Below are 144179 nucleotides of genomic sequence, written 5' to 3' on the forward strand. Positions count from 1 at the left end.
ACTTCAAGACAACTCACACCCCCCCCCCCCTTTACATTGGGCTGCACAGCAGTGGAAACTGCGAGCCTTTTCAAACTCCTGGAAATGCACATCATATACCACCTCTCATGGTCCCACAACACTTCCTACCTACACAGTCAAGAAAGCTCATTAATGCCTCTATTTTGCAAGAAGGCTGAGAGAGCTGGACTTTGCACATTCATAGTCATGAAATTCTATAGGTGCGCAGTAGAGGGCATCTTGACAAGCTGCGTCATTGCTCTGTGTGGAAACTGCACCGTGGCGGACAGGAAGCCTCTACAACAAATAGTCAAAACTGCCCACTGACACAAGCCTAACCACTATCAAGGGCACATATACAGAAAGGTGCCAGACAAAGGGCCAGCAACATCACGAAGGATCCCACACACCCTGCTCATGGACAGTTCGTTCCGCTCCCATCAGGGAGAAGGCTACATAGCACCTACGCCAGGACAACCAGACTCAAAAAACAGTTACTTTCCCCAAAAAGTAAGGCTGATTCAACACCCCCACACACTGCTTTATTATTTCCTGTCAGTCACCTTACCCCCTAGCATTGCTTTATGGGCATACAATCAGCCTATGTTTATAAGCTATTTTATGTATTTACATTTATTGCCTTTTTTCATTATTCCTGATGTTTCGTAGGGTTTTTTTTGTGTTGCATAGGATCCAGAGTAACAATTATTTTGTTTTCCTTTACACTTGTGTGCAGGAAATAACATTAAACAATCTTGAATCTTATTCTCCCACTATAATGGAAGAAACTGTAATTTGCATTTGCTGCCATCTACAGGTAATGCCCATACTGCAGCTTACAACAAAATTGCTCCAGAAATTAATGAGGACTGAGAGCGACAGGGTTTAGGAGGACAGACTAGGAAGCATGGGGAATAGGCTCATGAGGGGAAACAAAAATGAAGGTGTGCAAGTGTGTGCTTGTCAACTTGTGTGTCTTCAAATGGGTCCATCCTCAAGTGAGTGCCATGACTTTGTTTGCATAAGACCATAAGGCAGAGGAGCAGAATTAGGCCATATGCTCCAGCGAATGTGCTCTGCCACTCCATGGTTGCATTTGCGAGTGCACGGACTGGAAGACATGGATATGTGTGCATCTGTGTATGTTGGGGGCATCTGCATGTGTGATGTCTACTAAGGCCATGTAGATGGGCCAGGTCTGTGTACGGTAGACAATAGACAATAGGTGCCGAAGTAGACCATTCGGCCCTTCGAGCCTGCACCGCCATTCTGAGATCATGGCTGATCATCTACTATCAATACCCGGTTCCTGCCTTGTCCCCATATCCCTTGATTCCCCTATCCATAAGATACCTATCTAGCTCCTTCTTGAAAGCATCTTGGAACCGTTCGCCACTGGGCCCTGACCTTACTTTGTTAAGTACCTGTGGGAGGCGGCATACAGCGATCACCTCAGTCTGGAAGCACAAACAAGTGATGAACCCCATGGGATTGCCTAAGATGAATTAAGGTGAGATATTTGAAAGAATGTCAGCCAACAGTTCTGAAACACTGACATTGAGGATGATCGATTTATTTTCACATTTTCTGGTTCTAAATGTGAGGCTCATAAGAATTATTTTGTGATAAAAGATTAGATCAGACACTGAACTGATGATGAGGCAAAATAGAAATGCTATGTACTCAAAAAAAGTCTTTAATATAGGAGTTCAAAGTTCAAAGTAAATTTATTATCAAAGTATGTATATGTCACCAGAAACAGCAAAACAGAGACAAAGCATTTGATTTATTTAAATTCTGTTACTAGTTAATTGCTACATTAATACATCTAGGATCAACTTCAATCACCACATCCATTTACATGTATTAGTAATTTGCTGTGACATTGTAAACACAAGAGATTCTGCAGATGCTGGAATTCCAGAGCAACACTCACACAAAATTCTGGAGGAACTCAGCAGGTCAGGCAACAACAGTGCAAAGGAATAAGCAGTCGACATTACGATGATGGTGGTCATCAGGACGATGATGCTTTTTCGCCCTAAACATCCATTCCTCTCCTGAGACGCTGCCTGAGCTGCCGTGTTCATCCAACATTTTGTGCGCGTCACGCTGTGACATTTTGTCCTTTTCATTTTTGAAGCGTACATGTGAATGCACTACTTGGATAAAAATCACCTAAAGATATAAGATAAGCAATGTTAGAACTTTCAGCTTCAGCTGCCTGTAAAGGATAAACACCAGCAAGTTTCTGTTAGACCAAAAAGAGTTGCGATGATGATCTGTGCAGATGTGTTAAAAATACAAGGATTCATCACAGTGATTACAGAAATGAAGTCATTATGCTAAGAGAGATGCCATCTTTGTTTTTAGTCACTATTACCTATCATGTGAAGCAATGGCCTTCTGAACCATGAACACAGAGAAATGGTTGTTCTTTAGTACCAACATCCATCTACTTCGGAAGCCTGCTGAAGTGATGCCCTTTGAAACTCTTCAGATGCGAGACTGGATCATTTCTCAAGGTTCCTGTGAGAGATGACACAGAAAACGTTGAGTTAGTAACAAAGTGGTGTGGGATTCATCTCAAGATGCACCCGGGGCTCCGGGATTCTGTCTCAATTTCTTTAAATTCTAGTTTTCACTTCAGAGTAGCTTTGGTGAATCTTGGAGCCTAAAGATTCACTTTATTTGTCACACGTACATTGAAACATACTGTAAAATACGTCATTTGTGTCAATGATCTGCACAGCCCGAGGATGTGCTGTGGGCAACCCGTAAATGTCACCATGCTTCTGGCTTCAACACAGAGCGTCCACAATTTATTAATCCGTATACTTTGCAATGTGGGCGGAAACCAGAGTCCCCAGAGGAAACCCATGCAGTCACAGGGAGAATGTGCAAATTTCTTACAGGCAGCATCAGGAATTGAACCCCGATTGCTGGTACTGTAAAGCATTATGCTAACATCTCTCCTATCGTGCTGCCTACGAATCTTATCTGAACCAATAAAGCAGCTTTGTTCCAAAATTTGCATTTAAGTGCTTGTAAGTTCAATGGGGATTGTGCAGAAAAAGGACAACCCTTTTTGGAGAGAATGGAAGAATTACAATAGACCCGTCAGAGCATAGAAGCAGGCTCTTTGGCCCAACAGGCTAATGCTGACCCAGGTTCCCCATTTTGCCCATATTCTAAGCCTTTCCTACCATGTACCTGTCCCAACCACTTCGTCTGGCTCATTCCATATAAACAATGCACTTCCTGTTAAAATAATTTTCCACTCTCACCTTAAAACAATGCCCTGTAGCTCTTGATTCCCTAAACCTGGGATGAAGACACTGAATTGACCCTAGTTATGTCCTTCATGATTCTAAGATTACCCCAGACTCCTACAGTACCAGAAAGAACAGGCCTAGCTTATCTAACCTCCCTATAGCTTAATCCTTCAAGTACTGGTAACATCATTATAAATCTCTTCTGTACTCTTTCTAGAGAAGGAGTTCCCAATCTTCTTTATACCATGGACCAATACCATTAAGCAAGAGGTCCATGGACCCCAGGTTGGGAACCCCTGTTCTTGATTAATAAATACTCCATGCCTTGCCTATGTCCTGTGTCCTGTATCACAATCTCTCAAATTTATACTCAATGCCCTGATCACTGATTCACCTTCTACCTAGCTTTTAACATTCAAGAGAAAACGGTCCTAGACACAATCGTTCATGAGGGATCTTGGGGTCCAAGTCCATAGCTCACTGACAGGGGGCATGCAAGTAGAAAGGGTGGCAATGAAGTTTTACGGCATATTTCCCTTCATTGGTTGTGTCACTGAGGGTCAGAGCAAGGAAATCATGTCATAACCATATAAAACGTTGGGTTGGCCACAATTTGAGCGTTGTGTGCAGCTCTGTTGGCCCCTTAACAGGAAGGATGTGGATGCTTTGCAAAATGTCCAGAAGAGGTTTTGCCGAGATGCTGCCTCAGTTAGAGGGCATTAACTATAAGAAGAGGTTGGACAATCCTGGAAAGATTTCTCTGGACTATCAAAGGCTGAGGGGAGATATGATCATTTAAAGAATTATCTGAGGCATAGATAAGTGGAGACCAGGAATTCTAACCTTTTTATGCCATGCAACCCCTACCATGGACCTCAGGTTGGGACCCCCTGGTGCAGACAGTCAGAATCTTACCCCCAACCCATGTCAAGTTCTAGAGGACATACATTTAGGCGAGAAGAGGAAAGTTCAACAGAGATCCACATGGTCGTTCTTTATTTAGGAAATGGTGCCTGGAGCAGGTCAGCAGGGTTAGTGGTGGAAACAGATATGAAAATGGCAATTAAGAGGCTGTTACATTCCTTGAATATGCAAGGAATGGAGGGATGTGTGTTGTCCAAGCAGAAGAGATTTAGTTTAATTCAGCAGAATCAGAGCACTACAGCAAAGAAGCAGGTCCTTTGGCCCATCTAGTCTGAGCTGAAATAGTAATCTGCCTAGTCCCATCGACTGGCCCCCGGACCATAGCCCTCCATACCCTCCCTATCAATGTACCTGTCAAAGTTTCTCTTAAATTTTGAAGTTGAGCCCACATCCACCTCTTCTATTGGCAGCTCATTTCACACTCCCGCCACCCTCTGAGTGAAAAAGTTTCCCTTCTAGTTCCCTGTAAGCAGTTCACCTTTCACCCTTAGCCAATGACCTCTGGTTTTAGTCTCACCTAACCTCAGTGGAAAATACCTGCTTGCACTTACCCCATCTACACCACTCATAATTTTGTATTCCTCTATCAAATCTCCCCCGCAATCTTCTATGCTCTAGGGAATAAAACCCTAACCGATTCAAACTTTCCCAGGAACTCAAGTCCCCAAGTCCCAACAGCATCCTTGTAAATTTTATCTGCACTCTTTCAATCACATAGATATCCTTCCTGTAGGTAGGTGACCGGAAGTGGACAGAACACTCCAGACTGAGTGTCACCAACATTTTATACAACTTTAACATTGTCACTGTAGACAGTGCTCTGAATATTCTAAGGTATGAAGAGGGCATACCATATTTGCAAAAGATCCATACATGTTGCCAGATATCAGAAGGCTGGAAAATCATTGATATTATTAAAAATATTCAAAATATTTTTTGGAATTATGAATGTCACTCAGACCTTGAGATCCCACTTCTTAACTTTACCATAGGCAGCGCTAAGGGTGAACCCAACCAAATTAACCTCTATTCCTCTGGAATTTAGAAAGATGGATTTATAGTGAGTCACATGAATAGAGGGTGACGATACTCCTATCCATTGTGAACATCCTTGACTGAGTAAGAACTGTTGTATTGACAGATCAATAACCAGACATCACAGATTTAAGGTAAATCACTAAATTTAAGAGGCACTTAAACAGACAGGGCCTAGATAGATAGAGCCACAATTTTAGCAAATGGGATTAGTGTACATGGGTAAAAAAAACCCCGCACAAATGTGATGGGCCGAAGGGCCTGTCCCTGTGGTATATCATCCTATGACTCTGTGACAAAAGAAGCAGAGTGAGGAGCTGCAACCTCAGTTCCCCAATCCCACATTAAAAGGCCTGTGCACCAAAAGACCACCCCACTTAAACTTAGTAACACACACAGAATGCCCGAGGTCATGGAGTATCTATAGAAAGGAATAAAGAAGTGATATTTCAGGCTAAGACCCTCGTAAGTCCCGCTGAAGGATCATGGGCCAAAACATTGTCTCTTTATTCCTTTTCATTAATGCTGCCTGGCCTGCTGAGTCCCTCCAGGTGTTGGTGTTACTGTTACTCTGGATTTCCAGTACCTGCAGAATCTCTTGTGTTCACTTAAACTTGCCTTCCTTTTTATTCAACAAAGTTCCCTCTGACTATCCAATCAGTGAGACTTGTCTTTTCAAAGCCCCCACTCTCTCCCCAAGAATCTGGGCCATTAACCCAACCTCTACACTGAATCCTCTCCACTCCTAAACTGGTCCAGTTCAAAATGACCACTCCAGCTGATCCAACCTTCTTTCTATTGGCTGCTAATAATTAATTAGCCAATAACCTATTAACTAATAATTAGTTTCTTGCTGCTTTTAAAGTCCTGTACAGTGAAAATCGCAAGCAAGCACCGAGACTCACCATTTTTAAAAACCTTTCCTTTTTCTGCCGGAAATCCTGACACCTGCAAAGAGAAACTCAGAGATAAGTTTATTTGAGCAAATAAAATATAAATATTCCAGTCTTTGGGAATTATGCTTTAAATCAGAAAAACAATACTTTCTGAACTTGTGAGAAAATTCAGTTTAAAAAGAAGTTAAACTATATGCAGTAAAACAAAGCAGTCACCCTTCAGTACCCGAAATGTCGACCGTCCTTTTTCCCATAGGTGCTACCTGGTCTGCTGAGTATACGTGTTGATTTGACCACAGCATCTGCAGTGCACTTTGTGTTTCCTCTAGCATTTTGTGTGTGTTGCTCGGATTTCCAGCATCAGCAGATTTTCTCTTGTTTGTGACCCTTCATAACATATTTAAATATCTAAAGGTTTTAAATGTGCTTGTACTGGAGGGCAGGAAGCCATAAACAGATTGACCACAGTAGTTAGTATATAATCTTAGCTGGGTCATCTTTTTAAATAGGAAATGGCAAAGGTCAGCTGACATAGAAGATTCAACCACAGGTCCTTCATCACACAATGTTGTGCTGACATTTTAACCTACTTCAAGATCAATCTAACTCTTCCCTCCCACACATCTGTCCATTTGTATTTCATCCATGTGCCAGGTGTTAAATGTCATTAATTTTATGAAGGTGAATTGTAAAATGATTACATACCACTGAAATAAAAGTTGAAATTTTCACCTACTTGAGGAGAAGGGATCCTTGGCCATGAAGGAAACAAATACAGACGTATAGAAGAAATAAATTGGAGCAGATATTAAGGAAAGACATAATTAGACAATAGACAATAGGTGCAGAAGTAGACCATTTGGCCCTTTGAGCCTGCACCGCCATTTTGAGATCATGGCTGATCAATTACTATCAATACCCGGTTCCTGCCTTGTCCCCATATCCCTTGATTCCCCTATCCATAAGATACCTATCTAGGGGAGGAAGAGTGTTCTATTAGAAAGAGGGAGCAGTGGAAGTATACCAGTATTTTAAAGAGAGAAATACAGAGCAGGAATGAAAGATAGCAAATGGAATATAGTGCAGGGAAGCATAAGGTCCTGCACTTTGGTTGAAGATGTGAAGGCGTAGACTATTTTCTCAATGCAAAGAAAATTCAGAATTCAGAGGTGCAGAGGGAACTTGGGATCCCCTAAAGGTTGAATCAACTTGCAGTTGAATCGGTGGTGAGGAAGGCAAATGCTATGCTAGCATTCATTTCGAGAGGACTAAAACATAAAAGCAAAGATGTAATGCAGAGGCTTCATAAGGCATTGTTCAGACGACACTTCAGAATCAGAATCAGGTTTATTATCACTGGCATGTGACGTGAAATTTGTTAACTTAGCAACAGCAGTTCAATGCAATACATAATCTAGCAAAAAGAAAAAAAAATAAACAAGTAAATCAATTATGTATATTGAATAGATTAAAAAACATGCAAGAACAGAAATACTGTATATTAAAAATAAACTGAGGTAGTGTCCAAAGCTTCAATGTCCACTTGGGAATCGGATGGCAGAGGGGAAAAAGCTGTCCTAAATCGCTGACTGTATTGTGAGCAGCAACCCTGGGATTCATTTTCTTGTGGGCATTCATAGTAGATACAAAGAAAGACAATAGAATCAATGAAAAACCACACACAAAGACAGTGTGCATAAGACAAACTGCAATGACAAAAGAGAACAAATAATAATACCAATAAACAAATATGTAATAAATACTATTGAGAACACGAGTTGAGTCCTTGAAAGTGAGTCCATATATTGTGGAACAGTTCAGTGCCAAGGTGAGTGAAGTTACCCACACTGGCTCAGGAGCCTTGATTGCTGAAGTGTAAAAACTGTTCCTGAACCTGGCGGTGTGGGACCTAGGGCGCCTGTACCTACTTCCCAATGGCAGCAGTGAGAAGAGAGTGTGGGGTCCTTTGATGATGGACGCTGCTTTCTTGTGGCAGTACTCACACTTTCTTGTGACCATGGAGCGGCTGATAATACAGAATCTGAGGCCACAAACCAGGCACGCCCAGGATCCTCTTCAGTTTGCGTATAAGGAGAAGGTGGGAGTGGAGGATGCTATCACGTATTTGCTGCACAAATCACTCTCTCACCTAGAGGGGGTCAGTTGTGCTGTGAGGATTACATTCCTTGACTTCTCTAGTGCCTTTAACACCATCCAGCCCAAGATCTTAAGGCACAAACTAACGGAGATGGGAGTAGACTCTCACATGGTGGATTGGATAGTGGACTACTTGACAGATAGACCTCAGTATGTGCGGTTGGGAGACTGTAGGTCTGACACGGTGGTCAGCAGCACAGGGGCGCCACAGGGAACCGTACTCTCTCCGGTCCTGTTCACCCTGTACACATCAGACTTCCAATATAACTCAGAGTCCTGCCATGTGCAGAAGTTCGCTGATGACACGGCCATAGTGGGGTGTGTCAGGAATGGACAGGAGGAGGAGTATAGGAAACTGATACAGGACTTTGTGATATGGTGCAACTCAAACTACCTGCGTCTCAATATCACCAAGACCAAGGAGATGGTGGTGGACTTTAGGAGATCTAGGCCTCATATGGAGCCAGTGATCATTAATGGAGAATGTGTGGAGCAGGTTAAGACCTACAAGTATCTGGGAGTACAGTTAGACGAGAAGCTAGACTGGACTGCCAACACAGATGCCTTGTGCAGGAAGGCACAGAGTCGAATGTACTTCCTAAGAAGGTTGGCGTCATTCAATGTCTGTAGTGAGATGCTGAAGATGTTCTATAGGTCAGTTGTAGAGAGCGCCCTCTTCTTTGTGGTGGCGTGTTGGGGAGGAAGCATTAAGAAGAGGGACGCCTCACGTCTTAATAAGCTGGTAAGGAAGGCGGGCTCTGTCGTGGGCAAAGTACTGGAGAGTTTAACATCGGTAGCTGAGCGAAGGGCGCTGAGTAGGCTATGGTCAATTATGGAAAACTCTGAACATCCTCTACATAGCACCATCCAGAGACAGAGAAGCAGTTTCAGCGACAGGTTACTATCGATGCAATGCTCCTCAGACAGGATGAAGAGGTCAATACTCCCCAATGCCATTAGGCTTTACAATTCAACCGCCAGGACTTAAGAACTTTTTAAAAGCTATTATTAATGCTTTTTGAGATAGTGATTTAGATGCATATCATATTTTTTACTGAGTTAAGTATTGTATGTAATTAGTTTTGCTACAACAAGTGTATGGGACATTGGAAAAAAGTTGAATTTCCCCATGGGGATGAATAAAGTATCTATCTATTTATCTATCTATCTAAAAGAGTGTAATCAGGATTACCTTGGTGATGTAGTTGATGAAGCCATCTGATAGATGGGTTAGTAAGAGTGTGTCAAAAGAGAACCCAGAGGAATATGTAAACACTGTGAAATGTAGATCAAGCATTAGGAAATATAAAGCAGATCAGAGAGAAGAAAAGAACTGAATTAATATTGTACAGATTTGATGGGCCATATGGTCTAATTCTGCCCCTATGTCTTCTGGTCTAATATCACTGATAGATGACCACAGGCAGAAACGGCCAATTCTGAGATGAAAAAGGGAAGTGAGCTACCCAAAACTGTTGATATTTATGTTAGATCCAGAAAGCTGAAACATATCCATGGAAGATGACAAGATGCTTCTTGGGCTTGTGCTGTGCTTTGTTATGCAAACCCATGTCCCTCTTCTGCTATTGTAACTTGTATTAACATTGCATGTCTTGTACTTGACTGCTGCCACAAAACAACAAATTTCGTGGCATACGTTAGTGGTAATATTTGATACTGCTTCTGACATCCTTTCAAACCTTTTCTATCCATGTACCTGTTCGAATGTCCTTTAAATGTGGTAACCCATCAGCCCCGCAGTAGGTTACTGATCTGTAATGCTAGCTGTTTGTCTTTCCACTGAACTGATCTGCCAGACATTTCTTCCCCTTCCCCCTTCTCCTCCCCCTCTCAAATATTTTTTTTCACTCGAGCATAGACTGAGCTGATTGAAGCAAAAAGCATTTCACCATGAATCACAGAGCAAAACAACTTGGCACATTAAGTAGTAAGCCAGTGCCTTGTATCACATAAGGAAGCATCACAATACGTAACCATAGTACTAAATCAAATTAAACTTGCACGCACCTTTTATATATTAGGTATGTTATCAATACAAACATACCCAAAACTGGTACAATGGCAAGTAATTCCAATGGGTTGAAACTTATTTGCTCAACTTCTGAAAAATAAAAGAGTCGTCCATTATTTCTTCAGTTTCAACCCAAGATTCTACCTCAATATGTCTGAATTGAAAACATCGAAATCAAAGTCCAAGTCCAGCTGAATTTTTATGCATGTATGTACAGATGCAATGAAATGTTCACTTGTAGCTTTCACAGACACTAGCATCATATAAGCAGCATTCACAAGATAAACATTCTGTATTTTAAATATAAACTGTACACAATCATTACAAGACAACTGTTACGAACCCCGTAACTGGGTCACTTACCAGCAAAGATAGAGAGGTCCGTTGAGGTCTGATGGTATTATTTTTAACAGTATTTATTAGTAAAAATACACAAAAATAATATCAATGCAAACATACAGATAATATACGTCGTCAATACTAAATCTAAAAGTGCGGGTATAATAATAATCAATAAGAAATAGCTCTATCGTTGTCTAGGGGATAATGTATTGTCCGATGGAAATATAAAAGTCACTCAGTTCATGCAGGCTGCAGCCTTTTGGTTGGAGAGAGACAGATTTTTGAAACTTGCCGGCTTTCCTTTATCCGATCTTGATCCGTATTTGTCCTTTAGCGAGGCCGTTCCGTGGAAGACTTGTCATCCGGCCAAGGATGGACACACACACAAGTCCCCACCGGTCTCATACGTTTCTCCTGGTGCGTCTAAAGGGGTTGTTCCCCAGACCCTCTTTTATCCTTACTCACGGGGTCTCAGATGTCAATCAGGTTGGGATGATGCAATCCCTCAACCAGCCCACTCTGGTCATCCCCTGAGGGCTTCAATGAATAGTACAGTACTCAATACACTATTCCGTCTCCAAGAGACAATAGCCGTTATCAATGGTTCCGTCTTGCTGAGGCCAGGACACATTCCAAACCTGTGTATTCTGGACGTCTCTCTCTCATTTCCTGGGTCCCAGACCCGAATTAATAGCGATCTTGCGATTCTCAAAAAGGAGGGGGCTACTTTGTACCCTTCGGCCCCTCAGAGTTGTGGCACATTCGTAACACAACATGTTACGAGAGAATGGATGCTCTGCTCCCTCCAGTCAGCGTCACTATTCCTCCAGGGCCTCCTTGACAGGCAGAAGCTCCTGGTTCCCAACATTGTAATTTCTCTTGGCCGGAGTCAAGCAATGGGAAAGAAAGGCACAAGGTGCAGCCAGCTATCCACAGAAGAGCGCTAAGAGAGGACAGCTCCAATGCCAACACTGGATGCATCCACCTTGACTATGATGGGTCTGGGTGTTGCAGCAATGGGGCAGTGGTGAACCGTCTCTTTAACTCCGAAAGTGCTTGGTCCGCACTGTCTGTCCAATGCAATCCCACAGAGGCCTTTCTGGTGAGTGCATTTATGGGAACCGCGATAAAGCTGAAATTCTGGATGAAGCAGTGATAAAAGTTTACAAACCCCATGAAGCGATGTACCTCTTTGACCGTAGATGGTTTGGGCCACTCTGAAACTGTCTGAACTTTACTAGGGTCCATTTGAACATTGGATGGGGCAAGCATACAGCCTAAAATGACACCTGGTCTTTGTGGAGCTCACACTTTTTTGAGCTTGACGTACAGGTTATTTTTGAGGAGCCACCTGAGAACTCTCCGGACATGCTGGACGTGTTCCTGATGAGAGCAGCAATAGATAAGGATGTCATCTAAATACACAAACTGGTTCAACATGTCCCTGAGCACATTGTTAACCAAGGCCTAGAATACAGCCAGGCCTAAAGGCATCACCAGCTACTCATAGTGGCCATTAGAGGTGTTGAAAGCTGTCTTCCAACTCATGCCCTTCTCTCATGTGAACCGGACTGTAAGCATTGCTCAGATCAATTTTGGAAAACATGGTTGCTCCCTGGAGATGTTTGAAGGCAGACGCCAGTAGGGGAAGAGAGTAGTGGTTCTTCACAGAGAAGTTGTCCCAGGGCCGATAATCGATGCAAGGATGGAGCTTGCAATATTTCCTGATCACAAGAAAAGAAGCTTGCTCCTGCCGGCGAGGTTGATGAACCCTGATGCACCATCAATAACTCACTCTGAGACGTAGAAGCGAGGTATCGGCTTTTATTGACTGGAAGAAGGAACAAGCAGTGAGTGACCACCATACTACATCCTGGAGACTGAGAGGCCGGGCTCAGACCTCCATCACCTTTATACAGGGGTCTGTGGGAGGAGCCACAGGAGCAGTCATCAGGGGGCGTGTCCAGACAGGTATATGTAGTTCACCGCAAACCCCACGGCCAATACCTCCATGATGTATTCCTCCACGGCCACCGCTCAGGACGAGAGAGGGAAAAGAGCTGGCCCCGGGGAGGACTAGTTACAAGTAAGAGGTCTATGGCACAGTCATATGGCCAATATGGGGGCAGGGTGCTGCTTCCTTTACTGAAAACATCAAGGAGATTGGCATATTCAGCCGGAAACCCAGACAGGTCCACATCCTCAGCTGACACAGGAGGTGATACATGGGATGGAGCTTGAGCTGGACCCAGACAGGTAGACAGGTCCACATCCTCAGCTGACACAGGAGGTGATACATGGGATGGAGCTTGAGCTGGACCCAGACAGGTAGACAGGTCCACATCCTCAGCTGACACAGGAGGTGATACATGGGATGGAGCTTGAGCTGGACCCAGACAGGTAGACAGGTCCACATCCTTAGCTGACACAGGAGGTGATACATGGGATGGAGCTTGAGCTGGACCCAGACAGGTAGACAGGTCCACATCCTTAGCTGACACAGGAGGTGATACATGGGATGGAGCTTGAGCTGGACCCAGACAGGTAGACAGGCATGCTGGACCCCATTCTTGGAGTGCTTTCAGAGACCAATTGATCCGTGGGTTATGTCGTGATAACCAGTGGAGACCAAGTACCAGTGGCAGTTCGGGTGACTCAACCAGGTAAAAGGAGATTTCTTCACTATGGTTGCCTTTGAGCACCAGTTGAAGGGGTTGGGTGGAAAGATGGATCTGGCCAGAGCCCAGAGGTCGACCATTCTGCACCTTGAAGTTGCTCTTTTCTCTTAATTCATGAGTCAGAATCCCCCATCTTTGAGCTAGAGAGATGTGCACGAGATTCCCAGCTGCACCGGAGTCAGTAAATGCCTTAAGTTCATGGGTCTGAGACCTCCACGACAAGGAAGCTGCAAGCATTACACAATTAGGAGAAACTGACTGAAGAGAGAACCGACCGTCAGGATTCCCCTCCCTGCTGACGGGTATCCTCTTTTACTGGATGCTTGGGACATGCCGCACAGAAGTGTCCTGGATCGCCTCAATAGAGGCAGGAACCTGCTCTCCTGCACCTCTCTCGTACCTCCTGAGACAGGTGCATGCGCCCTGCTTGCATCAGCTCCTCTGTCGACTGGGTGCTGAGGGAGGGGGAGAGGGTGAGGAAAGACGGCGATTAGAAGGCATGTGGGAAGCTTGAAACATTCTTTCCCTGTGCCACTCAGTCACCTGGTGGTCAACTCGAATAGCCAGATTAATCAGGTCATCCTGCTCGTCCCAGACAGCGATCTCATGCTGGATCCCTGCATTTAGTTCACACTGAAGGCAGATCTCTCATTCTAATCCATCTCCACCTGACTGCATAGGCTCTCACCATCTCTCTGCCTTGGTTCAGATCCAAGAGTGGGTGGGCAGCTTTCTGACCCCGTACTGGAAGGTCAAAAACTCCCCTTAACTCTCCAACGAAATGTTGGAATGACTGGGCTGTGGGACATCCTTGCTCCCGTAAAGCGTTGAATAGGTTGAGTGGAGGTCCTTTTAGGACACTGACCGTGTACATCAGTTTTCACGCATCATCATCACCATAACCAGGCTAGACTTGAAAAGTAAGCTCATATTGGTTAATAAAATTCCTGCAGCCATCGGGATCACCAGAATATCTACCTGGTGGTGGAATACTCAGTTCCTATATAGACGCAGGAGTCAGTTCTGGTCTGGGCACCGGAGCAGGAGCATTGGTAGCAGGGATTGTCAGGCAGCAGAAAAAGAGGACCTGTGAGATGTTGGGAGTGGGACCGATAGGGCCAGAGGCTGCTGCATTGTGTTGACGAGAACACTAATGGCTGTCAGCTGACACTGGGTGTCCACAGTGAGCTCATGGACGGTGGTCATTAGAGCAAAAATTGCAAGACATCCGAGTTCAGTTGTCTGTGGTGAGCTGTTGTACAGTTGCAGCTAGGGATGATACCTGTTTCTCCAGATGAGACTGAGTTGGCACGAGATTATCTGCCTCATTGCTTCTGTAACTTCACCCAGTACAGGTTCAATTACCTGTAGCTTGTCCCCTACCTGGCCAATGACTCTCAGGGCCAAGGTCAGCTGATCTCTCTCTGCTGGGTCCATCTTTGTGTGGTCGAGACTTGCTGTCACTATGTTCGGATATGGCCCAAGTGTGGAGCAAAAGACACTTACCCAATTTCCCTCGGGATCAATAAAGTATGTCTGTCTGAAGCAGGTCAATAGTTCTTAGACTTTAATGCGAATAGAGTTAGAGGTTAACAAAAACAATAAATGCTAGACCAAATAGGGCCATTAACTATTAATCTCAAATGGAAAATGAAGCCAACACTGTAGCTGAAAGGAATAACTAAATATGGAATAAATACTACTCGTCTTCAGAGTTAGTTGACTCGACAGTCTAATTTCTCAGGCAAGGCTGAATGAAAGTAAGCAGCGAAACATTGTTATGTTTTGCTCAAGTCTCGACAAGTGCTACGATGAAAAGAATGGAGTTAAATACCATCACAATGAAATAATAATTAGCTGACACATTCATATTCATGAGTGCAATTTCCGTACTTGCTGCGCTGCTGAATCCGTGGGTGTGATATCTTCTTTCAGAATCCCTATTTCCTGCAAGTTCCCGTAGGATACAGAGTTCAATATCAACAGGCTTATGATCCTCCTGAACTTAACACCCTCACCAAATAATCACCTGTGATTCTGAATCTGTGAACTCAACCTTCCTGCAAGAACACCAATCACTGTCACCAAGTGGTTGCAGAAGGGCCAGTAACATAATCAGTGCAGATTTACAGGAGTTACAAACAGGTAAAGAGAAAGGATATTTTTCTACATACTGTTCTGGAACCTGGGCTTCTGTACCTTCCTCTGCAACTGGATCTTCAACTTCCTAACCAGAAGATCACAATCTCTACAAGTTGGTGATAATTTCTCCTCCTCACTGATGATCAACATTGGCGCACTGCAGGGGTGTGCGCTTATCCCACTGCTCTACTCTCTCTATACTCATGACTGTGTGGCTAGGCATAGTTCAAATACCATCTATAAATTTGCAGATGATGCAACCATTATTGGTAGAATCTTAGATAGATATGAGAGGGTGTACAGGTGCAAGATATACCAACTAGTGGAATGGTGTCACAGCAGCAACCTGGCACTCAACATCAGTAAGATGAAAGAGCTGATTGTGGACTTCGGGAAGGGTAAGACGAAAGAACACATACCTATTCTCATAGAGGAATCAGAAGTGGAGAGAGTGAGCAGCTTCAAGTTCCTGGGTGTCAAGATCTCTGAGGACCGAACCTGTCTTGCCTTCTTTATAGCTGCTTTGATACGTTGGGAGCTAACCTGGTCCCAACATATCAATGCAGCTATACTTTATTAGGATTTTGAAGAGATTTGGCACGTCAACAAATACCCTCAAAAACTTCTGTAGATGTATCATGGAGAGCATTCTGACATCACTGCATCACTGTCTGGTAAGGGGGGGGGGGTGAGGGGCTACTGCACAAGACTGAAAGAAGCTGCAGAGGATTGTAAATTTAGTTGGTTCCATCTTGAGTACTAGCCTACAAAGTACCCAGGACATCTTTAGGGAGCAGTGTCTCAGAAAGGCAGCATCTATTATTAAGGACCCTTGGCACCCAAAGCATGCTCTTTTCTCATTGTTACCATCAGGTAGGAGGTACAGAAACCTGAAGGCACACTTTCGGTGATTCAGGAACAGCTTCTTTCCTTCTACCATCCAATTCCTAAATGGACATTGATCCCTTGAACACGACCTCATTTTTTCAATATATATTCGTTCTGTTTTTGCATGAGTTTTAATCTCCAATATTCATATACTGTAATTTATTTATTTATGCTATATTATGTATTGCATTGAATTGCTGCTACTAAGTTAACAAATTTCACGACACATGCCGGTGATAACTTGATTCTGATTCTGATTCTGAATGCATTATCTGATTGCTGTTTTCAAGCCTACCAAAAGGAATTGACCAAATAAATAAAGGACAGAACAGGCAAATGAACAGTGTTGTACATTTCTACGATTCCAAGATTATACAGTAATGTTGTTTACCTGTGATAAAATTTCCCCAGTAAGCAGGGAGGCTCCACCCACTCCACAGCTCAGTTGTGCCACAATATATGTTAATCTTGCTTCTCACTTGAAAGATGTAGAGCATCTTTGGATCCACACTCGCCAAATTAAACTTTGTCTGCGCCGTGACTGATACTTTCTACATGAAGAAATCATGAAAAAGTGGAATGTAGTCAAATGTGATGATGAGTTTATAATCGAAGTACAGAACTTAACAATGTGTCCTCAATCTCAATGATGCAATATCAATGGCTCTCCACAGGGCTTTAGACCACGACAACACAAACACCTACGTCAGGATGCCATTCATCGACTGTAGCTCAGCATTTAATATCATTATTCCCACAATCCTGATTGAGAAGTTGCAGAACCTGGGCCTCTATACCTCCCTCTGCAATTGGATCCTCGACTTCCTAACCGGAAGACCTCAATCTGTGTGGACTGGTGATAACATCTCCTCCTTACTGACGATCAACATTGGCGCACCTCAGGGGTGTGTGTTTACCCACTGCTCTACTCTCTATATACACATGACCGTGTGGCCAGGCACTGCGCAAATACCATCTATAAATTTGCTGATGATACAACCATTGTAGATAGAATTTCAGGTGGTGACGAGAGGGCGTACAGGAGTGAGATATGCCAACTAGTGGAGTGGTGCTGCAGCAACAACCTGGCACTCAACATCAGTAAGACGAAAGAGCTGATTGTGGACTTCAGGAAGGGTAAGATGAAGGAAAACATACCAATCCTCATAGAGGGATCAGAAGTGGAGAGAGTGAGCAGTTTCAAGTTCCTGGGTGTCAAGATCTCTGAGGATCTGATCTGGTCCCAACATATCGATGTAGTTATAAAGAAGGCAAGACAGCAGCTATACTTCATTAGGAGATTGAAGAGTTTTGGCATATTAACAAACACTCAAAAACTTCCATAAATGTACTGCGGAGAGCATTCTGACAGGCTGCATCACTATCTGGTATGCGGGGGGGGGGGGGGCACTACTGCACAGGACCAAAAGAAGCTGCAGAGGGGGTCGTAAAGCTAGTCAGCTCCATCTTGGGTACTGGCCTACAAAGCAACCAGGACATCTTCGGGGAGCGGTGTCTCAGAAAGGCAGCATCCATTACTAAGGGCCTCCAGCTCCCAGGGCATGTCCTTTTCTCACTGTTACCATCAGGTAGGAGGTACAGAAGCCTGAAGGCGCACACTCAGCGATTCAGAAACAGCTTCTTCCCCTCTGCTATCTGATTCCTAAATGAACACTGAACCCTTGGACACTATCTCACTTTATTTAACATACAGTATTTCTGGTCTTTTGCACATTTTTAATCTATTCAATATAAGTATACTGTAATTGATTGATTGATTGATTGATTTATTATTATTATTTTTATTTTTATTTCTCTTCTATATTACGTATTGCATTGAACTGCTGCTGCTAAGTTAACAAATTTCACGTCACATGCCAGTGATAATAAACCTGATTCTGATGTTATCAGTTATTGTCTGAAGACAAATGAGACTGCCAAAACCTAGAACAAAGCACAGAATGCTGGAAGAACTCAGCTGGTCCGGTAGCATCTGTAGAGGCAAAAGGTAAAAGCTGATGTTTACGATCAAGATCCTACATCAGCTCTGGGATGGAAGAGGAAAGACTGCCAGTGTATAACCATAAGGGGGATGGAATGGAGAGATGGTTCATTAATCCAAGGGATAGATGCTGGTTGAACCAGGTGGGGATTGGATGATGGGCAGGTGGGATCATGTGATTGAGGGGATTAGGAAAGGTGAAAAAAGAAAGTAGAAAATTAAGATGGATGGACACAACACGTAAAATGCTGGAGGGACTCATCAAGTCAGGCAACATCTATGGATGGAAATGGACAACTGATGTTTCAGTTCGAGAACCTTCATCATGGATGCATGAGTGTGCATGGGACAAGAACACTAGGACAGCATGGAAGTGAGTAGGGGAGTTAAAACTTTTTGCAGTCAGGAACTCAAGATGCCCATTGCAAAGCACAGGGGCTCTGCAAAACAGTTGCTTAGTTTATACTTGGTTTCAGTAAGTTAGGGAAGGCCACATTATGAACACCAATTACAGAAAGCAGTCAACGGGTGACCAGAAAACTACTCACTCACTAACTAGATACCCTGCTTACAGCTTAACTCCATGGTCACCCTAATTTTACCTTATCGGAGACATCTTCCCTCCCCTCTCTTTCCTGCAGCTTAACAAACTTCATTTCTCTCCTTTCTAGGTCTAAGGCAAGGGCTTCTGTGTGAAACGTTCCCACAGTGACAGCCTGTCCTTCTAAGAAGTTCCAGCTTTTTCTTTTATTTTAATTGCCAGCTCATACAGTTTTTTTAAATCTTCAATAAATCAGTCAAATTTTGTTTGATAACATTTATGTTATATATTTTAATGCCATTCTGCAATGACAAGCTTTTGAAAGAAAGTTAATAATCAAGTGCTCCAGGTCAAATTGGGAAGCTGGATGTAGAATAAATCTCCCTTCACCCAAACTCAACTTTGGGAGTATTCTTACGTACTTGCGTTTTGAAAATAATTGGAAAATACTTCATTTCTAAACCCTTATGACTGAGCAGATAATGACATTGTGGAAATGCATTGTTTTTGAGGATAAATGGGACTTAAGGAAGTGATAAGATACCTTTGAGAACTACTGAAAACTCAATCAATCCATATGTGGTGTATGAGAAAATAGCAAACACTACTGGAAATAGCACAAGGAAATTTGAAAAAATATCATGAACAGGTGAAATGATAAAATGAGACAACCAAATCAGACACATATAGATGCAGATGATCCTTTCAGTTTCATGGAGTAATGTGGTGATTCCAGGCAAAGAGACCAGGATATCAAGATCTTTCCCCAAGCCGTTTTGTTTCCATGAAACAGCTTTAAACTGATATCATTTCAGTTGGAACAGGGGCAAGATTTTCACACAGAGGGTGGTGGATATATGGAATGAGCTTCCACAGGAAGTGGGGGAGGCAGGAACAATTACAACAGTTGAAAGACATTTGGATAGGTTTATACGTGTATAGGAAAGTTGTAAAGGGATATGGCTGAAATGCAGGCATATGGAACCAGCTTAGGAAGATATCTCGGTTGCCATGTACAAGCTGAGCCATAAGACTTTATGATATGGGAACAGAACTAGGCCATTCACCCATTGAACCTGCTCTACCATTCCATCATGGCTGATTTATGTGCATTATCCTATAGCTCTATGTCTATTTTACCAGCTGTAAAGCAGATGGCCTTCAGTGTGAGGAAAGACCAACAGAGATCCAATCCAGTTGCCAAAGGGAGGAACCCTTCACCTTAATTGACAGTGGCAGGTGTTACACCACTTCTGCTGCTCTAACCCACTCTTTGGAGTTAGTTATTAGCCTCGACAGGAAACTCGTGTTCATGGCGTAGTCACTGTCACTCTGTACCTGCCACTCCTTGTCCTTGTTATTCCGGTGCCTGATTTCATATTCCAAACATCTCTCTGTGTCCATTGGAGCATCCCATTTCAGGAGGAGACCATTGCTTTCTGAAGTATTGACTCTCAGGTTTCCAGGTGGAAAGGGTTGCACTGAAATGTAGCAAAGAATTTTAGTCCTGTTAGAAAAGGAGCTTAATCCAAGCTTATCAGAGTGGAGCTTCGTCAGAATTTTGGCATCAGTTCAAATTCAATCCGAAGATTGGATATTGCAATTTCCTCATCTGTAGGATATGGATGAAAACTTCCCACATCATTAACTATCTAGACACATTAGCTACAGATCTGTACATGTGTTTGATTGCATACCATCCAGATGATATGAATTAATCTGAAATAAAAAACTGGAGTCAACAATGGTGATCATGAAACTTTCAAAAGATAAAAGATTAGCTTTATTTGTCACCTGTACAGCAAAACACAAAGTGAAATGTGTACTTTGCATCAAATCAAATCAGTGAGGAGTGTGCTGGGCAGCCTCCAAGTCTCTCCATGATTCTGGTGCCAAGGTAGCATGCCCACAACTCACTAACCCTAACCATATGTCTTTGGAAAGTGGGAGGAAAGCAGAGCACCTGGAGGAAATCCAAACAGCCACAGAAAAAATGTACAAACTCTTCCAGCCAGTGGAGGAAAGTATATGTGGGTTGTTAGCCCTCTGAAGTGTTATGTTGAGCACTATGCTACCATCCCACCTGAAACTTTCAAACTAAATGTTGGTCTCTCTTTGATCAGAGATTTAAAACTCAAAATTAACTTGCCTAAAACACATCTTTGAAGATTTTTCTCAAAGATTCATTTCTTCACCTGATTACTAAAGTATGTGTAACTATTCGTTTATCATTTATATTGAAGTTTATTTTCTTACTAAATAAATTACGGACTTGCTTTTTGATTGTAAGTTAATGATTATAACGCTAAGGTCATTGCTGGGGTTGGACCCAGTGCAGCAATTCAGAGTCACAATAACAAATCAGAAACCATTGATAAAAGTAAGAGAATTGGATAGAATCAAGTTAACTGGCAAATCAGCCAAATATTGAAATCCAAACGAGCAAAAAATCTAGCTTTGCAACTGAGCTCACCATTGATCTTTTGAGGATAGATTGCCTTAAAATTCAAAGCAAACCATTACATAATAGAATGCTATCAGCAGAAATTAACGTCATGATATGCAAGTCAACAACATCTCAGATTCAGATTCAGTTTATTGTCATTTAGAAACCACAAATGCAATGCAGTTAAAAAATGAGACAACGTTCCTCCAGAATGATATCACAAAAGCATATGACAAAACAGACTACACCAGGAAATCCACATAACGTTTGGCAATCCCCAATCCAGAGTCCAGAGAGGCTGCTGTGTATTAATATCGCGCTACCGTCTTAGCGCGTTCCACGGAAAGGAGCTCCAAATCCACCAGACAAACAAGACCAAAAACTAAAGCTACAAGACCTGCACAAAACCACGTAGTTACAACATATAGTTACAACAGTGCAAACAATAGCATAATTGATTAAAAAAAACAGACTATGGGCACAGTAAAAATAGTCTAAAGATATTAAAGGACTACAAGTTCAAAAGAAATCACCACACAGTTTCTACAAGTCCCCAGGCTCCCGACAGACTCGCCATCCCACGCCAGCGGCAGAAGGGAATACCCCCGCTATGGACTTCCATGGCGCTGCCCGACTCAGCCTCGCAGATGCAGCACACACCAAAAGCGACCTGACCGCAGCGGACTCTGAGTCCGTCGAGCCTCCGAGCCGACGACCATCCCCTCCAGCACAGCTTTTCCGAGCACCATCCTCTGCCGAGCGTATTATGACGGCCCCGCCAACGGCCATCAGTAACACGACCCCAAGGACTGGGGGTCTGTTCTTACCGGCAGAGTCCCGGACCTCACAGCAGCAGCAGCAACGAAGAAGGTCTTCCTGGAGATTTCCCGAAGTTCTTCCATGCTCCCACATCCGTTTTCAATCGATTCTGATTGCGCACGGCACCCCACTTCACGAATAACAGATAATCAGCTCCGGAGTGGCTGCTGCAAGCTGCGTCGCACCGCCATCTTGGAATCTATGATCACCTTTGAAGATTTATGAGTAATATGCCCAACTAACTCAATCTACAATATCTTTAACTGCACCATGCCCCACTGCCAGGACCTAAGTACGTTATGGAAACCCATCTGTTAACTTACACTGACATCACTGACTCCCAGTGTTTTACTAGTTCTGAGTTCTCTCAGCATTGACCTGAGCTGGAATTTTTTTTTGTCACTTCTTCTGTCACTGGACATTAATATAAATAAATGGAATAATCTTCGCCAAAGAGCGTGATTTTGGCTTTACCAATCTCAGCCAGAGTTTTCTTAACAAATGCTCTTACCTTGGTCCTGAAGCTGAAACTTTCTGTTGCTTGTTGTAACGATTCCTGAATCACTGGATCCATTTATGAGAACGTGAAAGTCTTTGAATTGTATAATGTCACTGGCTGAGAAATTACATCCAACGTTATAGCCACCCTGCTGAATGTAGTTCCTACATTCCACTGCTGGTTCTGCGACATACCTGCAAAGAAAAGCAAATAGCCATATTTTCTGTTATGAGTGGGAAATTAAACATTGTAAAAGTTATACTTACAAAATGATAAGAAGAAAGAAAGATAGTCTAAAAATTTATACGCATAGTACTGTTTATTTATCGGTGCTACTTCTTTGAAAAACAAGTATTTTCAGAATGGAACTTGATGAGATAAATTCCCTGCTGAATCATAGCCACTTTGAAGCATTAACTGGAAGCAGCATCTGATTATCTGGTAACATTCTGAGGAAACTGATTAATCTGAAACACAGGAGTTCCTGCAGATGCTTCTTCTTCAACCATTCACTTTTTCCACTTATCACCTCCCAGCTCTCATTTCATCTCCTCTTCCTCACCCATCTACTTCCCCCCTCACCTGCTTTCACCTATCACCTTCTGGCTTGTACTCCTTGCCTACCCCACCGGCTTATTCTGACTTCTTTCACAGTCCTGATGCAAGGTTTCTTCCTGAAACATTAGCTCTTTATGCTGCTCCATAGATGCAACCTGACCTGCTGAGTTTCTCCAGGATTTTGCATGTGTTACTATGGGTTAATCTCAGTTGTGATGCAAGGTTTCAACCTGAAATGTTGATCATTCTTTGTTCGTCACAAATGCTGCTTGGCTCACTGAGTTTCTGTGGCACACTGTTGTTGCTCCAGATTCCAGTGCCTTCAGTCTCTTCAAATTCAAGTTCAAGTTTAATTATCATTCAACAGTACATGAATATAGCCAAATGAAACAGCGTTCCTTCAGGACCAAAGTACCAAACACATTACCAACAGCACAAAGCATAAATAGCAAATATGGTTATGATTTCAGAAAAAAGCATACAGTCACAAAGAAAATCAAATATAGACCAAGTCCCTGAGTGGCATAACTATAGATTGTCCTGGTCCAGCTTGTTCATCCTCTGGCTGAACACTGGAGGGCTGGACCAACAGGAGTGGCCAGCTCCCTACCCTGCAAGGAATCTAGTGTGTACCACCAAGACTCTCGCAGAGCATGTCGGTATCTTGTCTCTTAGTCAGTGGCAACACAGCTCCCATGCCTTTGATTTTGCCAATGAACCAGTGAACCGGACATGCGGCATTGTGAATTACCAATGTCCATCGGGTCTGTGATACCAGTAAAAACATTCAAGAGAATCACTCGCTAAATTTATTGGACCGCGCATCTTCTCGGCAACGTGGCGTAAACACAACTGCACGCAATAAATCCAGCTGCATCACTATTGAGCAACTCACTGATGGGATAGTACTGCAGTACTTGCATTAGTACCATCCAGCACTAACTTGCAATTGTGAGAAAGACGTAAGGGACAAACAAATGCACCTTTGATCGGGCCCGGTTTGGCCAATGTGTCCAAGCACATCATCATCTTTTGGATTTTTGTATCAAGATTAATCTGCTCTTGGAGATTTGGGGATTTTTCAAGGACAGTTAAAATGGCTTAGTCAAATTGGCATTCCTAATTTGAATTTTTGGAAGAGATAATTTAGTATGTTGATGAGGATATTGCAGCTGGCGTTTTCTATGTGGGCTTTAGTAAGGTCCTGCATGGGAGGAACCTATCTAATCCAGGGCAATTTAGTGCACTGGATTTAAAATTAGTTGGGTAATAGGGGATAAGGGGTTGTCTGTGACCTATGGTTGATCAAGGAGGTCAAAGCTGGAGCACTCACTTACTAAATACTTTATCAATCTGGACAACATATCACCTGCAGCACCAGGGTCCGAACATGCTTGACCACTGCTATACTATGATTAGGAATGCCTACTGTTCCATGCTTGACATGCCGGAATTGGCCATTAGGAATGAGGTGAAGCTTTGGAATTTAGAGGGCACAATTCTAAAATGGGTGCAGGAACAGTGTGATCTGGAAGGGGGTGCAGGAACAGTGTGATCTGGAAGGGGGTGCAGAAACAGTGTGATCTGGAAGGGGGTGCAGGAACAGTGTGATCTGGAAGGGGGTGCATTATATTTTGTAAAAGGCAAGGAAGGTCCAAGAAGTAGATAAAAAGGAAAAATAAGCGATATTGGGATTTTAACAAAGATATAAAGGCCTTGGAAAAGTAGTGGAACATTCTATCTAGACTCTCGCAATGAGGAACTTCAGTTCTGTGAATAGGCAAAAGAAGTTGGTGTTGTTCTTCCTGGAACCGGAAAGTTTGCAAGGAGATTTGATAGAGGTGTTTAAAGCAATAAAGAGAATAAAGAGCGTGGATGGGGAGAGCCTGCTTTCATTGAAGGTGACTGGCCAAGAATCCAAAAGTGACATGGTAGGTTCTGACATGCATTGCCAGAGGTGATACTGGAAGCAGATTCATTTGTAGTTTTCAAAAGGAAGCTGGATAAATATTTCTTTAAAAAAATAGAATTTCAAAGGCTGTTGGGGTAAAATGGGATGGCTTGGAGGCAGGGAGTGAGATAAGGTGGATTGTTCTTACTTTGAGGGGACGTATAGATTTGATGGGCCAGCTTCCTTCCATTCTTTAATCTTTAATTCTGTGATCCTTAATGTCCTAAGATTACCAAAGTACTTCTACATTAAATACTCCCAGAATGAATTCATGGAAGTCCCCAGATGACTTCAGGTGGTTGGTATACTCACCAGTGGTACATGGTGTATTTTATGTTCCCTCCAGTGATGTTCCATGTACACGTCATATATTCTTCATTGTGGACAATACAATTCACATCTAGAATGGAGGTAGAAGAGGGACTTACTCATTGTGCTCAAACTATCCAAACTTAAGCAAAATGTAACTAAATTTTTAAAATTTCAGAGCTGATAAACCAGATTCTCTACAGATCCTTGAATTTCCAACCAGCCTAATTTTGAAGTCAGCAACACTGGAAATAAAGAGGGTTGAAAAACAACATGATGGATACACAAAGATTGTAAAGGGATCAGAATAAGTTTGCCCAGAATAGGAGAATGCGGCCTGCAGTTAATAACGGGTGATTTTAAGATTAATCTGGAAATGTAACATCGCATTTCTCATGGGTGCATCCACTGTCCATACTTACTGCTTATATTCCCACAAAACTGCACACAAAGAAAGATGGACAAACAATCAATCTCAAAAGACAACAAATTGTGCAAATACAAAAAGAAAAAATAAATAAATAAGTAAATGATAAATATTGAGAATATGAGCTGTAGAGTGCTTGAAAATGAGTCCATAGGTTGTGGAATCAATTGTTCAGTTGCGGATGGAGTGAAGTTATCCACTCTGGCTCTGATGGTGGAGGGGTAATAACTGTTTCTGAACCTGGTGATGTAGACCTAATCCTCCTGTACCTCCTTCCTGATGGCAGCAGCAGGAAGTGAGCATGGTGAGGGTCCTTGATGATGGATGATGTTTTCCTGCAACAGTGTTTCATATAGGTGTGAATATACGTTGCAGGAGAACAGCCATGTGACTGTAACATGGAAAATCCACTTAACATAGAGTTGGGATGTTGGCGGAAAGACAGAACCGAAAGAAGCTGCAGAGGGTTGTAAATTTAGTCTGTTCTAGCCTACAAAGTACCCAGGACATCTTTAGGGAGCAGTGTCTCAGAAAGGCAGCGTCCATTATTAAGGACCCCTGGCACCCAGGGCTTGCCCTTTTCTCATTGTTACCATCAGGTAGGAAGTACAGAAACCTGAAGGCACACATTCGGTGATTCAGGAACAGCTTCTTTCCCTCTCCCATCCAATTCCTAAATGGACATCAAATCCTTAAACATGACCTCATTTTTTCAATATATATTTGTTCTGTTTTTGCATGAGTTTTAATCTCCAATATTCATATACTGTAATTTATTTATTTATGCTATGTTATGTATTGCATTGAATTGCTGCTACTAAGTTAACAAATTTCACGACACATGCCGGTGATAACTTGATTCTGATTCTGAATGCATTATCTGATTGCAGTTTTCAGGCCTACCAAAGGTAATTGACTAAATAAATAAAGGACAGAACAGGCAAATGAACAGTGTTGTACATTTCTACGATTCCAAGATTATACAGTAATGTTGTTTACCTGTGATAAAATTTCCCCAGTAAGCAGGGAGGCTCCACCCACTCCACAGCTCAGTTGTGCCACAATATATGTTAATCTTGCTTCTCACTTGAAAGGTGTAGAGCTTCTCTGGATCCACACTCACAAAATTAAACTTTGTCTGCGCCGTGACTGATACTTTCTACATGGAGAAATCATGAAAAAGTGGAATGTAGTCAAATGTGATGATGAGTTTAAAATCGAAATACAGTACTTAACAATGTGTCCTCAATCTCAATGCTGCAATATCAATGGCTCTCCACAGGGCTTTAGACCACGACAACACAAACTCCTACGTCAGGATGCCATTCATCGACTGTAGCTCAGCATTTAATATCATCATTCCCACAATCCTGATTGAGAAGTTGCAGAACCTGGGCCTCTGTACCTCCCTCTGCAATTGGATCCTCGACTTCCTAACCGGAAGACCACAGCCTGTGCGGATTGGTGATAACATATCCTCCTTGCTGACGATCAACACTGGCGCCCCTCAGGGGTGTGTGCTTAGCCCACTGCTCTACTCTCTATATACACATGACCATGTGGCCAGGCACTGCGCAAATACCATCTATAAATTTGCTGATGATACAACCATTGTAGATAGAATTTCAGGTGGTGACGAGAGGGCGTACAGGAGTGAGATATGCCAACTAGTGGAGTGGTGCTGCAGCAACAACCTGGCACTCAACATCAGTAAGACGAAATATCTGATTGTGGACTTCAGGAAGGGTAAGATGAAGGAAAACATACCAATCCTCATAGAGGGATCAGAAGTGGAGAGAGTGAGCAGTTTCAAGTTCCTGGGTGTCACGATCTCTGAGGATCTAATCTGGTCCCAACATATCGATGTAGTTATAAAGAAGGCAAGACAGCGGTTATACTTCATTAGGAGTTTGAAGAGTTTTGGCATATTAACGAACACTCAAAAACTTCCATAAATGTACTGCGGAGAGCATTCTGACAGGCTGCATCACTATCTGGTATGCGGGGGGGGGGGGGGGCACTACTGCACAGGACCAAAAGAAGCTGCAGAGGGTCGTAAAGCTAGTCAGCTCCATCTTGGGTACTGGCCTACAAAGCAACCAGGACATCTTCGGGGAGCGGTGTCTCAGAAAGGCAGCGTCCATTACTAAGGATCTCCAGCACCCAGGGCATGCCCTTTTTTCACTGTTACCATCAGGCAGGAGGTACAGAAGCCTGAAGGCACACACTCAATGATTCAGGAACAGCTTCTTCCCCTCTGCCATCTGATTCCTAAATGAAAACTCAAACCTTGGACACTATCTCACTTTATTTAACATACAGTATTTCTGGTCTTTTGCACATTTTTAATCTATTCAATATAAGTATACTGTAATTGATTGATTGATTGATTGATTGATTTATTATTATTATTTTTATTTTTATTTCTCTTCTAAATTATGTATTGCATTGAATTGCTGCTGCTAAGTTAACAAATTTCACGTCACATGCCAGTGATAATAAACCTGATTCTGATGTTATCAGTTATTGTCTGAAGACAAATGAGACTGCCAAAACCTAGAACAAAGCACAGAATGCTGGAAGAACTCAGCCGGTCCGGTAGCATCTGTGGAGGCAAAAGGTAAAAGCTGATGTTTATGATCAAGATCCTACATCAGCTCTGGGATGGAAGAGGAAAGACTGCCAGTGTATAACCATAAGGGGGATGGAATGGAGAGATGGTTCATTAATCCAAGGGATAGATGCTGGTTGAACCAGGTGGGGATTGGATGATGGGCAGGTGGGATCATGTGATTGAGGGGATTAGGAAAGGTGAAAAAAGAAAGTAGAAAATTAAGATGGATGGACACAACACGTAAAATGCTGGAGGGACTCATCAAGTCAGGCAACAACTATGGATGGAAATGGACAACTGATGTTTCAGTTCGAGAACCTTCATCATGGATGCATGAGTGTGCATGGGACAAGAACACTAGGACAGCATGGAAGTGAGTAGGGGAGTTAAAACTTTTTGCAGTCAGGAACACAAGATGCCCATTGCAAAGCACAGGGGCTCTGCAAAACAGTTGCTTAGTTTATACTTGGTTTCAATAAGTTAGGGAAGGCCACATTATGAACACCAATTACAGAAAGCAGTCAACGGGTGACCAGAAAACTACTCACTCACTAACTAGATACCCTGCTTACAGCTTAACTCCATGGTCACCCTAATTTTACCTTATTGGAGACATCTTCCCTCCCCTCTCTTTCCTGCAGCTTAACAAACTTCATTTCTCTCCTTTCTAGGTCTAAGGCAAGGGCTTCTGTGTGAAACGTTCCCACAGTGACAGCCTGTCCTTCTAAGAAGTTCCAGCTTTTTCTTTTATTTTAATTGCCAGCTCATACAGTTTTTTTAAATCTTCATTAAATCAAATTTTGTTTGATAACATTAATGTTATATATTTTAATGCCATTCTGCAATGACAAGCTGTTGAAAGAAAGTTAATAATCAAGTGCTCCAAGTCAAATTGGGAAGCTGGATGTAGAATAAATCTCCCTTCACCCAAACTCAACTTTGGGAGTATTCTTACGTACTTGCATTTTGAAAATAATTGGAAAATACTTCATTTCTAAACCCTTATGACTGAGCAGATAATGACATTGTGGAAATGCATTGTTTTTGAGGATAAATGGGACTTAAGGAAGTGATAAGATACCTTTGAGAACTACTGAAAACTCAATCAGTCCATATGTGGTGTATGAGAAAATAGCAAACACTACTGGAAATAGCACAAGGAAATTTGAAAAAATATCATGAACAGGTGAAATGATAAAATGCGACAAACAAATCAGACACATATAGATGCAGACGATCCTTTCAGTTTCATGGAGTAATGTGGTGATTCCAGGCAGAGAGACCAGGATATCAAGATCTTTCCCCAAGCCGTTTTGTTTCCATGAAACAGCTTTAAACTGATATCATTTTAGTTGGAACAGGGGCAAGATTTTCACACAGAGGGTGGTGGATATATGGAATGAGCTTCCACAGGAAGTGGGGGAGGCAGGAACAATTACAACAGTTGAAAGACATTTGGATAGGTTTATACGTGTATAGGAAAGTTGTAAAGGGATATGGCTGAAATGCAGGCATATGGAACCAGCTTAGGAAGATATCTCGGTTGCCATGTACAAGCTGAGCCATAAGACTTTATGATATGGGAACAGAACTAGGCCATTCACCCATTGAACCTGCTCTACCATTCCATCATGGCTGATTTATGTGCATTATCCTATAGCTCTATGTCTATTTTACCAGCTGTAAAGCAGATGGCCTTCAGTGTGAGGAAAGACCAACAGAGATCCAATCCAGTTGCCAAAGGGAGGAACCCTTCATCTTAATTGACAGTGACAGGTGTTACACCACTTCTGCTGCTCTAACCCACTCTTCAGAGTTAGTTATTAGCCTCGACAGGAAACTCGTGTTCATGGCGTAGTCACTGCCACTCTGTACCTGCCACTCCTTGTTCTTATTATTCCGGTGCCTGATTTCATATTCCAAACATCTCTCTGTGTCCATTGGAGCGTCCCATTTCAGGAGGAGACCATTGCTTTCTGAAGTATTGACTCTCAGGTTTCCAGGTGGAAAGGGTTGCACTGAAATGTAGCAAAGAATTTTAGTCCTGTTAGAAAAGGAGCTTAATCCAAGCTTATCAGAGTGGAGCTTCGTCAGAATTTTGGCATCAGTTCAAATTCAATCCGAAGATTGGATATTGCAATTTCCTCATCTGTAGGATATGGATGAAAACTTCCCACATCATTAACTATCCAGACATATTAGCTACAGATCTGTACATGTGTTTGATTGCATACCATCCAGATGATATGAATTAATCTGAAATAAAAAGCTGGAGTCAACAATGGTGATCATGAAACTTTCAAAAGATAAAAGATTAGCTTTATTTGTCACCTGTACAGCAAAACACAAACTGAAATGTGTACTTTGCATCAAATCAAATCAGTGAGGAGTGTGCTGGGCAGCCTCCAAGTCTCTCCATGATTCTGGTGCCAAGGTAGCATGCACAAAACTCACTAACCCTAACCATATGTCTTTGGAAAGTGGGAGGAAAGCAGAGCACCTGGAGGAAATCCAAACAGCCACAGAAAAAATGTACAAACTCTTCCAGCCAGTGGAGGAAAGTATATGTGGGTTGTTAGCCCTCTGAAGTGTTATGTTGAGCACTATGCTACCATCCCACCTGAAACTTTCAAACTAAATGTTGGTCTCTCTTTGATCAGAGATTTAAAACTCAAAATTAACTTGCCTAAAACACATCTTTGAAGATTTTTCTCAAAGATTCATTTCTTCACCTGATTACTAAAGTATGTGTAACTATTCGTTTATCATTTATATTGAAGTTTATTTTCTTACTAAATAAATTACGGACTTGCTTTTTGATTGTAAGTTAATGATTATAACGCTAAGGTCATTGCTGGGGTTGGACCCAGTGCAGCAATTCAGAGTCACAATAACAAATCAGAAACCATTGATAAAAGTAAGAGAATTGGATAGAATCAAGTTAACTGGCAAATCAGCCAAATATTGAAATCCAAACGAGCAAAAAATCTAGCTTTGCAACTGAGCTCACCATTGATCTTTTGAGGATAGATTGCCTTAAAATTCAAAGCAAACCATTACATAATAGAATGCTATCAGCAGAAATTAACGTCATGATATGCAAGTCAACAACATCTCAGATTCAGATTCAGTTTATTGTCATTTAGAAACCACAAATGCAATGCAGTTAAAAAATGAGACAACGTTCCTCCAGAATGATATCACAAAAGCATATGACAAAACAGACTACACCAGGAAATCCACATAACGTTTGGCAATCCCCAATCCAGAGTCCAGAGAGGCTGCTGTGTATTAATATCGCGCTACCGTCTTAGCGCGTTCCACGGAAAGGAGCTCCAAATCCACCAGACAAACAAGACCAAAAACTAAAGCTACAAGACCTGCACAAAACCACGTAGTTACAACATATAGTTACAACAGTGCAAACAATAGCATAATTGATTAAAAAAAACAGACTATGGGCACAGTAAAAATAGTCTAAAGATATTAAAGGACTACAAGTTCAAAAGAAATCACCACACAGTTTCTACAAGTCCCCAGGCTCCCGACAGACTCGCCATCCCACGCCAGCGGCAGAAGGGAATACCCCCGCTATGGACTTCCATGGCGCTGCCCGACTCAGCCTCGCAGATGCAGCACACACCAAAAGCGACCTGACCGCAGCGGACTCTGAGTCCGTCGAGCCTCTGAGCCGACGACCATCCCCTCCAGCACAGCTTCTCCGAGCACCATCCTCTGCCGAGCGTATTATGACGGCCCCGCCAACGGCCATCAGTAACACGACCCCAAGGACTGGGGGTCTGTTCTTACCGGCAGAGTCCCGGACCTCACAGCAGCAGCAGCAACGAAGAAGGTCTTCCTGGAGATTTCCCGAAGTTCTTCCATGCTCCCACATCCGTTTTCAATCGATTCTGATTGCGCACGGCACCCCACTTCACGAATAACAGATAATCAGCTCCGGAGTGGCTGCTGCAAGCTGCGTCGCACCGCCATCTTGGAATCTATGATCACCTTTGAAGATTTATCAGTAATATGCCCAACTAACTCAATCTACAATATCTTTAACTGCACCATGCCCCACTGCCAGGACCTAAGTACGTTATGGAAACCCATCTGTTAACTTACACTGACATCACTGACTCCCAGTGTTTTACTAGTTCTGAGTTCTCTCAGCATTGACCTGAGCTGGAATTTTTTTTTGTCACTTCTTCTGTCACTGGACATTAATATAAATAAATGGAATAATCTTCGCCAAAGAGCGTGATTTTGGCTTTACCAATCTCAGCCAGAGTTTTCTTAACAAATGCTCTTACCTTGGTCCTGAAGCTGAAACTTTCTGTTGCTTGTTGTAACGATTCCTGAATCACTGGATCCATTTATGAGAACGTGAAAGTCTTTGAATTGTATAATGTCACTGGCTGAGAAATTACATCCAACGTTATAGCCACCCTGCTGAATGTAGTTCCTACATTCCACTGCTGGTTCTGCGACATACCTGCAAAGAAAAGCAAATAGCCATATTTTCTGTTATGAGTGGGAAATTAAACATTGTAAAAGTTATACTTACAAAATGATAAGAAGAAAGAAAGATAGTCTAAAAATTTATACGCATAGTACTGTTTATTTATCGGTGCTACTTCTTTGAAAAACAAGTATTTTCAGAATGGAACTTGATGAGATAAATTCCCTGCTGAATCATAGCCACTTTGAAGCATTAACTGGAAGCAGCATCTGATTATCTGGTAACATTCTGAGGAAACTGATTAATCTGAAACACAGGAGTTCCTGCAGATGCTTCTTCTTCAACCATTCACTTTTTCCACTTATCACCTCCCAGCTCTCATTTCATCTCCTCTTCCTCACCCATCTACTTCCCCCCTCACCTGCTTTCACCTATCACCTTCTGGCTTGTACTCCTTGCCTACCCCACCGGCTTATTCTGACTTCTTTCACAGTCCTGATGCAAGGTTTCTTCCTGAAACATTAGCTCTTTATGCTGCTCCATAGATGCAACCTGACCTGCTGAGTTTCTCCAGGATTTTGCATGTGTTACTATGGGTTAATCTCAGTTGTGATGCAAGGTTTCAACCTGAAATGTTGATCATTCTTTGTTCGTCACAAATGCTGCTTGGCTCACTGAGTTTCTGTGGCACACTGTTGTTGCTCCAGATTCCAGTGCCTTCAGTCTCTTCAAATTCAAGTTCAAGTTTAATTATCATTCAACAGTACATGAATATAGCCAAATGAAACAGCGTTCCTTCAGGACCAAAGTACCAAACACATTACCAACAGCACAAAGCATAAATAGCAAATATGGTTATGATTTCAGAAAAAAACATACAGTCACAAAGAAAATCAAATATAGACCAAGTAACTAAGTGGCATGACTGTAGATTGTCCTGGTCCAACTTGTTCATCCTCTGGCTGAACACTGGAGGGCAGGACCAACAGGAGTGGCCAGCTCCCTACCCTGCAAGGAATCTAGTGTGTACCACCAAGACTCTCGCAGAGCATGTCGGTATCTTGTCTCTTAGTCAGTGGCAACACAGCTCCCATGCCTTTGATTTTGCCAATGAACCAGTGAACCGGACATGCGGCATTGTGAATTACCAATGTCCATCGGGTCTGTGATACCAGTAAAAACATTCAAGAGAATCACTCGCTAAATTTATTGGACCGCGCATCTTCTCGGCAACGTGGCGTAAACACAACTGCACGCAATAAATCCAGCTGCATCACTATTGAGCAACTCACTGATGGGATAGTACTGCAGTACTTGCATTAGTACCATCCAGCACTAACTTGCAATTGTGAGAAAGACGTAAGGGACAAACAAATGCACCTTTGATCGGGCCCGGTTTGGCCAATGTGTCCAAGCACATCATCATCTTCCTGGATTTTTGTATCAAGATTAATCTGCTCTTGGAGATTTGGGGATTTTTCAAGGACAGTTAAAATGGCTTAGTCAAATTGGCATTCCTAATTTGAATTTTTGGAAGAGATAATTTAGTATGTTGATGAGGATATTGCAGCTGGTGTTTTCTACGTGGGCTTTAGTAAGGTCCTGCATGGGAGGAACCTATCTAATCCAGGGCAATTTAGTGCACTGGATTTAAAATTAGTTGGGTAATAGGGGATAAGGGGTTGTCTGTGACCTATGGTTGATCAAGGAGGTCAATGCTGGAGCACTCACTTACTAAATACTTTATCAATCTGGACAACATATCACCTGCAGCACCAGGGTCCGAACATGCTTGACCACTGCTATACTATGATTAGGAATGCCTACTGTTCCATGCTTGACATGCCGGAATTGGCCATTAGGAATGAGGTGAAGCTTTGGAATTTAGAGGGCACAATTCTAAAATGGGTGCAGGAACAGTGTGATCTGGAAGGGGGTGCAGGAACAGTGTGATCTGGAAGGGGGTGCAGGAACAGTGTGATCTGGAAGGGGGTGCATTATATTTTGTAAAAGGCAAGGAAGGTCCAAGAAGTAGATAAAAAGGAAAAATAAGCGATATTGGGATTTTAACAAAGATATAAAGGCCTTGGAAAAGTAGTGGAACATTCTATCTAGACTCTCGCAATGAGGAACTTCAGTTCTGTGAATAGGCAAAAGAAGTTGGTGTTGTTCTTCCTGGAACCGGAAAGTTTGCAAGGAGATTTGATAGAGGTGTTTAAAGCAATAAAGAGCGTGGATGGGGAGAGCCTGCTTTCATTGAAGGTGACTGGCCAAGAATCCAAAAGTGACATGGTAGGTTCTGACATGCATTGCCAGAGGTGATACTGGAAGCAGATTCATTTGTAGTTTTCAAAAGGAAGCTGGATAAATATTTCTTTAAAAAAATAGAATTTCAAAGGCTGTTGGGGTAAAATGGGATGGCTTGGAGGCAGGGAGTGAGATAAGGTGGATTGTTCTTACTTTGAGGGGACGTATAGATTTGATGGGCCAGCTTCCTTCCATTCTTTAATCTTTAATTCTGTGATCCTTAATGTCCTAAGATTACCAAAGTACTTCTACATTAAATACTCCCAGAATGAATTCATGGAAGTCCCCAGATGACTTCAGGTGGTTGGTATACTCACCAGTGGTACATGGTGTATTTTATGTTCCCTCCAGTGATGTTCCATGTACACGTCATATATTCTTCATTGTGGACAATACAATTCACATCTAGAATGGAGGTAGAAGAGGGACTTACTCATTGTGCTCAAACTATCCAAACTTAAGCAAAATGTAACTAAATTTTTAAAATTTCAGAGCTGATAAACCAGATTCTCTACAGATCCTTGAATTTCCAACCAGCCTAATTTTGAAGTCAGCAACACTGGAAATAAAGAGGGTTGAAAAACAACATGATGGATACACAAAGATTGTAAAGGGATCAGAATAAGTTTGCCCAGAATAGGAGAATGCGGCCTGCAGTTAATAACGGGTGATTTTAAGATTAATCTGGAAATGTAACATCGCATTTCTCATGGGTGCATCCACTGTCCATACTTACTGCTTATATTCCCACAAAACTGCACACAAAGAAAGATGGACAAACAATCAATCTCAAAAGACAACAAATTGTGCAAATACAAAAAGAAAAAATAAATAAATAAGTAAATGATAAATATTGAGAATATGAGCTGTAGAGTGCTTGAAAATGAGTCCATAGGTTGTGGAATCAATTGTTCAGTTGCGGATGGAGTGAAGTTATCCACTCTGGCTCTGATGGTGGAGGGGTAATAACTGTTTCTGAACCTGGTGATGTAGACCTAATCCTCCTGTACCTCCTTCCTGATGGCAGCAGCAGGAAGTGAGCATGGTGAGGGTCCTTGATGATGGATGATGTTTTCCTGCAACAGTGTTTCATATAGGTGTGAATATACGTTGCAGGAGAACAGCCATGTGACTGTAACATGGAAAATCCACTTAACATAGAGTTGGGATGTTGGCGGAAAGACAGAACCGAAAGAAGCTGCAGAGGGTTGTAAATTTAGTCTGTTCTAGCCTACAAAGTACCCAGGACATCTTTAGGGAGCAGTGTCTCAGAAAGGCAGCGTCCATTATTAAGGACCCCTGGCACCCAGGGCTTGCCCTTTTCTCATTGTTACCATCAGGTAGGAGGTACAGAAACCTGAAGGCACACATTCGGTGATTCAGGAACAGCTTCTTTCCCTCTCCCATCCAATTCCTAAATGGACATCAAATCCTTAAACATGACCTCATTTTTTCAATATATATTTGTTCTGTTTTTGCATGAGTTTTAATCTCCAATATTCATATACTGTAATTTATTTATTTATGCTATATTATGTATTGCATTGAATTGCTGCTACTAAGTTAACAAATTTCACGACACATGCCGGTGATAACTTGATTCTGATTCTGAATGCATTATCTGATTGCAGTTTTCAGGCCTACCAAAGGTAATTGACTAAATAAATAAAGGACAGAACAGGCAAATGAACAGTGTTGTACATTTCTACGATTCCAAGATTATACAGTAATGTTGTTTACCTGTGATAAAATTTCCCCAGTAAGCAGGGAGGCTCCACCCACTCCACAGCTCAGTTGTGCCACAATATATGTTAATCTTGCTTCTCACTTGAAAGGTGTAGAGCTTCTCTGGATCCACACTCACAAAATTAAACTTTGTCTGCGTTGTGACTGATACTTTCTACATGGAGAAATCATGAAAAAGTGGAATGTAGTCAAATGCGATGATGAGTTTAAAATCGAAATGCAGTACTTAACAATGTGTCCTCAATCTCAATGCTGCAATATCAATGGCTCTCCACAGGGCTTTAGACCACGACAACACAAACTCCTACGTCAGGATGCCATTCATCAACTGTAGCTCAGCATTTAATATCATCATTCCCACAATCCTGATTGAGAAGTTGCAGAACCTGGGCCTCTGTACCTCCCTCTGCAATTGGATCCTCGACTTCCTAACCGGAAGACCACAGTCTGTGCGGATTGGTGATAACATATCCTCCTTGCTGACAATCAACACTGGCGCCCCTCAGGGGTGTGTGCTTAGCCCACTGCTCTACTCTCTATATACACATGACCGTGTGGCCAGGCACTGCGCAAATACCATCTATAAATTTGCTGATGATACAACCATTGTTGATAGAATTTCAGGTGGTGACGAGAGGGCGTACAGGAGTGAGATACGCCAACTAGTGGAGTGGTGCTGCAGCAACAACCTGGCACTCAACATCAGTAAGACGAAATATCTGATTGTGGACTTCAGGAAGGGTAAGATGAAGGAAAACATACCAATCCACATAGAGGGATCAGAAGTGGAGAGAGTGAGCAGTTTCAAGTTCCTGGGTGTCAAGATCTCTGAGGATCTAATCTGGTCCCAACATATCGATGTAGTTATAAAGAAGGCAAGACAGCGGTTATACTTCATTAGGAGTTTGAAGAGTTTTGGCATATTAACAAACACACTCAAAAACTTCCATAAATGTACTGCGGAGAGCATTCTGACAGGCTGCATCACTATCTGGTATGCGGGGGTGGGGGGCACTACTGCACAGGACCAAAAGAAGCTGCAGAGGGTCGTAAAGCTAGTCAGCTCCATCTTGGGTACTGGCCTACAAAGCAACCAGGACATCTTCGGGGAGCGGTGTCTCAGAAAGGCAGCGTCCATTACTAAGGACCTCCAGCACCCAGGGCATGCCCTTTTCTCACTGTTACCATCAGGTAGGAGGTACAGAAGCCTGAAGGCACACACTCAATGATTCAGGAACAGCTTCTTCCCCTCTGCCATCTGATTCCTAAATGAAAACTCAACCCTTGGACACTATCTCACTTTATTTAACATACAGTATTTCTGGCCTTTTGCACATTTTTAATCTATTCAATATAAGTATACTGTAATTGATTGATTGATTGATTTATTATTATTATTATTTTTATTTTTATTTCTCTTCTATATTACGTATTGCATTGAATTGCTGCTGCTAAGTTAACAAATTTCACGTCACATGCCAGTGATAATAAACCTGATTCTGATGTTATCAGTTATTGTCTGAAGACAAATGAGATGGCCGAAACCTAGAACAAAGCACAGAATGCTGGAAGAACTCAGCTGGTCCGGTAGCATCTGCGGAGGCAAAAGGTAAAAGCTGATGTTTACGATCAAGATCCTACATCAGCTCTGGGATGGAAGAGGAAAGACTGCCAGTGTATAACCATAAGGGGGATGGAATGGAGAGATGGTTCATTAATCCAAGGGATAGATGCTGGTTGAACCAGGTGGGGATTGGATGATGGGCAGGTGGGATCATGTGATTGAGGGGATTAGGAAAGGTGAAAAAAGAAAGTAGAAAATTAAGATGGATGGACACAACACGTAAAATGCTGGAGGGACTCATCAAGTCAGGCAACATCTATGGATGGAAATGGACAACTGATGTTTCAGTTCGAGAACCTTCATCATGGATGCATGAGTGTGCATGGGACAAGAACACTAGGACAGCATGGAAGTGAGTAGGGGAGTTAAAACTTTTTGCAGTCAGGAACACAAGATGCCCATTGCAAAGCACAGGGGCTCTGCAAAACAGCTGCTTAGTTTATAATTGGTTTCAATAAGTTAGGGAAGGCCACATTATGAACACCAATTACAGAATGCAGTCAACGGGTGACCAGAAAACTACTCACTCACTAACTAGATACCCTGTTTACAGCTTAACTCCATGGTCACCCTAATTTTACCTTATCGGAGACATCTTCCCTCCCCTCTCTTTCCTGCAGCTTAACAAACTTCATTTCTCTCCTTTCTAGGTCGAAGGCAAGGGCTTCTATGTGAAACGTTCCCACAGTGACAGCCTGTCCTTCTAAGAAGTTCCAGCTTTTTCTTTTATTTTAATTGCCAGCTCATACAGTTTTTTTAAATCTTCAATAAATCAGTCAAATTCTGTTTGATAACATTTATGCTATATATTTTAATGCCATTCTGCAATGACAAGTTGTTGAAAGTTAATAATCAAGTGCTCCAAGTCAAATTGGGAAGCTGCATGAAGAATAAATCTCCCTTCACCCAAACTCAACTTTGGGAGTATTCTTACGTACTTGCATTTTGAAAATAATTGGAAAATACTTCATTTCTAAACCCTTATGACTGAGCAGATAATGACATTGTGGAAATGCATTGTTTTTGAGGATAAATGGGACTTAAGGAAGTGATAAGATACCTTTGAGAACTACTGAAAACTCAATCAGTCCATATGTGGTGTATAAGAAAATAGCAAACGCTACTGGAAATAGCACAAGGAAATTTGAAAAAATATCATGAACAGGTGAAATGATAAAATGAGACAACCAAATCAGACATATATAGATGCAGATGATCCTTTCAGTTTCATGGAGTAATGTGGTGATTCCAGGCAGAGAGACCAGGATATCAAGATCTTTCCCCAAGCCGTTTTGTTTCCATGAAACAGCTTTAAACTGATATCATTTCAGTTGGAACAGGGGCAAGATTTTCAAGGGGCAAGGTGGTGGATATATGGAATGAGCTTCCACAGGAAGTGGGGGAGGCAGGAACAATTACAACAGTTGAAAGACATTTGGATAGGTTTATACGTGTATAGGAAAGTTGTAAAGGGATATGGCCGAAATGCAGGCATATGGAACCAGCTTAGGAAGATATCTCAGTTGCCATGTACAAGCTGAGCCATAAGACTTTATGATATGGGAACAGAACTAGGCCATTCACCCATTGAACCTGCTCTACCATTCCATCATGGCTGATTTACGTGCATTATCCTATAGCTCTATGTCTATTTTTCCAGCTATAAAGCAGATGGCCTTCAGTGTGAGGAAAGACCAACAGAGATCCAATCCAGTTGCCAAAGGGAGGAACCCTTCATCTTAATTGACAGTGGCAGGTGTTACACCACTTCTGCTGCTCTAACCTACTCTTCAGAGTTAGTTATTAGCCTCGACAGGAAACTCGTGTTCATGGCGTAGTCACTGTCACTCTGTACCTGCCACTCCTTGTCCTTGTTATTCCGGTGCCTGATTTCATATTCCAAACATCTCTCTGTGTCCATTGGAGCGTCCCATTTCAGGAGGAGACCATTGCTTTCTGAAGTTTTGACTCTCAGGTTTCCAGGTGGAAAGGGTTGCACTGAAATGTAGCAAATAATTTTAGTCCTGTTAGAAAAGGAGCTTAATCCAAGCTTATCAGAGTGGAGCTTCATCAGAATTTTGGCATCAGTTCAAATTCAATCCGAAGATTGGATATTGCAATTTCCTCATCTGTAGGATATGAAAGAAAACTTCCCACATCATTAACTATCTAGACACATTAGCTACAGATCTGTACATGTGTTTGATTGCATACCATCCAGATGATATGAATTAATCTGAAATAAAAAGCTGGAGTCAACAATGGTGATCATGAAACTTTCAAAAGATAAAAGATTAGCTTTATTTGTCACCTGTACAGCAAAACACAAAGTGAAATGTGTACTTTGCATCAAATCAAATCAGCGAGGAGTGTGCTGGGCAGCCTCCAAGTCTCTCCATGATTCTGGTGCCAAGGTAGCATGCCCACAACTCACTAACCCTAACCATATGTCTTTGGAAAGTGGGAGGAAAGCAGAGCACCTGGAGGAAATCCAAACAGCCACAGAAAAAATGTACAAACTCTTCCAGCCAGTGGAGGAAAGTATATGTGGGTTGTTAGCCCTCTGAAGTGTTATGTTGAGCACTATGCTACCATCCCACCTGAAACTTTCAAACTAAATGTTGGTCTCTCTTTGATCAGAGATTTAAAACTCAAAATTAACTTGCCTAAAACACATCTTTGAAGATTTTTCTCAAAGATTCATTTCTTCACCTGATTACTAAAGTATGTGTAACTATTCGTTTATCATTTATATTGAAGTTTATTTTCTTACTAAATAAATTACGGACTTACTTTTTGATTGTAAGTTAATGATTATAACGCTAAGGTCATTGCTGGGGTTGGACCCAGTGCAGCAATTCAGAGTCACAATAACAAATCAGAAACCATTGATAAAAGTAAGAGAATTGGGTAGAATCAAGTTAACTGGCAAATCAGCCAAATATTGAAATCCAAACGAGCAAAAAATCTAGCTTTGCAACTGAGCTCACCATTGATCTTTTGAGGATAGATTGCCTTAAAATTCAAAGCAAACCATTACATAACAGAATGCTATCAGCAGAAATTAATGTGATGATATGCAAGTCAACAACATCTCAGATTCAGATTCAGTTTATTGTCATTTAGAAACCATAAATGCAATGCAGTTAAAAAATGAGACAACGTTCCTCCAGAATGATATCACAAAAGCATATGACAAAACAGACTACACCAGGAAATCCACATAACGTTTGGCATTCCCCAATCCAGAGTCCAGAGAGGCTGCTGTGTATTAATATCGCGCTACCGTCTTAGCGCGTTCCACGGAAAGGAGCTCCAAATCCACCAGACAAACAAGACCAAAAACTAAAGCAACAAGACCTGCACAAAACCACGTAGTTACAACATATAGTTACAACAGTGCAAACAATAGCATAATTGATTTAAAAAAACAGACTATGGGCACAGTAAAAATAGTCTAAAGATATTAAAGGACTAGAAGTTCAAAAGAAATCACCACACAGTTTCTACAAGTCCCCAGGTTCCCGACAGACTCGCCATCCCATGCCAGCGGCAGAAGGGAATACCCCCGCTATGGACTTCCACGGCGCTGCCCGACTCAGCCTCGCAGATGCAGCACACACCGAAAGTGACCTGACCGCAGCGGACTCTGAGTCCGTCGAGCCTCTGAGCCGACGACCATCCCCTCCAGCACAGCTTCTCCAAGCACCATTCTCTGCCGAGCGTATTAAGACGGCCCCGCCAACGGCCATCGGTAACACGACCCCAAGGACTGGGGGTCTGTTCTTACCGGCAGAGTCCCGGACCTCACAGCAGCAGCAGCAACGAAGAAGGTCTTCCTGGAGATTTCCCGAAGTTCTTCCATGCTCCCACATCCGTTTTCAATCGATTATGATTGCGCACGGCACCCCACTTCACAAATAACAGATAATCAGCTCCGGAGTGGCTGCTGCAAGCTGCGTCGCACCGCCATCTTGGAATCTATGATCACCTTTGAAGATTTATGAGTAATATGCCCAACTAACTCAATCTACAATATCTTTAACTGCACCATGCCCCACTGCCAGGACCTAAGTACGTTATGGAAACCCATCTGTTAACTTACACTGACATCACTGTCTCCCAGTGTTTTACTAGTTCTGAGTTCTCTCAGCATTGACCTGAGCTGGAATTTTTTTTTGTCACTTCTTCTGTCACTGGACATTAATATAAATAAATGGAATAATCTTCCCCAAAGAGCGTGATTTTGGCTTTACCAATCTCAGCCAGAGTTTTCTTAACAAATACTCTTACCTTGGTCCTGAAGCTGAAACTTTTTGTTGCTTGCTGTAATGATTCCTGAATCACTGGATCCATTTATGAAAACGTGAAAGTCTTTGAATTGTATAATGTCACTGGCTGAGAAATTACATCCAACGTTATAGCCACCCTGCTGAATGTAGTTCCTACATTCCACTGCTGGTTCTGAGACATACCTGCAAAGAAAAGCAAATAGCCATATTTTCTGTTATGAGTGGGAAATTAAACATTGTAAAAGTTATACTTACAAAATGATAAGAAGAAAGAAAGATAGTCTAAAAATTCATACGCATAGTACTGTTTATTTATCGGTGCTACTTCTTTGAAAAACAAGTATTTTCAGAATGGAACTTGATGAGATAAATTCCCTGCTGAATCATAGCCACTTTGAAGCATTAACTGGAAGCAGCATCTGATTATCTGGTAACATTCTGAGGAAACTGATTAATCTGAAACACAGGAGTTCCTGCAGATGCTTCTTCTTCAGCCATTCACTTTTTCCACTTATCACCTCCCAGCTCTCATTTCATCTCCTCTTCCTCACCCATCTACTTCCCCCCTTACCTGCTTTCACCTATCACCTTCTGGCTTGTACTCCTTGCCTACCCCACTGGCTTATTCTGACTTCTTTCACAGTCCTGATGCAAGGTTTCTTCCTGAAACATTAGCTCTTTATGCTGCTCCATAGATGCAACCTGATCTGCTGAGTTTCTCCAGGATTTTGCATGTGTTACTGTGGGTTAATCTCAGTTGTGATGCAAGGTTTCAACCTGAAATGTTGATAATTCTTTGTTCTTCACAGATGCTGCTTGGCTCACTGAGTTTCTGTGGCACACTATTGTTGCTCCAGATTCCAGTGCCTTCAGTCTCTTCAAATTCAAGTTCAAGTTTAATTATCATTCAACAGTACATGAATATAGCCAAATGAAACAGCGTTCCTTCAGGACCAAAGTACCAAACACATTACCAACAGCACAAAGCATAAATAGCAAATATGGTTATGATTTCAGAAAAAAACATACAGTCACAAAGAAAATCAAATATAGACCAAGTAACTAAGTGGCATGACTGTAGATTGTCCTGGTCCAGCTTGTTCATCCTCTGGCTGAACACTGGAGGGCAGGACCAACAGGAGTGGCCAGCTCCCTACCCTGCAAGGAATCTAGTGTGTACCACCAAGACTCTCACAGAGCATGTCGGTATCTTGTCTCCTAGTCAGTGGCAACACAGCTCCCATGCCTTTGATTTTGCCAATGAACCAGTGAACTGGACATGCGGCATTGTGAATTACCAATGTCCATCGGGTCTGTGATACCAGTAAAAACATTCAAGACGATCACTTGCTAAATTTATTGGACCGCGCATCTTCTCGGCAACGTGGCGTAAACACAACTGCATGCAATAAATCCAGCTGCATCACTATTGAGCAACTCACTGATGGGATAGTACTGCAGTACTTGCATTAGTACCATCCAGCACTAAATTGCAATTGTGAGAAAGACGTAAGGGACAAACAAATGCACCTTTGATCGGGCCCGGTTTGGCCAATGTGTCCAAGTACATCATCATCTTCCTGGATTTTTGTATCAAGATTAATCTGCTCTTGGAGATTTGGGGATTTTTCAAGGACAGTTAAAATGGCTTAGTCAAATTGGCATTCCTAATTTGAATTTTTGGAAGAGATAATTTAATATGTTGATGAGGATATTGCAGCTGGCGTTTTCTATGTGGGCTTTAGTAAGGTCCTGCATGGGAGGAACCTATCTAATCCAGGGCAATTTAGTGCATTGGATTTAAAATTAGTTGGGTAATAGGGGATAAGGGGTTGTCTGTGACCTATGGTTGATCAAGGAGGTCAATGCTGGAGCACTCACTTACTAAATACTTTATCAATCTGGACAACATATCACCTGCAGCACCAGGGTCCGAACATGCTTGACCACTGCTATACTATGATTAGGAATGCCTACTGTTCCATGCCTAGGGTGTATTTCAGGAAATCTGATCACTTGGCTGTCCTCTTCCTAGCTATATACAGGCAGGGGCTAAAGAGCAAGGCTCCAGACATCGGAACAACAAAGAGGCGGTTACAGGAGACAGAGGAGCAGCTGTGGAATTGCTTCGAATTGGTGGATTGGGCTGTGTTTAAGGATTCATCAGAGGATCTGAATTAATACACCACAGTTGTCACGAACTTTATAAAAACAGCCACCTCACACAAAGTGAAACCAAGCGACATTGCTGACAACAGGCCTTGCTCCCAAATAACATCAATGCCTTTTTATGCTCCCTTTGACCATCAAAACATGGAAGAAACTTCACAAACTAACTCCCACCAGCCCCAATGACCCTGTTATTTAGTCTCTGTGGCTGATGTGAAAGTATCCTTCAGGAGGTTGATCCACGGGAAGCGTCTGGCCCAGACAGGGTACTTGGCTAAGTACTGAAGACCTGATCTGATCAACTGGCTGGAGTGTTCTCCAATATCTTTAACTTCTCGCTTTGGCTGTCGGGGTACCCACTTGCTTCAAGAAGGCTTTAATTATACCAGTGTCTAAGAAGAATGTGGCAACTTGCCTCAAGTGCCTGTAGTACTTACATCCACGGTGATGAAGTGCTTTGAGAGGTTGATGATGAAATATGTCATCTCCTGCCTGAGAAGTGACTTTGACCTGCTCCAATTTTCCTACCATCACAACAAGGCAACAGGAGGTGCCATTTCATTGGCTCTTCACTCAACCATGGAACACATGGACAGTGGAGATGTGTACATCAGGATGCTGTTCATTGACTACAGATCAGCATTCTATACCATCATCCCCTCCAAACTAATCAATACGCTCCAAGACCTTGGCCTCTATACCCCTTTGAGCAGCTGGATTCTGGATTTCTTCACTTGCAGATTTCAATCAGTTCGGATTGACAACAAAATCCCCTCCACAATTTCCATCAGTTCGGGTGCATCACAAGGGTGTGTGCCTAGCTCCCTGCTCTACTTGCTTCATACTTATGATTGCGAGGCTAATTACAGCTCCAATTCCATACTTTAGTTTGCTGATTACATCATTCTCATTGATTTAATCAAAGGTGGTGAAGAATCAGCGTGTAGGAGTGAAATTGAAAACCTGGCTGAATGGTGCCCCAACAACATCATCTCATACAGTACAACAAGGCCAAGGAGCTTATTACGTATACTGTAATTGATTGATTAATTTATTCTTCTTCTTCTAGATTATGTATTGCATTGAACTGCTGCTGCTCAGTTAACAAATTCATGACATATGCTGGTGATAATAAACCTGATTCTGATTCTGATTCTGAGTGTATATTGACATATATGTACTTTCAAAATAAATTTACTTTGAACTTGTAGAAAAGTTACCTCTCAGCCTCCAGTCCAACCTCTCCCTATATCTATAGTCCTCCAGTCCAGGCAACATCTTGGTGAATCTCCACTGTGTCCATGCCATTCCTGTAGGGTGGCAACCAGACTGTACACAATACTCCAAGTCCAGTCAATAAGACAATGAGACCATACGACATAGCAGCAGAGTTGGGCTACTCAGCCCATCGAGCCTGCTCCGCCTTTCCATCCTTGTTAATTTATTATCCCTCTTGACCTCATTCTCTTGCATTCTCCCCCTAACCTTTGACACCCTGACGAATCAATCTCCGCTTTAAATATATTCAATGACCCAGCCTCCATAGTCAACCGTGGCAATGAATTCCACAGATACGTCACCCTCTGGTTGAATAAATTCCTCCTAATTTCTGTTCTAAACGGATAACTCTCTCTTCTATGATTGTGCCCTTTGGTCCTAGACTCACCCACGATAGAGAATATCCTCTCTAACTAGGCCTTTCAGCATTTGCTAGGTTGCAATGAGATCCCACTCATTCTGCTGAACTCCAGTGAGTACAGGCCCAGAGCAATCAAATGCTCCTATATGTTAACCCTTTCCTTCCTACTTTATCATGCCACTCCCAAGTACCCTGAAACCTCATTCTTAATAATGAACACCAACATCATCCCAAACACTGAAGTCAGGCTAACTTGCCTATAATTTCTTTTCTTCTGCCTCCCTCGCTTCTTACAGAGTACACTGACATTTTCAATTTCCATTTCAATTTCTCCAGAACCATTCCATAATCATTACTAATGCCTCCACAATCTCTTCAGCTATCTCTTTCAAAACCCTGGAGTGTAGTCTTGGGGACCTACTTACCACAGTGAAGACTGACACAAACTATTTATTAAGTTCATCCACTATTTCTTTGTCCCCCATTACTATTTCTCCAGCATAATTTTTCAGCAGTTTAATTTCCACTCTCATCTCTCTTTTACTCTTTATATAAATGAAAGAACTTCTGGTATCCTCTTTTGTATTTTTGGCTAACTTACCTTCATATTTCATTTTTTTCTTCCTTATGTATTTTTAGTTGCCTTCTGTTGATTTTTTAAAGTGTCCCAATCCTCTAACTTCCCATTAATATTTGCTCTGTGATATGCCCTCTCATTTACTTTTATTCTGTCTTTGACTTCCCTTGTCAGCTATGAGGGCCTCATCCTCCCTTTACAATACTTCTATGTCTTTGAGATGTATTCATCCTGCCCCTTCAGCATTGGCCCCACAAACTCCAGCTATTGCTGTCCTGCTGTCATCCATCCAAGTTTGGCCAGTTCCTCTCTCATGAGTGTGTAATTCCCCTTATTCCACTGTAATACTAATACATCTAACTTGATCTTCTCCCTCTCAAACTACAGGGTGAATTCTATCACATTATGATCACTGACTCCTAAGGGTTCCTTTACCTTAAGCTCCCTAATCAAATCTGGTTCATTACACAACACCCAGTCCAGAATTGCCTTTCCCCTAGTGGACTCAACCAGATGCTTCTCTAAAAATCCAAGTCAAAGACATTCAACAAATTCCCTCTCTTGGAATTCAGCACCAACCAGATAAACCAGAGTACTGTAAATATTCAACATAATGTCCCAAATCTTTATATTCTATGCCCTGATCTACAAGAGCACACATGCCCTATGCCTTTTTACCACTCTGTTGTCTGTGTTGACACTTCCAAAGAATAATGGACTTGAACCTTAAGGTCTTTCAGTTCATCCACATTCTTCAGTGTTGCCATTTGTTGTATGTGTCCTAACCCAATTCACTTCTCAAAATGCATTGGGTTTAAAGTCAATCTGCCAACTCCACATCCAGCTCTCCCTCTGGTCTGAATCCTGCCATAGTCTTCCTTGCCGTCCACAACACCATCAACTTTGTGTCGAAGGCAGACTTACCAATCATATTTCCTGCATTCACATCCAAGTCATCAGTGTCTCCCATGCAAGAAGGTGGGAGAATGTGATTTTAAAAAAAACTTAAGCTCCGAGAGAATACTGATGAACAAAGGGACATTGGTGTGGATGTCCATAGATTTTTGAAAGTGGCTGCACAGGAAGATAAAGTTGTGAGGAAAGCATATGGGCTGCTGGCCTTCATTAATACAAGATTAGGGAGGTTATGTTCCAAACTTATAAAACCTTGCTCTGACCTCAGGTGGAGTGCCAGATATACTTTCGGTCACCCCACAATGGAAGGATGTGACCATGCTGGAGGTGGGACAGAGGAGATTAACCAGGATTTTGCCTGGGATGGATGAATTTAGTCATGAGGGGAGTCTAAAGAAACTAGGCTTGTTTTCACTGGAGTGGAGGAGTTTAATGGGGTATATGATTCAGGCAAAGTGGATTCCAGTTACTTGGGCCATTGGTTAATTGGGGCAGCCATTTATTTTGGTCAACTCTTAAAGAACAAAAAGAAATCCAAAAAATAGTCGGGATTCCCTTCATTTATTTGGAACACTATGCCACTTAATTGGGATAGGTTACTGTTGCTGAACAGTTTCTATCTGTCATCAGTTGCATTTGTTTGTGTTAAAAAAGCAGTGATTTTTCTAGCTGATAGTTGGCGAGATATAGGCAGTAATATAATTTGGAAGCGTTCAGGTTTTGAGATGTAGAAACAGCTGGGAGTGAAAATAAAAGGATTTCACCACTTCAATAATTTGGGAACTATGAAGAATTTGAAGATATTGACAAACATCTTGAATGAGACAATGAAAATGAAGATTTTCAGAATACAATCATCAGTAGCATTCTATGAAGGCAGTCCTAGGTGGCTACACTGATTTTGTTCATTTGTGGTGGTTGTACATATCCAATGGTGACAGGAAAAGCTGTGCAGGAGAGTTTGTAAACTGGAAAAGCTGTTTCACTGCAGCAGTTCCACTCTCTCGACTTTAGAAGTCCAGATCCAGTGGTATTATTCACAACTGGGATCTTCCTAGGTTGCACAGTTGACCATAACTTCCTCTGTGTCACGTCATGCCCTTTGCTCTCCATGGAGCATTGCAGAACTGCCTTCTTGGCCATTGGATCACATTGTAGATCTCACCTGCTCTGTCCACTGGAGCTAACTTCATTTACAAAAAATCAGAAGAACACCACAACGTACACTAGATGAATTCCTCCCATGAAAACTATTAGAAACTAATGCACAGTTTACAGTACTGTAGAGGTATTGATAATCTTCTAACTTGCTCTGTATTTCATTTAAATACATAAATTTTTACTCAGGTGTATGGCAGTTTGTCTTTTTTATACTATTTCCATGAAACTTCAGCTAATTGGGGCAGCCACTTTATTGAGCCAAAATAACTGATCCCAATATGTCCCAATTAACTGGAATCCACTGTAATTGACATTATGAACAGTATAGAAAGGACACACTTCAGGGAAGTTTTCCCCTTTTGGAGGTGGATAAGACATAGATTTGTGTAAGAGATTTAGAAGGGATTTGAGGGGAAGCTTTTTCGCCGAGAGTGATGAACACCTAGGATGCACTACAGGTGACAGTGGTGGAAGCAGAGCCATTAAGAGCATGAAGGAGGTGTCTAGATGAGTATTTGAATTGCCTGGACATTAAAAGCCCTGGGCTAAATACTGAAAGGTGGGATTAATACAGATGGGTGATCATTGGTCAGCATTGACCTGTTGAGTTCAACAGCCTATTTCCAACCTCTATGAAACTAATACTCACATGCAATTCTTATTGAACGTGTGGAGCAGGTTAAGACCTACAAGTATCTGGGAGTACAGTTAGACGAGAAGCTTGACTGGACTGCCAACACAGATGCCTTGTGCAGGAAGGCACAGAGTCGAATGTACTTCCTAAGAAGGTTGGCGTCATTCAATGTCTGTAGTGAGATGCTGAAGATGTTCTATAGGTCAGTTGTGGAGAGCGCCCTCTTCTTTGTGGTGGCGTGTTGGGGAGGAAGCATTAAGAAGAGGGACGCCTCACGTCTTAATAAGCTGGTAAGGAAGGCGGGCTCTGTCGTGGGCAAAGTACTGGAGAGTTTAACATCGGTAGCTGAGCGAAGGGCGCTGAGTAGGCTACGGTCAATTATGGATAACTCTGAACATCCTCTACATAGCACCATCCAGAGACAGAGAAGCAGTTTCAGCGACAGGTTACTATCGATGCAATGCTCCTCAGACAGGATGAAGAGGTCAATACTCCCCAATGCCATTAGGCTTTACAATTCAACTGCCAGGACTTAAGAACTTTTTAAAAGCTATTATTAATGCTTTTTGAGATAGTGATTTAGATGCATATCATATTTTTTTTTACTGAGTTAAGTATTGTATGTAATTAGTTTTGCTACAACAAGTGTATGGGACATTGGAAAAAAAGTTGAATTTCCCCATGGGGATGAATAAAGTATCTATCTATCTATCTATCTATCTATCTATCTATCTATCTATCTATCTATCTATCTTATTTGTGATTTGGTTCTTGGCATAAATACTAGTCGAGGTCTATGGAAAAGTAATCCTAACCTTACACAAAATACTACTCGGTGTTCAATCCAAAATAATGGGTCCTTTGTGATGTTTGAAGTGGCTACATCAGGAATTCTTATTGTGTCTATTTTACTTGTGAACAGAATAGTTTATAGGGAATTAGATGGCCTTGTGAGATTAACTGGATTGGTCTGATAATTTCCATGGACTTGATGGGAAGAATGGTCTTCTTCTACATCTGGAAGAAATATGAAATATGAAAATAGGAAATATATGGATCATTGTGGATTGAAAATTCATGCTCAGGCTGGATTTCTTAAGGGTTAATTTGCAGGTTTGAATTGGTGGTGAGGAAGGCAAATACAACGTAAGCATTAATTTCAAGAGGACTAGAATACAAAAGTAAGGATGTAATGCTGAGGCTTAATTAAGCATTGGTGAAGCCTCTCTTGGAGTTTTGTGAGCAGTCTTGGGCACCTTATCTAAGAAAGGATGTGCTGACATTGGAGAATATTCAAAGGAGGTTCATGAAAATGATTCCAGGATTGGAAGAATTGTCATATGAAGAGATTCTAGTGTCTCTGGGCCTGTATTCACTGGAATTCAGAAGAATGAGGGTGACCTCATTAAAATATATTGAATGTTGAAAGGCCTTAGTAGAGTGGATGGGGAGAGGATGTTTCCTATGCTGGGGGAGATGGTTCCAGAGATGAGGGGGTAAGACTATGAGGAGAGACGGTACTCGCTGGAATTCAGAAGAATGAGAGGAGATCTTATAGAAACATAAAACTATGAAAGAGGTAAGTAAGATGGAGGCAGGAAAGTTGTTTACACTGATAGGTGAGACTACAACTAAGAGACATAGTTATGTAAGAGACATAACTAAGATTCAGGGGAGTAGATTTAGGATGGAGATGAGGAGGAACTGCTTTTCTCAGAGGGTGGTGAATCTGTGGAATTCTCTGCCCAGTGGAGACTACCTCAGTAAATATATTTAAGACAAGGTTGGATAGATCTTTGCATAGTAGGGGGAATTAAGGGTTATGGGGAAAAGGCAGGTAGGTGGAGTTGAGTCTATGGCCAGACCAGCCGTGATCTTATTGAATGGCAGAGCAGGCTCAATGGGCCAGGTGGCCTACTCCTGCTCCTATTTTTTACATTCTTATCTTCTTATATCCATTTAGAATGGAGATGAGGAGGAATTTCTTTAGCCAGACAGTGGTGAATCTGTGAAATTCATTGCCACAGGTGTCTGTGGAGGCCAAGTCATTGGGTGCATTTAAGGTGGAGGTTGATAGGTTCTTGGTTAGTCAGTTATGAGGAGAAGGCTGGAGAATGGGGTTGAGAAGGTAATGAATCAGCCAAGGTGAAATGGCAGAGCAGACTCGATGGGCCAAATGGCCTAGTTCCGCTTCTATGTCTTATGGTCTTCTGGTAAGTAGTAGGTAGCCAAGCACACAGCTGGTAGAGCTGCAGATCTAGAGTTACAATGATCCAGGAGCTGTGTGTGTGGAGTTTGTATAGTCTCCTTTTGGGTTTCCTCTCGATGCTCTCATTTTCTCCATCAGCCCCAAAGATGTGCAGACTGGCACCTTAGTTAACTTTTCTTAAGTTGCAGCCAGTGAGTAGGTGAACGATAGAATTTGGGGGGAGTTGATGGGAAAATGGGGAGAATAAAATGAGCAAACACGAGGAAATCTGCAGATGCTGGAAATTCAAACAACAACACACACAAAATGCTGGTGAAACACAGCAGGCCAGGCAGCATCTATAGGGAGAAGCACTGTCAACGTTTCGGGCCGAGACCCTTCGTCAGGACTAACCGAGAGGAAAGATAGTAAGAGATTTGAAAGTAGTGGGGGGAGGGGGAAATGTGAAATGATAGGAGAAGACCGAAGGGGGTGGGATGAAGCTAAGAGCTGGAAAGGTGATTGGCGAAAGTGATACAGAGCTGGAGAAGGGAGAGGATCATGGGACGGGAGGCCTCGGGAGAAAGAAAGGAAGAGGGGGAATGCCAGAGGGAGATGGAGAACAGGCAAACAACTAAATATGTCAGGGATGGTGTAAGAAGGGGATGAGGGGCATTAATGGAAGTTAGAGAAGTCAATGTTCATGCCATCAGGTTGGAGACTACCCAGCCGGTATATAAGGTGTTGTTCCTCCAACCTGAGTTTGGATTCATTTTGACAGTAGAGGAGGCCATGGATAGACATATCAGAATGGGAATGGGACGTGGAATTAAAATGTGTGGCCACTGGGAGATCCTGCTTTTTCTGGCGGACCGAGCATAGGTGTTCAGCGAAATGGTCTCCCAGTCTTGCATCGGGTCTCACCAATATATAAAAGGCCACACCGGGAGCACCGGACGCATTTTACCACACCAGCCGACTCACAGGTGAAGTGTCGCCTCACCTGGAAGGACTGTCTGGGGCCCTGAATGGTGGTGAGGGAGGAAGTGTAAGGGCAGGTGTAGCACTTGTTCTGTTTATAAGGATAAGTGCCAGGAGGGAGATCGGTGGGAAGGGATGGGGGGGATGAGTGGACAAGGGGGTCGCGTAGGGAGCGATCCCTGCAAAAAGCAGAAAGGGGGGGGAGGGAAAAATGTGCTTGGTAGTGGAATCCCGTTGGAGGTGGCAGAAGTTACGGAGAATTATACTTTGGACCTGGATGCTGGTGGGGTAGTAGGTAAGGACAAGGGGAACCCTATCCCAAGTGGGGTGGCGGGTGGAAATGGTAAGGGCAGATGTGCAGGAAATGGGAGAGATGCGTTTGAGAGCAGAGTTGATGGTGGACGAAGGGAAGCCCCTTTGTTTAAAAAAGGAAGACATCTCCTTCGTCCTGGAATGAAAAGCCTCATCCTGAGAGCAGATGCAGTGGAGATGGAGGAATTGTGAGAAGGGGATAACATTTTTGCAAGAGACAGGGTGGGAAGAGGAATAGTCCAGGTAGCTGTAAGAGACTGTAGGCTTATAGTAGATATCAGTAGATAGGCCGTCCCCAGAGATGGAGACCGAAAGATCAAGAAAGGGGAGGGAGGTGTCGGAAATGGACCAGGTAAATTTGAGGGCAGGGTGAAAGTTGGAGGCAAAGTTAATGAAGTTGACGAGCTTAGTATGCGTGCGGGAGGCAGTGCCAATGCAGTCGTCGATGTAGCGAAGGAAAAGAGGGGGTACTGTGCTCAGTTCTGGTCGACTCACTACAGGAAGGATATGGAAGCCTTAGAAAGGGTGCAGAGGAGATTTACAAGGATGTTGCCTGGATTGGGGAGCATGCCTTATGAGAATAGGTTGAGTGAACTCGGCCTTTTCTCCTTGGAGCGACGGAGGATGAGAGGTGACCTGATAGAGGTGTACAAGATGATGAGAGGCATTGATCGTGTCAGAGGCTTTTTCCCAGGGCTGAAATGGTTGCCACAAGAGGACACAGGTTTAAGCTGTTGGGGAGTAGGTACAGAGGAGATATCAGGGGTAAGTTTTTTACTCAGAAGGTGGTGAGTGTGTGGAATGGGCTTCCGGCAATGGTGCTGGAGGTGGATACGATAGGGTCTTTTAAGAGACTTTTGGATAGGTACATGGAGCTTAGAAAAATAGAGGGCTATGGGTAAGCCTAGTAATTTCTAAGGTAGGGAAATGTTGGGCACAACTTTGTGGGCCGAAAGGCCTGTATTGTGTTTTTCTATGTTTCTATGCTTTCTATGATGAAATGACAATCCTTGTTGATCTGGTGCCAATGTAGCATGCCTACAACTCACTAACCCTAACCATATGTCTTTGGAATGTGGGAGGAAAGCAGAGCACCTGGAGGAAACCCAAACAGCCACAGAAAGAATGTACAAACTCTTACAGACAGTGGCGGAAAGTATATGTGGGTTGTTAGCCCTCTGAAGTGTTATGTTGAGCACTACACTACTATCCCACCTGAAACTTTCAAACTAAATGTTGGTCTCTCTTTGATCAGAGATTTAAAACTCAAAATTAACTTGCCTAAGACATTTCTTTGAAGCTTTTTCTCAAAGATTCATTTCTTCACCTGATTATTAAAGTATGTGTAACTATTCGTTTATCATTTATATTGAAGTTTATTTTCTTACTAAATAAATTATGGACTTACTTTTTGATTGTAAATTAATGGTTATAACGCTAAGGTCATTGCTGGGGTCGGAGCCAGTGCAGTCACAATAACAAATCAGAAACCATTGATAAAATTAAGAGAATTGGGTAGAATCAAGTTAACTGGCAAATCAGCCAAATATTGAAATCCCAACGAGCAAAAATCTAGCTTCTCTGGATCTACACTTGCCAAATTAAACTTCGTTTGCATCATGACCAATGCTTTCTACATGGAGAAATCATGAAAAAGTGGAATGTAGTCAAATGTGATGATGAGTTTAAAGTCAAAATACAGAATTTAACAATGTGTCCTCAATGTATTCAGTTATAGTCTGAAGACAAATGAGACTGCTGAAGCCTAGAACAAAGAACAGAATGCTGGAAGAGCTCAGTATTTGTATCACGACCGTTGCTTTTTGCGTGGAGAAAATCATTAAATCTAGAGTTTAATAAACATGATGGCAGACCTATATTGACCTAAATCTGGATAATAGCAGCATCGAGAGCAATATTTAAATAGACTTGTCATCTGTAGTGAATGGTGGGAAATTTATTTCAAATCAGCGTTCTAGTAATATAGAAACATAGAAACATAGAAAATAGGTGCAGGAGTAGGCCATTTGGCCCTTTGAGCCTGCACCACCATTCAGAATGATCATGGCTGATCATCCAACTCAGAACCCTGTACCTGCTTTCTCTCCATACCCCCTGATCCCTTTAGCCACAAGGGCCATATCTAACTTCCTCTTAAATATAGCCAATGAACCGGCCTCAACTGTTTCCTGTGGCAGAGAATTCCACAGATTCACCACTCTCTGTGTGAAGAAGTTTTTCCTCATCTCGGTCCTAAAAGGCTTCCCCTTTATCCTTAAACTGTGACCCCTCGTTCTGGACTTCCCCAACATTGGAAACAATCTTCCTGCATCTAGCCTGTCCAATCCCTTTAGAATTTTATACATTTCAATAAGATCCCCCCTCAATCTTCTAAATTCCAGTGAGTATAAGCCTAGTTGATCCAGTCTTTCTTCATATGAAAGTCCTGCCATCCCAGGAATCAATCTGGTGAACCTTCTCTGTACTCCCTCTATGGCAAGAATGTCTTTCCTCAGATTAGGGGACCAAAACTGCACACAATATTCTCGGTGCGGTCTCACCAAGGCCTTGTACAACTGCAGTAGAACCTCCCTGCTCCTGTACTCAAATCCTTTTGCTATGAATGCCAACATACCATTTCCCTTTTTCACTGCCTGCTGTACCTGCATGCCCACCTTCAATGACTAGTGGACAATGACACCCAGGTCTTGTTGCACCTCCCCTTTACCTAATCGGCCACCGTTCAGATAATAATCTGTTTTCCTGTTCTTGCAACCAAAGTGGATAACCTCACATTTATCCACATTAAATTGCATCTGCCATGAATTTGCCCACTCACCTAACCTATCCAAGTCACCCTGCATCCTCGTAGCATCCTCCTCACAGCTAACACCGCCGCCCAGCTTTGTATCATCCACAAACTTGGAGATGCTGCATTTAATTCCCTTGTCTAAATCATTAATATATATTGTAAACAACTGGGGTCCCAGCACTGAGCCTTGTGGTACCTCTGTGCTGGGACCCCAGCTGTTGCCCAGTAGTTGCCCTGCACACAAACTGCTGTTGTACAAATGAGTTCTGCTGTTTGCAGAAATATTTAGAGGAAATATGCTGGATTAAAAGCAAGAGCGTCATGGTGGCATAGTGGTTAGTGTAACACTTTGCAGTGCCTGTGAGAGGAAAATTGGGGTTCGATTCCTGCCGCTGCCTGTAAGGAGTTTGTATGTTTTCCCCGTGACTCTGTGGGTTCGGGTTAGTGAGTCATGTGCATGCTGTTTGCCGGAGGAAAGGGTTGCACTGAAAAGTAGCAATTGATTTTTTGTCCTGTTACAAAAGTGTATTACCCCAGGCATATCGGAGTGTGATTGTTTCAGAAAAGAATGACAGCTCGGCTGATCTGGATCAGAATCGGGTTTATTGTCACTGACATACATCGTGAAATGTGTTGCTTTGCAGCAGCAGTACGGTGCAATACACAAGAGTATATGTAAGCCCGAAATTTGAGAGTTACGGGGGCAGAAGTGAGTGCAGTTGCTATTTCTAAGGAGAAGGTGCTTGAGAAACTGAAAGGTCCAAAGTAGATATGTCACCTGGACCAGATGAACTGCACTCCAACACTCTGATAGAGGGAGCTGAGGAGACTGTAGAGGCATTCGTAATAATCTTTTAAGAATCACCAGATTCTGGAATGGTTCCAGAGGAAAATTGCAAATGTACTTCACTCTTTTGGAAAGGAGGGAGGCAGAAGAAAGGAAACCATAGGCCAATTAGCCTGACTTCAGTAGCTGGGAAAAATGTTAAGAGTCCATTATTAAAAATTAGGTTTTGGGGTACTTGGAGGCACATGAATAAGTAAGACAAAGTCAGCATGGTTTTGTAGGATAATGTAACGGGTGAAAATATATGCACAATTCACAACCACCAACATTGAGCTGGGGTTCACTTTAAGAGCATGATGACGTAATGACATGGAGTTTTTACCGCACTTTGTGTTCAGTGTTTAGTTGAGAAAAAAGGAGTTGTTACAGTTTCCCTTAAATTCAAAACGCCTCTGCCATTTTATTTATGCTTTGAAACAGCCAGAGTTTTGGGAGTAAAAATGCTGTCGCTTGGTTTGTACAAGTCGAGGCCTAATTCACGCTGTGAGAAATCTCCACCGATGACACCAAGTATTACAATGTAGTAGCATCACTCAGTAGTTCCACAGCAGCGTGAATAGTGAGTCTGCTTGAACAACCTCTTAAAGTAAAAGTTATCATATGCTGAAGACTCATCTATTACAGATTTTTGGACTATTGGAGTCAAAGTTGCTCTCCTTGCCTGGCCTAAGGGATGCCAAGCCATCAGAGTTAATGGAGCACATGTCATCTCTCCTGTGAAATCACCACCCTTGTTTTATTTATAAAGAACTCTTTATGCAGCTAATGCCTGATCAAGTTCACATAGCCCTCGCTAATAGGCCTGTGAAGGACTAGAGGGAGCTTGCTAAAATGGCTGATTGTCTACAATTAGCCAGGCAAAGGTGCTTACTTCCTCCTGCTTTCCCAGTCTGCAGGGCCTCTAACACACGCACAACCATGGCTGCGAGATTAGACAATGCTGGTTCTGTGCTTTTAACCACACTGACTTTGGAACAAACTCCAGGAAGTGCCGACTTTGACAGTGCCAGCGCATCAAGACATCAGAGGTCTGTGAACTCTGTGGTTTCCAGCTGCCAGGGTGATCTGCTTTTCATTACGGACACCCTTTCAGGGAGATGCTTCCTGTGTGACATAGGCGCTCAAGTGAGTGTGCTCCCAGAATTGCTCATGGATCAGAAGGCAAAGAGGGATGAGGTCGCCAGTGACAGCAGGATCCAGACTTACTGGACATGACAAGTGATGCTCTGCTTCAGTGGGAAGTCGTCCTGCCTAAAGTGGCTAGACCTCTGCTCGGCACAGATTTCCTGTGTGCCCAAGGACGGTTAGCCAGCTTGTGGATGACAAGGACTTTGGGCCATTACCTTGCTCCTCAGTAAGTTCCCCACAATGATTTCATCAAGCACATGCACCACTGCATATGAGTTTATTCGACTGCTGAGCAAAGTCCCTATCCTCACCAAGCCATCATTCTCCATGACAGTCACAAGACATGGGGCCGAGAACCATATACCCACAACTGGCCCGTCAATCCATGCCTGCGCGTGCAGACTGGACCCAGAAAGCTGATAACCGCGAAGACTGAGCTTGACAATATGGAAAGACTCAGTACTGTATGCTGGACAAATAGCCCCTTGGCTTCACCATAATGGTTGCCGATGTTATGGATTTCCCATTGCCCCGAGCGACTCAAAAACTACAAGCGGTTTTAGGTACGGTGTCGTTCTATCACTACTTTGTTCAGCGAGCTGCTGAACCTACGCTCCCTCTGCACGTGCCTTTAAAGGGAATACCCCTCATCATGTGCTTGACTGGTCAGTGGAAGTGGACATGACCAAAACATTTGACAACACCAAACAAGCTCTTTCCAACGTGACCCTACTGACGTGCTGACTGCCCAACACACCCATAGCCATTGCTACCGATGCTTCAGACTGTGCTGTGGGCGCTGTGCACAAACAGTTGATTGGGGGCGTGTGGCTGCCGCTCACCTTCTCCAGCTAGCAGCTCCCTCCCTCTAAAAAGAAGTACAGCGCGTTTTACTGAGGGATTCTCGGTCTCTATCTGGCTGTTCCCCACTTTTGTTTTTGACTGGAGGGTTGCCATTTCACAGCATTTGTTGACCACAAACCCCCTCATGCACGTGATGGCCAAAGTATCAGACCCTTAGTCTGCACAGCAACAAAGTCAAGTGGCCTACATATCAGAGTGCACAACTGATATAGAACATAGCAAGGGGAAGAATAATGCAGTAGCCAGTTGTCTCTCAGGGCCCTCCATTGAAGCCATACACGTAGGGGTTGACTATGCCAGCATGACAACTGACCAAGCTACTGACCCAGAGGTCCAGGCTTACAGAATAGCAGGTGGCTGACATTAAGTTCAGAGAAGCTGGGGTTTCTTTCTGTGTGATGTCTCAACTAGTTATCTTCACCCATAGTGCCTGCAAACTGGAGGCGGACTGATTTTAACTCCATTCATGGCTCCCTGTATCTGGCTGGAAGGCCTCACGGAAACTGGTTGCACTAAAGTTAGTGTGGTGCGGCCTCTAATAAAGGACGTGCGTGATTGGATCGCAGCCTGTGCTGAGGGCCAGTGGACAAAAACTAACTGTCATGTTCAGGCACCATTGGCATCTTTTGAGATCCCTGAGTGACGGTTTGACTTTGTCAACATGGACCTTGTTGGACCTCTTCCCCCACCCGCAGTTTCACGCACCTCCATACCACCAGGTGGCAATGGTCGTCCCTCTAACATCGACGATGGCCGCAGACGTGGCTCGGGCATTCATCAGCAGCTGGGTTTGCTCAGCAGCTTGGTACCCTGACTGCGGACCCCATTTTACATCCAACCTCTGTGCTGAGATGGCCCAGAATCTCGATGTTAAGCCATACCAGGGCTTATCACCCGCAGCCCAATGGCCTCAGCAAGTGATTTCACCGCTCTGAGGTCTTACCTGACTGATGAATGTTGGCATGATCGTCTCCCGTGGTTCCTGCTGAGGCTCAGAAACGAGAACCTGCAATCGTCTGTGGCTGAGTTGGTACGCGGACAACCTTTACAAGTGCCGCGTGATTTTATTCCTGACGTCACTACCGCCTTGTTGCCTTCTTCAGTAAACTCAGTTCTCTGCACCTATTCCTACCTCCCATCATGGCGTACAGCACTCTTGGGTTCCTGTTGACCTACATTCCACCTTGTTCGTTTTCATCTACCATGATGCACACCAACATCCCCTTAAGCCCACTTACGAGGTTTTGGAATGAAGAGAAAAGACTTTTATCATAGATAGGAGAGGTAAACCTGAATGTATTTTGGTAGATCACCTTATAGCAGCCTACCAAGATTTGGAGGATTCTGCTGCCATGCCCCTGGTGTTACAGCATGACCACGATCGTGTCAACACACCTCAGGATGAACCAGAGGAACCTGCTGTTCCTCCACCCAGGGAACGTAGGACCCAAGCCAGCTGGCTCATCTGAGCTCACAGGCTCACAGCAGCAGTTTTAGTGAATTCTTGGGGAAGGGGGGGGGGGGGGGTGGCCTGAGGAAGTTAATATAATTGGTAGAAACATATGCAAAATTTACAAACACCGACATTGAGTGCACTTAATTTACTTCACTTAATTTTTCTTCACTTTAAGAGGCTGGTCTGACGTAACGATGCAAAGTTTTTACTGCACTTTATGCTCAATGTTTTGGTTGACAATAGAGGAGTTTTACGGTTTCTCTTTAACATAAAATGCCTCTGCCATTTTATTTATGAAAACCTGCAGTTTCCTTAAGGGGATATCTAGCCTGACAAATCTGTTTGAATTCTTTGAGCAGGATAGACAAAGGAGAGTCAGTGCATGTCGTTTACGTGGATTTTCAGAAGGTCTTTGACAATGTGGTGCACATGAGGCTGCTTGACAAGATAAGAGCCCATAGTATTACAGGACAATACTAGCATGGATGTCTGATTGGCAGGAGGAAAAGAATCAGAATAATGGGGCCTGTTCATGGCTGCTGGGGACTAGTGGTGTAACCACTACTGTATGACAGTGTACCCAAGAGAACTGATGTAGTTTTAAAGGCAAAAGGAGGTCACACCACATATTGATTTGATTTACTTTCTTACTGTTTACTGCTTTTCATTGTAATTTTTTTGATATTAGAAACTTTTCATTATTTTTGAAAGCACCTTTGCTTTACAGATTTTTTTTTACACAGTACTATAATTTGTAAAGATAATTGACTTCTAATAGTTGTGTTTCTAAGTGCCTGTTCTTTGATCAGAGGACTTCAGTGAAGTCAGTTCACTGACTGAAATTCCCGAAGGTTGAAGTTTGCAATAATGTTCTGCCATTTATTTGACATAGTAATAATCTCTCCTCTATAACAACCTAAAATAGAAATATTAATTTGCCTTTTTTACTGAATCATGTTGAATAAAATGTTATCAGTTTCCACTTGCATTAATTATTCTCAAATATAAATGAAGCTTTATCGATTTAAAATAATATCTGAAACAAAATTCAGTTATTGTTTTATTTCTCTTGATTGAGTCTTCTGGAAAATATGTTACACTATCCTTTTATTCTATATGTTCAAGTAATTTATCTCAGTAGAATAGCAAGCCCTGCTATTAAAACTAATCAATAAGAATTCCCTTTGGTGTCTCTGATATGAATAAAAATAAATCTCATTATGCTTTCAAATTCTAAAATGTCTCTATCAATGAAGCCAATATCAACTCTTCTAGAAATGACACACTTACATATGTAGTAGAATATACACTCAGTGGCCACATTATTAGGTACTTCCTGTATGTATTGAGTGTACGTTTGTGCTCTGCTGCTGCTGTAGTCCATCCATTTCAACATTCAATGTGTTGTCCATTTAGAGATGCTCTTCTGCACACCACTGTTGTAACACATGCTTATTTGAGTTACTGTTCCCTTCCTGTCAACTTGAACCAATCTCTTCCATTAACAAGGCACTTTTACCCACAGTACTGCTGCTCACTGCGTGTTTTGTGCACAAAAATCCCAGGAGATCAGCCTTTCCTGAGACACTCAAACCATCCCATCTGGCCCCAACAATCATTCCATGGTCAAAGTCAGTTATATCACATTTCTACATTCTGATCATTGGTCGCAAGCTTTTTAACCATGTCTGCATACTTTTATGGGTTGATTTGCTGCCAGATAGCTGGCTGATTTGATACTTACATTAATGGGCAGGTGTGCAGATGTATCTAATAAAGTGGCCACAGAGTTTATATGTTTACTGAGACAAATGGTCTTGCACTAAGACCTCAAAAGTTGAAGTCAGATTTTGAGAAGATAAAGGTGGATTTAATTAAACATGAAAACCAGCAATGAGAGGGTTAACCAATCTCTCCTATTCTGTACTTTGAAAAATATGTCCGGCTTTCAAAAACTTCACCTCAAAGTATTTGGAAGCAATTGTGTTGTTGTTTGTTCAACTATCTATCACCTTTCTGCCAATAAATAATGATAACTTTTTAACTGTGAAATGATATATAGAAGAAACTAATTCTTAAGGACATGGTGCTCTGAGCCTGAAGAGGTTGGGAGATAACGGCACTGTGGGATGGGAAAGAGAAGAAAGGTTTGGTAGGTCAATACTCTGATGCATTCACGAAGAGGCTTTTTTTTTAACCAGCTAAATGCTGAATAGTGATTAAGGTCTGTCTTGTAGCGAGAGGAATTTTCCATTCTATACCACTGCATAAACAACAATTTCACGATTCTCCCAATTGAAATCAATATCTCTTTAGTTACTGTTAGGTTTCATGTATGTTTGAACAAAGTATTTTTATGGCAGAAATTACCTTCATTTAATGTTGGAGGGTTCTTTAACCATATGCAAAATTTTCCAGCCGTGCACTGTTTTAAATGACACAGCAAATTTAGTATGATGGAGATTTTGCATTATTTTGAGCAAAACATTAATTTAAACAACTGATGGAAGACACACTCACTGGTCCATTTCACTTAAAAGGCAAAGATTTCAGTGGTTTTAGTGTCTGTTGCTACAGCATTCATTCCCCCATATGCATCTTCTAGATTTCAAAATAAAGCTTTTAATTCTCATGGTACTTTGGTGGTCTTTACAGTAATACTTTGGATTACAAAGGTGAAATAAGAAGATAGAAGGTCAATCAAGCAAAAGAAAATTTTAGGAACAACACCAGAAAATTAGCTCTTCAGTCAAAGATTTGCCTCTGCGTGGGCTGGCTGAGATAGAGCTGAAGTAAGAAGAAAACGAATATTGAAGAGTCAGAATTTTACAGCGATCCGGAATATCAGCTTAGATGAAGGGTGGGATGGTAATGTAGCGGTTACCATATCGCTTTACACCACTAGCAGTACGATCAGGGTTCAATTCCCACTACTGGATGTAAGTTCTCTGCTTGACCAGATGAGTTGCCTCCAAGTGCTCTGGTTTCCTACCATTTTCCAGATATGTATGGGTTAGGGTTATTAAGTTATTGGCATGCTATGCAGATGGCTGTCCTGGCACACTGTCAACGCAAACAAAGCTTTTCACTTTACGTTCCAATGTTTCGATGTACATGTAAGAAATAAAGCTAAAACTAAGCTAATCTCTTTCGCCTATTTTAAATGTTCCCACCGTAGCTGGTGCCTTATTGACATACACTCTTACCTTGGTCCTGGAGCTGAAAACATTTGACTTTTGTTGTACCATTTCCAGAGTCACTGGATCCATTTATGAAAACAAAAATTTTTGAATTGTATAATGTCAGTGGCCAAGAAATGGCATCCAATGTTACAGCCACCCTGCTGAATGTAGTTCTTACATTCCTGTGCTGGGTTTAAGGCATACCATTAAGAAGTGAAAAATAGATACTATTTAATTTTTATCAAATATTCTCAAAGGAAGATGTCATTGTTGAAATGTTACTCAGTAAATGCTTCACTGTGCTTTCAAATTCTTAATTGTTAGACAGGAGAAAAAACTTCATCACTTTGGTCACACTAAAGGTGCATTTTGCCTTGTGACATTACTTCCTGATGGCTGCAAACTTTTGAAACAAAGAGGTAGATCATGCTTCAAGCAGTAGTGCAAAATGACACAAGTCAGAAGGTGAAGGAATTTCGAGACACTGCATTTGTTGGTTACCTTGTTGAGTAACTCTAGAAGTGCTTCTGACTCAAGTCTGAGAGTTTGCCAGGCAAAGCTAGAAAGCAGTTTAGAGTCAGGAACAATCGTGTGCAATCAGGTGCACGCACAGACAAGACTAGGCAAAGACATTATGTTTCCCTTCTTGAAGAAGATTTCTGAAGCAGCTGAGTTTACGTAGCAGTCTTTGACCTCAGTGCTTGGCTGAGTAACACATGATGATGATTGATTTGTTGTGAAATCACTTTAGAAGAATTAAATACTTTGAACATAAGACGTTAAGACACAGGAGCACAATCAGGCCATTCAGCCCACCAAGTCTGCTCCGCCAATCCATCATGGCTGGTTATTATCTCTTTCAACCCCAATATCCCACCTTTTCCCCGTATCTTTTGATACCCCTTCTAATCAAGAGCTTATCAACCTCTGTTTTAAATATATCCAATGACTTCACCTCTATAACTGTCCATGGCAATGAATTTCATAGATTCATCTTCCTCTAGCCAAAGAAATTCCTCCTCATGTCTGTTCTAAAGGGATATTCTGATATTCTGAGGCTGTGCCCTTTAATCCTAGACTTCCCCACTCGTCTCCACATCCACTCTGTCTCAGCCTTACAATATTTGATAGGGTTCAATGGGATCCCTCATATCCTTCTAATACTTCAGTGAATGCAGATCCACAGCAATCAAACACCCCCCCCCCCCAGTTATTAACCCTTTCATTCCTGGGATCATTCTCGTGAACTTTCTCTGGACCCTCTCCTTTGGGATTGAATTAAAGTAATATTTAACCCTAAATATCTGATATTTTGCTATTGATCTTTCTGCTCCACGTATCTTAGATGTAAAAAAAGAACAAGAAGGTGAGCAGGGTTAAACAATAATATATGAATAAATTCTTAATATTAAAACCTAAAGAAGTACAGGAGTCCCAAATAGTTGTATCTGACCAGCAGACTCACCAGTAATACAGGGTACAATTTGCTTCCCCTTCACTGTGTTTCCATGTACACTCCATGAATTCCTCATTGTAGACAATGCAATTTATACCTACAGGAAGAGTGGGAGACAGGATTACACGTTGTAGTTCATCAAGATGTTTAGTAGGTGCCCACCATACCAGAGCAATGGAAAAATATAATATTGGTGAAAGTTAGAGATATTAGGTAGGAAGGCCTGTGGCAGATAGGAAAGCAGAAGAATAAACAAAAGTGATGGTTTAAGTTAAAAGAGGCAGATACAATGACTCATTTTAGCCTTTAGGACTTACTGTTGAGTTCAGAAATCTTTAAGTGATGACTTAGCTATTTCCGTTTACCTCAACGTTTTGTTTTCTCGTTCTACAACCATGAAAGAGTTAAGTTCATAGATTAACATCCAGATGCCCTGCCATTTCACCCAGAGACACGAGATGGAATCCTACCATCTCGTTGGGCATTTTAAATTTCGGTAATTAAATATAATTGGAAATAAAAGCTAAGATCAGTGAGAATCCTTAAAGATAATTGATCAGTGTAACAGCCTATCTTGTTGGATATTATCCTTCTTGGGAGAAAGCCCGCCTTTCCCCTTCTTGCTTTCGACCCTCCAAAGGAGTTGACTTTTAACAGCCCTCTGGAGATTCCCTAGCAAGCCACTCATTTGATTGAACAGTTCAAGCTTAGCATTAAGTGTTTGTCTTGTCAGCAACAATCACATCCTGTGAACGAATTAAAGAAATCTTCTTTCATTTTGCACGTACATCTTACACTTCACTTAATGTCTTGGGAACTGCACTCATTAACAGATATTGGATGCCAGCATTGTGGAACCATTACTTACAAAGTGGAATTTTTTTAAAATTTTGCCAAACTTCTATAGTAGTATGGTGGAGAATATATTGACTGGCTGCTATTATTAATGTTTTTTGAGATAGTGATTTAGATGCATATCATATTTTTTACTGAGTTAAGTATTGTATGTAATTAGTTTTGCTACAACAAGTGTATGGGACATTGGAAAAAAGTTGAATTTCCCCATGGGGATGAATAAAGTATCTATCTATCTATCTATCTATCACAGCCTGGTACAGAAACACCAATGCTGTTGAATGGAAAACTCTTTCCATTCAATGGAAAGCCCTTCCAACCATTGAGCACTTGTACATGGTGTATTGTCGCAGGGCTGCAGTATCCACCATCGGGGACCCCTACCACCCAGGACATGCTCGTTTCTTACTGCTGCCATCAGGAAGAAGGTACAGGAGCCTCAGGACTCACACCATCTGATTATTACTCCTCCACCATCAGGCTCCTGAACCAAAGGCGATAACAATTCAAGTTCATTTGCCCCATCAAATGAACTGTTCCCACAACCTATGAACTCACTTTCAAGGACTCCTCATCTCATGTTTTCAATATTTTTTGGTTATTTATTATTATTATTATTAGTAATGTTTCTTTAATTATTTATGCATTTCACAGTCTGTTGCCTTTTGCACATATGTTGTCCACCCTGTTGGTGTGGTCTATCATTGAACCTATTATGGTTATTGCATTTGTTGAGTATGCCCGTAAGAAAATGAATCTCAGGGTTGTATATGGTGATATATATGTACAGTACTTTGATAATAAATTTACTTGAACTTTGAACTTTTTGAACTTTGATTTCTCCTACATTCTTTTTCTTGATCAAATCAAAGGAGCAGATGAAGCAATCTCTTTTCCTGTATGTTTTTCATACCCTGAGAAGGGAAAATACAATTTTCATGAAAAGATTGTCAGCTATTTGACTCTATTCTTCTAGGACTGGCATTCAAGCAAAGAATTAATCATTTTCACTCAGAATGCAGAAGGAAATTAGAGATTAAGGTAAAAGAACCCTTGGGGTAAGTGATCATAATATGATCAAATTTGAAATTTGAGAAGGAGAAGCTAAAGTCAGATGTATCAGCATTACAGTAGAGTAAAGGGAATTACAGAGACATGAGGAAGAAGCTGGCCAACATTGGAAAAGAACACTGGCAGGGATGATGGCAGAGCAGCACTGGCTGGAATTTCAGGAAGCAATTTGGAAGGCACAGGATACCGAGCAAGTATTTTGCATCGGCCTTCACTGTGGAGGGCACTAGCAATATGGTGGAAGTGTGAAATGTCAGCGGTCAGGAAGGGTGTGAAGGGAGAAACTTCTTGGGAAACTGAAAGGTCTGAAGGTAGAGAAGTCATCTGGACCAAATGGTGTACATCCCAGGGTTATGAAGGAGGTGGCTGAATAGACTGTGGAGGCATTAGTAATGACCTTTTAAGCATCACTAGATTCTGGAATGGTTCCACAAGACTGGAAGATTTCAAATGTCACTTCACACCTCAAGAAGGGAGAGAGGCAGAAAAAGGAAACTATAGGCCAGTTAGTCTGACCTCAGAGGTTGGGAAGATGTTGTAGTCAATTATTAAGGATCTGACTTTGGGGTACCTGGAGGCACATAAGAAAATAGACTATAGACATCATGGTTTCCTCAAGGGAAAAATCTTGCCTGAAAAATCTGTTGGAATTCTTTGAAGAAGTAACAAGCAGGATAGACAAAGGAGAATCAGTTGATGGTGTGTACTGGATTTTCAGAAGGCCTTTTACAAGGTGCCACACATGAGCCTGCTTAACAGGCTGCAAGCCCATGGTATAACAGGAAAGATTCAAGCTTAGACAAAGCAATAGCTGATTGGCAGGAGGCAAAGAATGGGAATAAAGGGAGCCTTTTCTGATTGGCTGATGGTGACTAGAGCTGTTCCACAGTGGTCTGTGATGGGACCGATTTTTTATATGTTCTATGTCAATGATTTGGATGATGGAATTGATGGCTTTGTTCCAAAGTTTGCAGATGATATGAAAATAGGTAGAGATGCAGGTAGTTTTGAGGAAATAGGGGGGGCTACAGAAGGACTTCAACAGATTAGGTGAACGTGCAATGAAGTGACAGATGGAATACAGTGTCGGGAAGTGTATGGACATACACTTTGGTAGAAGAAATGAAATGGTTGACTATTTTCTAAATAGAGCAAAGATACAAATATCTGAGGTGATAAGGGATGTTGGAGTCTTTGTGCAGGATTCCTGAAAGGTCAGTTTGCAGATTGAGTCTGAGGTGAGGAAGGCAAATGTGGTTGGTATTCATTTCAAGAGGACTAGAATATAAAAGCAAGGATGTAATGTTGAGACTTTATAAAGCACTGGTGAGGCCTCATTTGGAGTATTGTGAGCAGTTTTGGGCCCCTTATCTAAGAAAGGATGTGCTGAAGCTGAAGAGGGTTCAATGGAGATTCATGAATTTGATTCTAGGTTTAAACGGCTCATCATATGAAAATCATTTGATGGCTCTGGCCCTGTATTCACTGGAATTCAGAAGACTGAGTGATGACCTAATTGAAACCTATCCAATGATGAAAGGTCTTGATAGAGTGGATGAGGAACCATTCCAGAGTCCTCTGGGTGTGGGGGAAGTCTAAGACCAGAGGACACAGCCTCAGAATAAAGGTGTATTCTTTTAGAATGGAGATGAGGGACTTCTTTAGCCAGAGAGTGGTGAATCTGTGGAATTCGCTGTGGAGACCAAATCTTTATGTATATTTAAGACAGAGGTTGATAGTTTCTTGATTGCTCAGGGTATGAAGGGATAAGAAGGCAGGATGTTGAGGCTGAGTGGAAATGTGGATCAGCCATGATGAAATGGCAGAGCAGACTCGATGGGCCAAATGGCCTAATTCTGCTCCTATATCTTATGGCAAGAGATTTCCATAAGATCATTAGAGCAGTTCAGTTTAACGTACAGCTCTTGCACTCAATGTGATGATGAAAGCATTTGATTAGAACGTGTAATGAACCAGACATGTAAGGAAGCAGGACTTTAGGGAAACATGAAACCACTGAACAAACAGATGTAAAACACAGGGAACCTCTGGTTTAGAAAGAAATAGCACTTTTTCACTTCCTGTGGAAGCAATCACTCAACTCATGATTCACAATTAAATCGACATCAGTGTTTAAAATTATTGGTTTACAGGACCCAAACTGGATAAATCTGTGAGTCATTTATAAACTTTATGATGTGAGATAACTCAACATGTACAACTTTGTACTATTGTCATTATTCAGTAATGATATGAATATACAGATGACCAAAGGCAGTTATAGAGTACGGAATGAATAGCTACACAATATTGTTTCTGTTACATGGAATTGGGACTTCATAGATCTGATTGTAGACAAAAGTCATTATAATGTTAACCTAAATCCCAAATATCCAGTATTATTATGTGCAATGTTTCATGTAGTCTCTCCAGTTTGATTCAAACTTGGGTTCACTCATGTCACGAGGTGGGGACAAGGGTGCTGGGAGAGGACCCACAAGCAGGACACAAACACGTCTTTCTTAGGTACAATAACATAGCTTTTTTTACTCGCTACACAGAAGATCGGGAAATCAAGGAAGACAAAGAGGAATGCAAACCTTGGACTTGGACAGGGGGAGCATGGACAGCTGCGGACCTTGGACTTGGACCCTGGGGATTGCGACCACCACGGCCCTTGGACTTGGAAACTGGGACCTTGATTCACCACCGCCAGACACTTGGATACCATGGATTGCTGCAGCCAGAAACGTGGACACCAAAACACAGGACAAGGAATCTTGAACTAGGCCTCCTCCTTCAGACTCAGGCATCGAGCCGGGACTCTTTGAAGGGTAGACATGGACAAGGGGCATGAACGTCGAGTCAGGACTCCGCCTTCAGCTCACCCCTGGTAGATTGACCTTGCCCGGACCCACTCTGGCGACGGAAGGCGAATTGCTGGTACTCCGATGCGGGCTGGGTCACTCTGGCGACGGAAGGTGAATTGCTGGTACTCCGATGCGGGCTGGATCACTCTGGCTTGTCGTAGTGGCGGCGGCTTGTAAAGGCTTCTTTAACGCTCTCGGACCGAACGGCTAAAGCCAGGGGCTTATAAGCTGCCAGTTCGGGTCGAGGGTAGATTACCTTGATTGCCAAGCTCAAGGGACGCGTGAAACGGAATTAGAAGGGAACAAGGAGTCAATGGTCTGGATTGCAACCTAACTAAATTTAAAGGGAAACCGATCCGGACCATGACAACTCATGGACCCATTACTTTACATATAAACCATTTGAGCCAAGTCTATACTTAATCCACATGTACCTATTATTCTATATTTAAGCCATCAGGATCCCATGATAAAACTAGCCGGGCAGCATCTAATCAATGGATTACAAATATTCCAATAACACAGAACTGATCAACTGAGGAACTGTCACTTGAGGCTAAATGCAAAACTTTTGCTGTAATCTCATGTGATAATAAGCTCTTGCGATTATATTAATGATTAAATAGAAACAAAGCTACAATTATTGTTCAGCAATGAATATCAAAAGATACACTGAAATTTCTAATCCATAAAAACAAAGTTGCTGAAAGATTTAACTGTTTCCTTTAATTGCAGACAGGGAATCATTTCTTTCCTATATACGCTCATTGGCTTTATTAGGTACCTCCTGTATCTAATAAAGTGGCCTCTGAGCATATGTTCATGGTCTTATACTGCCTATCCACTTCAAGGTTTTGACATGTTGTGCATTCAGAGATACTCTTCTGCACACACACAAATATAGTTATTTGAATTGCTGTTGCCTTACTGTTACCTTGAACCAGTCTGGCTATTCTCCTCAACTGCTCTCATTTACAAGGCATTTTCAACCACAGAACTGCAGCTAACTGGATGTTTTTTGGTTTCTCGCACCATTCTCTGTAAACTCTAGAGATTACTGTGCATATAAATCAGCAGTTCCTGAGATACTCAAACCATCCCATCTGGCACGAACAATCATTCCACGGTCAAAGGCATTTAGATCACACTTCTTTCCTATTCTTGTGCTTGTTTGAACAACAACTGAATCTTTTGACCATGTCTGCAGGGATTTCAGCATTGAGTTTCTACCATATGACTGTCTGATTAGATATTTGCATTAACAAGCAATAAAGTGAGCACTGAGTGTAGTTACAAGCAATAGATTACAATATAATCAACTGTATTATCATGAGGAATGAATTCAAGATTATGTAATTCTTTGTAAGTTTTGACGACAATGAAATTTTTAAAAACTTTTCTCCTTAGATAAGAAGCAAAATTGTGTGAAAGTCTGAAGCAAGGAGCAAAATTTATCTTTGGTTTTGGCCAAAAGAAGTGATCAATTACTGTTTCAGGTACAAACGATCCTTTGTCTGAATGTTTAAGAAGTCAGCTAGTTGTGTGCTGTGTTGACCAGGTCAGATCTTCTTCTTTCCTGTCAAAAAATGGGTTAAATACACAAGAAAATTGTCAGAAAAAAAGAATTGCTCACCTGATAACTGTGCTCTTGGTTCCACATTGTGTAAAATCACTATTGAGAGAAGAAAAAAGATCTTCTGCCACTTTTGAGTTTTCCATAAGCATTCCGCTCCCATTCTGAAGCTGCTTTTATCTTAATGAAATGTTTCTTTCAGAGGTCTGTGGCCTTATGTTGTTTTTTGTTTCATAATATCCTCTTCCCCTTTCAATATAACTCATGGTTCTGCTGACTTGGAAAATTTTGTTTCTTTTGCCTTTAGAATCTGAATTGGAATCAGATTTATTATCACTGACGAATGATGCAAAATTTGTTGTTTTGCAGCAACAGTGTACTGTAAAGACAAAAAAAATCTACAAATTACAAAAGTTAATACATTCAGTGGCCACTATATTAGATACCTCCTGTACCTAGTAAAGTGGCCACTGGGTTTATGTTCATGGTCTTCTGTTGTTGTAGCCTGTCCACTTCAAGGTTCAACGTGGTGTGCATTCATTGATGCTCTTATGCACACTACTGTGGTAACACATAGCTATTTGTCTTACTGCCACCTTCATGTCAGCCTGAACCAGTCTATCCATTCCCCTCTGAGCTCTCTCATAAATAAGACATTCTCACCTAGAGAACTGTCACTCACTGGATGATTTTTGTTTTTCTCACCAATCTCTGTAAGCTCTAGAGAGTGCTGTGCATGAAAATCCCAGGACATACTCAAATCACCCCATCTGGCACCAACAATTATCCCATGATCAAAGTTGCTTAAATCACATTTCTTTCTCATTCTGTTGTTTGAACAACATCTGAACCTCTTGACCATGTCTGCATGCTTTTGTGCATTGAGTTGCTGCCACATGATTGGCTGATTACATATTTGCATTAATGAGCAGGTGTACAGGTGTACCTATTAAAGCAGGGAGAATGAGGGAGGGAATCTCTTTGAAACCTATTGCATACTGAAAGGCCTGGAGAGAGTGGATGTGGGGAGGTTGTTTCTTATAGTGGGAGACTCTAGGACCAGAGGGTACAGCCTTAAAGTACAAAGATGTTCCTTTAGAACAGAGATGAGGAGGGATTTCTGTTTTGGTAGCCAAATCAATGGCTACATTTGAAGCAAAGATTGATATGTTCCTGATTAGTAAGGGCATCAAATATTACTGGCAGAAAGCAGGAGAATGGCTTTGAGAGAGATAATAAATCAGCCATGATGATGATAATAAGGGTCAGACTCGATGAGCTGAATGGCCTATTCTGCTCCTGTGTTTTATGGTCTTATGATTTTACAATTGGCAAAATTACCAACCTGATCTTTATAATGCTACATATAATTTTACTACAAAAATCACTTCAAGGATTTCTTCCTTCTTCATTTACAAATAAGATGATTGCAGAAAGATTCAGTTGAGCTGATTCTCCACGTGCACAGTGGTTCATTTCAGTTCCACTTTATTAATTCCCTTTTTTCTTACATGAATTAAGAGCAACTTCCAGTAAACTCCTGAACATTTGTTTAACCTGATCTTAGTCAGAATAATTTAGTGCTGAGCTTTCCGAGAAAAGAGAAGTCATCTGAATGTGGAAAAAGTTACACATGACATCCCTTCAATCATCAGATTGGCCAGTTATTTACTGTCAGCACTGATAGTTCTATGAAATTCACACAAAGGATAAACTAAAAGTGTATTTTCAAAGTTCAAAGTAAATTTTATTATCAAAATATGTGTACGTCAACAAATACTTTCCTGAGATTCATTTTCTTGCAGGCATTCATAACAGAACAAGTACAATAGAATCAACGGAAACCTAAAGATAAATGAAAAACCGTACAAGTACAAAAATTAGCAAGTAATAATAACTTCACTCAACTTCACTTGCCCTGTCACTGAACTGTTTCCACAACCTACACACTCACTTTCAAGGACACTTCATCTCATCTCAACATTTATTGCATGTTTATTTATACATTATTATTTATTTGCTTTCTTTTTCTTTTTGTATTTGTACACCTTGTTGTCCTTGCACATTGGCTGTTTGTCCTGTTGGGTGAGGTATTTCATTTGATTCTGTTGTGTTTCTTGTACTTGCTGTGAATGCTCACAAGAAAATAAATTTTAGGGTTATATATGGTTAAAGGTACTGCATGTACTTTGATAGTAAATTTACTTTGAACTTTAGTAAAGAAATAAGTGAGTAGATAAAACTGAGAACATGAGTTGTAGAGTCCTCGAGAGTCCAAAGGTTGTGCTCAATAACCAGATCAGGTCGTGGTGAGTACAGATGTTCAGGCTGGTTCAGTAGGACAGTAACTGTTCCTGAACCTTGTAGTATGGGACCTAAGGCTCCTGTACTTCCTTCCTGTTGGCAGCAGTGAGAAGTTTTCAAATTTAAGATTCAAATCAGACTATTCTATTGGATGTTTAGAATCTCGATAGATATTTGAGATCATAAGAGGTTGTGATCACAGACATGGTGGGGACAATTGTACACCTGATCATTATATATTGAAAACTGCAAACATTTTCCTATGTACTATGAAGGATCTAAACCAGTGGTTCCCAACCTTTTTTTGGCCATGCCCCACCTAATCACCTCTAAAATCCTGATGCCCCCTGTGGTGATATATAATTCTTATTATTCAAAAAGTGAACTCCTATTCACCTGGAGGAAGCCTAAAAGACCATTAACTTGGTTTAAACAAGCTTCCAAAGAACATGGCATTCATGAAAGAGAAAAATAAAAGAATCAAAGGACTGTTAAAGTTCTGAGGAAGAAATTACTAAGAAATTGTAAAAAAAAGAACATTAAGTGATATTAAAATAATAATAATAATAATAAATAAATAAAACAATGGCGATTCGTTTCTACAGCATACAAAGACAGATACACCATTTAAAAGAGATGACGCAATGTACACACCTTCACACCACCAAGAACCGAAAGCTACTGCAAAAAGCAGCATTGGCACGACCTCGTACAAGTTTCTTACGCGTTTGGACTTGTTCATTCGTTCCTTCCTACATCAGTCAATTCATTAATTTAATTATGAAAGCCATTTGATGGTTGTAATGATGGTGATACACTATATATACAGTACATACGCAATTACACGTACATACACACAAGTATTTTTATGTATGCATACTGTATATACACATATGTATTAACTCGCACACACACTCATACTCACACAGACTTACTAGAAAAAATTCACTGTTAATAACTCTTTCTCGAATTGCCCCTCTTAAAAATCAAATTACCCCCCTGTGGGGCGTACGCCCCACGTTGGGAACCACTGATCTAAACCATCTCCAACGTGATCCTACCACCAAATATATCTTTACCTCCGCCCCCTCTCCGCTTTCCACAGGGTCCACTCCCTCTGTGTTTCCCTTGTCCATTTGTCCTTCCCACTAATCTCCCTCCCGTGACATATTGCTAGAAATGGCCCATTTGTTACACCTACCCATACACCTCCTGCCTCATCTCCATTCTGGTCCCCAAACGGTCTGTCCAGGTGAGACTACACTTCACCTGCGGATCTGCTGGGGTTGTCTATTGTGTTCGATGTTCCTGATGCGGCCTCCTCTACATTGGTGAGACCTGTTGTAAACTGGGGGACCGCTTCGTTGAGCACCTCTGCTCCATCCGCCAAAAGCTGAACTTCTCGGTGGACTGGCATTTTATTTCCCATTCCCATTCCCATTCCCTTTCCAACATGTCGGTCCATGGTCTCCGCATATGCCATGATGAGGCCACCTTCAGGGTGGAAGAGCAGCGCTTCATATTCCATCTGAGTAGCCTCCAACCTGATGGCATAAATATTGATTTCTCCTTCTGGTAGAAAAATTTCCCTTTCCCTTCCTTGTTCTTCTATTCTGCACTCTCGCCTCTTACTTGTTGTCATCTGCCTATCACATCCCCCTGGTGCCACTCCTCCTTCCCTTCCTCCTATGGTCCACTCTCCTCTCCTATCGGATTCCTTCATCTCCAGCCCTTGACCTTTTCCATACACTTTTCCAGCTCTCCTCCTTCCCCACCCCCACCTTTTTATTCTGGCATCTTCCCCCTTCCTTTCCAGTCATGACGAAGGATCTTGTTTAGAAACTTCAACTGTTTGTTCATTTCCATTGATGCTGCCTGACCTGCTGAGTTCCTCCAGCATTGTGTGTGAATTGCCATGAAAGAAAGAATTGAGAGGAGAGATACCAGGGGAATTCAAACATTTTAGTTAGCCACACCCCCCCCCCCCCCCGTCTATTACCTCAGTCATTGCACTGTAGAAACACTTTAAACCACTTTTTATAATGCTGTTTACTTTGTAAATATATGCTTTATTTATGCATTTATGCACATTTTATTCCATATCAGTACTTTAACCTCTATGTTTATTTCTTATATAATTTGTTTTTCTTATATTTGTTGAATGCTATTGATTTTTGTGGATGTCGCATCAACACTCCACAGAGAATTCTAATAGAGTGTGTTCCAGTTAATTGAGACAGAATGGTACCAGCCCAATTAATTGGGTGCCCCAGTTAGCTGAAGTTTCATGGAAATAGTAAAAAAAAACATATGAAAAAAGGCTAACTCCTGTTTAATGAAGTAACAATTCTGCATTTAAATGAAATACAGAACAAATTAGAACACAACCCATACCTTTACAGTACGATAAAGCTGTGTATTATTTCCTTATAGTTATCAATGGAGGAATTCATCCAGTTTACACTACTGTATTCTTTTGATTGATTGTAAATGAACAAAATCAGTGCAGACACCTAGTGCCTAGTACCAAGACACCTAATGGACTCCCTTCATAAAATTCTTTCAATGATTGCATCCTCCAAATCTTCATTTTCATTGAACTGTACATCTCCAGGTGATTTTTGATACTTTAAAATTCTTTGTAGTTCCTAACTTGAAGTAGTGAATTCATTTTACTTTTACTTCTGGCCATTACTGGCATCACCAAGCCTGAACGTTTGAAATTGCAGTGAGCAAAGCAGTTCTGAATTGTCTTACTGCTTTTTTTTTCTCGCCAACTATCAGTAACAAAAATCACTGCTTTTGAACACAAACACACAAAACTGATGCTACTTAAGAACTGTTAGCTCTAAGCATGGTGCAGCGTCTAGTGGCCGCACAAGTGTGTACAACTGATGCTAGTTAGAATCTGTTCAGCAAGTCTCCTGTCCCAATAAAATGGCAAAGTCCCAAGTAAACAAAGGGAATCCCAATTATTTTCTCAATTTTATTTTTGTTCTTTAAGAGACGTCGCAAATAAGTGGCTGCCCCAATTAACTAATGGCCCAATTGACTGGAATCCACTGTACATGTAAATATATGTGGTAAATACATGGTAACTCCTTGATGCTTGATCTTTCATGGAGGAAAGCAGAGGAGACCAACACAACTCTGGGATCAAGACCACACTCCAGTTAGTTTAGTTAAAAAGGAATTCTGAGACCATAGTTGCAGAGTTGAACAGATCTGAAAGAAGCAAGTTAAATCTTAACCACATGATCCAATGCATCATAGACAATAAATGTTTATTTATTTATGCTAATTTTATAAAAGAATGTTTATGCTAATTTGCATAATTTCCATCAATGGAAAAGTCATTTTTCATTTGCGTTGATTTAAACATTCAAGCTGATTATTGTTCCAACAAATATGAAATGCAAGTCTAAAGACAGATGAGAGAAGGTTAACAGCGATGTAATTCACAAAGGAGATTTATTAAAATATATGAAATATTCATATTAGGGGTTTTAATTTCATTTTATTGTAAATTTTAACACAAGTATTAAAACTGAATTTGAAGGCTCTTATAACTTATGTGTAAGTTGCATTAAAAGTGTTATTATGGTATTTGCATACGATAAACGCAGTAACATTTCCTCACACAACTTCACCACCTACACATAAATCTTAGAAATTTTCAAAGTTCAAAGTAAATTTATTATCAAGACTACATATATATATATCACCATACACTACCCTGAGATTCATTTTCTTGCAGGCATCCACAGTAGAACAAAGAAACACAATAGAATCAATGAACGACTACACGAAAACACTGACAAACAACAAATGCGCAGAAGAAGAGAATCTGTGTAGATACAATAAAAAGACAAATAATAATACCAACAGTAAATAAAGAAAGAAATAATACTGAGTACTTGAAAGTGAGTCCATAGGTTGTTTCATGAAATGTTTCATCAACAACTTACAAAAGCTCCAGTAAGTACGTAGATGGGAGGAAGTATCGTAGGAAAGGTTAATGATAGTGTTGAAGATAAGGTAGCTGGTTTACAAACAGAAGCAATGTGTAGTGAAGAGAGGCTGTTGTTAGGGCAAAATTGCCATCAACAGGATGAGTTGCAACGTAAAAGGCGGACAAAATTGAAAAGGGTGAAAGCAGGACTGAAGGTGTTGTTTCTGAATGCGTGCAGTATATGGAATAAGATTATCACTGGCATGTGTTGTGAAATTTGTTAACTTAGCAGCAGCAGTTCAATGCAATATATAATATAGAAGAAGAAGAAAAAAAAATAAAATAATAATCATAATAAATAAATAAGTAAATCAACTTATAGTATACATATGTTGAACAGATTAAACTCGTGCAATAAACAGAAATAATGTATATTAAAAAAGAGAAGTAGTGTTCATGGGTTCAATATCCATTTAGGAAACAGATGACAGAGGGGAAGAAGCTGTTCCTGAATCACTGACTGTGTACTTTCAGGCTTCTGTATCTCCTACCTGATGGTAACAGTGAGAAAAGGGCATGCCCTGGGTGCTGGAGGTCTTTAATAATGGACGCTGCCTTTCTGAGACACCGCTCCTTGAAGGTGTCCCTAGTACTTTGTAGGCTAGTGCCCAAGATGGAGCCGACTAAATTTACAACCCTCTGCAGTTTCTTTTGGTCCTGTGCAGTAGCCATTCCCCCCCCCCCCCCCCCACCAATACCAGACAGTGATGCAGCCTGTCAAAATGCTCTCCACGGTACATCTATAGAAGTTTTTGAGTGTATTTGTTGACTTACCAAAGCACTTCAACTCCTAATGAAACACAGAAACAAAGAAACATAGAAAATAGGTGCAGGAGTAGGCCATTCGGCCCCTCGAGCCTGCACTGCCATTCAGTATGATCATGGCTGATCATCCAACTCAAAACCCTGTACCTGCTTTCTCTCCATACCCCCTGATCCCTTTAGCCACAAGGGCCATATCTAACTTCCTCTTAAATATAGCCAATGAACCGGCCTCAACTGTTTCCTGTGGCAGAGAATTCCACAGATTCACCACTCTCTGTGTGAAGAAGTTTTTCTGCATCTCTGTCCTAAAAGGCTTCCCCTTTATCCTTAAACTGTGACCCCTCGTTCTGGACTTCCCCAACATTGGAAACAATCTTCCTGCATCTAGCCTGTCCAATCCCTTTAGAATTTTATACGTTTCAATAAGATCCCCCCTCAATCTTCTAAATTCCAGTGAGTATAAGCCTAGTTGATCCAGTCTTTCTTCATATGAAAGTCCTGCCATCTTAGGAATCAATCTGGTGAACCTTCTCTGTACTCCCTCTATGGCAAGAATGTCTTTCCTCAGATTAGGGGACCAAAACTGCACACAATATTCTAGGTGCGGTCTCACCAAGGCCTTGTACAACTGCAATGAAGTATATTTGCTGTCTTGCCTTCTTTATAACTGCATTGATATGTTGGGACCAGGTTAGATCCTCAGAGATCTTGACACCCAGGAACTTGAAACTGTTCGGTCTCTCCACTTCTGATCCCTCTATGAGGATTGGTGTGTGTTCTTTCGTCTTACCCTTCCTGAAGTCCACAATCAGCTCTTTTATCTTACTGACGTTGAGTACCAGGTTGTTGCTGCGATACCACTCCACTAGTTGGCATATCTCGCTTCTGTACGCCCTCTCGTGTCCATCTAAGATTCTACCAACAATAGTCGTATCATCAGCAAATTTATAGATGGTATTTGAACTATGCCTAGCTACACAGTCATGAGTATAGAGAGTGTAGAGCAGGGGGCTAAGCACACACCCCTGAGGCATGCCGGTGTTGGTCAGTGTTAAGCTAGTCAATAATATTAAATAGGATACCAAACGCTACTTCAGATACATCATGTAAAAGAGAGGTAAGATTGGATTTTGGACCACAAGAAAATGATTCTGGAGAGGTAGTAATGGAGGACATTGAAATAGCGGATGAACTGAACGAGTATTTTGCATCGGTCTTCACAGGGGAAGACACTAGCAGTATGGTGACAGTTCCAGGTGTCAGGTGGCATGAAGTGCGCGAATTTACCATAGAGATGGAGAAGATTCTTGAGAAACTGAAAGGTCTGAAGGTAGATAAGTCACCTAGACCAGATGGTGTTCAACCCAGAGTTATGAAAGAGGTGGCTGAAGAGATCTTTAGTAATGATCTCTCAAGAATCTCTAGATTCTGGAATGATTCTGGAGGACTGGAAAATTGCAAACATCACTCCACTCTTCCCGAAGGGAGAGAGTCAGAAGAAAGGAAACTATAGGCCAGTTAGTCTGACCTCAGTGGTTGGGAAGATGTTGGAGTCAATTATTAAGGATATGATCTCAGGATACATGGAGGCACATGATAAAATAGGCCATAGTTAGCATGGTTTCCTCAAGGGAAAATCTTGCCTGACCAATCTGTTGGAATGCTTTAAAGAATTAACAAGCAGGATAGACAAAGGAGAATTGGTTGATGTTATGTATTTGGATTTTCAGAAGGCCTTTCACAAGGTGACACAAATGAAGCTACTTAACAAGCTACATGGTATTACAGGAGAAATTCTAGCATGGATAAAGCAGAGGCTGGTTGGCAGGAGGCAAAGAGTGTGGGCAAAGGGAGCCTTTTCTGACTGGGTGCCAGTGACTAGTGGTGTTCCACAGGGCTCTGTGTGGGGACTAATTCTTTTTATGTTATATGTCAATGTTTTGGATGATGGAATTGATGGTTTTGTTGCAAAGTTTGCAGATGATATGAAGATAGGTGGATGGACAGGTAGTTCTGAGGAAGTAGAGAGGCTACAGAAGGACTTCGATGGATTAGGAGAATGGGGAAAGAAATGGGAGATGCAATACAGTGTCAGGAGGTGTATGGTCATACATTTTAATGGAAGAAATGATAGGGTTAACTATTTTCTAAATGGAGAGAAAATCCAAAAAAACTGAAGTGCAAAGGGAGTTGGGAGTTCTTGTGCAGGATTCCCTAAAGGCTAATTTGCAGGTTGAGTCTGTCGTGAGGAAGGCAAATGCAATGTTAGATTTCACTTCAAGAGACTGGAATATATGTAATGTTGAGACTTTATAAAGGAATGGTGAGGCCTCACTTAGAACACTGTGAGCAGGTTTGGACCCCCTATCTTAGAAAGGATGGGCTGAAACTGGACAGGGTTCAAAGGAGGTTCACAGAAATTATTCCAAGATTGAATGGCTTGTTAGATGAAGAGTGTTGGACCTGTATTCACCAGAATTCAGAAGAGTGAGGGGTGACCTCATTGAAACTCATCAAATGGTGCAATGCCTTGAGCGAGTGGATGTGGAGAGAATGTTTCCTGTGGTGAAAGAATCTAAGACCAGAGGACACAGCCTCAGAGTAAAGGGGCATCCTTCTAGAACGGAGATGAGGAGGAATTTCCATAGCTAGAGAGTGGTGAATCTGTGGAACTCTTTGCCACAGGCAGCTGTGGAGGTCAAGTCTTCATGTATATTTACAGCAACGGTTGATAGATTACAGGAGAGTTTCTAGCATGGATAAAGCAGAGGCTGGTTGGCAGGAGGCAAAGAGTGTGGACAAAGGGAGCCTTTTCTGACTGGGTGCCAGTGACTAGTGGTGTTCCACAGGGCTCTGTGTGGGGACTAATTAATTCATCAGAGCATGAAGAGAAGGCAGTAGATTGAGGCTGAGAGGAAAATTGAATCCACCATAACGAAATGGCAGAGCAGACCCAATGGGACAAATGGTCTAATTTTGCTCCTATATCTTATGGTCTTATGGGAGGGGTATAGAGAGCTATGGTCCTGGTGCAGGTTGATGGGTCTAGACAGAATAATACTTTAGCATAGACTGGATGAGTTGAAGGGCCTGTTTCTTTGCTGTAATGCTCTATAACATGTAAAGTATTGTATATTTAGCTTAGCTGTAATTCATTTACATAAGGAAATCTCAGGTAATTTTGGGATTGAAACTGGAAAATGTCAGTGTCGAAAAGATATAAAATATAAAGAAACAAGTAAATACTTGTCTGATTTCAAGCCAGTGTCCAAGCACACTTCATCGTTGCAGCTCACCACACAACAGATTGAGTCCAGCGGTGTCAGCTTTCTTGATGACTCTTCTTGATTGGGTAGCCTGCAACATGAACTCTCCATGCTCATAAATTTACAATAGTCATTAATGAAAAGAACATGATCACGGACCACAGCATCAATCAAGAGCAACTTCAAAGGAAAAGGTAGGAAGATGAGAAAGTGGACAAGTAAAGTCAAATTTACTTTCTGAACTTTACAAAAAAAAGGCACAAATTGATTTTGTGAATGTGTGGAAGTGCTTGAATGGAGTCTATCTTTCCACTGGTGTGACAGTGATCATTAGGGGAAACGGTTGCACACCCATGATCATTTCCTTCAACATTTGTGCAGACGGAACTGTGAACATGCCCTACATTGCCACAGCACTAAAATAAGACCATAAGACCATACAACCATCGACCATTGAGTCACCATTCCATCATAGTTGACTACTATCCCTCTCAACCTCATTCTCCTGCCTTCTCACTGCAACCTTTACCTCTTACTAATCAAGAACCTGTCAACCTCCACTTTAAAAATACCCAATGACTTTGCCTCCACAACTGTCTGTGGCAATGAATTCCACAGATTTATCCCACTTTGGCAAAAGAAATTCCTCATCTCTGTTCTAAAGGGACATCCTTTCTTTTTGAGGTTGTATCCTCCAGTCCTAGACTTCCCCACTATAGAAAACATCCATTCTCTCTACGCCTTTCAATATTTGAAAGGTCTCAATGAAATACCCCCTCATTCTTCTAAATTCCAACGAGTACAGCACTGGAAAAATTTTAGTCTGACATGTCTCAATTCAAAGCTGAACAACAGGATTCAATTTTTCTTTAGTGAAAGTTATACTGGTCAGCTGTTACGCTGACAAACTGAAGAAGTCTGAGAGGTTTATATCCAGTCTTGTTCTCTGATGCTTTTAATTAGTTGCACCTTGATTAACAATATAGGAAACCAAAAGAGTTTGAATTTCTCTAGTGTCTTTCACAGCCTGCAGCCATTCCAAAGTATCTCACAACCAAGTAAGGTTTTAAATGTAGTTACTATTATTACAGATATGATTTAATAGTCAGTTAGTTCTCACGGAGATTGAGCCAGAAATTAAAAAAAACACTTATTGGAAATAAAAACAGAAAATACTGGAAAAGCTCAGCAGATCAGTCAACATGCACAGAAAGAGAAAGATAGGTAATGTTTCAGATCAAAAGACTACTTCACAGGGCAGATAGAAGGAAGGCTTCTTTTTTCTAATAATGTTATTTCGAAGGATAACAGTAGCTAAAGAGACTCCTGGGAGTTTTTGCACACTTTTGAGAGAGGAGACAGAAAGCTCGTGAATGGATGAGAAAATGGAACAGCTTGTTGGAAGTTAACATAGAGTCACAGTGTACTACAGCACTGAAACTGGCCCTCCAGCCCATCTATTATTCTGCCTGGTCTGTTTGACCTGCTCTCCATACCCCTCTCCCCCATCCATATATCTATCCAAACTTCTCTTAAATGTTGGCGTCAAACCCACATCCACCACTTCTGCTGACACTCTCACTAGCGTTTGAGTGAAGAAGTTCCCCCTCGTGTTACACTTAAATATTTCCCCATTCGCTCTTAACCTATGACATTTTCTTTAGAGATACAGCACAAAACAGGCCCTTCGGGCACCACCCAGCAACCCTCCTATTTAACCCTAGTCTAATCGCAGGACAATTTATAACGAACAGATAACCTAATAACCAGTGCGTCTTTGGACTGTGGGAGGAAACCGGAGCACCTGGAGGAACCCACGGGGTCGCGGGGAGGACGAACAAACTCCTTACTGACAGCCTCGGAACTGAACTCTGATGCTCTAAGCTGTCATAGCATTGCACTAACCACTATGCTGCCGTGGCTTTTGTTATTTGTACTTATTATGTTTTTGTCTTCCCTCCTTTATCTTTACATTTATCTTTTGAGCTACCAAATGCACCCCACCCCTACTACCCCTAGCACAGGATCACTCAAACTAAGGCATGAGCTGCATTAATTTTAATTACATAGAATGCAAGAGGACGAAAAGCTGAGACACACAGTCCTGTCAGCAAACTATTCAAGTCTAATAGTTATAAGTAGAAGCACAATTATGTCACATCATGGGGGAAATGGAGTGATTTATCCGGGTGTATCTTCTCAATAATTTGTGAATTAAAACATATGGGAGGTGCAAAAGCAGTTGATGCTTTGGAATTCGTACAAGGACAATCCTGTATTTCATTTGGGAAGATATATTACTGAATATTAATGCAACAGAGAATACGGTCACAAGTCTTATTGAATGGCAGAACTGGCTCAATGGACCGAATGACCGATTTCTACCCCGACATCTTATATTCTTATTAGAAAATTGCTGGGCTGGTAGATCAGCAACTAAAGAAATATTCTCTTGAGAATCAATGAAAGAGGCTCTTGCTTGCGGTGTAGATGATGTGGTAATGAGAACACTCATACACTGCAGACGTGCTGTTGGGCTTATAACCAATTCCCTTTCATTGCCTTTGGCAATCAGTCTCACCTCACCCGTTCATTACCCACCGTCTGGATTTCCTGCTAGTTACTTCTGCAGCATCGTTTCACTTTGACTGCTGTCATGGAAAAAGTACCAAAAAAATTGCACTAGGTGCAGAGCTTAATATCTGTCAGCATTTAGCCATATAACCATATAACAATTACAGCACGGAAACAGCCCATCTCGGCCCTTCTAGTCCGTGCCGAACGCTTACTCTCACCTAGTCCCACTGGCCCGCACTCAGCCCATAACCCTCCATTCCTTTCCTGTCCATATACCTATCCAATTTTACTTTAGATGACAATACCGAACCTGCCTCCACCACTTCTACTGGAAGCTCGTTCCACACAGCTACCACTCTCTGAGTAAAGAAGTTCCCCCTCGTGTTACCCTTAAACTTTTGCCCCCTAACTCTCAACTCATGTCCTCTTGTTTGAATCTCCCCTACTCTCAATGGAAAAAGCCTATCCACGTCAACTCTATCTATCCCCCTCATAATTTTAAATACCTCTATCAAGTTCCCCCCTCAACTTTCTACGCTCCAAAGAATAAAGACCTAACTTGTTCAACCTTTCCCTGTAACTTAGGTGCTGAAACCCAGGTAACATTCTAATAAATCTTCTCTGTACTCTCTCTATTTTGTTGATATCTTTCCTATAATTTGGTGACCAGAACTGTACACAATACTCCAAATTCGGCCTTACCAATGCCTTGTACAATTTTAACGTTACATCCCAACTCCTATACTCAATGCTCTGATTTATAAAGTCCAGCATACCAAAAGCTTTCTTCACCACCCTATCCACATGAGATTCCACCTTCAGGGAACTATGCACCACTATTCCTAGATCACTCTGTTCTACTGCATTCTTCAATGCCCTACCATTTACCATGTATGTCCTATTTGGATCATTCCTACCAAAATGTAGCACCTCACACTTATCAGCATTAAACTCCATCTGCCATCATTCTGCCCACTCTTCCAACTGGCCTAAACCTCTCTGCAAGCTTTGAAAACCTACTTCATTGTCCACAATGCCTCCTACATTTATTCTAGAAGTAGTCATAAACTACTGATTAGTAGTAGTAGTAGAATCACTTCAGTCATGTATGATGTTCTCCAAAGAGGTTAGGCATAGCTTTAATGCCATCTATAAATTTGCTGATGATACAGTCATTGCTGGCAGAATCTCAGATGGTGACGAGAGGGCGTACAGGAACAAGATATACCAGTTAGTTGAGCGATGTTGCAACAACAACCTAAAGAGCTGATTGTGGTCTTCAGGAAGGGTAAGACGAAAGAACACAAACCAATCCTCATAGAGGGATCTGAAGTGGAGAGAGCGAGCAGTTTCAAGTTCCTGGGTGTCAATATCTCTGATGATCTAACCTGGTCCCAATGTATCGATGCAGTTATAAAGAAAGCAAAACAGCAGCTATGTTCCATTAGGAGTTTGAGGAGATTTGGTTTGTCACCTATAACACTTGTAAACTTCTACAGAAATACTGTGGAGAGCATTCTGACAGGCTGCATTCCTGTCTGGTATGGGGGGGGGGGGGGGGTCTACTCCACAGGATCGAAAGAAGCTACAAAAAGTTATAAAATTAGTCATCTCCATCATTGGTACTAGTCTCTGTAGAATCCAAGATATCTGCAAGGAGTGTGCCTCAGAAAGGAGGCATCCATCATTAAGGACCCCCATCACCCAGGAAGTGCCCTTTTCTCATTGTTACCATTAAGAAGGAAATACAGAAGCCTGAAGGCACACACTCAATGATTCAGAAACAGCTCTTCCCCTCTGTCATCCGATTTCTAAATGGACATTGAACCCATGAACACTACCTCACTTTTTTTTCTTATTTCTATTTTGCACTATTTTAATTGAACTATTTAATATACAACATATACAACATGTAATTCGTTTATTTTTTTCCATATATTACCAGGTATTGCATTGAACTGCTGCCACTAAGCTAACAACTTTTACAACACATGCCTGTGATACTAATCCTGAGTCTGATTTTGAATTTTGCTGGCTCCTCAGGTGGCTGTAGAGACCGATCGGGGATCCACAAAACCAGGATGTTAGGGTGATTTCCTTTAACGGAGAATGCCTGTTCATTTAACGTGACTCAGGCAGCCACCACACAGTCCTTGACAGATCGGGCTCAGGGTCCAGTGCCATGGATTGTAAGATGACTGGGACCCTTCGCTGTCTTCCTCTGCCTTCAAGCCATTGTGATAAGCCATCATTTCCCACCAGCTCCACTATTTCTTGGTTGGATTTCACATGGCACCATTCTTGGGATCTCAGAAACTCTCTCCACCATGACAAGGTGACGAGCCTCAGTCAATACTAACTAGTAATGTTTGACTTTAATTTGGTTTTGTTTGGTCAATATAGAGAATTTCAATTTTATTTTTAGTTATCTAGATTCCAGTTGATTAAAACTGGATTGTTTTCCAATAAGATCAACAAAAGGAACTAAAGCTCTGGGCAGTGAGATCAGTCAAAAGTACACAGAAGTTTCAGTAGCTGTGACATTGCCTTATCTGTGATCTGCTGAGCCTTTCCTGAATTTACTTTTCTGGACTTTTCAATTAATGTTCAAAGTTCAAAGTAAATTTATTGTCAAAGTATGTATATGTCAGCATATACTAACCTAAGATTCATTTTCTTGCGGGCATTCACAGTACATAAACAGCCACAATTGGATCAATGAAAAAAATCCACATAAACAACCAATGTGCAAAAGAAGACAAATTGCAAATACAAAAAAAAAAAGTAATAAATAATATTGAGATCATGAGTTGTAGAGTCCTTGAAAGTGAGTCCATAAGTTATGGAATCAGTTCAGTGTTGCAGTGAGTGAAGTTATACAAGAGTCTGATGGTTGAATGGTAATAACTATTTCTGAGCCTGGTGGTGATCATTGGCTGAATCAACACCATGTAAGGGCCTGTCATTCTTACATTCTATGTATTAGGAGCAAACTTACAGAATGTTTTTATGAAAGCTGTTACAGTCTAGCACTTGTTTTATATCTGACTTGATAAATCCTGTTTATCTTCCCGGCTTCTTCATTATGCAGCTTGATGTCACAATGCTTTTGATGTCAGATTGACAAGGAGAAAAAGTCAGAAATTTGGCCCAGGTGAGGAGACTTGACAAAAAGATATGTTCATCTACGTCAAGTACGGAGGTGAGTTGATCTAACATTACATGTGTCTTGGGGATGGAGAAGTATCATTTTCAATTCCAATAACAGGGATGTAATCATTTAACCTAATTGTATTGTGGGTATTGCAATAGACAAAAGCTTTCACAAATGCTCTGAGGGGCAATAAAGAGCCATAATCAATGCCAAAATAATGCAGCTATGTCAGTTTAATAGAATTGCACTGGGCATTGAGAGTTAACATAGATTGATGGGTAAAAAACTTTTAAATGACTTGGACATATCTTAGCATAAACACTAGATTGATTAGCAGCTATGAGTACCAATTTTGCAATAAAATTGAGTTAAGCCAACATCGATCACACAATTGCAGGTAGACTATGTGAACCCATTGATGAATCAGAATCAGGTTTGTTATCACCGGCATGTGACATGAAATTTGATAACTTAGCAGCTGCAGTTCAATGCAATACATAATATAGAAGAAAAAGTAAAAATAAAAAGATTAATAAATACAGTATATTCAATAGATGAAAAACTGTGCAAAAACAGAAATACGGTAAAATTTAAAAAAGTGAGGTAGTGTCCTACGAACGGTGCAATGTCCATTCAGGAATTGGATGGCGGGGGGAAGAAGCTGTTCCTGAATCGCTGAGTGTGTGCCTTCAGGCTTCTGTACCTCTTGCCTGATGGTAACAGTGAGGAAAGGGGATGCCCTGGGTGCTGGAGGTTTTTAATAATGGACGCTGACTTTCTGAGGCACCGCTTCCTGAAGATGTCCTGGGTACTTTGTAGGCTAGTACCCAAGATGGAGCTGCTTAAATTTACAACCCTGTGCAATTTCTTTTGGTCCTGTGCAGTAGACCACCCCCACACCACCAACCCCCCTTCCCCACCTCCCCATAACAGATGGTGATGCAACCTGTCAGAATGTTCTCCACGGTACATGTTCAGAAGTTTTTGAGTGTATTTGTTGACATGCCAAATCTCTTCAAACTCCTAATGAAATATAGCCGCTTGCTTGCCTTCTTTATAACTACGTTGATATATTGGGACCAGGTTAGATCCTCAGAGATCTTGACACCCAGGAACTTGAAATTGCCACTCTCTCCACTTCTGCTCCCTCTATGATGATTGGTATGTGTTCCTTTGTCTTACCCTTCCTGAAGTCCACAGTCAGCTTTTTTGTCTTACTGACGTTGAATGCTGGGTTGTTGCTGGGGCAATAGGCAAATTGCAAAGGGTCCAAGTGCTTGCTGAGGCAGGAGTTCAGTCTAGTCATAACCAACCTCTCAAAGCATTTCATCACTGTCGATGTGAGTGCTACTGGGCGATAATCATTAAGGCAGCTCTTAGGCACTGGTATAATTGTTGCCTTTTTGAAGCAAGTGGGAACTTCCACCTGTAACAGTGAGAGGTTGAAAATGTCCTCCAGTACTCACGCCAGTTGTTTGGCACAGGTTTTCAGAGCCTTACCAGGTATTCCATCAGGACCTTCCACCTTGCGAGGGTTCACTCTCTTTAAAGACAGCCTAACATCGGCCTCTGAGACAAAGATCACAGGGTCATCAGGTGCAGCAGGGATTTTCACAGCTGTAGCTGTGTTCCCCCTTTCAAAGAGTGCATAGAAGGTGTTGAGTTCATCTGGTAGTGAAACATCGCTGCCATTCATGCTATTGGGTTTTGCTTTATAGGAAGTAATGTTTTGCAAACCTTGCCAGAATTACCGTGCATCTGATATCACCTCCAACCTAGTTCCAACCTTGTCTCTTCACCTTTGAAATAGGTCTCTGCAAATCTTACCTGGTTTTCTGGTACAGGCCTGGGTCGCCAGACTTGAATGCCACAGATCTAGCCTTCAGCAGACGACGTACCTCCTAGTTCATCCACGGCTTTTGGTCCACACTCATCCACACAGGTTTTAATGAAGTCGGTAACAACTGCAGCATACTCATCCAGGTTCGAAGATGAATCCCTGAATGCAGTCCAGTCCACCGATTCAAAGCAGTCCTGTAGGCACTCCTGTGCTTCCTGTGAGACAGGGATAGTGAGAAACGACGGTGCCTCAGGACGGCAGCATTCATCATTAAGGAACCTCACCATCCAGGATGTATCTTCATTTCATTACTACCATCAGAGAGGAAGTACAGGTGACAGGAGACCCGACCCGTTCTCAATGATTCTTCCTCTCTGCCATCCGATTTCTGATGTTATGCCGTTGGCCCCCTCCTTTGTGAAAATCGCAAGAACCCTAGTTAAGGGGGGTCAACTGACCCAAAAAGAGAGAGAGACCATGTTCTCCCAAGAAGCAGAATGAAGGTGACCTTGACTATTGTCTCATGGAGACCACGTGAAAAGCCCTCGGGCAAAGTGGGCTGGTTGAGAGAGAGATCGCATTACCTGCAACTTGATTGACACCTGCGATCCCGTGAAGAAGTATAAAGGCGGGTCTGAGGGGGGGAAACCCTTAGACGCACCCAGCAGACACCAAGGAAACACGATATCGATTCCCGTGGGAGCGGGACGCCATGTTGAAGGAAGCCACGTGCATTAGATTCCGAATTTGAATCTGTGGTTAAAACCAACGAAAGACTGCTTTTAAATAACAACGGGGAAGTCTGCTCCCCTGATTCCAAGGATTTGCTCTGCCAAGACGACGGGCAAGTGTTTATCTTTTCTAAATCACCTCTTTCTCTCTACAACGTGAAAACCCCAGCGGTTCCCAAAAAGGAAAAGCCTGCAAACTTCTGAGTGACTCTTTATATTTCCGTTGGACTCAGTATTAACCCCTAGACAACTGTAGAGCTTATTTCTGATTGATTATGGTTACACCGGTGTTTTAGATTGAGTTTTGACGATGTATATGATCTGAATGTTTTGTATTAACCATACGTTTGTGCCCTTATTGAATAAAACGCTTGAAAATAGTAGCATCCGACTCAGCTGATCCATCTATCTTTGCTGGTAAGTTACCTGGTTACAGGGTTTTCGTAACAAGTGGGGTTCTCGTCCCGGATTTGAAACCAAACGGGAGGGTCAGTGAATCGGGCTGTAAGTCCAAACTTAAATCTGGTTACGCAGGTAGCCAGATGGGAAACCAGCAAAGATGGTTGTGGGTGAATTTATGAGAAACCCGACGGTAGAGGTGCTAGGGAAGGTTACAAAATCAGACTTGGTAAATTTGGCGCAGGCATTAGACCTCACAGCGGTGAAGCCAGCAATGAAAAAGCAGGAAGTGCGAAGGGTCATACACCAGCATTACGTTGGGAAAAAGGTGTTTGCAGCTGAGGATTTGGAAAATATCCCCGAAAAGAGATTAGCGAGTGGGACAGATCAGGTAGAGTTGGAGAAAGCAAGGCTGGACCATGAGCTTAAAGTAAAGCAGCTAGACGTAGAAGCAGCTGAGAAGGCTGCGGAGAGAGCTGAGAGGGAAAAAGAGGCCGAGAGAGCTGAGAGGGAAAAATATGCCGAGAGAGCTGAGAGGGAAAAAGATGCCGAGAGAGCTGCGAAGGAAAGGGCTGTGGAAAGAGAGCATGTGTTCAAACTAAAGGAATTAGAGATAGAACGGGATCGTGAACTCCAGCTAAAGCAGCTAGAAGTAGAAGCAGAAGAGAAAGAGAAACAAAGGAGCCATGAATTGGAGCTGAACAGGCGAAAGCAAGAGCGAAGAGATCAAGGGGAAGAGAGAGAGGAGGGGTTTGATGTTAGCCGGGTGTTGAGGTTGGTCCCCCCGTTCGAGGAGACGGATGTTGATAGTTATTTCTTGATTTTTGAGAAGGTGGCAGGGAATCAAAAGTGGCCCAGAGAGCAGTGGGTGGCGTTGTTACAAAGTGTGTTACGAGGGAAGGCACAGCGGGTATATGCCGCGCTGCCCCCAGAAAGGGACGGAAATTATGCTCAAGTAAAGGAGGCCATTCTCCGAGGTTACGAGTTAGTACCTGAGGCGTATAGACAAAGGTTCCGAAATTTAAGAAGAGGGTGGAATCAAACATATACCGAGCTAGCCCATGAGAAGGGTGTGCTCTTGGACCGTTGGAGCACAGCTGAAAAGGTGGCCGAGAACTATGGGCGTCTCAGAGAGTTAGTTTTGATTGAGGAATTTAAAGGTTGCGTTCCGGAAGAGATCCGAATGTATTTAAATGAGAGGACGAATCAGTCCATCTCAGAGATGGCTAGGGTCGCAGATGAATATGCCCTAACCCACAAGACAAAGTTTTCCTCGCCAAAAAGTTACCCGAGAGACCGTCGGAATGGTAGGGAAAGTCCACCGGCTGAGGCGGAGATCCCGCCGGGAGCTAGCAGAAAAAGTGAGGATAACAGACAGGAAACCTGGAGATCTCCTGGTTTAACCTGTTTTAATTGTGGGAGGGTGGGTCATATCGCATCAAACTGCTTTGCTCCGAGAAAGGAGCCAGAGAGGGAGAGAGCAGCGACCCCTATCGGGTGTGCAGTGGTAATCAGGAAATGGACAAGAGGGTCCCAGGTAGATGGAGTACCGGAGGGGCGGGAGACATTTAGTTCCGAAGGAACCGTGTCTTTGAGGGAAGGGGACCCCATCCCCGTACGAATTTGGAGAGACACGGGGGCGGAACTATCGTTAATTAGCCGTAATGTGTTAAAATTCGGCCCTCGCACGGGCGAGGTAGCCCTGAGAGGTATCGGGAACCAGACCAAGGTCGTGCCTTTGCATAGGGTCCTTCTCGATTGCGAGTTGGTGTCGGGACCTGTGGAGCTAGGAGTCCTGCCGGAGTTACCGGGGGAGGGCGTGGACCTCCTTTTGGGTAATGACCTCGCGGGTGGGAAGATGGGAACCGCCCTGATAGTTGAGGCCCCGCCCATGGAGTCCCCGAGCTATCGCGCATGCGCGGTCACTCGCAGCCTGTCGAGAGCGGCGGCTGGGACAGCGCGCAGTTTGAAATTGGCCCAGACGTTTTTACCGACCCTACACCACGAGGGTTCAGAGGGTGGTAAAACGGAAGGTAGTAAAGTAAAAGGGGGTAAGGGCGAGGAGATAGCTCCCCCTTAGTGAAGAGAAAGGTCCTAGAGGTAGGAAATAAAGATGAGAAACGGATAAAGCTGTTAAAACGTCCAGAGTTGGACGTGGTTGATCTGTCTGGTTTGGCAGAATTGTTTGGAGAAGTTGAGAGTTCTAAAGATGTTCTCGATGGTCCCGAGAGTGAAATGAGGGCAGTCTTAGAGGAGAAGGGTATCCTTGCTGTGGAGAAGTCAGCTGACATGGCCGAGGAGGTTGTTTCAGCTCGCAGGGTTGCGCCTTCCCCAACAGGGGGCTGCCTGGAGAGTAACTGGAAGGAGGGGGGGACGTTTGAATTTGAAAAAGGTACGGGTGTTGAAAGCCTGGAAGAGGCCAATGTCCCGTTTGAGTGTGTCCAAGATGGGGATGCACGTGGTGCTGAACCTAGTCACGGAACTCAAGGGAAAGGGGGATGTGTAGTTCCCAAATTGAATGAAGAAAATTTAAAGGCTGGACTGATATCAAAAGCAACAACCAGGCTACAGAGACAATGGCTTGGTACCACAAAGCCTGTGAATCAATTACAGGTTGAGTTGGAAGGTAAATGGGCCCCACACGCTATTGTTATTCCAGAGTGTGGTGTGAAAAGGCAGAATTTGAAATGCTGTCTGAACAAAGCGGGATCGCTTGCGGATCTTAAATTGGAAACTAATAGCATGACGGGTCCTGAAGAGAAAAATGACAAATGGCCTAAAATTAAGGAATTGGGTGGTCTAAGTTTGGAACACGCTGATAAAATAACTCCTATGAAAGGAGCGGGCAAAAGCCTATTTCGCCAGGGTGCCCAAGATCGTCACGAGGGAATTAACCGGAAAAGAGGCGAGGGTTAATGGGGACGCGATTTTTAAAATAGCAGAAGCCGGTTTTAAGGGATTTTGACAAAGTATGTGAATAATAAAGACAACACCCATGGAAGCTTGACTGTTAAGTTTGAAAGTAACATAAAAATTAGTATTTTGCATGAACCTTTGTAGATGTATGTAAGCTAAGATCACACCTCCTTAGTTATGTTGCTGAAGAAAGCAAATAAATAAGGTGGTTATTGAGCTGAAGTTTGATGCTACCAGGCGTTAGTATGGCACGTGAGGTTAAGGTATTAAAGAAAAAGGGGCACCGTACTTGTTACCTGTTTAGATACTGACTTGAATGTATAACAGTAGTACTCTGTGAAGAGAAAAGCTTGTGTAGTATGTAGATTCAAAAAAAAAATCCTGTGTCAACCTGTTTTTAACCGCTGGTTAAAAACCCATTATGGGGGGAGGTGTTATGCCGTTGGCCCCCTCCTTTGTGAAAATCGCAAGAACCCTAGTTAAGGGGGGTCAACTGACCCAAAAAGAGAGAGAGACCATGTTCTCCCAAGAAGCAGAATGAAGGTGACCTTGACTATTGTCTCATGGAGACCACGTGAAAAGCCCTCGGGCAAAGTGGGCTGGTTGAGAGAGAGATCGCATTACCTGCAACTTGATTGACACCTGCGATCCCGTGAAGAAGTATAAAGGCGGGTCTGAGGGGGGGAAACCCTCAGACGCACCCAGCAGACACCAAGGAAACACGATATCGATTCCCGTGGGAGCGGGACGCCATGTTGAAGGAAGCCATGTGCATTAGATTCCGAATTTGAATCTGTGGTTAAAACCAACGAAAGACTGCTTTTAAATAACAACGGGGAAGTCTGCTCCCCTGATTCCAAGGATTTGCTCTGCCAAGACAACGGGCAAGTGTTTATCTTTTCTAAATCACCTCTTTCTCTCTACAACGTGAAACCCCAGCGGTTCCCAAAAAGGAAAAGCCTGCAAACTTCTGAGTGACTCTTTATATTTCCGTTGGACTCAGTATTAACCCCTAGACAACTGTAGAGCTTATTTCTGATTGATTATTGTTACACCGGTGTTTTAGATTGAGTTTTGACGATGTATATGATCTGAATGTTTTGTATTAATCATACGTTTGTGCCCTTATTGAATAAAATGCTTGAAAATAGTAGCATCCGACTCAGCTGATCCATCTATCTTTGCTGGTAAGTTACCTGGTTACGGGGTTTTCGTAACAGGAAGTACAGGTGACAGGAGACCCGACCCGTTCTCAATGATTCTTCCTCTCTGCCATCCGATTTCTGAACAAGAGCACAAGAGCACAACCTCATTATTCTTTCTTTATGCACTACTTATTTATTTTTGTTATTCTTAGTTTTTTATCTATTCACACTGTGCTGCTGCTGCAAGGATCAAGTCATATGTCGATGATAATAAATCTGATGCTGAGGTGGCTATGTTCTACGAGGGTCACTGAACCCCCGCACACATTGATTGAAGGATTTTTTTTTGTCATCTACCTCCGTCATCTAAGACTGGTCCATCCTTGTTTGAGTGCATCCTTGTGTGTTTGGTACTATGCTGAACCTAGCAGGGTCCTCAGTTCTTCTGTTGGGGCATTCAGTGAAAAAGGAGGCTCCTCTGGCCCATCCATCTTTCTGAATGGTCTTCACAGATAAATGCAAGCCAGGAATGCCACTTTGTTTTAAGTCGCCATAAGTTTTACACCAGGACTTATTCAATTGTGAATGAGAGGTCCATTGAACACTGTTGAGATCTCAAGCCTAAAGCTCACACTGGAAGCTAATTATTCCAGTGGGTTAAATCAGGGCCTTTGTGCTTCAGTCTTAAGTTATCATTGATCTCGTTGATAAATCATTCATGTATCTTTGTCCATTAACTGTGAATTTCTATATTTCTGATTTCAGATGGTGAGTATTTTCTTGCTAACCCCAACTGCCCTCTCAGGAATTTCCTGCATTACATGGAAAAGAAACTGAATGTTCAGAATCCAGGTAATGGATAAAATGAATCATACCTTTGAGACTTTTTTTAGAGGTAATTATGGGAAGTTCACCAGTATTTGTGGTGAGAGCACTCTCCATATTTCCATACAAAATCAAAGGGGAGAATTGAGCCCCATTAGACGTTGGGAAATGAAATGGTAATGCCAGTTGAGAACAAAATCAATCTAAGTCCGTTAATTAAAATCTCCCTCCACAATCACCTTTGCTAATCTGAGCTTCCTTGTCCAACCTTACTGTCGGATTCCAGTCTAAATTGTCACTTCTCTCGCAGATTATCTTTCTTTATGCTTCCTTATGGGTTTATTTATCTGTAAGTATTCAATGGATCTTGACTAATCCGTAACTTTATTCGTAGTTTCTTTGTTTGCAACCTGTGTCATGCTATTAAATGGAACTGTCTCACAGGCTATTCTTATCAAGGGATCTCTTTATCTGTCTCGCTTGAGCAAATTTTCTGTATAAATACAACCATAAATTGAATTGAATTGACCTTATTTATTACATCCTTCACATACATGAGGAGTAAAAATCTTTACGTTACATCTCCATCTAAATGTGCAATATGCAATCATAGTAATTTATAAATAGAACAGTCAATGTAACATAGAGTGCACTCAAATCAGTGTGAGTTCATCAGTCTGATGGACTGATGGAAGAAGCTGTCCAGGAGCCTGTTGGTCCTGGCTTTTTTGCTGTGGTACCGCTTCCTGGATGGTAGCAGCTGGAATAGATTGTGGCTGGGATGGTTTGGGTCCCCAATGATCCTACGGGCTCTTTTTATACACCTGCCCTTTGTTCTTTGTCTTTTGTTGTTCTTTCTTACTGACAGTAGAGTGAGTTCATTACTGTCATTTCTTTGTTGTGAATACCCAATAAAATTGGTGTAACCACAAGATTTACAAGTCATTCTTGACTTCTAAAGAACCTTCTGGGCAATATCATTTCCAGATTACTCTGCCTTGCTTATTTGCAGACCACCTCACTCCCACTGTCTACCCTCCACCACTAACCCCCTCCCCCCCAGACAACATAGGACTAGGATCATATAAGAATATAAGCAGAAATAGCTTTTGAAATGGAGTCCCATCTTTCAGCTCCATCTCCCTAACTTGTAATTGTCTCCCCTCCCACAGCATACAGAATCCAGAGAGAGACAGGTCATTCAAAACTTTGAGCTTGGTCTCCTGCATAAACTCTCCACACTTCCGTAAATATTCCAGCCTAACCAAAATCTATCCACTGAAATTTTCAATGGCTCTACCCTTACGGGAGGAGCCCGTGTTGGGACAATTCCCCCTATCCCAAAGTTGGTGGACCCTACACAATACCCTAAGCACATTTGCTTTAGACTCCTGGAGCAAATTGGCTCACTGAACATTTTGGAGAAAGAAACACGTTCCCACTACTCTTAGTTGTGAGCAGTGTACATTAGGGCATACCTATCTGGCCCAGAACTAATTTTGGCTTATGGGTCTGGGCTGGTTAGCAATGCCCTGAAGTAATGCATTGCTTCACTGTAATGGAAATAATTTCACGCAATTCCCATTCTTAATACTTCAACTTTATTTCTCAAGTACTCCAGAGAAATTCAGTCCTCATAGTTTCTTTCATTCAAGGAGTTATTTTACCTCCTTTCAACAGGGCAGTGATCTGTTTTTATCAAATCCCACACAAACAAGAAGTGAACATGGTTATGCAATATATCAGTAGTATATAGTTTCTACCCTGCATGTGGTATGTGTGTATGCCTTGTTTTGGTGGAGAAAATAGAAAGAAGATAAGGTCATTAGACATAAGAGCAGAATTAGGCTATTTGGTCCATCAAGTCTGATTTATTTTTACTCTCATTCCCATTCTTCTACCTTCTCGCCATAATCTTTGATGCCCTTATTAATCAAGAACCTATCAACCTCTGCTTTAAATATACCCAATGACTTGGCTTCCACAAACATCAATGGAAATGAATTTTACAGATTCACTACCCTCTGGCTGAAGAAATTCCTCCTCACGTCTGCTCAAAAAAGGTTGCCCTTCTATCCTGAGGCTGTGTCCTCTGGTCCTCCCAATAATATCCACTCTATGAAGGCCTTTCAATATCTCAATGAGATCTGAACTTCAGTGAATATACGCCCCGAACCACCAAACACTCTTCATATGTTAACCAATTAACTCCCAGGATCATTCTCATAAATCTCCTCTGGACCCTCTTCAATGCTAGCAAATCCTTTTTTCTGTGCCCAGAAACTGCTCACAATACTCCAAATGTGGTCTGATAATTGCCTCAGAAATCTTCAGTACTAAACCCTCCTTTTAAGTTGTACGTGTTTTAGCAGCTCTCCATGCATCTTGGTGAGTTTTCATATTCTGGGCCATAAGATGCGAGCTCAGATACAATAGACATTAGTGATGAGGATGTAGAGAATGGACCTTTCTTTTATATTCCAGAGGATACAACCTCAGAATAGAGGGGTATCCTTTTAAAGTGAAGATGAGGAGGAATTTCTTTAGCCAGAGAGTGGTGAATCTGTGGACTTTGTTGCCATAGGCAGCTCTGAAGGCCAAGTCTTTATGTATATCTAAGGCAGAGGTTGATAGATCCAGGGAGAAGGCAAAAGATTGGGGCTGAGAGGAAAATTATATTCAGCCATGTTGAAATGGCAGGGCAGACTTGATGGGCCAAATGGCCTAATTCTGCTCCCATATCTTATGGTCTTATGGGCTTCATTTCTGGAAAATTTTGTTATCTGTGAGGCGACAATGTTGGTGACCACAGCAGCACATTTGAAGCACATTAAACAGCCAACCCTGAGAAAATAACATCGTAGGGTTGGGGGGGGGGGGGGTGGGGGGTGGAATACCAGCTCAAAACTCCGTGTCAGAAGCTGCAAAGAAGCTTTTTGTTAAATACTTAGGGGCAAGGAGCAGCCAAATTCCAGAGAAGAAGAAGACTATACAGATACTATATAATAGTAGGTCCAATAGACCAAGTGCATACTCTCAGTGAATAGCAATGACTCACTTGCAAGGGTCTGGCGTAAGTGGTAGAACATAGAACATTACAGCACTGTAGTGTTGGCGCGTGGCCCAGTGGATGAGGCATCGGTCCAGTGATCTGAAGGGTCACTGGTTCAAGCCTCAGCTGAGGCAGCGTGTTGTGTCCTTGAGCAAGACACTAACCACACATTGCTCTGCGACGACACCGGTGCCAAGCTGCATGGGTCCTAGTGCCCTTCCCTTGGACAACATCGGTGGCGTGGAGAGGGGAAAGCTTGCAGCATGGGCAACTGCCGGTCTCCCATACAACCCTGCCCAGGCCTGCGCCCTGGAAACCTACCAAGGCGCAAATCCGTGGTCTCACAAGACTAACAGATGCTTATACATCTTTGGTAACGCTTGCAGGAACAGCACTGTACAGGCCTTTCATCCCTCAATGTTGTGCCTACCTTTTAACCTATTCTAAGATCAAGATAACCCTTCCCTCCTAATAGCCCTTTATTTCTCTATCATTCACATAAGCCTTTTTAATATTCTTTGACTCGATTCTACTTTTCATCTTTGAGTCAGGCAGAGTCTGGATAGAGTCATGAGATAACACAATGATTAATGATAGGACAAGACAGTGCTATAAAATTGTTATGTCAAGTGCGTTGTGAAGACAGATTTTACAGAATCATCACACTGAAAATTTCAGAATGTCAGACTGAAGAAATGTTTTAGTCCTATGAAGGGTTTTGGTCAAAATTCTTACTTACTGCCCATTACACAGATGGTATTTAGGGCAGCAATGAAGGTCTTCCACTTCTGTCTCTCCTTGGTTATCATCTCTAAGTGTGGTTCAGGCTCCTTATTTCTGCCTCTTGGTCTTGGGAGTTTTCAGGGTCTCCTTTGCTGTGCTAGTAGCTTTCTCTCAGTTATCACTACTGTCAGCCATGCAAGTCCCAGTTGGAGACTCAGGACTACCATCATACACAGACATAAAAAGATTCTTCATCGTTGTTTTCATAGCAGCTTTGTTTGACCAGTTAGTGTTGTTATCCCTGAGCTGAACCCCAAAAACCTGGAGGACCAGTGGACCACTCTTAGTCTGGCCTCTACCCTTTGACTTGTTTGGCTTGGGTGACACGGCCAAGATCCTGACTCCAGCCAGCATGGCTCTCTGGGCCATTGAGGCACGCAAGCCTCTAAACCATGACAAGGTTGTGGTTCTCTTGGAGGCTTGGTCCAAAGTGTTAACTGTTTATTCTTTTTCATAGATGCTGCCTGCCCTTCCTCCAGCATTTTGTCTGTGGAAGGGAATAAACAATCGACATTTCAGACTGGAATCCTTCATCAGGATTCAGTTTATTCCCCTCGGTAGATGCCACCTGACCTGCTGAGTTCCTCCAGCATTTTGTGTGTTGCTCCATATAATTGCGATTATTTGGTGGGCACTTCTTCCCTACTCCTCGCTCCTCCTGTCTCTCAGCCCTTTCACCAGACTCAGTCAAGGACCTGAGCTGTCCCGCTTGTCTGAGCTACAGTTCTTCCCAACTGCCTCATTCCCTCTTGAACTTTGCTGATAAGGTCTGGCAGATAAGCACTATTTTGTTTAGTTTGGCTGTCTTCTGCAACATGAGCAGCTGTGAGGCCAAGATCTAATTTCCACTCCCGGTGAATGCAAAGGTGCCACTTCAGACAATGCTCTCCTTATTGGGAGGGTGCTCCCATGGTAGTGCTGGGTGCCTCGCCACCATACGTAGAGTTGGTGATGATGAAGGAATGGCAATATCATTCTGAATCAGGACGCCGTGTGAGTTGGAAGAGGGGAGGGATGGCGCAGGCTCATTGCAGCCGGTGCCTTTATTCTTCAAGGTGGTAAAGGAACGTTACAACATTGTGGTTCCTGGGATCAAATCAGCTGCTACTCTTCCCAACAATGGTGACGACAATTCAAAAGTGAGTAAACGGCACGAAAGAGCTTTGGAAGTCCAGAAAGTAAAAAAGGCAAATACATTCTTATCAAAAAGGCAACAACCATTCAACACAAAATTCAACACAATCATCCCTCAGAAACTGATTGGAAAGCTGAGCCTACTGGGCCTGAACACCTCCCTCTGCAACTGGATCCTAGACTTCCTGACTGGGAGACCTCAGTCAGTCCGGATCAGGAGCAGCATCTCCAACACCATCACACTGAGCACGGGGCTCCCCAGGGCTGTGTGCTCAGTCCACTGCTGTTCACTCTGCTGACCCACGACTGTGCAGCAACACACAGCTCTAACCACATCATCAAGTTTGCCGATGACACGACCGTGGTGGGTCTCATCAGCAAGAACGACGAGTCGGCTTACAGAGAGGAGGTGCAGCGGCTAGGACTGGTGCAGAGCCTACAACCTCCCTCTGAATGTGAAAAAAACAAAAGAGATGGTTGTTGATTTCAGGAGGGCACAGAGCGACTACACTCTGCTGAACATCGACAGCTCCTCGGTAGAGATCGTTAAGAGCACCAAATTTCTTGGTGTTCACCTGGCGGAGAATCTCACCTGGTCCCTCAACACTAGCTCCATAGTAAAGAAAGCCCAGCAGCGTCCCTACTTTCTGTGAAGGCTGAGGAAAGTCCATCTCCAATCCCCCATCTCACATTCTACAGAGGTTATATTGAGAGCATCATCACTGCCTGGTTCGGAAATTGCACCCTCTTGGATTGCAAGACCCTGCAGCGGATAGTGAGGTCAGCTGAAAAGACAGGGTTTCTCTTCACACCATTATAGACATTTACATCACACACTGCATCTGCAAAGCAAACAGCATTATGAAGGACCCCATGCACCCCTCATACAAACTCTTCTACCATCTGGGAAAAGGTACCAAAACATTTGGGCTCTCACGACCAGACTATGTAACAGTTTCTTCCCCCAAGCCAGGGGTGTCAAACTCATTTTAGGTCACGGGCCGGATTGAGCAAAATGCAGCTTCATGCGGGCCGGATCAGTCGGACGCGTGCGAACGCAGCTTTCGTTGCCTTCGTTTTTTCAGCCTGCTCTCATGTGTCTCAGTCTCTGCTATAACTACAAAGTGTTTCACTTTACAAATTCCGTTTCTTATGAAGAAGACTGCCGAGCAAGACTGCCGAATAAACACTAAAAACCCTGAAAACCTGGTACCTGAATAAACTCAGCATTAGCCATATAATACGCCATAGGCGCTTCGATTACTGGGGCCAGCTTTAATAGTAATTAGATATTATCTCGCGGGCCAAAGATAATTCCACCGCGGGCCGGATTTGGCCCGCGAGCCTTGAGTTTGACATATATGCCCCAAGCCATCAGACTCCTCAATTCCCAGAGTCTGGACTGACACCAACTTACTACCCTCTACTGTGCCTATTGTCTTGTTTATTATTTATTGCAATGCCTGCACTGTTTTATGCACTTTATGCAGTCCTGGGTAGGTCTGTAGTCTAGTGTAATTCTTTGTGTTGTTTTACGTAGTTCAGTGTAGCTTTTGCATTGTTTAATGTAGCACCATGGTCCTGAAAAACATTGTCTTGCTTTTACTGTGTACTGTACCAGCAGTTATGGTCGAAATGACAATAAAAAGTGACTTGACTTGAAGACCACTGAATTGGTGTCTCTTTGAGTCAGTACCTCTATGACAAAAACAGAAAGGGTTATGTATTTAATTCATTTTAACTGGTTCCTATCTTTTCCCTTTGCAGATACGGTAGACTTGTATGATGACCAGTTGAATCTAAAATTTCTGTACCGGATCAAAGATCTAACAGAAAATGTTGAAAACCTATTTGTGCACAGAGGAAGCTACCATGCATGCAAAATTGAACGTAAGGATCCCAACATTTCATTGCTTCTTTTATTTTGGAAGAAGAATTTTATTTCCAAATAATTGTTAGCATTGCTGAATTTGAAACAGTGAAAAATTCATCTTCAGTTGTGCAAAAGTACCATCCGCTGGATGTTTATGCTCTCCAGACATTCACCTCCATTCAAGATATTTTCCCTTGTCTCTCCTGTTAGTTAATCTATACCCCCTGTTTTGTTTTTGACCTTCTGCTATGGTAAATGGGCTCTACATTGGATGCTCAGTATTTTCTGCTTCTATTTAGCCTCCTATCCAGGCCACATTTCATAAAACTACTGCAGAATCTCATCTTTCCTCTAATGTGGTAACTGGAATTGCATGCACTAGTGTTGTATTTAGTTCTAATGGTCTTTTATATGATGCCTTTATTTATTAAAGAATAACATCCAGTATGTCTTTTATCAAGCTTATCTATCAGCCCTATTACCTTTAGAACCAGTGCACAACACTCTAGGGTCCCTAAGTCCCTCCATAACTATCTACTCTCCTGTTTGTTGTACATTCTTATTGTACCACCCCACATGGATGACCTCATACTCCTCGGGGTTAAATTCCAATTGCTGTTTATCTGCCCAACTGATTCGACTGTTGTTACCTTTCCTTTAGTCTAAATCTTCCCTCATCACACAGCCAATGTTTCTGATGTCTACACACCTCTTTATCAGACCCCATTCACTTTGATCTTCATCATTAATGCATATTTCAAAAAGCCGAGAGTTAGACAAATCCCCAGTGGTAAAGACCTTCCAATCAGAAAAGAAAACATCCATCAATCTTTATCCTTTGCAGCACATACAAAATGCTGGAGGAACTCAGCAGGTCAGGCAGCATCTATGGAAATGAATAAACAGTCGACATTCAGTCAAGAGATCCTCCAGCACTTTGTGTGTTTTGTAAAGGAGTTCCAGCATCTTAAGACTTTCTTGTGTTTATAATCTTTATCCTTTATTACCACTGAGCCAAGTTTAGGTATAGCTTGCTTTACTCCCTTGGATTCTGTGGGCTTTTAATTTTTAACTACAGGAAGTGGTTGAGGCACATACAATATCAGCTTTTAAAAAACAGCTGAACATTTATATGGATTAGAAAGGTTAATAAGGCTATGGGCCAAACGCTGCTGAAGAGAACTAGCTTGGATGGGGCATCTTGGCTAGTATGGAGCAGATGGGCCAAACAGCCCGTTTCCATGGTGTGTAACTCAATGACTTCACAAGTTTGAATTAACAGTGGGGAATACAATTGGCCACTGACGTGATTGCATTCATATAGCAGGCCAATATCACCTTCAAACACTTTTTCTACCTGGAGTCAATGATACATTAATCAGTGGCTTATGCCAGGTAAGCCACATTGCAAGTGTCCACTTTCATCCAAACATCTAGCCCTTACTTTACCAACATTTCCCCACTATTTATCCTCATAAACAGCTCAACTGAGGTGTTCAATTCCTGACCACTTGAAAAAATGGGAATATTTTCCAAATACAGTTCTCACATTCTGAATTTAGTGAAAAGCAAATGTCATCTAGCCAAATTAGCTCAGTGCCAAAGGTGAAAGGACTGTTAATGTTTATTTTCATCACTTCTAACAAGCGGGAATGTGTCAGTAGTGCTGGCAATGGGCAGCTAGAGAGCCAGAATATTTCAGACAGGATTCACACTAAAAGCTGGCCAGGTTTCCATGATTCTCAGAGGAGGAGCCAAAACAATGTTCAAACATCAGGTATGGGGAGCGCCTTGCATCTGGCCATTGGTGACATAGGTAGAGGGACTATTGTGACCACTTGAAATATTTAGATGCTTTTTTTGCGTGATACTTCTACAAGTCCAATGAAACAGCCGATCCTTCTGTACATCTTATCCTTGTTTTTCTTTTCTCTTCATGCAAAGCTTTTGTTTCCTGCTTATCTCTGCGGAAGAGATATAAGGACTCCCGATTCAGACCCGACGATGGAATTTGGGATGCACAAATTCAGATAGCTAATTAGAAAATCTAAAGTAAAAATGCAATCAGTTGCAGTGAAAATGAAATTGTTATATTACTCAAATGATCTTCATGGAAGAAAATCTTCCATCTTTCCCAGTGTGACCCTTGTGTAAAATCAAACTTGAGCAAAGTGCTTACTCTTAACTGCTTTCTGTAATGGTTCTAGGGCAATTGAAGCTGTGCATTAAATATAGCTGTTGCTGGAAATATCTGCATCCTGTAAATTAAGCTAAAAAAGTAGAAAGCATAGAACATAGAGCAGTACCACACAGTATAGACCCTTCGGCCCGCAATGTTGTGCTGTTCCTTTAATCTACTCCAAGATCAATCTAAACATTCCCTCCCACATAATACTCCATTTTCCTTTCATTTTTTGCCTATCTAAGAGTCTCTTAAATGTCCCCAATATATCTTCCTCTATCACCAGCCCTGGCAATACATTAAAGGCACCTACTACACTCTATGTAACATATCCCCCCTACCTCTGAAGTCTCCCATTAACCTTCCTCCACTAATCTTAAATGGATGTCATCTGGTATTGGCCATTGCCACCCAGGGGAATAGGTGCTGGCTGTCCACTCTATCTCGTAATCTTACACACCTCCATTAAGTCAACTCTCATTCTCCGTTGCTTCAAACAGAAAAGGCCCTGACTCCCTCAACCTCTCCTCATGAGATATGTTTCCTAATCCAGGTAGCATCCTGACAAATCTTCTCTGCACACTCTCCAAAGCTTCCACATCCCTTCCAATCATGAGGCAGCCAAAACTGAGCACAATACGCCAAGCTCAAAATGAAAAGCAAAATTTATTATCAAAGTACATATATGTCACCATAAACAACCTTGAGGTTCATTTTCTTGCAGGCGTACTCAACAAAACCAATAACCATAATAGAACCAATGAAAAACCTCAGCAATCAGTGTACAAGAAGCAATGGCGTGAAAATACAAAAAGACAGAAAAAAAGAACTAGTAATAAAGATCATAAGACCGTAAGACATAGGAGCAGAATTAGGCCATTCAGCCTATCAAGCCTGCTCCCCCATTCCACCATGGCTGACCCTGGATCCTACTCAGCCCCACACATCTGCCTTTGATGCCTTGACTAACCAGGAAACTATCAACTTCTGTCTTAAATATACCCTGGACTTGGCCTCCACTGCCGTCTGTGGCAGAGCAGTCCACAGATTCACTACCCTCTGGCTAAAAATATTCCTCCTTACCCCTGTTCTAAAAGATCAGCCCTCAGTTTTGAGGCTGTGCGTTCTAGTTGTGGATACCCCCACCATAGGAAACATCCTCTCCACATCCGCCCTATCTAGTCCTTTTAACATTCAGTAGGTTTCAATGCGGTGCCCTCACATTCTTCTAAATTCCAGTGAGTACAGGACCAAAGCTGCCAAATGCTCCCCATATGGTAACTTTGACTTATTTTATCATTAGTCTCTGAGTACCCCAAAACCTCGTCCTTAATAATGGACTCCAATAATTTCCCAACTACTGATTTTAGGCTAACTGGCCTATAATTTCCTTTCTTTTGCCTTCCTCCCTTCTTAAAGAGTGGAGTGACATTTGCAATTTTCCATTCCTCTGGGACCATGCCAGAATCAAGTGATTCTTGAAAGATCATGACCAATGCATCCATTACCTCTTCAACAACCTCTCTCAGGACTCTGGGATGTAGTCCATCTGGTCCAGGTGACTTATCCACCTTAAAACCTTTGAAGTTGCCTAGCACTTTTTCCTTTGTAGTAGCAATGGCATTCACTCCTGCCCCCTGACACTTACGGATCTCTGGCACAATGCTAGCATCTTCCACAGTGAAGACAGATGCAAAGTATCCATTAAAATAATCTGCCATTTCTTTGTCCCCCATTACTACCTCACTAGCATCATTTTTCAGTGGCCCAATATCATCTCTCCCTTCCATTTTACTCTTTATATAACTGAAAAATCTTTCAGTATCTTGATTTATATTATTGGCTAGTTTGCTCTCACTGTTCATCTTTTCCCTTAAAGCTCTTTTAGTTGCCCTTTGTTGGATTTTAAAAGCTTCCCAATCATCCAAGATTCCACTCAATTTTGCTACCTTATATGCCCTTTCATTAGCTTCTATGCTGTCCTTAACTTCCCTTGTCAGCCACAGTTGCCTACCCCTACCATATGAGAACTTCTTTTGAGGGGCATACCTATCCTGTGCTTTGTGAACTATTCCCAGAAACTTCAGCCACCTCTGCTCTGCCATCAACCCTGCCTGTATCCTCCTCCAATCCACCCAGGCAGGCTCCTCTCTCATCCCTCCGTAATTCCCTTTATTCCATTGCGATGCTGATACATGTGAGTTATGCTTTTCCCTCTCAATTTGCAGTAAGAATTCAATCATATTATGATCACTGCCTGCTAAGGGTCCCTTTATGTTAAGCTGACTAATAAAATCTGGGTTATTACACAACACCCAATCTAAGATAGCCTTTTCCCCGAGTAGGCTCAAGTACAAGCTGCTCTAAAAAGCCATCTTGTAGGCATTCAACAAGTTCCCTCTCTTGCGATCTGGCACCAACCCGACTTTTCCAATCCATTGCATATTGAAGTCCCCATTACGATTGTGTCATTACCATTATTATGTGCCTTTTCCAGCTCCCTTTGCAATCTTAACCTCACATTTTGGCTACCATTTGAAGGCCAATATATGATTTCCATAATGGTTTCTTTGGCCTTGAAGTTTCTTAACTCCATCCATGAAGATTCAACATTCTCAGACCGTTTGCCAACTCTTTCTGTAAATGTAATTCCATCCCTTCCCAACAGAGCCACACCACCGCCTATGCCTTCCTGGCTATCCTTTCGATACAAAGTGTATCCTTTGATGTGAACCTCCCAACTATGGCCTTCTTTCAGCCACGACTCAGTGATGCCCACAGCATCATACCAACCAATCTGTGATCATACCATGAGTTCATCCATCTTATTCCAAAAGCTACACGTATTTAAATGCTACACCTTCAGTCCTGCATTCTTCACCCTTTTGAATTTTACCTCTGTGGTACAATATAGCTCTTTGCTCTATCTGTATTTGTACCCAATCATTGGCTTGTCCTTCTTTCCATTCATGTTACATCCATCATCTATTTGTAAATCTGCTGGCTCATCCTCAGCTCTATCATACTGGTCCCCCTTCCCCTGCCATTTTAGTTTATTAGTTTAAACCACTCCCAAAGGCTCTAGTAAACCTGCATGCAGTAGTATTAGTCCCCCTTAGATTCGTACAACCCATCCCTTTTGTACACGTTCTACCTGCCCCAGAAGAGGTCCCAATTATCCAGAAATCTGAATCCCTGCCCCCTGCTCCAATTCATCAGCCATGCATTTATCTGCCACCTCATTCTATTCCTATCCTCACTGTCGCTTGGCGCAGGCAGCAATCCTGAGATTACTACCCTTTAGATCATGCTTCTCAGCTTCCTTCCTGACTCCCTGTATTCTTTTTTTCATGACCTCCTCCCTCTTATACTTGTCATTAGTACCAATATGTACCACAGCCTCTGGCTGCTCACCCTCCCTTTTCAAGATATTCTGGACACGTTCAGAAACATAGCGGATCCTGACAGCTGGGAGGCAAACCACCATCTGTGTTTCTTTTCACCTCCACAGAATCACCTATCTGCCCCCTTGACTATAGAGTCCCCTATTACTGCTGCTATCCTCTTCAGTTCTCTACTGTTCTGAGCCCACAGGGCCAGACTCAGTGCCAGATGTATGGCCGCTGTTGCTTCCCCCGGTAGGTCATTTCCCGCCCCCTCCCCCCAACAAGTCTCAAATTGGAGCACTTATTGTTGAGGGGCTGGCCACAGGGGTGCTCTCCACTATGTGAATTTCTGTCTTCCCTCTCCTGACAGTCACCCATTTTATCTGTCTCCAGTAGCCTTGAAGTGACTATCTCCCTGTAGCTCCTGTCTATCTCTGCCTCACTTTCCCTAATAAGCAGAAGGTCATGGAGCTGCAGCTTCAGTTCCCTAACACGGTCTCTAAGGAGCTGCAACTCGATGCACCTGGCACAGATGTGGCCATCGGGGAAGCTGGAAGTCTCGTGGAAATCCCACATCTGACACCCAGAACAGAACACTGGCTCTGTAGACATACCCCCTGTTCTCTCAAGAGTTAATTCAGATAAACTAGAAATAAGAAATGAACTTTCCTACTTACCTTGCCTCCATATGTACTCACCAAAGCCCTGTTGAGCCAAAACTCTGACTCTGACTCTGACTACTCCGAAGACGACCGCTCCCATGATGACCGCTCCCATGACGACCGCTCCCATGATGACCACTCCCATGACGACCGCTCCCATGATGACCACTCCACTGGGTGGTACCTCTCTTTTATAGAGACTGGGCTTTTCAAGCTCTTCACCGGACATGCATGGGAACGCTTCTATTGCACCTACGTAATACTTCAATCAGCAATCTAAATAAACAGATAGACAGATAAATAAACAAACAAACAAACAAGCAAAAAATATCAAGAACTTGAGATGAAGAGTTCTTGAAATTGAGTCCATAGGCTGTGGGAACAGTTCAGTGATGTGGTGAGTGAAGCTGAGCAAAGTTATCTCCTCTAGTTCAAAAGCCCAATGGTGGGGAGGGTTTTACCCCTGATGGACCGGGCCATATCCACTACATTTTTCAGGATTTTCCATTCGGGCATTGGTGTTTCCATTCCAAGCTGTGATGCAGCCAGTCAATACACTCTGCTCCACATACCTATAGAAGTTTGTCAAAGTTTTAGATGTCATGTCAAATCTGTATAAACTTCTAAGGAAGTAGAGGTGCTGCCATGCTCTCTTCATAATTGCACTTATGTGATGAACCAACCAGACATCTAACCATAATTTTATAGAGCTGAAACATTACTTCGCGGCACTTGAACTCAATCCCCCAACTAACGAAGGCCAACACACTATAATCCTTCTTAACCACCCTATCAACTTGCGCTGCAACTTTGAGGGATTTATGGATGTGAACCCCAATATCCCTCTATTCCTCAACACTATTAAGAATCCTGCCATCTGGCAGAATATAGAGTTAATCCCCCAATCCTCCACAGTACAGTGGCACTGCAATTGATTCCAGAGCCATTGTGGTAAAGAACATTAATATCAGCCAAGTGTCCCACTCCATTTCCACATCTCTGTTTTCCTATGATTACCCTGACAGTGAAATTTGATGTTGCATTTTCAAGGCTGGCAAGGGTGATCAGTCAGATACAGGAAGTAAAACTGGCTACTGTTGTGTTGTGCGTCACTCAAACACCCCCATGATGAGATAGGTGAAAACTAGAACCATAAAATACCATGTGTAGATGAATTTCTGTCTTGTTACAGGAAATCCCGCAGACAACTCCTTCAAATCGATCACTCCACTCGAGGACAATCCAAGTGAAGAACTGATAGGTACGGTAACCACCAATAGCAGACACAGACTCTTCTCAGACAGTTGCACCATAACTCTTGTTAAGCAATTTCATAACTGTGAATTTCCATTCTGGAGTGACTGTTACCACATGTATGTCTAGACACAGGCTGGATATTTAACTTCGGTCTCTTGCACTATTCTATGTCTATTTAAACAGCTGCATGATTAACACACTTCCAAAATTTGGCCTCTGGAAATTAAAGGAGCTGCACTTTGGGATGATAGAGTACATTGTGGTGTCCAGGACCATGTAGGCCAGCAGGACTTTAGTTTGATTGCAACCAAAACTGCCCAAGTGCTTCCCTGAATCCTCTGCAAAAGGATGTTCCCGTAGAACTGATTGAGTGGTGACCTTGATCAGAAATCAAAGCTTTTCAGCCCCCCACTCCCACCACACTCATTAGAGGCAACTGGATGCAATAGAATTCAAACAGCAAACATAATATTTATACAAAATTCAATTTCCCAATGTAGAGACCACTAATGTTAATATCACTTGGGTTTCCTGGGCATGTCCTTCTTCAATCAGCAGTTGAAGCTAACCTTAAAGAGGACTTGCCTCATTTTAAGTACTATTAGATCTTTTAAATAAAATTTTTGCGTTCTTTAAGACATACTGTAGAACTGCAATTTAGAACCTTGTCATCTTTGATGTTGTTTTCACAATTAAGTTATTGATGTAACACTACCTGCAAGGAAGCAATAATTAAGCCTTTTATAGAAACATGCCATGTTGAATCACTGTTTGTCCTTTTAACTGTGTCTTGTTTATTTACAGCAGCTCTTCAGAACCAGTGTGTCACTTTGGAACAACCGCCAAAGCAAAAGCATGAAAAGGTCTCTTCATCCTTTTCTGTAGTAGGCAGTTTTTCTAACCTTTTCATTGCACTTTGCTCTCGTCTCCTGAATTTATCATGGTATATTGGAAGTGTAGGAAGCCCAGCTGTTGCTGACCTTTGATCTTTGCAAACCTTGATAGAGATTATTGGAATGTTGTTTCAACACATAGGCATCAGAAAAAAGCCCCAACAAGTCCATGCACATATTTTATGGCAATGGATCCTGGATAGTGACCCAAGAGCAGGAGTTTTGTCTATTTTCCTGTCCTGACCCTTTTAGTAGCAACTAAAAGTACAATTTCACAAACTGAGCTTCAGTAAACCAAAAATTCTAAAGCAAAGGGTGACTAGGAACTGGGGTTTGCAAAATAGACCAGCTGATTTGAAATGTTTTTCTTCTGTGATTCCTCCTTAAGTTCTTTATGGCAAAGGGGATATCGCAGAATCACAAAATGGTTACAATTCAAAACGAATTTTACCACATTATCACTGACTCATTGACGATAATCTCTTGTTATGTCTAAGTTCTTTAATTTTAAGTCTTGACATCTGATTACGATGTTATTTTGGCACTTTATTTTGAAGATTGAGTGTTAATATTCTGCTGTGGGCTTGGGAACCTATAAGAACCTTTCTGAATAGTACCTTTCAGCTCTTCATATTTTAAATCATTGGTCCTTTCATTCAGGAAAATTAAAAATTATCTTCTGAGAGCTTATCAATGTCTATATTTCAAATTCAGCCTTTCAATTGTGAAGTGCTTTCAGGATGTGAAAGTCAATATATAAATGTGTTTGATAGTTCCAACTCAGAATCATTTTAGCCTCAGCCATGCCCTTAATCAATAGCACTTCACATCTCCCGAACATCAAGGGACACCCCAGTTATCACATTGTCCTGTGATATGGTTGAAGAAATGCAACCATCATTTTTGGTACTCCTGCCTTTGTCTTCCCCTCTCCTCAGTCTATCCTGTCTCAGACCCCATCTTCTCCCCATGGTTTTGTGGCATGTAGTTCCCACAGGTCATTATGGCTGCCTAAAACTTTCCATCCATTCTGATTCCCTTCCGTGATAAGGAACCTTCTTACTGGCTTGGGTGCAAATTCTTGCCTCCTCATTCAGCATCACCACAGTGCTTTTAGCTACAGATAATGCACACAAGGTCATTTTGCCACCGGATTCATGCACTTTGGGAGTTAGCACACAGGGAGTAAAGTGTCCCACTGGATCATCCAACATGGGATGCCATTACAGATTTTTAAAATAAAACTTGGCAATGCATAAATAATGCTGTAGGATTCTTTAAACAGACTATCCTTCATCTCTAAACCATTAACATTATTCAAAAGTTTATCTGTGTATTGAGAAATCCTTTCACCTTACTGAGTGTAGCAGTTAGCACGATGCAATTGCAACTAACCATGCTTTAAGATGACGATCCATGCCAGCAATAATGAATAATTGCTGAGCTGGGGTTACGATGTTGCAGTTCTCTCTATGATTGCATGTTTCCTGCTGAGAGCATGAATTGGAAAATTTACCATAATATTCCTTATGTGCCCGGAGGAATGCCATCTTTCATTATATTTGATGTCTTCTTCTTCACATAAAACAGCATTCTTGCAACGTCAACAGCTCGTATTTATTAATAGCGATTGAGAGAAAACTGGCAATTTCTTATACACTTGCCACCCTGCAACAATAATGGGATCATTTTGCATGCTTTACACTCATCACAGTAGGAAGGATTTGCTTACAAGATTGGTCAGATTTTATCCTTCTTGCCAGGCCCCCGTGCTGTCAGTTCAGATACAGTTCGGGTGCGATATCTTCTTTACTGTGATGAGCTTCATCACGTCGAACTTCACTATCAGTATCACAGTTTTACTCACCACTAAGATATTGCATGATGCCATCAGATTTTCATTAGAAACTCTGCTGCTGAAGCCCACATTAACCCTTTGCTATCTCCAGGCCTCACTATTCTAATAGGGAAGGCAGTATATTGTGTAATACTGAAATTGTACAAATGTCACTATCTGTTTTCACACAGAACATACAGCATTACAGCATAGTTCAGGCTGTTCAGTCCACAGTGTTAGTGCCAACCTTTTAACCTACTTTAAGACCAGTCTAACCCTTAAGTGCCTCTACCACCACCCCTGACAGGGCACTCACCCACTACCCTCTGGGTAAACTATTCTATTTTGACATTCCCAAAACTTGCCTCCAATCACCTTAAAATTATGCCCCCTTGTGTTAGACAATTTCCACCCTGAGAAAAAGTCTCTGGCTGTCCACACTATCTGTGCCTCTTAGCATCTTGTACATCTTAACTGGAATGACATTCTTTTATTCATAACCTTGTGGTTACTAACCAATATTGTCTCCTAGTTAAGCAATTCCAGACTCTTGGTTTCAAATGCCATCAATAGTGTTCTCTCTTTCTCCTCTCTCTCTCTCTCTCTCTCTCTCTCTCTCTCTCTCTCTCTCTCTCTAATCTCTGTATGTAATGCACATAGCAATAAACTCATCTTGAACGTATTATGTTTAAAAGACAATAAGACAGACACACAAACAGCAGGAATAGAGGGATGCAGACCATGTGTGGGCAGATGGGATTAGTTTAACTTGACATTGTGGTCAGCACTGACGTAGTGGGCCGGAAGACCTGTCCTGTGGTGTACCTTTCTATGTTCTATATAATCTCTCTCTGTTCTAAGTCAAAACTCTTGCCCATCCTTCATAGGTGATCATGCCTTCAATTGCCAAGGCCCTGTACTTTAAAAATTCCTCCCTATTCATCTGCATCTCTCAACCTCTCTTTTATCCTAAAAACGTGGGCTAAGATTTTGTTTGTCTGCCTTAATGGAGCAAAACATCTTCCCCAGTACCAGTACTTATTCTGGGATATACTTGTGTTTCTCAGTAGACGTCCCAGTCTCCAGGGTAGGGACTGAAGTGAATGAGTCTATTCTACTTCTGGATCCAGTTGTAGGTCTATACTCCACCTTCCTCTCCTATCAGATTCCCTCATCTTCAGCCCTTTGGTGCTTCCACCTATCACCTCCCAGCTTCTGACATCATTGCCATTCAACCCCTCCCTCATCAGCCTATCACCTCTCCTCACCAGTCTTACTCTAGCCCTTCTCTTGGGCTTTTTATACCTCTTCCTTTAGGTACAAATGAAGGGTCTCGATCTAAAATGTTTCCCTTCAGAGGTGTCTGACCCACTGAAACCATCCAACGCTTTGTGTGTTGTACCTTTGAAAAGTTTGGCAGGGATTTTTTCCCAGCCTGAGTTCTCTCCTTTGACCTGAGGCACTCCAACATCAGAATGCAGTTGTCCCAGGAGCAAAAGACAGTTAATGGGTTGCTTGAGACCTCCAATTTGCTCAGGGGTCATGACCACTGTCTATTTGTCTGGTTCAGCTTGATCGTTCCTAGCGTGCCTGGTTAATGTTTGAATCTACACGCCTTGATCAGAGCTCACTATGAAATCTAATGAACTCTGGTCTATTCCTCTCCTTTCAGTGGGTGGTGGCATCCGTTAGTCTCGTGAGACCATGGATCTGCGCCTGGAATGGTTTCCAGGGCACAGGCCTGGGCGAAGTTGTATGGAAGACCGGCAGCTGGCCATGCAGCAAGTCTCCCCTCTCCACGCCACCGATGTTGTCCAAGGGAAGGGCAAGGACCGATACAGCTTGGCACCAGTGACGTCGCAGGAGATGTCAGAACGAGGTCGAAGGCAACGTCGGACTGCCTTAGGGACTCCAGCTCCGGATTTGTCCTCAGGGTTTACTCCCGAAGCCTTTCCCATGAGTGGGTATGGACGCAAGGCAGCGGAGGTCTGAAATCAGAGTTCTCCCTCTCTTAGATGGACTGCCTTCCCAGGCTGATGAGCTCCATCTACCCGAAGCACTGGTTATAAGGCGCCAGGACCCACCTTCACCCTTTCTCCTGTCAGTAGAAACAGTTCTGCTGGGCTTCGAGGCTGATCCACACGAGAAGGCCAAGAGTTGGACTTGGCTGTCAGAGGCTATTTGAGGCACATGCCGTGAGGAGCATTTTTAGGTAGTGGGAGCTTGTCCCCACTACCACTCCTCGGCTTGACAACCTTGGAACCTTTCAATACTTCACATAAAAACATAGACAACTAACTCAATGATAGTTCTCATTCATTACTGGCCTATTACCATCATCACCGTGAAGAATTCGACAGACAACTCTGTTCATGCCTACAAATACTCACAGAGCAAGTCACCTTCCTCTGGAGGAACAGAGGGATCCTGGAGTCCACATCCACAGTTTCTTCAGAGTTTCAGAGCAACTTGTTAGGGTGGTTAAGAAGGCTTACAGTGTGGCCTTCATCAGCTGTAGGATTGAGTTCAAGAGCTGCAAGGTAACATTGCAGCCCTATAAAATTCTGGTTAGACCACACTTGGAGTATTAAGTTCCGTTCTGGTCACCTCATTATAGGAAAGATGTGGAAGCTTTAGTGAGGGCACAAAGGAGATTTTGCAGGATGCTGCCTGGATTAGGTAGCATGTTTTATGAGGAAAGAGTGAGCGAGCTAGGGATTTTCTCCGTGGAGCGAATGAGAATAGAGGACACTTGATAGAAGTGTACAAGATGATAAGAGGGATAGATAGAGCGGGCAGCCAGCATCTTTTTCTTAGGGTGGCAATGGCTACCACAAGAGGGGATAACTTTGATGTGATTGGAGGTAAGAATGGGGGAGGGGATGTCAGAGGTAGTTTTTTTTTAACGCAGAGAATGACAGGTGCATGGAACGCACTACCAGGGGTGGTGACGGAAACAGATACATTAGGGACATTTAAGAGACTGTTAGAGAGGCACATGGATGACAGAAAAATGGAGAGCTATGTAGGATGGAAGGGTTAGATTGATCTTAGAGAAGGTTAAAAGGTCGGCACAACAATGTGGGCCAAAGACTCTGTACTGTTCTATGTTCTATTTTGTACTTTTGTCTCAGTACACTACCTCGCTGAGCTGTCAAAGCAGACATTTCTAATTACATTTCCTCCTTATCTTGTTGGTGGAATGGTAATACTTATTGTAACAGAGGCAAAGCGATGCAGCAGAAAAGGCAGAGAACAATGTGTTATGAATGTGTGCAAAAATTCCTCATAAGATAAAACAAATGTTTTCCCCAAGTGAAGGAGGTAAACAGATTCAATTTGGGGCGATCCTCCCTGCTCCTGATTACTGAACTGTAGTGGTGTGATACTAGAATTCATCTGACACTCCGCAGTAAGACACAATCTGTTACGAGATAACAGGAAGGAGTCATCTATTGGTTAAATAGAAATAAAGCAAATAAAACAGGGGGAGATTATCGGAGCAAATATTAACAGAAATTATTATTTCAACATTCCTGAAATCCTATTTATGGTTCCTAAGTGAGAAAGCTGGCAATTATCCCATGGCTTTAATGCAGAAAGTAAACTAAACTTTTCTGTTACATGTCTTTGCAAAGCAGAGGAAGGGAAGAGGAAGCTCACGAGCTACAGTGGAAGATGACCTGACAGGAAGAAGGGGCAGTGGCAAGTTCAGGGCGGAAGTAGGAAAGAAGTCCAGCAAAGTTTAAAAACCACGCATCTCTTCCTTGCGTTGTGCCACGTCGTGAAGAAAATGTGCTCAGGTTGTGTTTCCTGCAAAGTGTAGTTACTGCAACCACAACGTTAACCTGGAAATGGAAGAGGGAATTGATGTTTATGTATATCTCTTCATATTCTCAGAAATATCCAAAAATAAAAGAAAAATAAAGTCTAATCCCGTGGCTATAAATTACACAAAAGAATCATTGTAATGTGTTGCCCAACAACAGTTAAAAACACAGTTTAGCAAATGACAATTCATTCTGGCTTCTTCCTTCTTCTCTCCCGTCCCAAAAGGTCACAGCCCGGAACATTGTCAGTTTATTTCTCTCCATGGATGCTGCCTGACCTGCTGAGTTCCTTCAGCATTTTGTGGTTTGCTGTGTCTCTGAAGGTTTAGTGTGATCACAAGACATGGACAGTAACACATCAGCGTCAACATTCTGAGTGTGTTGCTCTCAGTCTGGCAAAGGATTGACTAGATTAATTGTGATATAATGTATATGTAACTATTTCTGTTATTTCGATGAGAAGGACATAGAATATTTAAAATGTATTAAGCATCAGTGTGATTCTTATGATATTTCTAAATATAGGTTAATTCTTTGTATAGAGGCATAGTCATACAGCACAGAAACATACTCTTTGGTCCATCAAGTCCATGCTGATCAACATTCCAATCTAACGTAGCCCCGTTTGGCCTATATCCCTTTAACCCTTTCTGTACCTGTACCTTTCCAAGTAGCTCTTAAATGTTGTTAAAGTACCTGCCTCAACCAATTCCCCTGGCAGCTCATTCCACATGCTGACCGCTCTCTGGGTGAAAACGTTGCCACTCGGGTCCCGATTCCAACTCTCCCATCTCAGCCTAAACCAGTGTCCTCAGAGTTTGTTCCTGATGACCCAACTCTGGGGCGGGGTGGGGGGGGGGATAAACTGTGTGCATTAACCCTATAAATTTATACAACTCCATATAACAACTGCTCATTCTTCTGTGCTCCAATGAAAAAATCCCAACTTCTCTCCATAACTCGGTCTCCAGAGATCCAGCGACCATTCTCATAGATCTCCTCGGCATTCTTCAGATTGATGTTCAGATTCCATCAGATTTCTGAAATGGAGAATGAACCCATGTACATCACCCCACTTTTTTCTCTCATTTTGCACTAATTTTATATATATACACAGTACTATGCAAAAGTCTTAGGTATATATATATATATATACATACACACACACAAAACTAGGGTGCCTAAGACTTTTGCACAATACTGTAGTATTTTACATATTGCTGCCAGAAAGAAAAACATATTTCTTGACATATGTGAGTGATGATAAACATGATTCTGAAATGGGTTCTATTGCGAGCTGAAATTAGGAAGGGAGCAGGGAGATGGGAATCATGTTTGGGAAAAGGAGAAGGGAGTGGGAAGCACCTGAGCGATATTCTGTAATGATGAATAAACCAATTGTTTGGAATCAAATGACCTTGCCTGGTGTTTCAGGGCTGGGTGTGTCTGCACCCAACCCAGCCCCCCCCCTCCCCCCACCGGCACTCCTTCTCTGCCAACTGTCCCACACTCCTCCCGCAGCACTCCCGATATCTTCTGTTCCGCCAGATTTATAAACTTGCTCCACATTGACAAATACAGTACTACGTAAAAGTATTAGGCACCCCAACTATATATACATGTGTGTGTGTGTGTGTGTGTGTGTGTGTGTGTGTGTGTGTGTGTGTGTGTGTGTGTGTGTGTGTGTGTGTGTGTGTGTGTGTGTGTGTGTGTGTGTGTGTGAGTGTGTGTGTGTGTGTCCCTAAGACCTATGCACAATACTATATATACATATATATATGTATAATCCTTTATAATTTATCATTTCCATGATGTATTTCATTGTACTGCTGCAGCAAAACAACAAATTTCACGACGTATGTCAGTGATATTAAACCTGATTCTGATGCCAATTCCAACTTAATGTCATAAGACCATAAGAGCATTTGACATAGGAGAAAACTTCGGCCATTCAGCCCATCGAGTCTGATCCCCCATCCAATCATCTCTGATTTATTATCCCCCTCAACCCCACTGTCCAGCCTTCTCCCTCTAACCTTTGATGCCCTTACTAATCAACAACCCATCAACCTCTGCTTTAAATATATCCAGTGACTTGGCTTCCACGGCCATTTCTGGCAATGAATCCCACAGATTCACCACCATCCGGCTAAAATACTCTTCCTCATCATTGTTCTAAAGGGGCGTCCTTGTATTCTGAGGCTGTGCCCTCTGGTCCTAGACTCCCCCACATTAAGAAACATCCTCTCCGTGTCCACTCTATATTGGCCTTTCAATATTAGATAGGTTTCATATACGGCATCATCCCTATCTGCATTTGTATGTGAAATATGTGCAACTTGACTGGGGCTAGGGTGAAAAACAAGTGAAAGAAGGGAATAAGGATGGGCAGAGCAATCAAACTTTGTGAGAAAATATGCAAAAAAAGTAGTTGGCAAAATGCAAATTTAATGGTAAACTCATATAATGCTTTACTTTGGGGATAGGTGAGACTAAATGCCACTGTCACACCAAACATACTGAGGACCTGCAGGAGCGATCCTCCTGTATAAGGTCACCGTTCAAGCATATTAAGGCATTTAGTTCTGACTCAGGGAAAGTTCAAACAGTGATCTTTGTTACAACAAAGTTGTGTTCTGCTAACTCAGAGTAAAACCTTATCATAAACTCTTTCTCTCAGTCTCATACAAAAATCCAAATGTTTACTGGTGAGTTATGTAAGCAAGGAGATGCAACTTCCTTTAAAAAGATAGGTACTTTTAAAGATTAGCTTTATTTGTCATATGCACATTGAAACATACATTTAATTGCATCTCATGAGGAAATCTGCAGATGCTGGAAATTCAAGCAACACACACAAAATGCTGGTGGAATGCAGCGGGCCAGGCAGCATTTATAGGGAGAAGCGCTGTCGACGTTTCGGGCCGAGACCCTTCGTCAGGACTAACTGAAAAGAAAGATACTAAGAGATTTGAAAGTGGGAGGGGGAGGGGAAAATGCAAAATGATAGGAGAAGACAGGAGGGGATGGGGTGAAGCTGACAGCTGGAAAGGTGATTGGCGAAAGGGATACAGAGCTGGAGAAGGGAAAGGATCATGGGACAGGAGGCCTCAGGAGAAAGAAAGGAGGAGGGGAGTGCCAGAGGGAGATGGAGAACAGGCAGAGTGATGGGCAGAGAGAGAGAGAGAGAGAGAAAGAAAAAGGGGGAAGAGGGAAAAAAAACTAAATATTGTCAGGGATGGGGTAAGAAGGGGAGGAGGGGCATTAACGGAAGTTAGAGAAGTCAATGTTCATGCCATCAGGTTGGAGGCTACCCAGACAGTATATAAGGTGTTGTTCCTCCAACCTGAGTGTGGCTTCATCTTGACAGTGGTGGAGGCCATGGATAGATATATCAGAATGGGAATGGGACGTGGCCACTGGGAGATCCTGCTTTCTCTGGCGGGATCCCATTCTGATATGTCTATCTCCCATTCCCATCAGGTTGGAGGAACAACACCTTATATACTGTCTGGGTAACCTCCAACCTGATGGCATGAACATTGACTTCTCTAACTTCCATTAATGCCACTTTCCTCCTTCTTACCCCATCCCTGATATATTTAGTTTTTATCCCCCCCTTTTCTCTCTCTCTCTCTGCCCATCATTCTGCCTGTTCTCCATCTCCCCCTGGTGCTCCCCTCCCCCTTTCTTTCTCCCGAGGCCTCCCATCCCATGATCCTTTCCCTTCTCCAGCTCAGTATCCCTTTTGCCAATCACCTTTCCAGCTGTTAGCTTCACCCCACCCCCTCCAGTCTTCTTCTATCATTTTACATTTCCCCCTCCTCCTCCTACTTTCAAATCTCTTACTATCTTTCTGTGGTAAACTACGTATACCTGTCTGGACACGCCCCTCTGCTGACTGCTCCTGTGGGTCCTCCCGCAGGCCCCTGTATAAAGGCGATTGGGGCACTGCTCCTCCCTCAGTCTTCAACATGGTCGTGCCCGTTTTCGCTGTTAATAAAAGCCTATCGTTCACTTCCAGTCTCCTAGATTTATTGATGGTGCATCACTTTCCTTTCAGTTAGTCCTGACGAAGGGTCTCGGCCTGAAACGTCGACAGTGTTTCTTCCTATAGATGCTACCTGGCCTGCTGCGTTCCACCAGCATTTTGTGTGTGTTGATTTAATTGCATCTTTTTGCTTCATAGACTAACACAGTCTAAGGATTGTGCTAGGGGCAGCTGACACGTGTCACCATAATTCCAGGCCAACACAGAATGCCCACAAACAGGCAGCAGCAGGAATTGAACCTCAAGGCGGTGATCATTAGCTCTGTAAAGCGATGCGCTAACCTCTACACAACTGCATTGCCCTAGAAATCTCTAGTAATGGGGAGAAGGGAATAATCCCTGGATGGGAGCTTGTGTAGCGGGTGAAATCTAGTGGTGGGGGATGGTAAACAGATAGGGTGTCACTGGTGGAGTGGAGTTGGCGGTGAGGAAGAAGCACTTTGACATCTCCCAGCCCATAAGCAGTGCTGCAGACATACTTGCCTTTGTAGATTCCCCATGATGTCATCTGGTGTCTGGATGACTGGGGAAACCCAATCACCCAAAGCAAGTTAAATCAGTGGTTTCCAGCCTCAGTGAAAACCTGCCTCCTAATGATACGTTGACTCCCCACCACTTTTCCAGCTTCCACAGGATTGCTCAAAATCTAGGGTTTGATGATAACTTTCAAACCCTCAATGTTTTTCCAGATTTAAGTCACACCCAATTCCATGGGACCACCAACATTAAAAGACCATAAAAGAATAATACCAGCCGAATTAGGCTATTCAGCCCATCGAGTCTGCTCCGCCATTCCATCATGGCTGATTCATTATCCCTCTCAACCCCACTCTCTTGTTTTCTCCTCAAAGCCTTTGACATCTATACTATTCAACAACCTTGAAAAAGTTCTCGTAAGGTCTGCTAGAGGAGAAATGTTTCATGAATCCAGTTTATTCACTGATTTGGTGGATAGCACACATCACTCATTAACATTTCATCCATCTTTCCTAAATATGAGAAGTGGATGTTCATTCAGCTATATTTCATTAGGAGTTTGAGGAGATTTGGTTTGTCACCTAAAACACTCGAAAACTTCTACAGCTGTCCAATGGAGAGCATTCTGACTGGCTGGTATGGGGGGTGGGGGGGCGGTGTGGGGTGCCTACTGCACAAGATCGAAGTAAGTTGCAGAAAATTGTAAAAATAGTAAGCTCCATCATGGGTACAAGACATCATCAGGGAGCAGGACCTCAAAATGGCAGTGCCCATCATCAAGAACCCCCAAAACCCAGGACGTGCCCTTTCTCACTGCTACCATCAGGTAAAGGGTACAGAAGTCTGAAGGCACACACTCAGTGATTCAGGGACAGCTTCTCCCCCTCTGCTATTAGATTTCTAAATGGACATTGAACCCATAAACACTACTTTGCTACTTTATTTTATTTTGGTTTTACTTATTATAATTTAACTATTTAATATCCATATTTATACTTACTGTAATTCACAGTTTTTTCTCTAATACGTATTGCATTGTACTGCTGTCACAAAGTTAGCAAATTTCACGACATATGCCAGTGATCTTAAACCTGACTCTGATTCTGAATATTCTCAATGTAAACTTCTAGTTAATTTGTTCTGATTATGAAATGTAAACACTAGGGGACAGCAAAAGGAAAGAAAAAGATTCTTAGCAATGTCCATATTGTTCTCCTGATCAGATTTATTCAGCTGATGAAACTTGGCTTGCCATCTGTTTCTAATGAATTTCCTTCATACTTGAAAATAAACAAATTGGAATTTCTGAAAAAAAACTCCTAAATCAACTTACATGATAAAGAGCAGGGAAAAATCCAACAGAATACCACAGGAGATGTAGCTATTTAACATTTGACAAATTCATCTCTGAAGCCTTCAGTTGATTAACATTCTTCATAGCAGTACATCGCCATACTAACAGATCTACTGTGTTTGATGCCTGACAAAGTGTTTCCCCGGTTGTGATTTTATGGATTTCTATCTTTTATTTCTGTGATTCAAGGTTGGTTTCACCATACCAACGTTTCACAAAAAAAAACCTGGAAGACTCTTTTTCCTGGGATACATGAAACATGGGGATGCCATGCTGAGAGAGTTGTAAGTTGTAGATTCTATACTAAGAATAGTAACTAAGAGTCATCAGGACACCGTTATGATGGCATTTTTTTTAGCAGGCTTTCTTGTTTTTACGAGGCTGAGTTGCAAGCTCGACGCACAAGCCAGCATGGATGGAAAGCGCGCAAGGGAGCTGGCTGGATTCGAACTCGGGAGCCTTCACTCTGAAGTCCAGCACTGATGCCACTACACCACACACCACCACTAAGAGTATATAACACTAGAAATTGCAGCATAACATAAACAATACCTGACCAACTGTGTTTCATGAGATATTTATTACAAATGGATACAGTTTATTTATTTTTATTGACTTACAACACGGAACAGGCCCTTCCAGCCCTTTTAGCCAGGCCGCCCAGCAATCCCACAATTTAACTCTAGCCTAACCACAGGACAATTTACAATCACCAGTTAACCCACCAACCGGTACATCTTTGGACAGTGCAAGGGAACTGGAGCACCCATGCGGGAGGAACGTACAAACTCCTTACAGGCAGCAGTGGAAACTGAACCCGGGTCGCTGGTACTGTAAAGCGCTGTGCTGACCGCTACGCCACCGTGCCCCCTCGTAACGCTAATGTGCAGCCCCATAAGTTGTGAAATCAATTTTAAGAAGTCACCATCTCCTGGAAAATTGGTTCTACTTGAATATATATGGGTGGCACTTACGCTGAATGTACTCATTTTGTAGTCATGGGCTACTTTCCTTATTATACGGAAATATGCATACACCAGTGCTGTTTAACATGCTAGTTAGACAATGATTATAGCTCCAAAGGAGAGCAGCAAGTACTTTCTATGAAATGCGTTCAATAAATGCAAGAAGCACATGGAGCCTTTGGAGAGGCTGCAGAAGTGCTTTGCCTGGATTAGATAGATAGACGGACAGATACGTTATTGATCCCAATGGAAATTACTGTGTCCCAGCAGCATTACAGGTGCACATATATACAAATATACAAAGATTAGAAGAGAAGCAAGAAAGAATGAAAAATAAGTTAACTCAAACAGGAGGGGGTCATCACTTCCCCGGCTTTAGGTGGACTCATTATAGAGCCTAATGGCTGAGGATTAGGATGACCTCATATAGCGCTCTTTGGAGCAGCGCTGTTGTCTTGGTCTATTACTGAAAGTGCTCCTCTGTTCAGCCAAGGTGGCATGTAGACAGTGAGAAATATTGGCCAGATTTGCCAGGATTTTCTGTAGAATCTTTTGTTCTACCACAGCCTCCAGTGTGTGCAGTTTGACTCCTATAACAGAGCCAGCCTTTCTAATCAGTTTATTGAGCCTGTTGGCATCACCCATGTTGATGCCCCATGCCCCAGCACACCACCACATAGAAGATTGTACTGGTGCCAACAGACTGGTAAAACACGTGAAGGAGAGGCCTGCACACTCCAGAGGACCTCAGTCTCCTCAGGAAGTAGAGGTGACTCTGACCCTTCTTGATCACAGCCTCTGAGTTGGTTCTCCACTCAAGTCTGTCACCCAGGTGCACCCCCGGATACCTTTAGGTCCTCACCACATCCACGTCCTCACCATCAATAGTAAGAGGGAGCAGCGCAGGCTTAGTCTTCCTAAAGTCCATCACCATTTCCTTTGTCTTACTGATATTGAGCTTGCACCATTTGACAAAGTCCTCCACCAGGGCCCAGTATTCATTCTCCCATCCTCCCTTTACACACCCAACTATTGCAGAGTAATCAGTGAATTTCTGCAGACGACATGACATGTATCTAGAGTCCAAAGTATACAGGGTAAAGAAGAAGGAACCCGATACAGTCCCCTGTGGGGTCCCAATGTCTGACACACAGCTCTGAAGCTGCACAAACTGTGCTCTGCCAGTCAGGTCGTCCATTATCCAGGATAAAGTGGAAGTGCCAGCTTGCATTGAATTGAGCTTTTCCCCCAGCAATGACGGCTGTGTGGCATTGAAGGCACTTGAGAAATAAAAAAAGATGATCCTCACACTGCTGCCCTGCTTATCCAAGTGGGAATAGGCACTGTTTAGTAGGTAGATAACAGCATTGTTGACTCCAATATGCCCCTGGAAGGCAAGCTGCAGGGGATCGAGGGCTGATCCAACCAGGGGTCGGAGGTGAGCCAGGACCAGCCTCTCTAGGGTCTTCATGATGTTAGGTCAGGGCCACTGGGCGGTAGTTGTTCAAGACTTTTGATTGGCCCTTCTTGGGTACTGGGACCACACATGATGTTTTCCATACAGTCAGGACCCTTTGAAGGCTGAGACTCAGATTGAAAATGAGCTAGAGAACTCCAGCTGCTCAGCAGATTGGGGCCGGATGGTGTGAACCCTAAAGTCCTGAAGTGGGGCTGGGGGAAGAGAAGATGGGCACGATAGCAGTTGGTATGGGGAGGTGTGGATGGTAGGCGCAGGGCAAGGAAGAGATGTAGACAGTGGTAGCCTGTGCTGAATTGGAGAGGGGAGGAGGGACATTGGGTGCCTGGACTGGTGTGCTGAGGGAGGTGTGAACAGGAGGGCAATAGTCAAACCTATTGAAGAATTGGTTTAATTCATTAGCCCATTCACGGTTGCATTCCAAGGCTCTATAGCTAGGCTGATTGAAGCCAGTGATGTTCTTCAAGCCTCTCCACACCTCCTGTGTGCCACTCTGCCCAAGCACATTCTCCAGCTCTCTCCTGTATTCCTCTTTAGCCACCTTGATCTTCCCCATTGGAACATAGGATCTATAAGGAAAGTTAGACAAACCTGGATTATTTTCTGTGGAGAGTTGGAAGCTGAGACAGTCAGAGTCTTTTTCCAAAGATGTCAGTGTCAAATACCAGAAGGCTACATTTTACCTAGAGATTAGTAGGCGAACAAAACGCACTGCTGGAGGGGGAAGAGGTGGAGGAAGCAGATACAATAGTGACTTTTAAGAGGCATTTAGATAAGCACATGAACAAGATGAGAATGGAGGGATATGGGCCTTGTAAAGGCAGTTCCGTTGGTATGGTTGACACTGACATCGTGGGGCAAAGGGCCTATCCTGTACTGTTCTATCGCCAAAGAAAGTTGATATATAGCTTTCCAAATTTAGCACTGGAAGTTCTTACTGGGGGTGGATGGGGTGGGGGTGTGATTGGTAGAAGTGTGGGACAGAATCCCCCCTCAGGGGTAAAGGTGATAAGACCATAGATAACGAATGGCAAGAGTTGGCTCAGTCGGCCAATGCCAGAAGTTCTGCCAAATGCACCTGAAAATATTGTGGAATGTCTCCTATGGGATCTTCAAAAATGCACTGAGATGCAGCGTTGATATAAAATATATATTTCAAGTTATAAACACAAGGGATTCTGCAGATGCAAGAAATTTAGAGGAACAAGCACACAAAAAAAACTGAAGCAGCTCTGCAAGTCAGGCAGCATCTATGGAGAGGAAAGAACTTGTCGACATTTCAGACCAAGACATCTCCATAAATGTTGACTGACCCGCTGTGTTCCGCCACAAAAGTCTTTGGACTTTTAAAGAAAGTAAGAAAGATTAACTTTATTTGTCATAGGTACATTGAAACATACAATGAAATGTGACGTTTGCATCAATGACAGTCCGAAGATGTGCTGGGGGGGTGGGGGGGGCACATGCTTCCGTAAGTGTCACCAAGCTTCTGGCACCAACGTAGCAATTTACTAACCCATGCATCTTTTGGAATGTACGAGGAAGCCTTCGTGCTCATGGGGAGAACATACAAACCCCTTGCAGGAACCCCGACTGCTAGCTCTGTAAAACATTACGGAACCAGAGCACAAGGGAACGCACAGGTAGCCACAGGAAGAACATGAAATTTCACTGAGACAGTACCCAAGGTCAGGATTGAGTGTGGCATCGTTACGTAGCTGTTGCAACACCGGTCCGCCAGGGCTTGTTGCAAACAGAATATTGCATTGCTGTATGCTTTAAAGCAAGTTCCACTGGAATCTCCACCTCGGAGGATTGTATTATGAAAACACAGATGTTTTCCGAGAGAAGAGCATATTCTTGCTTTATGATAAACCACACTTTTTTTTTAGAGAAAGATATTTTTAACCAAACTCTTTTATATTTTCAACAGTGCCATATATGTAACCTATTAATGTACAGATTTAATGAACAGCTATATAAATTCATTTAGTAACTAACTTGCAGAATCTTTTTATCGGTGTTGCTGTTGAATCAACCTTTGGACTAGGTTTGAAATCAACGATGGTTCTGTTCTATGTCAGTTTTGCCTGATATCTATACTTGGCTTCCTAATTGGATGGTTCACCCATCCAGATTTTGCCATCTCTAGAGATGGCCATTTGGTCTATACAAGCAACGTGTATTTCAACCACATATTTCTTGGTTCAGCAAACTTCAGTTATGGTTTCTACCTCCTGCTGGTGTCATTTCAAGTTGTTGAGCATACTAAGAGATTAAGGGCTCGAAACTGTGTACTTTCAATTAATGCTACATGGGAACCCCTGCATTGTGGGGGGTTGCATTCCTGGAAAATGACCTGTATCATGATTTTCCGTGATATGACGCAAAGCCATCTATGCATGCATCAATAAATAAAAAAATCTCAGCCTGAAAGTATCAACTTTCCATAGATACCACCTGACCCGCCAAGTTCCTCCAGTGATTTGTATGTGTTGCTCCGGATTTCCAGCATCTGCAGTTTCCCTTGTGTCGTACTGAAAGATAAATGTCATGTTTATTTATTGACTTGCTTGTACATAAATTTAATGAGGGGAAATTTTACTTTGCATGTCAAACTTATGGATAGTGATTTGTAAGGGCAAATTTCCATTAACCTGATTGGTTGTAATGCCGGCATCACCTGTATTAACATTTTTATTCATTTCTGTTCCACTTTAAATGCAATATATGATTGAACAAGGTTTAACTGTATTTTCGGTCTTCTCATTTATAGTTCTGTCGAGGTATATCCCACACCATGGTATGGAATTGCTCTGTACTTCAATAAGAACTTAGCCAAGCGATTTTTAATGGAGGCACGAGAAACTGTGAAATCTGGAGCAATGGGCAATCTGATGGATGATCTCAGTGGATCAGGTGGCATCTGAGAGAGGATAAGAATTGTTGACTTTTTGGGTCAGCATTGGAAAGGAAGGGGCCAGAAGGCAAAATCAGAGGGAAAGTTGTACAAGTTGGAAGGTGATAGGTGAGACCAGGCGTGGAGGAAGCTGGGTGTCTCACTTATCACCTATCAGCATACTACTTCTACCCCCCACTCCCACCTTCTCATTCTGGCTTCGGCTCCCCTTTCTTTTTCAATTCCTGACGGAGGGACCAGGCACAAACGTTGACTGTTTATTTCTCTCCATAGATACTGCTGACTTGCTGAGTTCCTTCAGCATTTTATGTGCGTTGCTCTAGATTTCTAGCATCTGCAGAATCTTGTGTTGATGAAAAGTAAGGAGCGTTCTCAGAAATTAGTTTTTTCTATTAAGCTGCGACATCAACTCATTGATTGTACCTTCAGTCCAGATATGTAAACCCACGTGTTTCACTTTTATTCCTCTCAGTGAAAATTAATCAATACCAGAAAACTGTCATTCCCCTTTACACAAAGTCTGCATATTGTCTCTAGAGGGGACCTGTTAGCCATAAAGGAGATTTTGATGGCTCCTGGGTTCATATACCCGGACTGAAGATACAATTTGTGAATAGATGTCACAGTTTAATAGAAAATCTCACTTCTGAGAACTTTGGCAAATCTACTTATCAGTGATGACAAAGAGGGCAAGTAAATAAAGGTTAATGTAATTGTCTTCATCAGAATAAGAGTCAGGTTTAATAGCACTGGTATATGTCATGAAAATTGTTAACTTTGTGGCAACAGTACAATGCAATGCATAATAATAGAAAAAGAACTGTGAATTACAGTATATATTTGTTAAATTAAATAAGTAGTGCAAAAATAGAAATAAAAAGTAGTGAGGTAGTGTTCAAGGTTTCAATTCCTATTCAGAAAATGGATGGCAGAGGGGAAGAATCTATTCCTGAATCGCTGAGTGTGTGGCTTCAGGCTTCCGTACCTCCTACCTGATGGTAACAACCAGAACAAGGCATGACCTGGGTGTTGGGGGTTCTTAATGATGGATGGCGCCTTTTTGAGACATCGCTCCTAGAAGATGTCCTGGATAAGGATACTATGGACTCTAGTGCCTGTGATGGATTTGACTCAGTTTACAACTCTCTGCAGCTTACTTCAAACAGGTACAGTAGCCTCTCCATACCAGATAGTGGTGCAGCCAATAAGAATGCTCTCCACAGCATATCTGTACAAATGTGCGAGTGACATACAAACTCTTCAAAAACCCCTCATGAAATATAGCCACAGTCTTGCCTTCTTTATAGCTGCATCGATACATTGGGTCCAGGTTAGATCCTCAGAGATCCAGGTGAAGAGGGAGGTACGGAGGCCCAGGTTCTGGAATGATTGTGTTGAACACTGAGCTGTAGTCAATAAACAGTACCCTGACATAGGTATTTCTATTGTTCAGGTGATCCAACACCCTGTGAAGAGCCAATGAGATAACATCTGCTGTAAACCATATTGTGGCGATAGGCAAATTGCAATAGGTCCTGGTCTTTGCTGAGATAGGAGCTAATTCTAGCCACAACCAACCTCTCAAAGCACTTCATTACCATAGATGTGAATGTTGCTGGATGACAGTCGTTAAGGCAGCTCACCCCCCTCTTCTTGAGCGCTGGCATAATTGTTGCCCTTTTGAAGCAGGTGGGAACATCATTCTCTCTAGCAGTGAGAGAATGAAAACTAGAGAAAATCTGCAGAAGCTGGAAATCCGAGCAGCAGCCAAAATGCTGGAGGAACTTGGCAGGCCAGGCAGTGTCTATGGAAAAGAGTAAACAAATGAGAGATTGAAAACGTCTTTGAATATCCTCACTGGGTGGTTGGCACAAGTTTTCAGAGTCCCATCAGGTATCCCATTGGGGCCTATCACCTTGCGAGGGTTCACCCTCTTGAAAGACAGCCTGGTGTCGGCCTCTGAGACAGAGATCACTGGGTCATAGCTGTAGTTTTATTCTCCCTTTCGAAGCGAGCATAAAAGGCTTTGAGCTTGTCTGGGAATGAAGCATTCATGAGGATAGGTTTCGCTTTGTAGTAAGTAAAGCCCTGCAAACTTTGCCAGATTTGACATGCATCCAATTCCACCTCCAACCTCATTCAGAATTGTTCCTTAGCTCTTGAAATATCCCTCTGCAAGTTGTACCTGGTTTTCTTGTACAGACCTGGGTCGCCAGACTTGAATGCCACAGTTCTAGCCCTCAGCAGACTATGAACCTCTTTGTTCATCCACGGCTTTTGATTTGGATACGTACAGTAAGTTTTTGCAGGCACACGCTCAGCCATACCGATTTTAATGAAGTCAGTGACAACTGTGTCGTACTCATTCGGGCTCAATGACCCCGTGAGTACAGTTCGGTGCATTGATTCAAAGCAGTCCTGCAGGTGCTCCTGCACCTCCTTTGTCCACAACTTCTTGGTCCTCATTGCTGGTGGTGCAGTCTTCAGTCTCTGCCTGTACTCCGGGAGTAGAAGTGCAGCCAGGTGATCAGATTCTCCAATGTGTGGGCGTGGGATAGCATGGTAAGCGCTCTTGAAGGTGATATCACAGAGGTCCAATGTGTTGGTTCTTCTGATACTACATGTGGTTTGTTGGTAATAATTATTTAGAGACTTTTTCAAGCTGGCCTGGTAAAAATCCCCCAAAATGATAGGGAGGGCTCGGTTTCGTGCCTGTTTATTATGTCGCTCAATTCGTCCGGAGTCTGTTTTACGCTGGTCTGAGGTGGGATGTACACTGATACCAAGAGGATTGCAGAAATCTCCCACAGCAGATAAACTGGAGGATGAGGTGTTCCAGATCTGGAGATCAGGACTGAGACAGATCTGCCACGATTGAACATCACAAGGAGTTTATCATAAAGAATACTCCAACTCCTTCGAAAGACTCAGCAGTCCTATCTTTGTGGTGAATCAAGCTGTATCACTGCTTCTGGAATGGAGGGGGTTAACCAAGATTCCGTGAATCAGAAAACATAATAGCTTTTAGTGTCCCCCGGTACAACACTCTAGCTCTGAGAAATTCAGTTTTATTTACCAGAGCCTGTACGGTTGCCAGCAAGATGGTTGGTAATGGGAGTCGAAAACTGCTTTTCCTTAGTCAAACTTTTAAACCAGCGCGGCATCCTCTCTTCCACTGTCTTAAAGGCGAACGATGCCAGCAACCAGAGTCCGTTGGAGTCCCACTGACTTTCAGCAGATATAGATTTTTCAATCACATTAAAATGATGTTACTAACTGTGCAGACCTTAGATGCAGTTGAGGTTCTCAGCTGTAGCAGACTGAAACGGGAGTATTTGATGGTTTCCGTCAGAGCTGTCTGCATGAGCTGCCTTCCTAGTGGTGCCCCGGAACTTATCTCTTAACTATTCCTGCATTTACTGAAGGAAGTTTGGCAAAACTTTTTTCTCACTTCATAGGTCACAGCCCCACTGATACACACCTGTTCACTTGACAACTCAGTGTGACCACTGCGAAGCAATAGGCAAGTTTTGCCAATTCTCTTCAGGTCCATTCATGATCTTGTCTATAGTATCTAGTGTAGTTACTGGAAAGCCATCTCCGATTACATTTCTTGTGGGGATCACATTACTGGTTCCAAAATCAGACTTTTTATGTCATAGCCATGGTAAAATATCTACAACAACATTCACCTAGGAACTCCTCTGCTGGATTATCCAGCTCTACTGTGATAGAGGCATTGCCCATCTCTGAACCATTGATACCCCTGGTAGAGTACCTTGCTGAGTCAGATTCTAACATAATATCATCTGTTTCCAGAGTAAATGCAGAATAATGACTCTGTGACTATGCACAGCTCCAACACCATCTATAAATTCACTGATGACACAACTGTTGTTGGCAGAATCTCAGACAGTGATGAGGAGGCGTACAGGAGTGAGACACATAGGCTGGTTGAGTGGCGTCGCAACAACAACCTTGCAGTTAATGTCAGTCAGATAAAGAAATGGGTTGTAGACTTCAGGAAGGGGAAAGGGTGTCCAGCTTCAAGTTCCTGGGCATCAGCATCTCTCCGGTGTCCAAAACATTGATGTAAGCGCAAAGAAGGCATGTCAGCAGCTATATTTCATTAGGAGTTTGAGGAGATTTGGTATGCCACCAAAATCCCAGCAAATCTCCACAGATGTGCCATTGAGAGAGTCTGACTGGTTGCATTACCACCTGACTTGCAGGTACCAGTGCACAGGATCAGAAAAAGCTGCACAGGACTGTAAACTCAGCCAGCTCTATCATAGGCACTAATCCTCCTCACCATTGAGGACCGTGCTTCAAGAAGGTGACATCCATCATTAAGGACCCTCTTCTCATTACTACCATCATGGAGGAAGTATAGGAACCTGAGGACACACATTCAATGTTTTAAGGACAGCTTCTTCCCCTCAGAACCACAAGGTTCCTGAATGGTCCGTGAGCACTACCTCACTATGTATTTATGTTTTATAGATTTCCTATTGCAATTTATAGCAATTTTTATGTATTACACTGTTTTGCTCCTGCAGAACAACAAATTGCAAAGATAGTCAAAGACAATAAAGCTGATTTTGAAATAATGTGCCCAGTAAAACAGAATTGCTACTCTAAGGGGCTCCTTCTCAATTTGTATATAATCGTCGTTTCCCCTCGTGAGAATGTGAAAAGCAAAAGTGATGGCTACCTCTGTCAAAGTCTCAAAGGTCCATTTTATTGTCAAAGTATGTACATACAATACAACTCTGATATTTGTCTTCTCCAGACAGCCACTAAGCACAGAAAGACCTTGGATGTTGATGAAAAAAAGACATCAACTCCTCAACTGGCAGAAAAAAAGTAAAGAAACAAAACGCGCAACCCCAAAATCCCCCCTCCCCGCAACAAAATACAGCCACAATAACAATCACCGAACCCCCACTTGCAGAAAAGAACAGCAACAGTAGCACCAAGCTCCCAAACCCCCGACACAAAAAATTAACAGAACACCCACCCGCCAATTGCCCACAAGAAAGAAAACGCCGAAAAGCTGAAGGAAACCAATATAAAGTACAGTCCAATAATTACATAAATCTCAGAATACTGGAAACCTCTTCTCATCTGCAAAAGAGGAGAGTGGTCAGATGAACTCAGTCCATCTGTAAAGAGTGACCACCGACTCGGGTCCGAATGATGCTGATCTGGAGCCAAACGCGGCGACTGGGCTGCTGACCATCTCCGCTGGGAGCCATCGCTGACCTCCTCCTCGATGCCTCAATCCTCCTTGCCACTTTTGGGGTCCTATTGTGACTCATGCCATAAATTGATGCCTCACACAGCAAAGGCCACTCACACTGGTCAGCTTTCACGAGCCCACTACATTGTTCTCACCTTGAGTCTATAAAGCCAACTGGCCTTTAAAAGGTTCATTTATTATCAAAGTATGTATACAGTATACAACTCTGAGATTTGTCTTCCCCAGGTAGCCACGAAGAAAAGAAAACCATGCAAGTCAGTAGACCAACTCTGCATCTCAATTGATGCACATTGGCAGCAACTCAATGCATAAAAGCACGTAGGCACGATGAAGAAATGTGACCTATGTAACTTTGACCATGGTGCCCACAGAGTGGTTGAGTATCTTAGACACTGCTAATCTCCTGGGACAAAGGTCTCTAAAAGCAGGGGTTTCCAAACTTTTTTATGCCATGGACCCCTACCATTAACCACTGGGTCTGTTAACCCCAGGTTGGGAAACTCCGCTCTCGAGTTTACAGAGAATGATGTGAAGAACAAAAAACATCTGGTGAAGTGAGCAACATTCACAAAATGCTCTGGGAACTCAGCAGGACAAGCAGCATTTATGGAAAAAAGTAACGTTGATGTTTCAGTCCGGAACCCTTTCGCAACACTGGAGAAAAAAACATGAGAAGTAGGTTAGAGAAGTGAGCAGCAGGAGATTGGTCAGACTGGTTCAAGCTGATAGGAAGGTGACAGTAACTCAGATAACCACATTTTACAACAGTGGTGTGCAGAAGAGCATCTCTGAACGCACAAAAATGTCAAACTTTGAAGTGGATGGGCTATAGCAGCAGAAGACCATGAGCATATACTCAGTGGCCACTTTATTCGATACAGGAAGTACCTAAAAAAGTGACCAATAAGAATTTACTGTACCCTGTTTTGCCAGTCTCTCTGTCTTCAAACCTATTGCTATACTTTTCTCAAAAGTATCAAGGTGTTTGACATGTTAACACTGAGAACATCAGCTTAACTTCACTGAAGTTTTCTCAGCAAGAACATGAGAAATAGGAGCAGGAGTAGGCCATCTGGCCCATTGAGCCTGCCCCGCCATTCAATAAGATCATGGCTGATCTGTCCGTAAGCTCAGCTCCATCTACCTCCCTTTCCCCATAACCCTTAATTCACCTACTATGTAAAAATCTATCTAACTGCATCTTAAATATATCTAGTGAAGAAGCCTCAACTGCTACGCTGGGCAGAGAATTCCACAGATTCACCACTCTCTGGGAAAAACAGTTTCTCCTCATCTCCGTCCTAAATTTTCTCCCCTGAATCTTGAGGCAATGTCCCCTAGTTCTAGCCTCACCTACCAATGGAAACAACTTTCCTACTTCTATCTTACCTATCCCTTTCAAAATTTTGTATGTTTCTATAAGATTCCCTCTCATTCTTCTGAATTCCAGAGAGTATAGTCCCAGGTGACTCAACCTCGCCTCATAGGTTAACCCCTTCATCTCTGGAATCAACCTGGTGAACCTCCCCTGCACCGCCTCCAAAGCCAGTATATCCTTCCTCAAGTATGGAGACCAGAACTGCACACAGTACTCCAGGTGCGGCCTCACCAGTACCCTGTATAGTTGCAGCATAACCTCCCTGCTCTTGAATTCAATCCCTCTAGCAATGAAGGCCAACATTCCATTTGCCTTCTTAATAACCTGTTGCACCTGCAAGCCAACTTTTTGTGATTCATGCACAAGTACTCCCAAGTCCCTCTGCACAACCACATGCTGCAATCTCTCACCACTTAAATAAGAATCTGCTCTCTATTATTCTTTCCAAACTGGATGATCTCCCATTTACCAAACATGAGGAAATCTGCATATGCTGGAAATTCAAACAACACACACAAAATGCTGGTGGAACACAGCAGGCCAGGCAGCATTTACAGGAAGAAGTACAGTCGACAAAATGCTGGTGACTGTACTTCCTTCTATTGATGCTGCCTGGCTTGCTGTGTTCCACCAGCATTTTGTGTGTGTTGCTCCCATTTACCAACATTGTATTCCATCTGCCAATCCTTGGCCCACTCACTTAACCTAACTATATCCCTTTGCAGACTCTCCACATCCTCTGTACAATTTGCTTTTCCACTCAGTTTAGTGTCATCAGCAAATTTTGCTATGCTACACTCAGTCCCCTCTTCCAAATCATCAATGTAAATGGTAAACAGCTGCGGGCCCAGCACCAACCCCTGCGGCACCCCACTCACCACTGACTGCCAATTGGAGAAACACCCATTTATACCAACTCTCTGCCTTCTATTGGTTAACCAATCCACTATCCATGTCAATACACTTCCTCTGACTCCACACATCCGTATCTTATTTATAAGTCTTTTGTGCGGCACCTTATCAAATGCCTTCTGAAAATCCAAGTATATAACCATATAACATATAACCATATAACAATCACAGCACGGAAACAGGCCATTCCGGCCCTCCTAGTCCGTGCCGAACTCTTAATCTCACCTAGTCCCACCTACCCACACTCAGCCCATAACCCTCCACTCCTTTCCTATCCATATACCTATCCAATTTTACCTTAAATGACACAACTGACATTCACCTGTTCCCCACTATCCACTGCATTCATTTTGTCCTCAAAGAACTCCAGTAAATTTGTCAAATAGGACCTGCCCTTTCTGAATCCATGATGCATCTGTCTAACAGAACCACTCCTTTCTAAATGTTTTGCTATTTCTTCCTTAATGACAGCTTCAACCATTTTCCCGACTACAGATATTAAGCTTTCTGGCCTATAGTTGCCTGTCTTTTGCCTACATCCTTTTCTAAAAAGTGGCATGATATTTGCTGTCTTCCAGTCAGCCAAGAGCTGCCCAGAATCCAGAGAACTTTGATAAATGATTACCGACGCGTCTACTATAACCTCTGCCAATTCCTTCAGCACCCTGGGATGCATCCTATCAAGACCAGGGGACTTACCTACCTTCAGGCCCTCTAGTTTGCCCATCACTGTCTCTTTAGTGACAGTGATTTTATCGAGGTCCTCACCTCCTATTTCGTCTATAACATTCTTCTTTGGCATATTAGACGTGTCCTCCACCATGAAGACCGACACAAAATAGTCGTTCAGTGTCTCAGCCATTTCCTTATCACCCAATATCAATTTCCCCTTATCATCTTCCAAAGGACCTATGTTGACTTTAGCCACTCTCTTCTGCTTTATATATTTATAAAAATTTTTGCTACCTGTTTTATATTTTGTGCTAATTTACTTTCATACTCTATCTTCCCTTTCCTTATTTCTTGTTTAGTTGTTCTCTGTTGCTTTCTAAAGTTTTCCCAATCCTCCAGTCTCCCACTGCTCTTTGCGACTTTGTACACAAGCTTCTAATTTGACAATAATTTTATTTCCTTCGTTATCCAAGGCTGGCTCTCCCCACACTTACTGTCCTTACTGTTGACTGGAATATACTTTTGTTGAGCACTGTGAAAAATCTCTTTGAAAGTATTCCACTGTTCCTCAACTGTCCTACCAAATAGCCTGTGCTCCAAATCCACATTAGCCAACTCCTCCCTCATCCCGTTGTAGTCTCCTTTGTTCAAACATAATACACTAGTTTTAGATCTATTTTATCCTCCATCTGTATTCAAAATTCAATCATACTATGATCACTCTTTCCAATAGGATCCCTGACTACAATGTCCTTGCCCATTAAAACTGGCTACACTGATGAGCATTTTCAGTTGCCATGAACGGTGTTGCACAATGCACTCTATTTACCCTAACACCAATAAACCCTCAGCAAAGTAGGTTTTCACTTTAAAGTTTAACAGTGCTTTTGTCAACTCTAGCTAGACTGTGTTTGCTGGATAAAGTGCCTTGATTCATTATCAAAGCACCTTCGGCACTACCACACGCAGGTCAATTGTTGTTAATCAATAACTTTAATCAAGAGTCAGTCTGTTTGCTACCATTAGTGTCTGTGGCATAGACACTGGAAAATTCCAATTCCTCATTATCTGAACAAACTTCCAAATTATTCAGTCAAAACTGCCACCAAAATTGAATTTTTGTTACTCTCACCCTTGGATCTGCAGGCTTTTGAAGTGTGGCCCTCCTTTGGTTACTTGGTTAATCCAAGTTAACACGGCTGAGGTGAATGATGGCTACTACAATGATAGAGATCTACTAAACTTTATTTAAGTCAAATAAACTTCAATCATAATAAAACAATCACAAGAGCAAACAGTGCAATATCTTTCAGTCTTAGACAATGTACATTCCTTAAAACTAGGAGAGCTGTAGCCACTTATGTTGCCACACATGCCACTGTGATGGTACATTACTACAATTGAGGGACTTCCTCCCTGGCTCCTCCCTGTCCACCAGCAGAAGAACCCCATGCCATGGAGCTTCCCCACTGAGCCCATCGTGGCAGCTGCACCAAGTTTCAGTGCATGCCTCCGCATGCAATCCCGCAGCCTGGAATGGTGCCAGTGATGCACCATCAATAACTCACTCTGAGACGTAAGAAGCGAGATATCAGCTTTTATTGACTGGAAGAATGAACAACACTACATCCTGGAGAATGAGGCCGGGCATCAGGCCTCAATCGCCTTTATACAGGGGTCTGTGGGAGGAGCCACAGGAGCAGTCCAGACAGGTATATGTAGTTCACCACAGCCAGTCAACAGCATTCCTCCATGGACATCTGGATACCATGATGTGCTGGCAGACCAACAAGTTTTAGACAGGAGAGGGAGAGGGAGAGAGAGAGAGAGTGTGTGTGTGTGATGCACCAATAACTCTCGGAGACGGGAGGTGAACAATAGGCTTTTATTAGCAGCAAAACGGAGCACGGCATCTTGGAGACTGAGGGAGGAGCAGTGCCCCAATCGCCTTTATACAGGGGTCTGTGGGAGGAGACACAGGAGCAGTCAGCAGAGGGGCATGTCCAGACAGGTATACATAGTTTACCACAGTGTGTGTGTGTCCATCCATCCCTCAGAGAATCCTCTGTCACACATCTGCTTGGAATGAACAGTGCCAAAGGCATCTTTCTCCACACCCTGGTTATTCCAGAATAATTCAGCAACTCTGTAATGCTGCTCTGTGCTGTGCTTTTCTGATGGTAGATTTTAGGTACACCAGTCATTTGCGGTGGACACATTTCTTCAGGATTCTTGAATGCCATTTCCTTCATCACAATAATTTCTTGTACTTAAGATTAAATGTTAGAAGTTACATGCTAAGCAGCTCCAATTGGATTCATTCATTTACCAGTCCATAAACCTACTGCGTTAAAGCATGATCAAAAAAGAGTGGAGAAATTATTTCGTGAATAAATGCACTCTCCAAACATCTCCCCTTGCTCCTGGCTCCTCTTCCCAAGCTTATAGCGTTCAGCTATTTCTATCAGTTTTGGATTAATCTTCCAGTTTCTGCACATTATCTTTTGCCATGTGTTGAGTAAGGTTTGTCAGCCAGCCAATGCTTCTGGCTCAGCTTTCTGTCACCAGTTCTGCTGCTTTATCGTTGCTCGTACGTGGTGTTGGGCTCTCACAATATCATCTTTCAACTCCTAGGAAATTGTTTGCTTTAAAGAACATGCCCATTAGTTTTAATATAAAAGCAGAATAGTTTACATGAATGGTTAACCCAAAGTTCCTGATACAGCAAAGCAGGAGGTAATGCTCAACAGTGACTGGGCTTGGCTTGGTCCATGCCATAGCCCAGTGATAAATCATCTACACCATTGCTTAACACTGTTACTTGCTCTGTTAGGCACGCTCACTGGTACAATTGGAGGCTTCACACAAACAAGATTGTGTGATTCGATTGCAGAAAACATCATAAGCCAGTTTGTTCCTAAAATTGCTCCAAAAAAGCTTGCCAAGTGAGAATCAACAATGCCCTTCAACAATCCCAAAGATAATCCATCACATTGCCATCACAGATCCACTGAGATGCAGCAGTATTTTATTTATTTGCAAGGTAGATGTCGCACACACAATATTGTGACTTTAAGGCTTACTGCAGGCTGACTCTTCCATCTGTGTGTCATTAGCACATAGTTGCAAAGCAGGCACACCATGTGATTCCCTTATCCAATAGGATCGCCATATGAACACACGCCAGGATAACAGTGAAATCAGCACATTTTTATTTAAAGGTGCACTACAGCCAGCAGTTCAATCTTAACACCACCAAGGCTATGAACAGTTCAAGACTGTGCCTCGCAGCCATTGTATAAAAAAAAGCTAATGGGTAGGATTTCAATGCCAGTGATGCCAAAATCTACAGTTACAAAATCTTCAGACCTGTATTACACAGACTGCCTATCTACTTGCCAACATTTCTCAGCCCAAAATGCTGACTGTTTATTCATTTCCATAGATGCTGCCTGACCTACTGAGTTCCTCCAGCATTTTGGATGTGCTACTCTTGATTTCCAGCATCCGTAGAATCTCTTGTGTTTATGCTTTCCCACTTCACATGTCTCTTCGAAAAACTCTGTTCAGTACCTTCTACTCCCACTCGATAATTTTCATTCTCCCTTGTAAGCCCCCAAACTCCACCACCACCTGTTACTTTTCCCCTCATGTACCCTCTTCTAATTGCTCTTCATAGAACCACAGAACATTACAGCACAGTACAGGCCCTTCAGCCCTCCATGTTGTGCTGACCCATATAATCCCTAAAAAAGTACTAAACCCACACTACCCCATAACCCTCCATTTTTCTTTCATCCATGTGCCTGTCCACGAGGCTCTTAAATACCTCTAAAGCCTCCACCACCATCCCTGGCAAGTCATTCCAGGCACTCACAACCCTCTGTGTAAAAAACTTACCCCTGATGTCTCCCCTAAACTTCCCTCCCTTAATTTTGTACATATGCCCACCTTTATAAATTCTCAGCTCGAAATTTCTTCCACACTTCTGAAAGACATATTAAGTAGGAGATGCAAATGAGCCAATGGATGTTGTGCATGAGCCTGTTGCTGCAAAATTGTACTCTCCAGAGGGGCCAATGCATTGTTTGCAACATAACAGGTCTTACGTTCTTGCTGTGCACAAAGACCTTTGCATCTACCAAGTGCTAAATTGAGTGAAGAGAGTCAAGGGGGTGGCAAATTGCAAGTTAAGTTACACGGACAATAGGCTGGGGCTGCTGAGTTCACAGCGTCATTTGTGTTGAGGGGGGAACGGTGGAGTCAGGACCTCGTTTGGACATTGAGAGTGTTTGCAATGGTTAGCTGATGAGTAGAGTTTGGGTCGTAATTGGGCTTGGATATGATGGTGGCCTCCCAAGAAAGACTCACAGTGAGAGGTATAGTAGTTACATAATTAGTGAGGACCTGATCTAAGAGATTCTACATATCAAACTCCATGGCCTTGGAATTGGTCAGACATAATAATAATAACCTATTCACAGAGCACTTTTCCTACAGGCAACGTATTTCAAAGTACTTTACAATGGGATAAAGTGCAAAGATGAAAATAAAATAATAACGAAAATAAAAGACAGATGTCGGTTAAAAGCAAGCTTACATAAATAGGTTTTGAGCTGCCATTTAAAAGTGTCAACTGAGTCTGCATCCTTTATAGTTTTAGGGATTGAATTCCATAGTTCTAAGACTGTAGTTCAAAAAAAGCTGACTTGCCAATTATCCTTTGAGGGAGATTGTTTAAACTTAAAGAGATCTGTGGAAGAAAACCTGAGAGCTCAAGTAGGTTTATAAAATGAAAACGATTCTGTGATGTACTCTGGACCCAGACTATTAAGAAGTTTAAAAACAAGTAAGAGAACCTTAAAGTCAATTATAAAAGATACAGTGATTTTAGTTTTCAGTTATAGCCTCTAACACAATGGAAACACCATATACAATGATTCACCATCAAGTTAAATAAACATAGGATTACTTAACCTTTGCATCAGTGAACAATCAACATATGACCAAATTGTAACGTAACTCCACCAGATTTCAAGCTTTTGCCTCCTTTTCCTGGGTTCCTAACAGAAACTGTTACTGTCTCTGGGCTCCATCACAAAACCGAAAAACCACTATTAATTCTCTTTTTAACAAATTCATTCCTGTAAACAAACGTGTTTGATTTGATTGATCCTCATAATTTAACTCTTGAAGTTCTAGTGTGAATGCTGCACTTCTTTCAAGGGTTTAGGTATGTAACAGGACTGCCAGGAGACTGAGAATGTCCTCAATATCAACTTTCAAGTTCAAAGTTCAAAGTAAATTTATTATGTAAGTACATATATCTCACCATTAATTTTCTGAGATTAATTTTCTTGCAGGCATTCAGAGTAGAACAAAGAGATACAATAGAATCCATGGAAACTATACGCAAAGAATGACAAACAACCATCACGCAAAAGAAGACAAACTTTGCAAATACATTACAAAAAATACTATTAATAATAACAACCGTTGATATTCATTCTGGGTACCCTCCAACCTGACGGCATGAATATTGGTTTCTCCTTCCAGTGAACAAATCTTGCTGATCTCCCCACCCTTCCTCTACTCCACACTCTGACCTTTTACTTCTTCTCACCTGCTTATTATGTCACCTTGGATCTCCTCCTCCTTCCCTTTCTCCTATTGTCCACTCTCCTCTCCCATCAGATTCTTTCCTGACCTTTTCCACCCACCTGTCTTCACCTATCACTTTCCATCTAGCCACTTTCCCTTTCCCTCCCTCCCACCTTTTAATTCAGGCATCTTCCCCCTTCCTTCTCAGTCCTGAAGAAGGGTCTCAGCCTGAAACGTTGACTGTTTGTTTACTCTTTTCCATAGATGCTGCCTGATCTGCTGAGTTCCTCCTGCATCTTGTGTGTGTGTGTGGCTTTGTTAATTGGCTAGAAAATCAGGTGACCACCTTTGCAGATGACATGTGGACAGATGGAAAACAGGGGAATTTCTATTTACTTGAAATTCCAGAATACATTTCTCAAGCCACACAAAGAAACATTTAGCTAATGCTTAGGTTTGTGGAATGGAGGGTGAATGATTAACCCTGCCCTAAAATTCCCTTGATTAATTTGCAAAATAATTGATGAATATTGGTGAAATGGATGAAAGGGACGGGTTGCACCTTAATAGGCGGGGGACCAGCATTCTGGCAGACAGGTTTGCCACTGCAACATGGATGTGTTTAAACTAAGTAGTGGGGGGAGGGGATGAACTGGAAATATAAGGATGGAGTTGAAGGGAAAGTGAAAATAAGAAAAGTTAAAAAGGACAACAGAATCAATGGAGTAGAAAGCTCAAGAAGAGATCATACAGTATGGCCAAGTGAAATAGGAATTGATATGAAAGGAGAGGGGAGTAATGAATAAGCTGGTAAGGAAGGCGGGCTCTGTCGTGGGCAAAGTACTGGAGAGTTTAACATCGGTAGCTGAGCGAAGGGCGCTGAGTAGGCTACGGTCAATTATGGAAAACTCTGAACATCCTCTACATAGCACCATCCAGAGACAGCGAAGCAGTTTCAGCGACAGGTTACTATCGATGCAATGCTCCTCAGACAGGATGAAGAGGTCAATTCTCCCCAATGCCATTAGGCTTTACAATTCAACCGCCAGGACTTAAGAACTTTTTAAAAGCTATTATTAATGCTTTTTGAGATAGTGATTTAGATGCATATCATATTTTTTTACTGAGTTAAGTATTGTATGTAATTAGTTTTGCTACAACAAGTGTATGGGACATTGGAAAAAATGTTGAATTTCCCCATGGGGATGAATAAAGTATCTATCTATCTATCTATCTATCGAATTAAAAGTATTATATATGAATGCACGAAGTATAAGGAATAAAGTAGATGAGCTTGAGGCTCAGTTGGAAATTGGCAAGTACGATGTTGTGGGAATAACAGAGACATGGCTTCAAGCGGACAGGGCCTGGGAAATGAATACTCAAGTACATACATCTTATCGAAAGGACAGACTGACTGGCAGAGGGGGTGGGGTGGCTCTATTGGTGAGGAATGATATTCAGTCCCTTGCGAGGGGGAACATAGAATCTGGGGATGTAGAGTCAGTATGGATAGAACTGAGAAATTCTAAGGGTAGAAAGACCCTAATGGGAGTTATCTACAGGCCCCCAAACAGCAGTCTGGATGTAGTGTGTAAGTTGAATGAAGAGTTAAAATTGGCATGTTGCAAAGGTAATGATACAGTTGTCATGGGGGCTTTCAACATGCAGGTAGACTGGGAGAATCAGAATGGTACTGGACCCCAAGAAAGGGAGTTTGTGGAGTTCCTCCAAGATGGATTCTTAGAACAGCTTGTACTGGAGCCTACCAGGGAGAAGGCAATTCTAGATTTAGTGTTGTGCAATGAACCGGATTTGATCAGGGACCTCGAGGTAAAGGAACCATTAGGAGGTAGTGACCATAATATGATATGTTTTAACCTACAATTTGAGAAGGAGAAGGGAAAATCGGATGTGGCAATATTATAGTTGAACAAAGGGAACTATGGAGCTATGAGGGAGGAGCTGGCCAAAGTTCAGTGGAACAATACCCTAGCAGGGAAGACAGTGGAACAACAATGGCAGGTATTTCTGGGAATAATGCAGAAGGTGCAGGATCGGTTCATTCCAAAGAGGAAGAAAGATCCTAAGGGGAGTAAGGGGCGGCCGTGGCTGATGAGGGAAGTAAAGGGCAGTATAAAAATAAAAGAGAAGAAGTATAACATAGCAAAGATGAGTGGGAAACTAGAGGACTGGGAAGCTTTTAAAGAGCAACAGAAGATAACAAAAAAGGCAATACGCCAAGAAAAAATTAGGTACGAAGATAAACTAGCCAAGAATATAAAGGAGGATAGTAAAAGCTTCTTTAGGTATGTGAATAGCAAAAAAATAGTTAAGACCAAAATTGGGCCATTGAAGACAGAAACGGGTAAATTTATTATGGGGAACAAGGAAATGGCAGATGAATTGAACAGGTACTTTGGATCTGTCTTCACTAGGGAAGACACAAACAATCTCCCAGATGTAATAGTGGCCAAAGGAACTAGGGTAAAGGATGAACTGAAGGAAATTTATATTAGGCAAGAAACGGTGTTGGATAAACTGTTGAGTCTGAAGGCTGATAAGTCCCCGGGACCTGATGGTCTGCATCCCAGGGTACTTAAAGAGGTGGCTCTAGAAGTCGTGGACAC

At 42.4% G+C, this 144179-nt stretch overlaps 1 protein-coding gene across 3 annotated transcripts; it reads right to left on the minus strand.

Moving 5' to 3' along the window:
* Positions 1–1708: 1708 nt before the first annotated feature.
* On the minus strand, positions 1709–71854 carry LOC140734229 (interleukin-13 receptor subunit alpha-2-like). Of its 3 annotated transcripts, XM_073057917.1 has the most exons (16): positions 71717–71854; positions 65297–65384; positions 42968–43149; positions 40530–40672; positions 37045–37204; positions 35622–35709; positions 32849–33030; positions 30411–30553; positions 26921–27080; positions 25498–25585; positions 22689–22870; positions 20251–20393; positions 16761–16920; positions 10316–10409; positions 6140–6182; positions 1709–2529 (listed from the first exon to the last, which is right to left on the minus strand). In XM_073057917.1, the coding sequence occupies exons 1-16, from the start codon at positions 71817–71819 to the stop codon at positions 2521–2523; spliced, it is 1968 nt and encodes a 655-aa protein (XP_072914018.1). In that variant the 5' UTR covers positions 71820–71854; the 3' UTR covers positions 1709–2520. The 3 variants fall into 3 exon arrangements, with proteins under 3 accessions (XP_072914018.1, XP_072914019.1, XP_072914020.1); XM_073057918.1 differs by lacking the exon at positions 10316–10409; XM_073057919.1 differs by lacking the exons at positions 42968–43149; positions 65297–65384; positions 71717–71854 and adding an exon at positions 42465–42635.
* Positions 71855–144179: the final 72325 nt, after the last annotated feature.

The sequence above is a fragment of the Hemitrygon akajei genome, chromosome 10 (assembly GCF_048418815.1).
Source record: "Hemitrygon akajei chromosome 10, sHemAka1.3, whole genome shotgun sequence".
Taxonomy (NCBI): Eukaryota; Metazoa; Chordata; class Chondrichthyes; order Myliobatiformes; family Dasyatidae; genus Hemitrygon; species Hemitrygon akajei.

Coding starts and splice junctions, on each gene's coding strand:
- LOC140734229 (XM_073057917.1), bottom strand. CDS start 71,819: ATGGGAGCGGAATGCTTATGGAAAACTCAAAAGTGGCAGAAGATCTTT. Junction 25,586..26,920: donor CTGGGGAAATTTTATCACAG/GTAAACAACATT, acceptor CCTCCATTCTAG/ATGTGAATTGTATTGTCCAC. Junction 16,921..20,250: donor ACAAGGACAAGGAGTGGCAG/GTACAGAGTGAC, acceptor TTCTTCATGTAG/AAAGTATCAGTCACGGCGCA.